At 47.6% G+C, this 128,266-nt stretch overlaps 1 protein-coding gene across 1 annotated transcript; it reads right to left on the reverse strand.

Moving 5' to 3' along the window:
- Positions 1–27,672: 27,672 nt before the first annotated feature.
- PTPN4 (protein tyrosine phosphatase non-receptor type 4) lies at positions 27,673–97,553 on the reverse strand. Its single transcript, XM_073545323.1, has 27 exons — positions 93,737–97,553; positions 80,102–80,256; positions 76,359–76,466; positions 76,219–76,261; positions 75,816–75,894; positions 75,336–75,380; positions 75,053–75,105; positions 74,180–74,300; positions 66,566–66,653; positions 64,415–64,503; positions 62,272–62,335; positions 61,125–61,297; positions 58,112–58,180; positions 54,556–54,690; positions 54,147–54,305; positions 50,423–50,573; positions 46,776–46,859; positions 43,550–43,606; positions 43,319–43,475; positions 43,004–43,170; positions 41,132–41,222; positions 40,526–40,587; positions 33,261–33,407; positions 32,776–32,907; positions 32,532–32,680; positions 31,271–31,406; positions 27,673–29,669 (listed from the first exon to the last, which is right to left on the reverse strand). The coding sequence occupies exons 2-27, from the start codon at positions 80,237–80,239 to the stop codon at positions 29,586–29,588; spliced, it is 2,781 nt and encodes a 926-aa protein (XP_073401424.1). The 5' UTR covers positions 80,240–80,256; positions 93,737–97,553; the 3' UTR covers positions 27,673–29,585.
- Positions 97,554–128,266: the final 30,713 nt, after the last annotated feature.

Below are 128,266 nucleotides of genomic sequence, written 5' to 3' on the forward strand. Positions count from 1 at the left end.
TATAATGTGTATGTAATGTACGGGGGACGGAGAGAGACCTCGTCACATCCCGAGGAGTCCGGTGTATAATGTATATGTAATGTACGGGGGACGGACAGAGACTTCGTCACATCCCGAGGAGTCCGGTGTGTAATGTGTATGTAATGTACGGAGGACGGACAGAGGCCTCGTCACATCCCGAGGAGTCCGGTATATAATGTATATGTAATGTACGGGGGACGGACAAAGGCCTCGTCACACCCCGAGGAGTCCGGTGTATAATGTATATGTAATGTACTGAGGACGGACAGAGGCCTCGTCACATCCCGAGGAGTCCTGTGTATAATGTATATGTAATGTACAGAGGACGGACAGAGACCTCGTCACATCCCGAGGAGTCCTGTGTATAATGTATATGTAATGTACGGGGGACGGACAGAGGCCTCGTCACATCCCGAGGAGTCCGGTGTGTAATGTGCAGAGGACGGACAGAGACCTCGTCACATCCCAAGGAGCCCGGTGTATAATGTATATGTAATGTATGGAGGACGGACAGAGGCCTCGTCACATCCCGAGGAGTCCGGTGTATAATGTATATGTAATGTACGGGGGACGGACAGAGGCCTCGTCACATCCCGAGGAGTCCGGTGTATAATGTGTATGTAATGTAGGGAGGACGGACAGAGACCTCGTCACATCCCGAGGAGTCCGGAGTATAATGTTTATGTAATGTACGGAGGACGGACAGAGGCCTCGTCACATCCCGAGGAGTCCGGTGTATAATGTATATGTAATGTACGGAGGACGGACAGAGGCCTCGTCACATCCCGAGGAGTCCGGTGTGTAATGTGTATGTAATGTACGGAGGACGGACAGAGGCCTCGTCAAATCCCGAGGAGTCCGGTGTATAATGTATATGTAATGTACGGAGGACGGACAGAGGCCTCGTCACATCCCGAGGAGTCCGGTGTATAATGTGTATGTAATGTACGGAGGACGGACAGAGGCCTCGTCACATCCCGAGGAGTCCGGTGTATAATGTGTATGTAATGTACGGGGGACGGACAGAGACCTCGTCACATCCCGAGGAGTCCGGTGTATAATGTATATGTAATGTACGGGGGACGGACAGAGACTTCGTCACATCCCGAGGAGTCCGGTGTGTAATGTGTATGTAATGTACGGAGGACGGACAGAGGCCTCGTCACATCCCGAGGAGTCCGGTATATAATGTATATGTAATGTACGGGGGACGGACAAAGGCCTCGTCACACCCCGAGGAGTCCGGTGTATAATGTATATGTAATGTACTGAGGACGGACAGAGGCCTCGTCACATCCCGAGGAGTCCTGTGTATAATGTATATGTAATGTACAGAGGACGGACAGAGACCTCGTCACATCCCGAGGAGTCCTGTGTATAATGTATATGTAATGTACGGGGGACGGACAGAGGCCTCGTCACATCCCGAGGAGTCCGGTGTGTAATGTGCAGAGGACGGACAGAGACCTCGTCACATCCCAAGGAGCCCGGTGTATAATGTATATGTAATGTATGGAGGACGGACAGAGGCCTCGTCACATCCCGAGGAGTCCGGTGTATAATGTATATGTAATGTACGGGGGACGGACAGAGGCCTCGTCACATCCCGAGGAGTCCGGTGTATAATGTGTATGTAATGTAGGGAGGACGGACAGAGACCTCGTCACATCCCGAGGAGTCCGGAGTATAATGTTTATGTAATGTACGGAGGACGGACAGAGGCCTCGTCACATCCCGAGGAGTCCGGTGTATAATGTATATGTAATGTACGGAGGACGGACAGAGGCCTCGTCACATCCCGAGGAGTCCGGTGTGTAATGTGTATGTAATGTACGGAGGACGGACAGAGGCCTCGTCAAATCCCGAGGAGTCCGGTGTTTAATGTATATGTAATGTACGGAGGACGGACAGAGGCCTCGTCACTTCCCGAGGAGGCCGGTGTATAATGTATATGTAATGTACGGAGGACGGACAGAGACCTCGTCACATCCCGAGGAGTCCGGTGTGTAATGTATATGTAATGTACGGAGGACGGACAGAGACCTCGTCACATCCCGAGGAGTCCGGTGTGTAATGTATATGTAATGTACGGAGGACGGACAGAGACCTCGTCACATCCCGAGGAGTCCGGTGTATAATGTATATGTAATGTACGGGGGACGGACAGAGACCTCGTCACATCCCGAGGAGTCCGGTGTAGAATGTATATGTAATGTACGGGGGACGGATAGAAGCCTCGTCACATCCTGAGGAGTCCAGTATATAATGTACATTTAATGTACAGAGTAAGGACAGAGGCCTCCTTACATTCTCAGGATTCTAATACGATGCTGTGAGGACACATCTATTTTGAGAGAGCGAGGAGGAATAGACTGTTATCTATATGTTGACGTTTGAATTTATGCTTTATTTTCTTCCCTTTGCCAAGAGTATGAAATGTTGACTCTTTCAGGCAAAGTCACTGACCAATAACATTTGTAATGTTGATTACACATTGTCCAGGCCAGCCAGTTAGTTGACTCGCAAAACAGAGGAGTAAAAACTATGCAAATAGATTACATAATCAAACAATGGAATTTGATCTCCTATCCATTCTTCTTCTTTACCTGAGAATGCTGGATGAAGGACAGTAAAAAGAGGTTATATGCCTCTGTAACATGATCCAGAGATTCAGCCGAGACATGAAACATCCAGAGAAACTCTACAGGAGAGCAGCCTAGACTTTATGACCCCATCATGAGGGACACGGATTTGTTATTGTACAGGATACCAGCTTAGGGAACCACGGCCCCGGCTGGAAGAATACAGATCTGCGCCATTGACCATCGCAAATCCATGGATACGTTTGGGGTAGTCAGGATTTGGACCCACTGGTCACCTGAGCTCCATTGGTACGTTTGCAGGGGCCAGGAATGAGACCAGTCAGTTGCCTGGCTCCATGGAGATGTTTGGGGAAGCCAGGTTGTGACCCTCTAGTCTACTGGCCTCGTACCTGAACAGACTATCATCTTCCTAACCTTGTCATTACCTCCTCTCTGTGTGTATGCTATAGTTGGGGTAGGCAGCACTAGGGAGCTCTGAAGTCACAGCTGCTCTTACACCAGTGAGTCAATGTGAGGACACAACATTTTATCTTAATTAACAAGACATCTATTTTCAGCAAGACAGGATGAATAGACTTATCTATATGTTGACTTTTGAATGTGTGTTTCTTTCTTGTTGGTCGTCTGAAATGTTGACTCTTCTTTTAAGCAGGGTCATTGAACAATAATATTTGCAGATATGTTGATTACACATTGTCCAGGCCATCCAGTTTGTTGACTTGCAAAATGGAGGAGGAAAAATTATGCAAATAGATTACATCATCAAACAATACAAGTTGGTCCGATCACCATTCTTTCTCTTTATCTGTAAATACTGAATGAAGGACAGTTAACTGTAAAAATAGGTTATATCCCTCTGTAACATGAGGAGACAGATATTCAGCCAAGAGATCGAGAGAACCATAGACTCTCTACAGGACAGCAGGCAAGACATCATGGCTCCATCACAAGGGACACAGATTTGTCATTCTACAGGATGCCAGCTTAGGGTACCATGGTCCCTGTTGGAAGAATACAGTTCCGCTCCATTGCAAATCCATGCATACATTTGGGGTGGTCAGAATTTAGACCCACGGTTGCCTGAGCCCCATGGATACGTTTGTGGGGGCCAGGAATGAGACCCACCAGTCACCTGGCTCCATGGAGATGCACTGAAAGACTTACACACTAATGGTGGTGTGTTTTAATTATAAACCAATAGAAAAAATGGTCCCCAATCGGCACAGAATTCACATACATACGAGTTATCCTGCTGACTTTTCTATATGTTGCCTATTTGTGGTTCAATAAAGCATTGCCGCACTGTTTTACCCTCACCCTGTGATGTATGAGTAGTGTTCTGCTCACAGTGAAAAGACAGTGGGCGTTCGGTGGGATGATTCCTGGTCTATGCGGTTTCGGACTAAGGAACTTGCTGACCCTCTGTCTCTCCACTGTTGCAGAAGTTTTTTCTTTTCTGTGAATACAATTAAAAACAGTTACAAAAATAATAAAACTGGCACAAAAATGGGCATCAAATTAGGCACGGAAGGCATTATTGAAAGGGTTAAATGACTTTGGGCCACTGATCTCACACCACCATTACATACACTGTGATGCCCCACATCACATTCAGGTCACTGCAGCCCAAAGTGGGCACATGGACAAAGTTCACAGAATTGAATAAGTAACTGGTGTTCTTAGGGGGTTACACAAGCGTCTATAAATATTGTCTCATTTTCATTGAGAAAACTCAGATTTGTTTTTCTCACTTGTGATTTGTTAGTTGTTACATCAGTTATTAAAAAATGACAAGAACAAATAATTTCCAATGTCAGAAAATTCCAGTAAATTGGTCGCTTTATGTCAGCTCCGTAAGGATTCCCTCTGTCCCTTTGAGTAAAACTGGTGCTGTCCGGACCGGAAATTTGGCTGCATGAACGCAGCCGGAGGGTGATGTGGATCCTTGACTAAGACCAAAATCGAACATACACTGCTCAAAAAATAAAGGAAACACTTAATACAACAGAATATAACTCCAAGTAAATCAAACTTCTGTGAAATCAAACTGTCCACTTAGGAAGCAACACTGATTGACAATCAATTTCACATGCTGTTGTGGAAATGGAATAGACAACAGATGGAAATTATTGGCAATTATCAAGACCCCCTCAATAGAGGAGTGGTTCTGCAGGTGGGGACCACAGACTACATCTCAGTACCAATGCTTTCTGGCTGATGTTTTGGTCACTTTTGAATGTTGGTTGTGCTTTCACACTCGTGGTAGCATGAGATGGACTCTACAACCCACACAAGTGGCTCAGGTAGTGCAGCTCATCCAGGATGGCACATCAATGCGAGCTGTGGCAAGAAGGTTTGCTGTGTGTCAATGTGGTGTCCAGAGGCTGGAGGCGCTACCAGGAGACAGGCCAGTACACCAGGAGATGTGGAGGGTGCTGTAGGAGGGCAACAACCCAGCAGCAGGACCACTACCTCTTCCTGTGAACAGCCCCATAGTCTACAATGTTCCTAGGGCCCAGAGCCACTGCAACACTGGCACAATATTGCTAGTTCCCAACTTTTCTAAGGATGCAATTTCCAAAACTAAAATGCTCAAATTTAGGCCCTGAAGAAGCCCTGGAGGTCCAGGTGTGGTTCCAGGATACAGCACATATTACGCCTACATCCGCCTAAGGCCAAGTGTGTACGGGTGTAAGTGATGGTCCATACCCAGACTGAAGTGATCACTGGTCTCCTGCCCTGAAATTACAACCTGATGTGTCCATGACATATGTAAGTCCAAGAAATACGGACAGGGTTCCCAGACTCAGCATTCTGTAATGTCACCCACCATGGCATGGACACCAGATCGAGTGCTGCTCATTAATCTTGATTCCAATCACCAGAGATACAGTTGTGCTCAAAAGTTTACATACCCCAGCAGAATTTTTTCCTTCTTGGCCTTTTTTCAGAGAATATGAATGATAACACCAAATCTTTTTCTCCACTCATGGTTAGTGGTTGGGTGAAGTCATTTATTGTCAAACTACTGTGTTTTCTTTTTTTTAAATCATAAATGACCACCACAACTATGAGTGTCAAAATGAGAAAACAAATCCAGAAAATCACCTTGTCTAATTTGGCAAGATTTATTTTGCAAATTATGGTGGAAAATAAGTATTTGGTCACCTAAAAACATGCAAGACTTCTGGCTCTCTCAGACCTGTAACTTCTTCTTTAAGAGGCTCCTCTGTCCTCCACTCTTTACCTGTAGTAATGGCTCCTTGTTGAACTTGTTATCAGTATAAGAGACTCCTGTCCACAACCTCAAACTGTGACACTCCAAACTCCACTATGGTGAAGACCAAAGAGCTGTCGAAGGACACCAGAAACAAAATTGTAGCCCTGTACCAGGCTGAGAAGACTGAATCTGCAATAGGCAAGCAGCTTGGCGTTATGAAATCAACTGTGGGAGCAATAATAAGAAAATGGAAGACATGCAAGACCACTGATAATCTCCTCGATCTGGGGCTCCACGCAAAATCTCATCCCGTGGGGTCAAAATGATCACAAGAACGGTGATCAAAAATCCCAGAACCACACAGGGGTCCTAGTGAATGCCCTGCATTGAGCTGGGACCACCGTAACAAAGGCTACCATCAGTAACACACTACGCCGCCAGGGACTCAGATCCTGCAGGGCCAAACATGTCCCCCTGCTTAGGCCAGTACATGTCCAGGCCCGTCTGAAGTTTGCTAGAGAGCATTTGGATTTTCCAGAGGAGTATTGGGAGAATGTCATATAGTCTGATGAAACCAAAGTAGAACTGTTTGGTAGAACAAAACTCGTCGTTTTTGGAGGAGACAGAATGCCGAGTTGCATCCAAAAACACCATACCTACTGTGAAGCATGGGGGTGGCAACATCATGCTTTGAGGCTGTTTCTCTGCAAAGGGACCAGGATGACTGATCGGTGTACATGAAAGAATGAATGGGGCCATTTATCGTGAGATTTTGAGCGCAAACTTCGTTCCATCTGCAAGGGGATTGAAGAAGAAATGTGGATTGGTCTTTCAGCATGATAATGATCCTAAGCACACCACCAGGGCAACGAAGGAGTGACTTCGTAAGAAGCATATGAAGGTCCTGGAGTGGCCTAGCCAGTCTCCAGATCTCAACCCCATAGAAAACCTTTGGAGGGATTTTAAAGTCCGTGTTACCCAGCGACAGGCCGAAAACATCACTGCTCTAGAGGAGATCTGCATGGAGGAATGGGCCAACATACCACCAACAGTGTGTGCCAACCTTGTGAAGACTTACAAAATACGTTTGACCTCTGTCATTGTCACCAAAGGAAATATGACAAAATATTGAGATGAACTTTTGTTAATGACCAAATACTTATTTTCCACCACAATTTGCAAAATAAATCTTACCAAATCAGACAAGGTGATTTTCTGGATTTGTTTTCTCATTCTGACTCTCATAGTTGTGGTCTACCTATGATGTCACTTACAGGCCGCTCTCATCTTTATAAGTGGGAGAACTTGCACAATTGGTGGCTGACTAAATACATTATTCCCCACTGTAAATGTCTTCACCCAACTACTAAACATTAGTGGGGAAAAGTTTTGGTGTTATCATCCATATTCTCTGGAAAAAGGCCAAGAAAGCAAAAATTCTGCCGGGGTATGTAAACTTTTGAGCACAACTGTAAGTGGATCATAGCAGATTCAAGTTGACATTGGCATTATATGGAGGTACACAGTGCACCCCATACAAGTCTATAACATCAATATGTATTTCTTCTGTCCATGAACCCATCGCCACACATCACATAAAAGATAAAAATAAAAACTAGTTGCATTTTTAAAGTAAATCAAAAAGTGACTTCTTAGAATGACGGGTCCCTGGCAGATTCCTCCCCGTGAGGGCACCGGACATTATTTTGCAGCAGGAGGGTGGAACAGTTCAGTGTCTGGATCATGATGCACTTAGTGCAGAGCAACTCCTGAAACTCCGACGTGTCTGCGCCTTTAAGCAGAAAATTCAGAATTTAAAGGGGCAATGCTGCCTCACATCTACAAAGCACTTAAATAACTAAAAGACACCCTGGTGTAGGATAAATGCTTTTCTATAGGGGGTGCAGCCTAGTGTACAAGTAATGAAGGATAGGGATCATATATGGTACCACAATGATCCAGCCAGGGCAGTCCATGAGCATCATAGGAGCCAGCAGGTATATACACTGCTGAAAAAATAAAAGGGAACACTTAAACAACACAATGTAACTCCGAGTCAATCACACTTCTGTGAAATCAACCTGACCAGGTATGAAGCAACACTGATTGTGAATCAATTTCTCCTGCTGTTGTGCAAATGGAACAGACAACAGGTAGAATTGATCAGCAATTAGCAAGACACCCCTATAAAGGAGCGGTTCTGCATGGGGTGACCACAGACCATTTCTCTGTTCTCATCCTTTTTGGCTGCTGTTTTGGTCACTTTCGCATCTTATCATTGCTCTCACCTCTAGAGGTACTGTACAGTGGCATGAGGCAGTGTCTACAAATCCACATAAGTTGCTCAGGGAGTGCAGCTCATCCAGGATGGCACATCAATGCGAGCTGTGGCATGAAGGCTAGCTGTGTCTGTCAGCACGGTGTCCAGAGCATGGAACAGATACCAGAAGGCAGGCCAGTACACCAGGAGATGTGGATGGGGCCGTATGAGGGCAACAACCCAGCAGCAGGACCACTATCTCCTCCTTTGTGCAAGGAGGAACAGGAGGAGCAGAGCCAGAACCTCACAAAATGACCTCCAGCAAGCCACTAACATCCATATGTGTGCTCTGTCAGAAACAGCCTCTATGAGGGTGGTATGAGGGTCCGACGTCCACAAGCAGGTGTTGTGCTCACAGCCCAACATTGTGCAGGACAATTTGCATTTGCCAGAGAACACCAAGATTAGCAGATTCAACACTGGCGCCCTGTGCTCTTCATGGATGAGAGCAGGTTCACACTGAACACATGTGACAGACATGAACAAGTCTGGAGATACCATGGAGAACGTTCAGCTGCCTGCAACATCCTCCAGCATGACCGGTTTGGCAGTGGGTCAGTAATGGTGCGGGAAGGCATTTCTTTGGAGGGCAGCACAGCCATCCATGTGCTCGCCAGAGGTCCTGGGATGAGATCCTCAGACCCATTGTGAGACCATATAAAGGTGCAGTGGGTCCCGGGTTCCTTCTGATGCATGATAATGTTAGGCCTCATGTGGTTGAAGTGCATCAGCAGTTCCTGCATGATGAAGGCATTGATGCTATGGACTGGCCTGCCCGTGTATTGCCCCCTCTAACATCAATGACAGCTTGAAGTCTTTTGTGGTAGTTGTGGATGAGGTTCTTTATTTTCTCAGAAGGTAAAGCTGCCCACTCCTCTGGGCAAAAAGCCTCCAGTTCCTGTAAATTCCTGGGCTGTCTAGCATGCTTGAGATCTCCACAGAGTTGCTCAGTGATATCCAGGATGTGGTATATTACTGTTCCCTTTATTTTTTTGAGCAGTATATATAGACACGCACTGTCACATCTGGAGCAAAGCCTGGGACTAGACAGGAACTGACCATGTGGCCAAAAATCGCTCTGTTCAGCTCCTACATTACAGCACAATACAGGAGAATGGCGTCACATTAAGACTCTTATGGGACCGGACATGCCAGTCCCAAAAATCTAATCAGTTTCAATTTTGTACAATTTCCTTGTGCGGCACCTTAAGGACAGCAATGAGACCCCATTCTCCTGCTTTATTCTGTGCAGAACGATCTCTGGCTGCACAACTTGTGTGTCGGCCAAAGTCATCGTCTAGTTCCAGCCAAAATTTTGAGCAACATCTTCATTGTGAGAAATCAGCTGTTTAAAAGTGAACAGTCCTTTTAAATAGCAGCAGATGTCCCCACATTTGCTCTATGCGGTTCCAGGATGCGCCATGTTCTTAGTTTGCAATTGATCCATTTTTATGTCAAAATAATAAACAAAAAGATGTCATTCTCATCATGGCTACAGCTAGTTCTGATGAATGGCGCCCACATAGGAGCAGCTGCGTTCATTCTGCTGTTCAGGTTGTAACAGATTCTGAAATGTCTCACACGGAATCATGATTGACACATGACTCCAGGAAACCTTAAAGGGCCAGTCCTGTCTTGTGTGAATGAAACTTCACCACTGTACACCGCGTTCCGGAATGATTCTGCAGATTGGATGTCAGTGCCATAAAGATGCAATTTTTATGTTTTGCCCATAATCTCATGGATGGTTTGTGTCTCGGGGTCTCTGGATCACTGATATCAATATCAGACCCCTGTGATAATTAGTTGCCAAGTGCCCAATTAAAAGAAAATTATTAAGAAGGTGTACCACATTATTAAGCAGACACAGATTTCCAGAAATATGGGAAAGAAAAAGGATCTCTGCTGCCGACAAGCGTCACATGGTGCAATGCCTCGGACAAGGTGTGAAAATATTAGATATTTCACAAAAACTGAAGAGTGATCATTGTACTGTGAAGATTTTTTTTTGCGGATAGAGCACCGATGGAATCTTGCAGATAAAGGCATAATGAGAAAGGCTCCTGTAGAAAAAGTAATAATGAGGAAGGTTGCTGAAGGTAAAGACAAATGAGAAAGGCTCTTGTAGAAAAAGGGATAATGAGGAAGGTTCATGCAGGTAAAGGTATAATGAGGAAGGCTTTTGTAGAAAAAGTAATAATGAGGAAGGTTCATGCAGGTAAAGACATAATGTGAAAGGTTCCTGTAGAAAAAGTAATAATGAGGAAGGTTTCTGCAAGTAAAGACATAATGAGAAAGGCTTTTGTAGAAAAAGTAATAATGAGGAAGGTTCCTGCAGGTAAAGGAATAATGAGGAAGGCTCCTGAAGAGAAAGGCATAATGAGGAAGGCTCCTGCAGACAAAGGCATAAGATAATCCTTTAATCGTCCCACCATGGGGAAATCAGAGCATTACAGCAGCAAGGCAGGAAGAAGTACAGATACATAAAGGCATTACATTGACAGTAGGTAGGTACATATACGAAAAAAAAAGATATAACCGGACCATGACAACTTTGGATCTATCAGTTCACTGTTTGGGTCGTTCTCCGTTTTGGACAGTGCTGGTTATACAGCCTAACTGCAGCAGGAAGGAAGGACTTCCGATAGCGCTCCCTCTCACATTTAGGATGAAGTAGCCGGTCACTGACAGTACTGCACATCTTTGTCACGGTCTCATGCATGGGATGGGAATCATTCTGCACCATGTAGCTCACCTTGGCCAGTATCCTCCTGTCGCCTACTTCCTGAACTGGATCAAGGGGGCATCCCAGGACAGAGCTGGCCCTTCTAATCAGTTTGTCCAGCCTATTCCTGTCCCTGGTTGATATGCCACTACCCCAGCACGCCACACCAAAGAAGATGACTGATGCCACAACAGAGTTGAAGAAGGATGCAAGGAGTGCCCCTCTAACTCCGAAGGCTCTCAGCCTTCTGAGCAGATAAAGCCTACTGTGGCCCTTCCTGTACACTGCATCCAAGTGATGGGCCCAGTCAAGCTTATTATTGAGGATCACACCAAGGTACTTATAGGTGTCAACTATCTCAATGTCATTTCCCTGAATGAGGAAGGTTTTGCCAAATTCATTGGATTAAGAGAGCTGATACCAAAATTCATTTCAAAGCAGAAGACAGGTATGTGAAGCTGCTGGAGCCTCTGGTAGCAGCGAACTTCAAGGTGGAGGATCCTCCGGAGGCTGCAGTTATGCATAAACCTACTATTCGACTGCCTCTAAACAGCGCTCACAATCAGAGACAGCTGCACTGGCCAAGACATAGAGGAAAACTTATTGTAACACAGTCTGGTTTACTGATGACGCTGTGTAACCCTGGATGGTCCAGATAGATGGAGTAGTGGATGGTTGTGGACAGCCATCATGTCCCAACAAGGCTGTGACATCATCAAGGAGGTGGTGGAGTCATGTTTTGGCCTGTAATCATGGGGGGGGGAGCCGATAGCCCCTTTAGGGTCCCTGAAGCTGTAAAAATGACCTTGGCAAAGTATATAGTTTCTGACAACTGCTTTCTTCCAAATTACAAAAAGAACCGTGCTGACAATGTCACATCTCCTGCTGCAGAGACGACCCGAGTCATTGGCTGCTATGGGCATAAAGCAGAGACTAATTGCGCGGACACCACCCTCCCCTGACCTCAGCGCTATTGAGAACCTCTGGAGGATCCTCAGCAGAGATCTATGAGGTGAGGGGCCGATCACATCAGAACAGCAGCTTTGGGGGGCGATTCTGACATCTGAAAAATAAATACAAGCAGAAACTCTCCAAAGACTGCCAAGATGAATGAAGGCCAAATTGTGGAGGAGAAATCACATGAGTTCGGTGTGACATGGACTCGGCCTGAGGAGGCTCCTGGTGTCAGTAATATGAAGTCTACTGTTGCAGATCCCACAGATCATCGATCTCAGATCTTCACAACCGACAAGATGTCCGGACTCTCGATCTGCAGGAGAATCTGCGGATTCTGGGGTCTTTTTAGCAGTGAAATAAAATCCTGTCCTCATTGGGAGATTTGTCAAAAAATGTGATTTATCCTCTAATACTCGATGAGTGGACATTATACGACTCGTCGGCATCCAGAAAAATCAGAGGAAAATAACATTTGTGGAATCATTTGAAATGCTATGTATATTAACGTTCTGCCAACTTCCCAGCTCTCTGCTCGCTTTCCCCGATTGTCCTCTTTATAACCGCGATGTATAATAACCAGGGCTGTGGAGTCGGTAAGCCAAACCTGCGACTCCGACTCCTCAATTTCCCTTACACCGACTCCAACTCCACGACTCCGACTCCCACATATATTGCTTATATTCAAGTGAAAAATGTATTGTAGTACAATGTGAACATCAGACACTTAATCATTTTTATGATACAATAATCAAGATATTTAGATAGAACATAATATATATTTATTGGAATACAACTTTAGAACACAAAAAACGAATAAATTGTAAATATGTAATACACAATGTAATATCGATTACATATATATATATATATAAAACACTATGTAATAAACTATGTAAGAGGCAAAAAACAGTTTTCAACAAAAACATACTAAATAACATTTGTGCAGTCTATGAATTTGTCCTAAGAAATAGAATTGCCTCCATCAGATCCTCCTTCATAGATGACCTCATATCTGACCTAATAATTTTAAGGCCAGAGAACAACCTCTCTACACTAACTTGGGTTGGAGGCAAAGCCGTAACCACATGGGCAACATCTCTAACAATTTCCGGGTATAAAGGAATTGCCTCGTGCACAGTCAGTTTTGATGAACGGTTGAATTTTTCTATTTCTTTGAGAGCAAGTGAAACATTTTGCTGAAATATGGTCAATCTGCTGCTTGCGGCAACGCTTTGCCTGCTCCATGTCACACAAATACTTGTCAAAGTCAAACTCCTCATCTGATGAGGATGAAGATATGGCAGCAGTAGCACTGTCAGGACCCAAGTCCTCTTGCGCCTGGCAGTCCTCCTGTAGGCCACTCATCCTAACTGCTACCTCAGTCAGAGCTTCTTTTCCTTTAGTAAGCTCTTGATCATCAAGCAGTATGCGATGACTTGGGTCCACATAAACAGCTGCCAGAAAAATTTTATTTTCCAATAGCTGTGTCTCTCTCCATTTCATTGAAGCAGAAATGCCATCTGTGATTAAATCTCCTCTTTGGGACAGGCAAAATAGCAAGTTCTTCCACTCCCTTATGAAAATGCCAGGAGTTAAATCCTCAGCTTGTAATTTTTTAGTCACGGTAAATGGGTGGTTAAGCAATTCCTTCAATTCAGTCGCCTGTGTCCATTAGCCTTCATTTAGGGATACCTGAGGGTTCGCCATATCTGTAAGAAATGGTTTTAGTTCAAGCAATCGCTCAATCATTAAATAAGTGCTGCCCCACCGAGTGGCTTGATCAACAATTACCCCTTTCCCAGCACGTCTCTTCAAGATGGAATCAATTTTAGGGGTTCTGGTGGCAATAACCAATATCCTCACTTTTCCAATCAGATTTCCAGCATGTCCCTCTTGCAGACTATCTCTTATTGCCAGCTGCAGCGTGTGCACAACACAGCGCATGTGATGAATAGGAAAGTGTTTTGAAGCAGCTTCAACAAGATCATCTATTTCTACAGTATAATTTTGCTGTTCTTCTGTTGTAATATCTGTTTGTTCCTCAGTTACATGAACAGCACTGTGGCCTTCCATCTCACACATACTGAATCCTAAGTGTTCCTCTAGCTGTTGTTCATTACTCTCATTCATCAGTGTAATTGCACTTATCATGTTTGAAGCATTGTCCGTTACAATAGCAAGAACCTGTTCTTTTTTGAGTTCGTAATCTTGCAGGACTTTTTCCACTAAGGCCTGGAGAAACTGGCTGCTGTGATGAGCTTTAGTATCTTTTACTGACAATGTCTTGGTAACAATTTCTTTGTTGTCACAAACATATCGAACACTGATGGCAAAATAGTTCACTCTGTGACGTGTGCAGGCATCCACCACTTTAAGAAACATGAAGCGTCTTTTGAGAGTCTTTTTAAGATCTTCCTTTTGTTTAAGGGCTTCTTCAATCACTAATTTTCTAATACTTTCTCTTTTCAGAGAAACACCAAGTGTGTGGCCATTTCTCCATTAAGAGCTGTAAAAGTTGGTTGTGCAAATAGTGATAATGGTACACCGTCCTTCACAACAAGCTGGATGAGCTGTCTTTTAAACATCTGCTGTCATTGTTACAGTAACTTTGTCACTTACAAAATATCTTGTTAATGATGTTTGAGATGCTCTTTCCTCCTCATTTGCCTGGCAGGAAGTGCTGGGCGCAGGTTTCTTGGTGCTGCTGTTATCTTTCTCAGTCACAGCTTTGAAAACTTCTGGGTGGAAGCGTTGTAAATGTCTTTTTAGATTGGAAGCTCTTGTAGGAGCAATTTTATCACTGCCTGAGTATGCGCCGATTTTGGCATCACAGCATTTGTTTTCCTCTGGGTCACTTGTCATAGACACACAAAATATTTTTCATCTTGAGTCACTGTGAAATGCTCAAATACAGCTGACTTCATGGGGAGCTTCTTAGACATTTTGTAATCATATAAATTCACTCTTAAAATAATTTTGTTCTATAAAATAAAATAATGTATATTATAATTCCAGCAAGAACAGGGAACCATGTACAGTGGGGAAAATAAGAATTTGATACACTGACAATTTTGCATGTTTTCCCACCTACAAAGAATGGAGAGGTCTACAATTGTACACTTCACCTCTGAGAGACAGACTAAAAAAATCCAGAAAATCACATTGAATCATTTAAATAATATGCATTTTATTGAATGAAATACGTATTTGATACAATAGAAAAACAGAACTTAATATTTGGTACAGAAACCTTTGTTTGCAATTACAGAGGTCAGACATTTCCTGTAGATTCTGTTTCTCTCAGTTGAAGTGTACCTATGATTAAAAATTTCAGACCTCTCCATTCTTTGTAGGTGGGAATCGACAGTGTATCAAATACATACTTTCCCCACTGTATAATTTTAGATAGAAATAAAACAAACTTTGCATAAATCAATAGTACAGATGTCAAATATAAAGTTTGTAAAATATGTTATTAGATAGCTTTACTTTGAATTTCCAAGGCTTTTCTTATTAGGGTACAGCTCACTAAATGCTTCACAGTCTATGAAGAGGGGAGGAGGGAGGGAGCAAGTTTGTTGTGTATCATGCTCCAGGAACAAAGAAACTGATAACAGAGCTAATAACTTTTTGTTTTGACTTCTATACCTATACAAGTCCTCATATAAGTCCTCATCAATCCTGTTGCTGTATTTTCCCTGTATATTGTATGTATATTGTATAAAAGCTAGCTTCCCAAAAGTATATGAGCTCAAAGAAAAAACAAACAAGCATCAAGCATACAGAGAGGACATACAGTATACTGGACTATTGATTTATGCACAGTTTATTGAAAGGTTAAATATGCTTTAAGAAGTAATTACCTTAATCTTGTTATCCTGTTCACTCTAGCAATTTTTCTGAGATAAGTGCCTTCATTCTTTCTGAATATGTTTACTTGTCTGTGTTGTACCTTTGTCTGTAGAGGAGGAGCTTCACCAGTGCTAGAGTTCACCACTGAGACCACAGCTGCTGCAGAACCTCATACTGCACACCTCAGCTGCTGCAGAACCTCATACTGCACACCCCTACACTTGAAAATAAAGCCTGCACCTTAAGAGGATGTGGTAAATGCAGTCTATTTATTCCAACTATCAATTGATGTTGATGTGTTACTGAAGACGAGCAATGCCTGTCCTGGGCGTCCTTTTGGGCAGCTATGAGGTGTACCTGACTGGTGCTAAAAAAAAAAAAAAAAAAAATGTTAATGCCCTTTTACATTTAGCGATGCACCAGCGATCCGACCAGGTCAGGATCGCTGGTGCATCGCTAAATGATCGCTAGTGAGCTTTCACACAGAAAGATCTCACAGCGATGCAGCAGCGATACAGCGGACGATACTCACCTTTCACACACAGCGATGAAGACGTCCTCCCGCCCGCCTCCACGCGTCGCTCGTCGTCACAGCAGGAAGCGTCCGACGAGAAATGAAGCCGGACATTCTCACGCGATCAGCGATAACCAGCGGGGGAGCCAGTTGGAGGTAAGTGTCACACATAGCGATATCGCTATAACGTTACAAAATCGTTGACGTTATAATGATATCACTAGCGATATCGCTATGTGTAAAACCCCCTTTAGTCTCTGTGCTATCCGGCTTTCATTGTTTTTGGTACAGATAAGATATGGATAGACAGATATGGATAAATGGATAGAGCAGATTTCTAATCTGCTTTTGCTATTGAAAACATTGAGCTCAAAAACCTTTCAGGTGATGCGTTTTTTTAAAAATCTGATCTGCTTTTGCAGCTGAAAAACATATCCTCAAAAAACGCAGCAAAAACGCTGTGTGTGAATGTAGCCTTAGATCAGGAATAGAACAGTCATTTATAGGACATTTCATAACTTTCCCAAATTCCTATGAAAAAATATTCAGCATTGAACTACTGTACTCAATTTATTATATATTTTAGGAGTCGGTCCATTTTATACTGACTCCAACTCCACCAAAATGAGCTCCGACTCCACAGCCCTAATTAATAACGCTCTGCGAACTTCCCAGATCTCTGCTCGCTTTCCCCAATTGTCCTCTTTATAACCGCGATGTATAATAACGTTCTGCCAAATTCCCAGATCTCTGCTCGCTTTCCCAGATTGTCCTCTTTATAACCGCGATGTATAATAACGCTCTGCCAACTTCCCAGCTCTCTGCTCGCTTTCCCAGATTGTCCTCTTTATAACCACAATGTATAATAACGCTCTGCCAACTTCCCAGATCTCTGCTCGCTTTCCCCAATTGTCCTCTTTATAACCGCGATGTATAATAACGCTCTGCCAACTTCCCAGATCTCTGCTCGCTTTCCCAGATTGTCCTCTTTATAACCGCGATGTATAATAACGCTCTGCCAACTTCCCAGATCTCTGCTCGCTTTCCCCAATTGTCCTCTTTATAACCGCGATGTATAATAACGTTCTGCCAAATTCCCAGATCTCTGCTCGCTTTCCCAGATTGTCCTCTTTATAACCGCGATGTATAATAACGCTCTGCCAACTTCCCAGATCTCTGCTCGCTTTCCCCAATTGTCCTCTTTATAACCGCGATGTATAATAACGTTCTGCCAAATTCCCAGATCTCTGCTCGCTTTCCCAGATTGTCCTCTTTATAACCGCGATGTATAATAACGCTCTGCCAACTTCCCAGCTCTCTGCTCGCTTTCCCAGATTGTCCTCTTTATAACCACAATGTATAATAACGCTCTGCCAACTTCCCAGATCTCTGCTCGCTTTCCCCAATTGTCCTATTTATAACCGCGATGTATAACGTTCTGCCAAATTCCCAGATCTCGGCTCGCTTTCCCAGATTGTCCTCTTTATAACCGCAATGTATAATGTTCTGCCAACTTCCCAGATCTCGGCTCGCTTTCCCCGATTGTCCTCTTTATAACCGCGATGTATAAGGATGTTCTGCCAACTTCCCAGATCTCGGCTCGCTTTCCCCGATTGTCCTCTTTATAACCGCGATGTATAAGGATGTTCTGCCAACTTCCCAGATCTCGGCTCACTTTCCCCGATTGTCCTCTTTATGGTGCATTTTACATTGAGATATTTTTAGTGAGGAGTCAAAATGGCATAAAAAAAAACAGGAATCGCTGTGCAGCAGCAGTTAAAGTATGGCTGACCCTACAAATCTCTCAAAAAGACCAAACTGTGATGTCACATGTGGCTGGATACACCGCCTCCAGCAGGGCGAATTTCTATAACACCCGTGAACCTGGATACACCGCCTCCAGGAGGGTGACTTTAAACAGAGTTAAGGGAAACACCGGGGAAACCGTTACAACAGAGGGCCCTGCAATAGGGAACGGGGATGTGGAGACCTCCTGCACTCCCGAGTCAGTGTCCCTACACTCCTGACGATCCCTAGGCAGGTTCCGCACCTGGCGACGAGCTGGATACCTCAAATCCCTAGCTCGCCCTGCACCTATCCCAGAAACTAATCCCACCCCTGCACTAATACACACACAAGGAAAGTAACAAACAGGGAAAAACACCACTTAGCTTTGCTCTGTTGCTATTGCTCCCAGCAACAGAGGACGACACCAAAGATCAGCTTCACCCCTGAAGCTCGACACCTGAATTCAGCTTCCGCCTGAAGCTATTACACCAGAGCTCCCAGGAACTCCTCTCTGTAGTTCCTTCACCAGACTTGGTTGGAAATGAGCAATAAACACCAACAGTGAGACCACCTGAAACTCCTTTATAGGTCGAGCCAGGGAATCACACCTGCTTCATAATCACGTGCAATAACACTAGCGGCCACAGGGGGCAACTAAAGTAACCAGAGTGTAATGACCCTAACGGCCACCGGGGGCAAAACTAGAACTGATACCACCACAGTGTAATGACCCTAATGGCCACCGGGGGCAAAACTAACTTTAAGCAAACAGCTTAAAAGAAAAAAAAAGGTTACTTGTGCAAAATCTGTCATAATCTAACCTGGATCATGACAGTAGCCTCCCTCAATGAGGGGCTTCTGGATCCTCAAGACTGCTCTTCACCAAAAAACAAAAAAACACCTACAGTGGGGACGCCCAGATCCAGAGTTCACCCCAACTACCTGAACTTCAGGTTTATGACAAACGAGCACCGCTGGTATTGGCAATGTATGTTCCGGAGGCACCACCCATCTCCAAAGCGCCGATCTGGGGAACGAGTGGTGTATGGGCAAGTTTGTGGGTAACTCCAGCTGGTAAGTCTCCGGGCCGATGATGGCCGACACCAGATACGGCCCGATCACCTGAGCATTCCAGACCACCGCAACACACTTCCACTGGATGTTTTTGGTGGCGACCCATACATGCTCGTTCACACACAGGTCCGGACCTGAACGTTTATTGCCACACATTCGTTTGTCACAATACGGTGAACTCTTTCTGGAACTGACAACAGAGGCGTACCCCTGTGTCACCACACTCACACCCCCCGCAATTCACCAAGGGGTACACCACCCTCCAACCCCTCCCACTACAAGGTCTGCGCCTATCAAGGTTGGCTAATGGCGAGGGTTGAGCCTTGCCCCTCTCCTGCAGCACCTCAGCTGCTCCCACAGGTGAGGAAGGGGACGACTGTAGAGATGGCAGAGACAGTAGCCCCTAGGAAGCAGCCCTCACACGACTGCTCCCAGCTGACTACTTCCCTAGTCCGCCAATCTAAGACCAGGTTGTGTTTTTTAGACCAAGGGGGCCCACAACGATAGGTGCTGGATTTTCCTCCAAGACGTCGTATGACTGGGACTCATCATGATGTCCACTATGCAGCACAATGTCTTCTACGACTTGGTTTAACCCCCCCTGGCTCAGTGGGACAGAGTTAATGGCCTGGACGCTTACAGGTTTGTCCGGCGTCTCACACCTCAGACCATGAGTCAGGACAAACTGAGCATCCAGCAGACTGACTTCTGCTCCACTGTTAACAAGCACCGGTATGCCCTCAGGTACCTCGCCAACCATCACCTCTGCTGACATAGTACCTTCTGAGGGCGAGGAGGAAATATACACTCCCAGGTCTTCCTCCACACGACCAGGGGGACACGGCTTCTCTGATAGTACAGAAGCTTCGGCATGAGTGCCAAGGACTAAATCATTAGTCTGCTCACTACAGGGACATACCCCTTCACCTTGGGGAACACCAGGCAGCACCATGGGGACACCAACTCCTCCCACCTGCCTGGGTACGTCCGCCTGTATAAGCAAGTCCTGCTCCCCAGCAGGGACTCCAAGGCGCATCTTCGCCAAAGCCGCAAATGGACCCTCTAGTTGAGGCAGAGGGTAGGCCTCAGACGCATAATTCCGCTGCAGGTGCTGCTTAAACACATCGTTCAGCTCCTCACTCATCTCAGTGAGGACCAGCAGCAACTGCTCACCGGTCTGAACTTGGCCCATGGCTCACCAGAGAAAAATGTTAAGGTTGGTGATAATGTGATGTCACGTGTGGCTGGATACACCGCCTCCAGCAGGGCAAATTTCTATAACACCCGTGAACCTGGATACACCGCCTCCAGCAGGGCGAATTTAAACAGAGTTAAGGGAAACACCGGGGAAACCGTTACAATGGAAGGCCCTGCAATAGGGAACGGGGATGTGGAGACTTCCTGCACTCCCGAGTCAGTGTCCCTACACTCCTGACGATCCCTAGGCAGGTTCCGCACCTGGCGACGAGCTGGATACCTCAAATCCCTAGCTCTCCCTGCACCTATCCCTTTCTAGTGAACTGGACGGTGCAGAAACTAATCCCACCACTGCACTAATACACACAAGGAAAGTAACAAACTGGGAAAAACACCACTTAGCTTTGCTCTGTTGCTATTGCTCCCAGCAACAGAGGACAATACCAAAGTTCAGCTTCACCTATGAAGCTCGACACCTGAATTCAGCTTTCGCCTGAAGCTATTACACCAGAGCTCCCCTGAGCTGCCAGGAACTCCTCTCTGTAGTTCCTTCCTTCACCAGACTTGGTTGGAAATGAGCAATAAACACCAAAAGTGAGTGAGACCACCTGAAACTCCTTTATAGGTAGGAGCCAGGGAATCACACCTGCTTCATAATCACAAGCAATAACACTTGCGGCCACAGGGGGCAACTAAACTAATGTAACCAGAGTGTAATGACCCTAACGGCCACCGGGGGCAAAACTAGAACTGAAACAACCACAGTGTAATGACCCTAATGGCCACCGGGGGCAAAAATAACTTTAAGCAAACAGCTTAAAGGAAAAAATAGCTTAGTTACTCACCGATAACAGTGTTTCTCGGAACCCATGACAGCACCATGGAGAGAGGGGGTCCGCCCATCAAGGACAGGAACCTACAGATAAAAAGGCGACACCTCTCCTCCGCCCCCAGTTGGTTACAGAGCATCAGAGGGTCTCCAGGTTAGTTAACAACAAAAGTATATACATAACATTATAATAGCGCATATTATAGAGAAGCACCGTGTCTAACAAACCACTCTATACATATTAACTCGTTGTCACCGCACACGTGAAGGGGGGGAATAAGCGGGTGCGGTCATGGGTTCCGAAAAACACCTTATCGGTGAGTAACTAAGCTATTCTCTCTCACCCATGACAGCACCACGGAGAGAATGTCAGAGATTGGTAGCTTAGGGAGGGACCACCGCCTGAAGGACCCTTCTCCCGAAGGTCAGGTCAGACGTAGAGGCTAGATCTAAGCGATAGTGCCTGAAAAAGGTAGGTGTTGACCAGGTGGCCGCCTTACAGATCTGCTCTATTGATACCTCTGATCTTTCTGCCCATGAGGTCGCCATTGCTCTTGTAGAGTGAGCTTTTAAACCCTCCGGGATGGTATTCCCACTGGATGAGTACGCCAGGGCAATCGCATCCCTTATCCACCTTGCTAAAGTACTCTTGGATGCCTTGAGCCCCTTCCGAGGTCCCTGGAAACACACAAAGAGAGACCCTTCCTTCCTACATCCCTTGGTGGCCTCTAAGTACTGAACTAGGCACCTCTTCACATCTAGGGTGTGAAATTTTTCCTCTCCCCTATTCCTATGGTTTGGGCAGAAGGAAGGAAGGACTACTTCTTGTGACCTATGGAAGTGTGTTGACACCTTAGGTAGGTATGCTGGGTCAGGTTTTAATATGACTATCGTCCAGGATTTTAGTGAACGGGGGTATCGCTGACAAGGTCTGAATATCGCTCACTCTGCGAGCGGATGTTAGGGCCACTAAGAGTATAGTCTTTAATTATAAGGTTTTCAGGGGTGCTGACTGGATGGGCTCGAATGGGGACCTGTTAGGGCAGACATTAGGTTTAGATCCCATGATGGTATCTTCTAGGTGGTTATTGGTCTAGATCTGGCTGCGGCCCTCATAAACCGTGCTACCCAAGGGTTGCCCGCCACATCCTGGTTATAAAGGGCGCCTAGAGCCGCTACCTGTACCTTCAACGTATTAGTCGCCAGCCCCTGTTCTAACCCCTTTTGCAAGAATTCGAGAATTTTGTCAATTTGTACTCCATCCTGAACCCTTACCCCGGAGCTGGATAGAAATTTCCTCCAAGTTCTACCATAGGCCCTGGTTGTGATCGGTTTCCTACTCTTTTGTAGCGTGGAAACCAGGTTTTCTGAGAACCCCTTCCCCCTCAGCAGTGTCCTTTCAAATTCCATGCTGTTAAATGGAGGTTCACTGCCCGAGGGTGTAACACGGGACCTTGGGACAGAAGGTCGGGGAGATCTGGTAGAACCCAGGGGTCGGTTATTGACAGTATTCTCAGCCAGGAAAACAAAGTTCTTTTTGGCCAAAACGGGGCTATCAATATCATTCGTGCCCTGTCTTCTCTGACTTTCTTTATTACTGCTGGGATAAGAATGGGCAGCGGGAAGGCATACATTAGGCCCTGTGTCCACGGAAGCATAAACGCATCCAGGGTCTGGGAATTCCCCCTGGGGTCTAGGGAACAAAATGCTTCCACTTTTTTGTTTTCGTGGTCGGCAAACAAATCTATGTACGGCGTCCCCCACATTTTTACGATCTTCCGAAAAATGGACTGTTTTAGAACCCACTCCCCTTGATGTAGCTGGGTGCGACTTAGAAAGTCTGCTGTCTGGTTCTCTGCTCCCCGTATGTGTAGTGCCAATAGGGATAGTAGGTTTTTCTCGGCTAGCGTGAATATTTCGGAAGATGTGTTCATTAGTGTTCGGGACCTGGTTCCCCCCTGATGATTTATGTAGGCCACCGTCACTCGATTGTCCGAAAATATGCGGACATGATGGCCCCTTAATATCGGTAGAAAGTGTGTTAGGGCATAGCCTACTGCCAACAGTTCCTTTTGGTTCGAGGAGGCTTTTAGTTCCTGACCTCCCCATTCCCCGAGCCACCCTGTTGCTCATGTGTGCTCCCCATCCCTTGGGACTGGCGTCCGTGGTGATTATGTCTGATATTTATCACCCAGGGAATCCCTTTGGACAGGTTGTCTCTGTTCCCACACCAAGCTAGGGAACGAATAGTTTTGGAGTCTAGTGTAACGTAACCTTCCAAGTGACCTCCTAATACTGACTGGTTGGCTAAAACATCCCATTGGAGATCTCTTGTATGTAGCTGCGCCCACTGGACCGCTGGCAGGCAGACGGAGAGGGACCCTAGTAGTGACATTGCTTTTCTTAGCATCATGGAAGGGTTCTGTGTCGCTCTTGCTACCATCTGAGCGATCCTCTCTTTTTTGTGGTCTGGTAGGTAACACTCCTGGGTGTTTGAGTCCAGAGTCAGGCCTAGGAACTCCTGGACTTTTCTGGGCTCCAGCCTTGATTTTTTTCAGGTTCAGGAGCCAGCCGAGGTTTTGTAGAGTGGTCATCACTCTGTCCCTCTGTTCCCTGCATCTTTGGGCTGAGTTGCTCGCTATTAAAAAGTCTTCCAGATATGGAACTATTAGAACATCTTGTTTTCTTAGGTGAGCTATCATCTCTGCCACCAATTTCGTGAAGATTCGCGGAGCTATCGAAATCCCAAATGGCAGAGCCCTGTACTGAAACTCCCTTACTTTGCCTCCTATGGAGACCGCCAGTCTGAGGTATTCTCGGGAATCTTTGTGGATGGGCATGTGATAGTACGAGTCGCTGAGATCTAATACAACCATGAAGCAATGTGTAAAGAGAATTTTGATGGTCTTGATCGACTCCATTTTGAATTTCTCGTTTCTGACATAATCGTTTAGCCTCTTTAGATTTATAATTGTCCGGAAGGTACCGTCCGGTTTGGTTACTAGAAAGAGAGGCGAGTAGAACCCTCTGCCTTTCTCCCGTGGGGGAACCTCCCGGAGGACTCTTTTGTTCAATAGGCTTAGGACCTCTTTTTCGAGAGCTTCCTGTTTTGACGCTGATGATCTTAGTGGGGTCACTATATATTTTTGAGGTGGGAGAGAAAGTCTGTTCTTAACCATGATCCTCTCAGATTTAGTAACCACGGGTTGTTCGATATTTTCCTCCAGGCTGGAAGAAAAAAAGCTTAGCCTCCCTTCCACCCTGGGCAAACAGTCACTTGGAGGGCTTTTTGTCCCGGGACGAGTTACCAAAGAAGATCCCTCTGTCTCTCCTTCTGTCATCCCATTTCTGTTCTCTCGGGGGTTTCCTTTGATAAAACTTTTTGTTCCGAAAGGACCTTTTAAAACCTGTAGGACCTAAATTTGGGAATCCCTTCTTTTTATCCTCCGCCTTTTGGAGGATATCATCCAATGTCTCTCCGAATAGGAATTTCCCTTCACAACGGATGCCACATAGTTTCATCTTAGTTTGTAGGTCCCCAGGCCAACATTTAAGCCACAGTGTTCTTAGGGCTGCCGCTTTAGATGACAGCCTTACTGAATCAGCCGATGAGTCGGCTAAAAAGGCCGCCGCTCCGCTTATCACTGGAATGGATTCCAGGATCTTCTCCCTGGGTGTACCTTCCCTTAGCCGTTTCTCTAATCGGTCCACCCACACCATGAGGGCTCTGGAGGTACAAGTTGCCGCTATTGCTGGCCTAAGATTTCCTCCTGCTGATTCCCAAGTGCCCTTGAGGAAAGTATCAGCTTTTTTGTCTAATGGGTCCCTTAAAGTACCCATATCCTCGAAGGGGAGTGCAAATTTTTTAGAGGCTTTGGCGACCGCCACGTCTAACTTAGGGGCTTTGTCCCAAGACGTGGACGCCTCCTCATCGAATGGGTATTTTCTTTTAAGAGAGGGAACCGTGGAGTTCTTCCTATCTGGTCTCTCCCATTCTTTTCTTTATCAGGCCCTGTACATTCTTGTTCAGCGGAAACACTCTGCGTCTCTTTTGGCCTAGTCCACCGAACATTATGTCCGGGACTGATCTATCTGGCCGAGGGTCTGCTACCCCCATGGTAGACCATACCGCCTTTACTAGCATGTCTACCTCGTCCAGGGGAAAGCAATGACGACCTTCTGTTTCCTCATCTGAGGATGATGCGTCGGTGCCTGAGGTATATGATGTAACTTCCCCTGACGTCGAGGCCTCTGACTGGGAGGCTACTATTGTGTCCCTTTTCCTTCCCCTTCCTTTGTGTTTTAGGGATGAAAGGGCACTTTGAAACGCTGAACGGATTACCGCTCTTAGATCCGAGGCGTAATCCGGGGTTTCATCACAAAGCAACTTCCTGTATGCAGGAATCGCAGAGCTTTTTATCCCAAGCTGGTGGTAGCGGTCTGCTACAGGTGGGGCATTCCCTGTTTGTTTTTTCTTTCTTCTTTCCCTAAGGGAAAGAAGTCTATTATAATGGGGGACATTCACGTTGATCACTTACCCCGTTGTGTGCGGATGCAGGTACCGGTTCGGGAGGTGGATTCGGATCCCTCACAGGCTGATCCACGGAAGGTGACTTGCTCCGCTGCGTGGAGTGGCTACTGGACCGGTCCTCGCGCCCGTCCTTTTCTTTTTGCCGGCGATGGTGGCGTTGCCTGTGCTGCTGCTGCATTGGTTGCTCCTCGTGCTGGTCACTGTCCTCCATGTTTACAGGACGCTTCCAGCAAGGAGCAGCTCCTGCGTTCTTCTTTTAAATCTCCCGCCATGACGTCACCTTCCTTATCCCAGCCTGCACTGCTGAGCCCCGGGGAGCGCGCACTGCGCATGCGCCGACCCGGGAGTTGTCGTTTCATGTCCGGGGCAGCACCATCTTGGTACACCTCTGTACCGCTGCGCTGCCCCCGCGTGTGCCGGCATCCCCCAGCCCCATTCTCCTTTTCGGAGCGGCGGCTCGGTCCTCCCCCGCCCGCTCACCCTGTACAGCCCCTCGGCTACAGCGGTGGCGGCTTCATCCACCAACCCCGCCGCTGCAGGGGCCTCCCCGCTGCCATAACCGCGAACGGGACGGCCCTGGTCCTTTCCTCAGGTAAGCTGCTGCTGCCGCAGGATCCACGGGTCACCCGTCAAGGATAGGAACCCATCTGGGGGCGGAGGAGAGGTGCCGCCTTTTTATCTGTAGGTTCCTGTCCTTGATGGGCGGACCCCCTCTCTCCGTGGTGCTGTCATGGGTGAGAGAGAAAAAGGTTACTTGTGCAAAATCTGTCATAATCCCACCTGGATCATGACACAAATAAGCACCCCGTCCTCGAGCAGAGACGGGAACGTTACTTGGGTGCAGATAAGTATTAAACGTGGGAAAGATGAGAAACCAAGATCTGTGACCAATGCATTGAAGCAAGATCCCAATGGTGACACTCGGGGTCCCAGTAGAGGAGACCAGACCCCCCTGCTCCACTCCACCATACTGGGAAATAAAGGGGAAATTAGCCGTAAAGTGAATCACGGCCGGGATGATGTCATGTTGTCGTCACACTGTATTCCTCTGCTGACCGGTGTTAGTGGTTGAGCTCACAGCAATCAGCGACTCTACAGGCCCCACCCGTTGAAAGCTCACTCATTTTTGAGGTGATCAAAACCTATGATGTTTCCAGTGTAAACGCTCCTGGGAACTTTCCTCGGGGTTTTGGAGGAGATTCTTTCATTTCTGAAGCATTTTTAGAGTTTCTTCCCCCGACTTCCTTTTTTCCAGCCCTTTGATTGGACGTTGTCTTGTTGGAGAAAGAACCAGAACTTTTTTTTCCCCATCAGAAATTTTTCATTATCTTGTCAGGTAAAAAAAAGCTAAACCCTCCGCATATTAACAGCAAAGCCTGTCTGCAGACTTTCTGGAACAGAAATGTCAGGTTTTGGAGGAGATTTTGATATAAAAGCTCAGTGTGCACAGACCTTATGCATTTCTCAAGTGTTTTGATGTTTTAGAGAATTTGGAGAAAATCACCCAAAACTGCAATAATCTCGTGAACATCATACCAGGGCACAACCCGGTGGTACGGTGGCACCAAGGTTGCATTGCGGGCGGCGGTCTTCTCATCTGAATCTGAAGGAGCACGTGCAACAATCAGCAATAATGATCAGCCCAGATCCAGTGTCCGGTAGCCGCCGGGCAGCCCAGCTCCACCATTAACCCTCAGCAATGATCCCTGCTACTCCATTACATCCAATCCCATATGGTTGATTTTGCCGGATTTCTGTTACCGCCCAGGTGGTCGCACATCTGCGACTATACAAAGTTCTGCGTGCACAGCCGGGTGGAGTGTGCATGGCAGGAGAGCTGATGATGCACGCATTGCTGCTTTCCTGTTAGCTCTCGGGCTCTGCGACTGACACTGCTGCACAGGTGGGATCCGGGGATGACTCACTGCACCTGCCCAAGTCAGGAATGGCTGATAACAGGGAACACTAGACTATAAATGTCATCTTCAGGCCACAGAGCAGTGCATGTGCCAGGAGAGAAGACGTTCTGTTGTGTCCCGTGTAACACACAAAATAGAAATTTATTTGCACAATTGGCCAGGCAATGGTATTAATAATTACTGGCACCACAAGAAACAGAATCGACGGGAAATTACCTCTGGAAATAAATAAAAGTCAACATGGATCAGAACAATTATCACAAAGGGTTAATTGAACGGCGATGGGGGAGGGGACGGGAGCAAACATTCCCAGCGAATACAAGACATCCCAAGACAGAAGGAAATTCACTGTTTGTCTATTAGGGCAGTGACAAGAGGATGCAAGGGCAAGGGCCGGGGAGACGGCGGGGGCCGGGGAGACGGCAGGAGCACTGGTAATAACTCTGCTCCGGTGCGGCGCCCACTGAAGACGGCTGTTATAACTGAGCAGATTATTATAAGATGAATAAGCAGAGGAATTATCCTCTAGTCCAGGGTTCCCCAACTCTAGTCCTCAAGGCCCACCAACAGATCAGGTTGGTGGGCCTTGAGGACTGGAGTTGAGGAACCCTGCTCTAGTCACAGCCAGAGCTGCAATCTGCAAGTTTTCTGTTAGCTCTGAGGCCACAAGAGCTAGAATCCCACAGATGCCCCCACATGTATGCAGGACATGCTCGGCCATATTGCCTTGTGAGAGATGTAGTTGTTACATCAGCAGTAATCGGGGGACAGAAAACACGTGAGTCACTAGACTCCGTGGATGCCGCTTGGGATGTAACTAGAGTACAACACATGATACAGTCGTCACATGGAGCTGTGATGTGTATCCCCCGTACACACAATGCGGGACGCCATCTTTTGGGCTAATCCAATATGCAAGACCGAAGCTACAAAACAGCGACCCGGACACGGGAGGGATGAGAGAACGAGCAGCCACAATCCAGTGGTTGGGGGATTCTGAATTTCCTCTAGTCCGGCATTACACGGATCTGCCGGGTTCTGGATGATCCGATATCGGTACCCGACCTCACAGCGGTGTCTGTTTGACTCCGTCCATCACTGCGGTCTATAACTACACCTGTAATATTCCAGCTCCGTCCAACAGAGGGCAGCAGATGTCAAGTATTCAGTCTAGTCCCGGGCCCTCAGGAGCCGCTCCACCGGGCCCCGACCCAGCAAATATTAATTCCTCAGAAGAATAGCCGCCTCCACTATCATGACAATTACATTTAATGGAAGAAGAAATAAAAATATATTATTCTATTAGTGGTCAAAGAAACAAAACTCAATCTGCAAAACAGCGGTCTACAACACTACAACTCCCAGCATGTCCTGGGAGCAAGAGCGTGGAGACCGCCGAACTAGGTCATACCTCTAAATGGGTGTAGACACACTAACATCTCACAATTCTCTGCTTACAATGATGAGCGGCGCCTGCACCAGCTGATCAGCGGCAGCGGCTGGTGCAAGTTCATGGAGGTGCCCGGGGCTCAGATCCATGGCTGCAGTGTTCTCCAGTGATTGCTCCTGCCTTAGATCCGTCAGTCCCAGGGGTCCCGGAGGTGGTCAGTCCCGGGGGTCCCGGAGGTGGTCAGTCCCGGGGGTCCCGGAGGTGATCCGTCCGTCCAGGGCGGTGACGTGCGGCTGCTGCGGTGAAGATGGCGGATTCCCAAGCCGGCACGGGTGTAATGTGTCCGCTCTGTGGCAGTGACTGTATGCGGGGGGGGAGGGCGCTGTAGTGCACAAAGCAACGTCACATAAATAAAAATCTCATCTATTCGTCTCCAAGCAAAAGCGAATCTAAAAAAAAACAAAAAAAAAAAAAACGAAAACCATCGTCTCCCGGCGCAGAGAAAATTCCATGATCCTGTCTGGAACATAAAGTGCAGCAGTGCTGATTTGTTTTATTTTTCTCCTCATTGTCCTTCTGGGTCGCGGGGCGAGCGGACATCCGATAAGCGTGCACTCCCTGCCGCGGGGCGGCCCCTTCCTTCCATTATTGGAGCGATGTCTGCGGAGGCTTCACCATCCCTTCTTCATAGACCTTCAGGATTGCTTCACAGACAAATCTGTACTGACTCTGCAAAAAGACGACACGGAGGGGTGAGACAGCGCCACCTCTGCCCAAGGCTGTGCCGGGTACTGCAGCCTAGGAACATACCAGGCACAGGCCATAGACATAAACTGCCTCCAAATGATCAGGCAGAACACACCGACAACGCTCTGTCTGATCATAGACATACACTGACCAGTCCTCTCCTGCGCGCAACTCTTACAGCTGAGACACAGCTGGAGGGGAGACAGACCCCCATTCTGAGCACTCACTGCCCCCTGGGGAATCCTTACATGGCGCACATCCCCATACTACACTGGACAGACAACATGGTGGAAGCGCCCTGCCCTGGTTACGGAGGAAGCGCCCTGCCCTGGTTACGGAGGAAGCGCCCTGCCCTGGTTACGGAGGAAGCGCCCTGCCCTGGTTACGGAGGAAGCGCCCTGCCCTGGTTACGGAGGAAGCGCCCTGCACTGGTTACGGAGGAAGCGCCCTGCACTGGTTACGGAGGAAGCGCCCTGCACTGGTTACGGAGGAAGCGCCCTGCACTGGTTACGGAGGAAGCGCCCTGCACTGGTTACGGAGGAAGCGCCCTGCCCTGGAGGAAGCTCCCTGCCCTGGTTAAGGAGGAAGCGCCCTACACTGGTTATGGAGGAAGCGCCCTACACTGGTTATGGAGGATGCGCGCTGCCCTGGTTGTTATGGAGGAAGAGCCCTGCCCTGGTTATGGAGGAAGCGCCCTGCACTGGTTATGGAGGAAGCGCCCTGCACTGGTTACTGAGTAAGAGCCCTGCACTGGTTACTGAGTAAGAGCCCTGCCCTGGTTACGGAGGAGGTGCCCTGCCCAGGTTACGGAGGAGGCGCCCTGCCGTGGTTACGGAGGAGGCGCCCTGCCCTGGTTACGGAGGAGGCGCCCTGCCTACGGAGGAAGCGCCCTGCCCTGGTTACGGAGGAAGCGCCCTGCCCTGGTTAAGGAGGAAGCGCCCTGCCCTGGTTACGGAGGAAGCGCCCTGCCCTGGTTACGGAGGAAGCGCCCTGCCCTGGTTACGGAGGAAGCGCCCTGCCCTGGTTACGGAGGAAGCGCCCTGCCCAGGTTACAGAGGAGGCGCCCTGCCCTGGTTACGGAGGAGGCGCCCTGCCCTGGTTACGGAGGAAGCGCCCTGCACTGGTTACGGAGGAAACACCCTGCCCTGGAGGAAGCTCCCTGCCCTGGTTAAGGAGGAAGCGCCCTGCACTGGTTATGGAGGAAGCGCCCTGCACTGGTTATGGAGGATGCGCCCTGCCCTGGTTGTTATGGAGGAAGAGCCCTGCCCTGGTTACGGAGGAAGAGCACTGCCCTGGTTACGGAGGAAGAGCCCTGCCCTGGTTACGGAGGAAGCGCCCTGCCCTGGTTACGGAGGAAGCGCCCTGCACTGGTTACGGAGGAAGCGCCCTGCACTGGTTACGGAGGAAGCGCCCTGCACTGGTTATGGAGGAAACGCCCTGCCCTGGTTACGGAGGAAGCGCCCTGCCCTGGTTATGGAGGAAGCGCCCTGCCATGGTTACGGAGGAAGCGCCCTGCCCTGGTTATGGAGGAAGCACCCTGCCCTGGTTATGGAGGAAGCGCCTTGCACTGGATATGGAGTTACCGGAGTCTGGATCATCATGGCGCGCTGATCTCTCATCGTCCTCACTATGTCCAGCGGGTACACAGCCTGGTTACACTCCATCAGACACATCGCCGTCTCCATGGTGATCAGCACGCCCGTCCGACCGATCCCAGCGCTGGCGGAAAACAAACAAAATTCATTTTACACAAAATCACCAAAAATTCTATAAAATAACAGATTATAGAGAATTTCCATCTCGGTCAGCGATAGCCGCCAGTACGGTCAGCGACAACGGCCGGTACGGTCAGCGACAACGGCCAGTACGGTCAGCGACAACGGCCAGTACGGTCAGCGACAACGGCCAGTACGGTCAGCGACAACGGCCAGTACGGTCAGCGACAACGGCCAGTACGGTCAGCGACAACGGCCAGTACGGTCAGCGACAACGGCCAGTACGGTCAGCGACAACGGCCAGTACGGTCAGCGACAGCCGCCACTACGGTCAGCGACAGCCGCCACTACGGTCAGCGATATCCGCCACTACGGTCAGCGATATCCGCCACTACGGTCAACGATAGCCGCCACTACGGTCAGCGATAGCCGCCACTACGGTCAGCGATAGCCGCCACTACGGTCAGCGATAGCCGCCACTACGGTCAGCGATAGCCGCCACTACGGTCAGCGATAGCCGCCACTACGGTCAGCGACAGCCGCCACTACGGTCAGCGACAGCCGCCACTACGGTCAGCGACAGCCGCCACTACGGTCAACGACAGCCGCCACTACGGTCAACGACAGCCGCCACTACGGTCAACGACAGCCGCCACTACGGTCAACGACAGCCGCCACTACGGTCAGCGACAGCCGCCACTACGGTCAGCGACAGCCGCCACTACGGTCAGAGACAGCCGCCACTACGGTCAGCGATATCCGCCACTACGGTCAGCGAAAGCCGCCACTACGGTCAGCGAAAGCCGCCACTACGGTCAGCGATATCCGCCACTACGGTCAGTGAAAGCCGCCACTACGGTCAGCGATAGCCGCCACTACGGTCAACGACAGCCGCCACTACGGTCAACGACAGCCGCCACTACGGTCAACGACAGCCCCCACTACGGTCAGCTATAGCCGCAACTACGGTCAGCGATAGACGCCACTACGGTCAGCGATATCCGCCACTACGGTCAGCGATAACCGTCACTACGGTCATTGATAGCCGCCAGTACGATCTAAGAGGGCAGGGTGCCCCTGCGGGACGTCTCATGGCGGCCATACCACTGCAGGACCTACGCAGAGTTACCTGCAGTGAACGACCACCGGCTCCTCGCGGTTAATCCTCTTCTGCCTCACGAGACACACAAAGTCCAGGAAGTCGCTGGAGTCGTCCGGGACCCCGTGATCGGGCCATGCTGTGTACTGGATCTGGGTGAGCGGGCGACTTTCATCCTTCTGGAATGGTAAATTATGACGAATGAACAACTGGAAAATCATTAGGGGCGGCAACCAAGATGTTCTGAGGCAGCTGTGGCCTCGCACCATCTTACCTCCAGGTTTGTCAGTGTCATCTCTCGGAAAACGTATGCGGGGTTCCCCTGCTCCGAATGGCAGCTTATCCTGAAATGTCCAAACTCAGCGCCGCTGATGGTGGGCTCCGGCCAGTACTGGTGGCACTTCACCTGTACAGAAGGACGAGTCACTCACTCTGCTTGCTGTCAGTGAATGCAAACATTCTGCTTCCCATCCTAACCTCCCAGCTCAGGCTGTTACAGAGACCCTTTAGTGCAGGGGCCGGGGGATAAAATATAAACCTAATGGTCTTAAAAAAGTGGGAGGATATTTAAAATAAAGGGGGTCTTATCCACCTCTGGCTGAGAGGGGAAGAAGGCGGACCATCGTATCCAGAAATCTTAATCTGGGGGATGCACGCAGCTTGCATCCTCCAGGTACGGGCCATTAACTCTTTGTTGTCTGGGATGTCACTTTCAGGGGGCTCCGGAAGCTTTTGATGCGTCACGGTCGTATGACGTACCCTCCCCCGCTCCACCTGCGTAGTGAGCATGACCACCATGGACGAGCCCTGTTCCCAGGTCATCTGCCAGAAGTCCGGGCAGGTGTTGGGCAGTGGCCCCTGGCAGGCGATGTACCGGTTGATGATGCTGGAGGACGGGATCTCCATCTGTGGGAAAGAAGGAAAGTGAGTTACTGCTCGGCGTGATGGCGCCCACCCGCTCATCCCACCACAGACGCTTCTAGGAAAGCCGAGTTATGTGACAGCGGAGACCCAGATTTCCAACCTCGCTGCCGAATCGTCCAGCTCGCTGAACGTCAGAAAGAGCGCGAGAAAAGGCAGAAAAACTGCATCAATGTAGCCTGCGACATGGGAAACGCATCCCGGGATGTCCACACGTCACCCAAGAAGGCAGAGAACCGTGCGGATTACTGACTGTCTCCATATTTGTACCATCTCTCCTTGCTGTCAGTGAATGAAAACATCAGAGGTAGGAAAGCGGGGCAAGTTCAACATGATCCGAAAGCTCAGAGTTCCGGAAATGGGGAGATCACCAGATACTGATGATGGAGGAGATGGGGGACACCAGATACTGATGATGGAGGAGATGGGGGTCACCAGATACTGATGATGGAGGAGATGGGGGTCACCAGATACTGATGATGGAGGCGAGGGGAAGTCACCAGATACTGATGATGGAGGTGACGGGGGTCACCAGATACTGATGATGGAGGTGACGGGGGTCACCAGATACTGATGATGGAGGAGATGGGGGTCACCAGATACTGATGATGGAGGAGATGGGGGTCACCAGATACTGATGATGGAGGCGAGGGGAAGTCACCAGATACTGATGATGGAGGTGACGGGGGTCACCAGATACTGATGATGGAGGTGACGGGGGTCACCAGATACTGATGATGGAGGCGAGGGGAAGTCACCAGATACTGACGATGGAGGCGAGGGGAAGTCACCAGATACTGATGATGGAGGCGAGGGGAAGTCACCAGATACGGATGATGGAGGTGACGGGGGTCACCAGATACTGATGATGGAGGTGACGGGGGTCACCAGATACTGATGATGGAGGCGAGGGGGGGTCACCAGATACTGATGATGGAGGTGACGGGGGGTCACCAGATACTGATGATGGAGGAGATGGGTGGTCACCAGATACTGATGATGGAGGTGACGGGGGTCACCAGACACTGATGATGGAGGCGACGGGGGTCACCAGATACTGATGATGGAGGAGATGGGGGTCACCAGATACTGATGATGGAGGTGACGGGCGGTCCCCAGATACTGATGATGGAGGCGAGGGGAAGTCACCAGATACTGATGATGGAGGCGAGGGGAAGTCACCAGATACTGACGATGGAGGCGAGGGGAAGTCACCAGATACTGATGATGGAGGCGAGGGGAAGTCACCAGATACGGATGATGGAGGTGACGGGGGTCACCAGATACTGATGATGGAGGTGACGGGGGTCACCAGATACTGATGATGGAGGTGACGGGGGTCACCAGATACTGATGATGGAGGCGAGGGGAAGTCACCAGATACTGATGATGGAGGTGACGGGGGTCACCAGATACTGATGATGGAGGAGGTGGGTGGTCACCAGATACTGATGATGGAGGTGACGGGGGTCACCAGATACTGATGATGGAGGCGACGGGGGTCACCAGATACTGATGATGGAGGCGACAGGTGGTCACCAGATACTGATGGAATTTAAATTTCTCTTTTCCTCATTTAATTTCCATTTTGTTAATTTCTAAAAAAAGAAAATTATTAACCCTTCTATTCCTGGAAGTGTTTTTATTGTGCAGCATTTTTCCACACCTGCCTAAAGCCCCCGTTACACACTGCGATATCGCTAGCAATATCGCTGTAAAGTCACCGATTTTGTGACGTTACAGCGATATTACTAGCAATATTGCTGCATGTGATACTTACCTACGACCGGCTCCCCCGCTGGTTATCGCTGATCGCGCGAGAACAGGCTGGACATTTCTCGTCGTCAGCTTCCTGCGGCGCTTCCTGCTGTGACGACGAGCGATGCGTGGAGCCGGGCGGGAGGACGCAGGATCGCCGCGTCTGACAGGTAAGTAGCAACCCCCGACCCCAGCGATGTCGCTGGTGAGATCTTCCTGTGTGGCAGCTCACTAGCGACCACCTAGTGATGCACCAGCGATCCTGACCGCGTCATATCGTTGTCGGGATCGCTGGTGCATCGCTAGGTGTAACGGTACCCTAAGACTTTTGCACAGCACTGGGTATATATTATTTCTACATATTTCCCATTTTCTATGCACTGAAACCAAATAATCAGAAGGGATAACAGGTCTGTTCTTTGGCCAAAGAGCTTACACTTCAATGTATAAGACATGTATTTCAGAAGATTCCTCATATAATCCGGCCATTCTGACAGTCCAGTATGTGATGGATCAGAAGATCCAGGCTGAGCAGAGAGCAGCGGGTCGGGGCTCCGCTGATTGTAGGGAGGCCGGACTCTGTTCTACGTCTGATAATCCAGAATATCTGGTGATCTGGCACCTTCTGGAGTTGTCAAATTAGAGGAACACTTTACCATCCCCGGAGCCGTCACTCACATTTATATACAGTTAGGTCCATATATATTTGGACAGAGACAACATTTTTCTAATTTTGGTTCTAGACATTACCACAATGAATTTTAAACAAAAACATTCAGATGCAGTTGAAGTTCAGACTTTCAGCTTTCATTTGAGGGTGTCCACATTGAAATTGGATGAAAGGTTTAGGAGTTTCAGCTCCTTAACATGGGCCACCCTGTTTTTAAAGGGACCAAAAGTAATTGGACAATTGACTCCAAGGCTATTTCATGGACAGTTGTGGGCAATCCCTTCGTTATGTCATTCTCAATTAAGCAGATAAAAGAGCTGGAGTTGATCTGAGGTGTGGTGCTTGCATTTGGAAGGTTTTGCTGTGAAGGAAACATGCGGTCAAAGGAGCTCTCCATGCAGGTGAAACAAGCCATCCTTAAGCTGCAAAAACAGAAAAAACCCTTCCGAGAAATTGCTACAACACTAGGAGTGGCAAAATCTACAGTTTGGTGCATACTGAGAAAGAAAGAAAACACTGGTGAACTCATCAATGCAAAAAGACCTGGGCGACCACGAAAGACAACAGTGGTGGATGATCGCAGAATAGTCTCCATGGTGAAGAGAAACCCCTTCACAACAGCCAACCAAGTGACCAACACTCTCCAGGAGGCAGGCGTATCAAAATATCTTAAAAAGCCAGCACAGTTCTGGAAGAACATTCTTTGGACAGATGAAACCAAGATCAACCTCTACCAGAATAATGGAAAGAGAAAAGTATGGCGAAGGCGTGGTACAGCTCATGATCCAAAGCATACCACACCATCTGTAACACACGGCGGAAGCAGTGTGATGGCTTGGGCATGCATGGCTGCCAGTGGCACTGGGTCACTAGTGTTTATTGATGATGTGACACAGGACAGAAGCAGCCGAATGAATTCTGAGGTGTTCAGAGCCATTCTGTGTGCTCAGATCCAGCCAAATGCAGGCACACTGATTGGTCGTCGTTTCATACTACAGATGGACAATGACCCAAAACATAAAGCCAAAGCAACCCAGGAGTTTACTAAAGCAAAGAAGTGGAATATTCTTGAATGGCCAAGTCAGTCACCTGACCGCAACCCAATTGAGCATGCATTTCACTTGTTAAAGACTAAACTTCAGACAGAAAGGCCCACAAACAAACAACAACACAAACCACCGCAGTGAAGGCCTGGCAGAGCATCAAAAAGGAGGAAACACAGTGTCTGGTGATGTCCATGAGTTCAAGACTTCAGGCAGTCATTGCCAACAAAGGGTTTTCAACCAAGTACTAGAAATGAACATTTTATTTACAATTATTTAATCTGTCCAATTACTTTTGGTCCCTTTAAAAACAGGGAGGCCCATGTTAAGGAGCTGAAACTCCTAAACCCTTCATCCAATGTTAATGTGGACACCCTCAAATGAAAGCTGAAAGTCTGAACTTCAACTGCATCTGAATTGTTTTGTTTAAAATTCATTGTGGTAATGTCTAGAACCAAAATTAGAAAAATGTTGTCTCTGTCCAAATATATATGGACCTAACTGTAATATCCCCAGAGCCGTCACTCACATTTATATATTATCCCCGGAGCCGTCACTCACATTTATATATTATCCCCGGAGCCGTCACTCACATTTATATATTATCCCCGGAGCCGTCACTCACATTTATATATTATCCCCGGAGCCGTCACTGACATTTATATATTATCCCCGGAGCCGTCACTCACATTTATATATTATCCCCGGAGCCGTCACTGACATTTATATATTATCCCCGGAGCCGTCACTCACATTTATATATTATCCCCGGAGCCGTCACTGACATTTATATATTATCCCCGGAGCAGTCACTCACATTTATATATTATCCCCGGAGCAGTCACTCACATTTATATATTATCCCCGGAGCCGCCACTCACATTTATATATTATCCCCGGAGCCGTCACTCACATTTATATATTATCCCCGGAGCCGTCACTGACATTTATATATTATCCCCGGAGCCGTCACTGACATTTATATATTATCCCCGGAGCCGTCACTCACATTTATATATTATCCCCGGAGCCGTCACTCACATTTATATATTATCCCCGGAGCCGTCACTCACATTTATATATTATCCCCGGAGCCGTCACTCACATTTATATATTATCCCCGGAGCCGTCACTCACATTTATATATTATCTCTGGAGCCGTCACTGACATTTATATATTATCCCCGGAGCCGTCACTGACATTTATATATTATCCCCGGAGCCGTCACTGACATTTATATATTATCCCCGGAGCCGTCACTCACATTTATATATTATCCCCGGAGCCGTCACTCACATTTATATATTATCCCCGGAGCCGTCACTCACATTTATATATTATCCCCGGAGCCGTCACTCACATTTATATATTATCCCCGGAGCCGTCACTGACATTTATATATTATCCCCGGAGCCGTCACTGACATTTATATATTATCCCCGGAGCCGTCACTCACATTTATATATTATCCCCGGAGCCGTCACTCACATTTATATATTATCCCCGGAGCCGTCACTCACATTTATATATTATCCCCGGAGCCGTCACTGACATTTATATATTATCCCCGGAGCCGTCACTGACATTTATATATTATCCCCGGAGCCGTCACTGACATTTATATATTATCCCCGGAGCCGTCACTCACATTTATATATTATCCCCGGAGCCGTCACTCACATTTATATATTATCCCCGGAGCCGTCACTCACATTTATATATTATCCCCGGAGCCGTCACTCACATTTATATATTATCCCCGGAGCCGTCACTCACATTTATATATTATCTCTGGAGCCGTCACTCACATTTATATATTATCCCCGGAGCCGTCACTGACATTTATATATTATCCCCGGAGCCGTCACTCACATTTATATATTATCCCCGGAGCCGTCACTCACATTTATATATTATCCCCGGAGCCGTCACTCACATTTATATATTATCCCCGGAGCCGTCACTCACATTTATATATTATCCCCGGAGCCGTCACTGACATTTATATATTATCCCCGGAGCCGTCACTGACATTTATATATTATCCCCGGAGCCGTCACTGACATTTATATATTATCCCCGGAGCCGTCACTCACATTTATATATTATCCCCGGAGCAGTCACTCACATTTATATATTATCCCTGGAGCCGCCACTCACATTTATATATCATCCCCGGAGCCGTCACTGACATTTATATATCATCCCCGGAGCCGTCACTGACATTTATATATTATCCCCGGAGCCGTCACTCACATTTATATATTATCCCCGGAGCCGTCACTGACATTTATATATCATCCGCGGAGACGTCACTGACATTTATATATTATCCCCGGAGCCGTCACTGACATTTATATATTATCCCCGGAGCCGCCACTCACATTTATATATTATCCCCGGAGCCGTCACTGACATTTATATATTATCCCCGGAGCCGTCACTGACATTTATATATTATCCCCGGAGCCGCCACTCACATTTATATATTATCCCCGGAGCAGTCACTCACATTTATATATTATCCCCGGAGCCGTCACTGACATTTATATATTATCCCCGGAGCCGTCACTGACATTTATATATTATCCCCGGAGCCGCCACTCACATTTATATATTATCTCCGGAGCCGTCACTGACATTTATATATTATCCCCGGAGCCATCACTGACATTTATATATTATCCCCGGAGCCGCCACTCACATTTATATATTATCTCGGAGCCGTCACTGACATTCATATAATATCCCCGGAGCCGTCACTGACATTTATATGTTATCCCCGGAGCCGTCACTGACATTTATATATTATCCCCGGAGCCGCCACTCACATTTATATATTATCTCCGGAGCCGTCACTGACATTTATATATTATCCCCGGAGCCATCACTGACATTTATATATTATCCCCGGAGCCGCCACTCACATTTATATATTATCTCCGGAGCCGTCACTGACATTTATATGTTATCCCCGGAGCCGTCACTGACATTTATATATTATCCCCGGAGCCGCCACTCACATTTATATATTATCTCCGGAGCCGTCACTCACATTCATATAATATCCCCGGAGCCGTCACTGACATTTATATATTATCTCCGGAGCCGTCACTGACATTTATATATTATCCCCGGAGCAGTCACTCACATTTATATATTATCCCTGGAGCCGTCACTCACATTTATATATTATCCCCGGAGCCGTCACTCACATTTATATATTATCCCCGGAGCCGTCACTGACATTTATATATTATCTCTGGAGCCGTCACTGACATTTATATATTATCCCCGGAGCCGTCACTCACATTTATATATTATCCCTGGAGCCGCCACTCACATTTATATATTATCCCTGGAGCCGTCACTCACATTCATATAATATCCCCGTAGCCGTCACTGACATTTATATATTATCCCCGGAGCCGTCACTCACATTTATATATTATCCCCGGAGCCGTCACTCACATTTATATATTATCCCCGGAGCCGTCACTCACATTTATATATTATCCCTGGAGCCGCCACTCACATTTATATATTATCCCTGGAGCCGTCACTCACATTCATATAATATCCCCGGAGCTGTCACTGACATTTATATATTATCCCCGGAGCCGTCACTCACATTTATATAATTTGCATTGATGTAATCTTCTCCGCCGTGTAGAATGACCCGAGTCGCATCATCTGCCAGGGAAAGAAGAGAAGACGAGGCCGTTACACGGAGGTGATGAGCTCCTTCTTATATACTTTTGTTCCCCCCAATTTACCAGATTTCCACTTGCTGTCAGTGAACGGAGGCATGAGAGGTCTGAGAGCCGTCTGCCTGACACAGGGGTGCAGCTCGTTACACTGTGTCAGTGTTTGGATGGACTGTCAGTCTGTGTATTGAAATCAATGCTTCCATTCACTGACAGCAAGTGGAGGTGAAGAACTGATGCATTTAATTATGGAAGTTGATAAAACCACGAGGCAAAAAATTTCCCCGTCTCGGCCCCATCACCGGGGACGGATCACATCTGGCGCCATCCAAAAGCATCCACCCGTAAGAACCACAGCTATATGTGGTCTGCTCTAGTCACACTCAAAGTTGTGCTCAGGATGAGCGTGTCTGCAGCTGTATGGAGCCTGGTCCTGCACGTGAGGACGAGGCCGGTGTTATGGGGCAGGACAAGGACACTGGGAAAGCTGGGGACAATCCGTCCCCGTGGCGAGGGCTGGGGCCACTTACAAGGCGAAATGTCTCTGTATCGATTTTTGGAAATATTCTGAGGTAATTTGGCACAAGACATGGTCATCCCCGGCTTCTTCCTGTACAATTGCTGAAAGGGAGAGAAAAAAACAAAACAATGAAGAACAGTAGAAAGAAATGCACAAAAGCCAAATGTAGAGGCCAGGTCTGACAGCAAGCAGAGGTAGGAATGGGTGAGGAATGCTAGCCCAAAGCTTGTAGAGAATAACCATCCCATCACTATATGGGGGCATGAGGGGATTTCTCATCATCAATGTTATGTACTTGCTAACTCTGCTGTGCGGACTAGTCCGGGGGGTCCGTTGCTCCCTGGACTAGTCCTGCGGGTCAGTTCCTCCCTGGACTAGGACGGTGGGTCGGCTCCTCCCTCCAGTGACTGACAGCCGGCACACAATCCATAAGACCATCCTGCGGACTGTCAATCATACACGAATCAAGACTAGTCCTGAACCACGGGAGCTGGTTTAGAGCAGTCCAAAGTCAGGTTGTCAGAGAGTATCCAGGATCCAGAGGAAAGAGCAGAGCTAATGCAGAATGCCGGCCGCCCCTGACATAACAGAGTCTGGGGACAGAGCAGCTCGGCCAGGGACCACGGCGGCAGATTTCTCCAATAACGATGCAAAAGCCAAACTACATACAAGTCATTTGTTGCTCATTTAAGGACCTTTCTATATGGACAAGAAACTGTATGGGGACAGGAGGATGGATAAGACGATGGCTCTGCCCCCATACAGCACACCAGCAATTCATTGGCCGCCATGATGGCTCAGATCAGAGGGCCGATGATCAGAAACAAGTGGCTTGTTCAAAGACTACAGGCTTTAGAAAAAAATGTAAAATAAAAAGAGGAAATAGTAGGTCTGTCTGTTCACTACAGCAGTAACAAAAGCAGAAAAACAAAACAAAAAAAATATTCTATAAAAAGACAGCAAAAATCCATGAAAAACAAAAATAGCTGCAAAATTTTAGTAGCTCCCTAAAATTGGATGTTTGTACTTACTGTAAAACCCCTTTTTGTTGAATACATTGGGGGGCACAGGACAGGGGTACACACGCTGCCACTAGGGGGGGCGCAACAGTAGGTGAAAACAAAGGTCTCGGCCTGGGGCTGCACCCTCTTTGCCGACACGACACAGCTCAGTCTAGTGCCAAAAGCAGTGGGAGAAGGGTCCGAAAAACAGCAAATATTGAAAAGGAAAAAACAAACAGAAACCAACATGATCTGAAGCAGGGGAAGAAAAACACAAAGGCAACGAGAGTGATCCCCGGGCAGGAACCCCAGGACGAGGTTGGGAGCCGGCTCCCCCAATGTGGACGGCGGGACAGGACGTTGGGACACTCCAGAGCAGAGCCAATGGGCAGGAAAAAGCATCAAGTGCCCCTGCGGACCGAAGAGAAGACAGAGGCCGGTACCACCACAAAACCCAAGACCGCACCTCTGCAAAAGAGAACAGAGGTGTGGACAGGGGCTTCGGCCGCAGCTTTGCAGAGGTAAGAAACAGAGGCCTGACGCCAGGAGACCCCGACCAAAATTTTGGATTGAGCAGTGACCCCAGAGAGCAAAACACTTTCCCTTAGGCCTGAAGGCTTCCATTACAGCCGTCCAGATCCACTTGGAGGCCACAGACCCTTGTGTGGGTATATTGGAGCCCTTCCGTTGGGGCTCTTGAGTGGGTCCCTAGGGGACCATGAAAGAAGAATCAGGTCGCTGGGCTGCTCCATAGCCAAGCAGTCGGCCCTGACGCAGCCCAGAAGCTGGAGCCGAGGCTTTTGCCCTTAGCATCAGTATTTGCACCCTCCGCCCATCAATAGCCAATATTTCGATATGAGAAAACCAGAGCAACGTCTTACATCGAACTGCGCCAGGACGCTCCCGTTCAGCAGCCCCTCCGCCAGCTGGATCATGGACTCTCTCAGAACGTCGTCATCCGTGTGGCCACCGTCTACGGCAGTTTTCTCGGGGATGTACTGAAAATCCGGCTCACTCTCCATTCTTTCTTCTACTATGTCGTAGACGGCTGATGACGGAAACAGAACAAATCAGAGCAATCCAAGGGCGGAATTACCCGATCCATGGCGGCTGTGAAAGGACGCAATTGGCTGCAGCACTGGCAGAACAGATCTGATAGGCGGAAAAAGCGGCACAGACACAGGCGGGGGACTCACCGTTTGGCCGCACCAGTAGCACCAGCTCCCCAGAATGCCGCTCGCAGCTCGCCTTTATAAACATGACAACTTGGTCGTGAGTGTGCTCCGATATGTCCCGTCCATTGATCAGTACAACCTGATCCCCTTCATTAAGACGGGGGACACACAGATCGGCCTGTGCAGGAAAACGGGGGTCAGACATGCTCGGCACTCCGAGCATTTCACGTTCATATACAGCGGTCTACGTACAGAGGTTCCTGGCGCCACGCGAGACACGATCACCGGCATTTTCTGATCATAGCCACCCTGTAGGAAAACAAAATGGCTCAGTGAATGCGTCCTGTCTGCACGCCCTGTACTATACAACGTACTGCCTGCACGTCCTGTACCATACAGCAGCCTGCCTGCACGTCCTGTACCATACAGGAGCCTGCCTGCACGTCCTGTACTATACAACAAACTGCCTGCACATCCTCTACCATGCAGCTGCCTGCCTGCCTGCACATCCTGTACTATACAACAAACTGCCTGCACATCCTCTACCATGCAGCTGCCTGCATGTCCCATACTATACAACGAACTGCCTGCACATCCTGTACCGTACAACTGCCTGCACGTCCTGTACTGTACAATGTATTGCCTGCTCGTCCTGTACCATACATCGCCCTGGCTGCACGTCCTGTACTGTACAATGTATTGCCTGCTCGTCCTGTACCATACATCGCCCTGCCTGCACTTCCTGTATCATACATTGTCCTGCCTGCACGTCCTGTACCATAACAGTTGCCTGCCTGCATGTCCTGTTCCACACAACGTCCTGCCTGCACGCCCTGTACCATAGTGTCCTGCCTGCACGCCCTGTACCATACAGCGGCCTGCCTGCATGTCCTGTACCATACAGCGGCCTGCCTGCACGTCCTGTACCATACAGCGGCCTGCCTGCACGTCCTGTACCATACAGCGGCCTGTCTGCATGTCCTGTACCATACAGCGGCCTGTCTGCATGTCCTGTACCATACAGCGGCCTGTCTGCATGTCCTGTACCATGGTGCAGACTGCCTGCACGTCCTGTACTATACAACAAACTGCCTGCACATCCTCTACCATGCAGCTGCCTGCATGTCCCATACTATACAACGAACTGCCTGCACATCCTGTACCATACAACTGCCTGCACGTCCTGTACAATGTACTGCCTGCTCGTCCTGTAACATACAACTGCCTGCCTGCAAGTCTTGTACCATACATCATCCTGCCTGCACTTCCTGTACCATACATTGTCCTGCCTGCACGTCCTGTACCATACAGCTGCTTGCCTGCACGTCCTGTACCACACAACATCCTGCCTGCACATCCTGTACCGTAACAGCTGCCTGCATGTCCTGTTCCACACAACGTCCTGCCTGCACATCCTGCATCATACACTGACCAGCCTGTGCCATACAGCCGCCTGCCTGCACGTCCTGTGCCATACAGCCGCCTGCCTGCACGTCCTGTGCCATACAGCCGCCTGCCTGCACGTCCTGTGCCATACAGCCGCCTGCCTGCACGTCCCGAGCCATACAGCCGCCTGCCTGCACGTCCCGAGCCATAGAGCAGCCTGCCTGCACGTCCCGAGCCATACAGCCGCCTGCCTGCACGTCCCGAGCCATACAGCCGCCTGCCTGCACGTCCCGAGCCATACAGCCGCCTGCCTGCACGTCCCGTGCCATACAGCCGCCTGCCTGCACGTCCCGTGCCATACAGCCGCCTGCCTGCACGTCCCGTGCCATACAGCCGCCTGCCTGCACGTCCCGTGCCATACAGCCGCCTGCCTGCACGTCCCGTGCCATACAGCCGCCTGCCTGCACGTCCCGTGCCATACAGCCGCCTGCCTGCACGTCCCGTGCCATACAGCCGCCTGCCTGCACGTCCCGTGCCATACAGCCGCCTGCCTGCACGTCCCGTGCCATACAGCCGCCTGCCTGCACGTCCCGTGCCATACAGCCGCCTGCCTGCACGTCCCGTGCCATACAGCCGCCTGCCTGCACGTCCCGTGCCATACAGCCGCCTGCCTGCACGTCCCGTGCCATACAGCGGCCTGCCTGCACGTCCCGTGCCATACAGCGGCCTGCCTGCACGTCCCGTGCCATACAGCGGCCTGCCTGCACGTCCCGTGCCATACAGCGGCCTGCCTGCACGTCCCGTGCCATACAGCGGCCTGCCTGCACGTCCCGTGCCATACAGCGGCCTGCCTGCACGTCCCGTGCCATACAGCGGCCTGCCTGCACTTCCCGTGCCATACAGCGGCCTGCCTGCACGTCCCGTGCCATACAGCGGCCTGCCTGCACGTCCCGTGCCATACAGCGGCCTGCCTGCACGTCCCGTGCCATACAGCGGCCTGCCTGCACGTCCCGTGCCATACAGCGGCCTGCCTGCACGTCCCGTGCCATACAGCGGCCTGCCTGCACGTCCCGTGCCATACAGCGGCCTGCCTGCACGTCCCGTGCCATACAGCGGCCTGCCTGCACGTCCCGTGCCATACAGCGGCCTGCCTGCACGTCCCGTGCCATACAGCGGCCTGCCTGCACGTCCCGTGCCATACAGCGGCCTGCCTGCACGTCCCGTGCCATACAGCGGCCTGCCTGCACGTCCCGTGCCATACAGCGGCCTGCCTGCACGTCCCGTGCCATACAGCGGCCTGCCTGCACGTCCCGTGCCATACAGCGGCCTGCCTGCACGTCCCGTGCCATACAGCGGCCTGCCTGCACGTCCCGTGCCATACAGCGGCCTGCCTGCACGTCCTGTGCCATACAGCGGCCTGCCTGCACGTCCTGTGCCATACAGAGGCCTGCCTGCACGTCCTGTGCCATACAGCGGCCTGCCTGCACGTCCTGTGCCATACAGCGGCCTGCCTGCACGTCCTGTACCATACAGCGGCCTGCCTGCACGTCCTGTGCCATACAGCGGCCTGCCTGCACGTCCTGTGCCATACAGCGGCCTGCCTGCACGTCCTGTGCCATACAGCGGCCTGCCTGCACGTCCTGTGCCATACAGCGGCCTGCCTGCACGTCCTGTGCCATACAGCGGCCTGCCTGCACGTCCTGTGCCATACAGCGGCCTGCCTGCACGTCCTGTGCCAAACAGCGGCCTGCCTGCACGTCCTGTGCCATACAGCGGCCTGCCTGCACGTCCTGTGCCATACAGCGGCCTGCCTGCACGTCTTGTGGCACACAGCGGCCTGCCTGCACGTCCTGTACCATACAGCGGCCTGCCTGCACGTCCTGTACCATACAGCGGCCTGCCTGCATGTCCTGTACCATACAGCGGCCTGCCTGCACGTCCTGTACCATACAGCGGCCTGCCTGCACGTCCTGTACCATACAGCGGCCTGCCTGCACGTCCTGTGGATCTTATAGGACATGGAGCAGACATACTGGGCTGGTGAAGTTAATCCAAAAATAGTGATTTGGGGATTTAAAAAAAGAAAACTAACCTTTACGTTGAATCCGAATCGTCCATTCTCATCCGGTCTAATTCTAATCAGAACCAGATTGTCGTGGGGCACGAAGCCATTGGGCTACAAAAAAAGAAAATGTACATGTAAACTGGAAGATACAATCAGAGGCGTATCTGGGGAGCATCCGGGGTATGCGCCCCAGGCGCAGCCGGCAGGGGGGCGCACTCGGGCCACCTAACGCGGCGGTCCGCAGTGTCTCCCCTGGCGGCTGCATTCTGCCGCCCTCCGGAATGGAAGTTGGCCGTTCTCTGTGCTGGCTGTCAAGCTGACAGCAGGCACACAGAAGCTGCAGTTCATGTGATCAAACTGCTGACATCACTCTCCTGCGCTGCAGAGATGCAGGATGGATGGTAAGTGCTCCTGTGGAGCTGAAGACACCAAAGATCAAGTAAAAGGGGGGGGGGGGGGGGGGGAGTTTTATTGTGTGTGGGGATGGAGTGGGGATGATGGATTTAATGTGCGTGGGGAGATCTGCAGTGGGGATGGGAGGTGTAGTGGAAATATGTATTTGTAGGCGATGTTTTGGCAGGCAGTAGTAGTAGTAGTATCTCCGGGACTGGTCATCGCCCTTGCGTTCGGTGAGTGGTGGCAGCGTGTATGAAGCGGGGTGCGTCGTCTGTGTCGGGGTGTGATTTATGCTCCCACTGAAGCATAGAACAGAGGATGAATGCTGGACTGAGTGAGAGGAGATAGATTAACCCTTGCTGGCGCAACCCCAAGTCACACGCTAGAAGCGGGTACGTGATAGGGGGATTTAATGTGTGGGGGAGATTTGAAGTGGGGATGGGGGATTTAATGTGTGGGAATGTTTGGAGTGGGGATGGGGGGAGATTTGAGGACACAAGATGAGGTGCAAAGGGAGTTATGCAGGGCATGTATGAGTAAACAGTACGGGGGAATGGGGGGCATGTACAAGGAAGCAGTATGAGGGAATGTGGGGCATGTATGAGGAAACAGTATGGGGGGATGGGTTCAGACAGTATGGAGAGCAAACGGGGGAATGAATGCAGACACAGTATGAGTAGCAATGGGAAAAATGTATGTGGACAGATTACGGGGAGTGAGGGTGATGGGATGTGTGCAGACACAGTGGGTGTATATGTGAGGTGTATGTGTGAGCAGGCAGTATAGAAAGTGAGGGGGTAAATATGAGGAGTATGGTGAACAGGGGGGATGTGAGAGACAGTATAAGGAGGGAGGGGAATAGTGTGAGGAGACAGTATGGGGGCGTAAAGTGAGTGGGCACAAAATAGAGACTGAGTAGTGGGGGCATAGCATGGGGGGACAGTGTAAGGGCACAGCCAGTAAGGGACAGTATTCCAAGGAGGGGGAATGTGGTGACAGAGTACAGTATAAAGACTGGGCACTATAGGGGAGACACAGCGTGATAGGACAGTGTGAAGAGGGGGGTCGGTATGGAAAGGAGAGGTCACTGTAACGAGCATGTACCATAAGAGGGACAGTGTGGGGTCATATTTTGTGCAGACAATATAGTGAGGGGTAATTATTTATTCTGAGGCTCAGCATAGGGCAGATATTTTTACTCGGGAGCATTATAATGACACTTCTATCTTTAAGGGCATCGTGTGGAGATTTGCTGCAGAAGACCGGAGAAGATGGACGTCTGTAGAGACGGCTGTGAATCAGAAAACTCATCATGGGGTCTGGACAACATGAAGAAAAGAAGAACGACTCCAGAGACGACAACATCTATCAGGTACCTGGATGTAAATATTATTTGTGATACTGACTAATTCTTATGTTTTTATGTGTTAGGAGCATTACAGGGGTTGTCCATGTTTGTGCTGAGTCTGCAGACATTCTATGTGACTGCAGACTTCTGAATTCTCACAGTGCTCACTGAACGCTGTTAGGATTCTCTCGTGCCGGTAATTTACATACATGCGGTCACATGCTGACTAGACATGTGTGGCCTCACTCAATGATAATGAACACAGCGAGGCCAGGCACGTCTAGTCGGAATGTGGCCAGAAGTATATAAATCACATGCTTGTGCTGACATGACCGTGTACTCTTGCCACCGGTAAGGGAGAATCCTAAAAGTGTGTAGTGCATTCGTTGTGAGAATTCAGAAGCTGCAATGTCAGGATTCAGCTCTGCAGGTTCCAGTAGTCATCACACGGACACCTCACTCATATGCGACTCTCATACTTATGGTCCTGTGACAACGAGCTTCTCTTCCTGCTTCTCTCAGGTTTTCACTGAACATTGAGAGCATTAGGGAGAGCAGCTCGTCGGTACATGACTAAGTGTGCAAATTGCATGTGTGCTGATGGGGGGCACCGAACCAAATTCTTGCCCTGGGTGCCAGAAAGCTTAGATACACCGCTGGATACAATGGCGTAAATAGCATTCCCCCAATACATGACACCCAAACCCAAGAAACCATACAAGCCAACAAGTCCCCCCCCGGCGCCCAAACAAGCCAATCAGCCCCTCCAGGGGGCCATACAAGCCAACCAGCCCCCCCCGGCGGCCAAACAAACCAACCAGCACCCCCCCCCCCCCGGCGGTCACACAAACCAACCAACCCCCCCGGGGCCATACAAGCCAACCAGCCCCCCCCCCGGCAGCCATACAAGCCTACCAGCCCCCCGAGGGACGTACAAACCAACCAGCCCCCCCGGCAGCCATAGAAGCCAACCAGCCCCCCAGCAGCCATAGAAGCCAACCAGCCCCCCCGGCAGCCATACAAGCCAACCAGCCCCCCCAGCAGCCATACAAGCCAACCAGCCCCCCCTACACGGCAGCCATACAAGACAACCAGCCCCCCCTACACGGCAGCCATACAAGCCAACCAGCCCCTCCTTCACGGCAGCCATACAAGCCAACCAGCCCTCCAAGGGCCATAGAAACCAACCAGTCCCCCCACCCAGGGTCCATACAAGCCAACTAGCCCCCCGGCAGCCACACAAGCCAACCAGCACTCGGGTAGCCACACAAGCCAACCAGCATCCCTGGCAGACACACAAGCCAACCAGCATCCCCGGCAGACACACAAGCCAACCAGCCTCTTGGCAGCCATACAAGCAAACCAGCCCCCCTAGAAACCATACAAGCAAACCAACCCCCCTAGAAACCACATAAGCCAACCAGCCCCCCTTCAGTCATACAAGCAAACCAGCCCCCTGGCAGCAATACAAGCCAACCAGCCCCCCGACGGCCATACAAGTCAACCAGTCCCCCTCCTTCCCGACAGATGTACAATTCAACGTCCAGCCCCCCAGGGGTTATAGTGGCCAACAACTAACCACCCAGTGGCCATACTAGCTGACACCCAGCCCCCCACGGGCCTTACAATTCTACACCCAGCCCCACAGGGGTTTAACAATTCTACACCCAGTCTCTCAGGGCCCATACTATCTTCGCAGCAGCTAAAAGTTAGAACCTGCGTAATGTATTTTTGTTAGCGGACAGGACTGCAGGATTCTTATTTTGGGGTGGGGCCTTACGCTGATATATTGGGGTTCCCATGCTGCGTTCATTCTCTCTGCACTAAATATAGAGAAGAGGAATGGAGAAGTGATTTCACGTTACACAATGGCTTCCATAAAAAGCAGGAGACAGGAAGGACGGGCAGGGAAGTGAAAGCCCAGACTCACAGTGGATCTCTCTGGAGACCAGGGCGGGTCGAAGCCCTCGCTGACATGGTTGTCCAGCTCCTCGGAGTGGTATATTTGATTAGAACTGTTCTTCTTTGACTGCTTTGGGGGCAGCGCTGGTGGGTGGGCTTCTACTGAATTGTCAGGTGACCTGTGAATAAAGCACCACATAAGGTAAAATGAGTACAGTATGCAAGGAAGGGATGCTGGGAGATCTCAGCTCTGGAGATAGCAGAATTGCGAATGCAGCTCTGGGCTGTAAGGCAAGCAAATACCTGCTATAAATCCCCTTCAGACAGAAGAACAAGATAATATTGTCTCCCTGCAGTCACCACCAGGGGGAGCTCACAGCATAGTTTTATGATAGAGATCAGCGTACGACGTATCGCCAGTGAGCTCCCCCTGGAGGTGGCTGCAGGCAATAGCATCGGCGAATATCAATATTCTGTACACTAGAAGTCAGCAGCTTGAATTCTATCATTATTTCAACATCTTCATTAAAAAACAAAGTCCTTCTCGCGTTCCAGATTAATTCTGATTTTAATATTTTTGACCGAAAGGAAAAAAAAAGAACCAGAATCTGCTGAAGTTTTTTCTTTCAATGATCAAAGAGGAAGAGACTTAAAAAAAAAATCCTGCTGCTATATACATAAAATGAGTAGTAATCTGCCTGGACACATCAGGAGCAGAATTATGCATCCTGTTTGCTACAGTGTATCAGTGGCCGAAAACTGAACGTGTTTGGTCTATAAAGGGTTAATCAGCCTGCGGCTCCTCGTTCTTCTTCAGGCACAAAAGGCATCTAGGATGTAAATCAGAAGAATCTTCTACCCCCGGGAATCTGCTGCTGGAGCGCTGCTGTCAGTCACAGGTCCCAACCGGCTGACATCAGCACTGGAGGCTGGTAGACGGGCAGATTACCGCCAACATGGGCGCTGTGAAACGTGCGCTGGGGTGAAGGGGAAGCGCCAGCGATCCTCACGGTGCGCTCCTGCTCTATCTTTAGGGATTGTACGCTGTTACCTTTTCACCGTGCACGCTGACGTTACTCCTCCTCCTGTGGGTGTACTCGTCTGACCTGGCTTGTGACACCTTCTGTCATTTTCTCCGGTTTACTAGCAGGCCATAACACAATCATATAATCCTGGAATCTACATGTACCATACATGGTCCGTTATTATCAATCGGCTAGATTGGCTTTCTGAGATCTCGGAAATCTTGACAGATCTCATTCAATGTGCAGGGAGACTCCATATGTGATCTTCATCCACCAGATTTATACCATCGCAGGCTTCAGCACCTGCACACTATAGATCCACCTCGTACTTACAGGACGTCTGCTCTTTCCCTTTCTGGGGGCCAATAGCCCGAAACACCGTGGCTGCAAACTGGGATTCTGATTTGGCTTTTATCCTAAGTCATATTACAAGACTCGTTAAAGGGTCGATTGTGACTTGTAGGATCGCTACTACCAACAGGTGGCGCTATAGAGTTCAATTCCTCTTCCTCTCTGAAGAGGCAATTTGCATATTAAACTTCCCCCTTCTGGGCACTCTGCTTTTTAGAATTTTATCTTGTATGTATTAATCTTTACTAATAAAATATGGTTTTATATTTGATTTTTTTGCTCTGCTTTATTGGCTATCTGTATGTAAGCCAGAATCGTGTATAGATGGCGGGATTAACCCTGCCCTCCATCTTTCGTCCTCTCGCCCCCGTCCTCCATCTTTTATCCTTTCCCACGTCCTCCATCTTTTGTCCTCTCACCCCCCGTCCTCCATCTTTTGTCCTCTCTCCCCCGTCCTCCATCTTTTGTCCTCTCTCCCCCGTCCTCCATCTTTTGTCCTCTCTCCCCCGTCCTCCATCCTTTGTCCTCTCTCCCCCGTCCTCCATCTTTTGTCCTCTCTCCCCCGTCCTCCATCGTTTATCCTCTCTCCCCCGTCCTCCATCGTTTATCCTCTCTCCCCCGTCCTCCATCGTTTATCCTCTCTCCCCGTCCTCCATCGTTTATCCTCTCTCCCCCGTCCTCCATCGTTTATCCTCTCTCCCCCGTCCTCCATCGTTTATCCTCTCTCCCCCGTCCTCCATCGTTTATCCTCTCTCCCCCGTCCTCCAACTTTTATCCTCTCTCCCCCGTCCTCCAACTTTTATCCTCTCTCCCCCGTCCTCCATCGTTTATCCGCTCTCCCCCGTCCTCCAACTTTTATCCTCTCTCCCCCTTCCTCCAACTTTTATCCTCTCTCCCCCGTCCTCCAACTTTTATCCTCTCTCCCCCGTCCTCCAACTTTTATCCTCTCTCCCCCGTCCTCCAACTTTTATCCTCTCTCCCCCGTCCTCCAACTTTTATCCTCTCTCCCCCGTCCTCCAACTTTTATCCTCTCTCCCCGTCCTCCATCTTTTATCCTCTCTCCCGCGTCCGCCATCGTTTATCCTCTCTCCCATGTCCTCCATCTTTTATCCTCTCCGATGTACGCCATCTTCCATTTTTTATTCCCTATGCCATGTCCTCCATCTTCTGTCCTCCACCACTGACCGCCGCCCTGAGGTCTACACAGCAGCCGCCGCCCTGAGGTCTATACAGCAGCCGCCACCCTGGGGTCTATACAGCAGCCGCCACCCTGGGGTCTACACAGCAGCCGCCGCACTGGGGTCTACACAGCAGCCGCCGCACTGGGGTCTACACAGCAGCCGCCGCACAGGGGTCTACACAGCAGCCGCCGCACAGGGGTCTACACAGCAGCCGCCGCACAGGGGTCTACACAGCAGCCGCCGCACTGGGGTCTACACAGCAGCCGCCGCACTGGGGTCTACACAGCAGCCGCCGCACTGGGGTCTACACAGCAGCCGCCGCACTGGGGTCTACACAGCAGCCGCCGCACTGGGGTCTACACAGCAGCCGCCGCACTGGGGTCTACACAGCAGCCGCCGCACTGGGGTCTACACAGCAGCCGCCGCACTGGGGTCTACACAGCAGCCGCCGCACTGGGGTCTACACAGCAGCCGCCGCACTGGGGTCTACACAGCAGCCGCCGCACTGGGGTCTACACAGCAGCCGCCGCACTGGGGTCTACACAGCAGCCGCCGCACTGGGGTCTACACAGCAGCCGCCGCACAGGGGTCTACACAGCAGCCGCCGCACAGGGGTCTACACAGCAGCCGCCGCACAGGGGTCTACACAGCAGCCGCCGCACAGGGGTCTACACAGCAGCCGCCGCACAGGGGTCTACACAGCAGCCGCCGCACAGGGGTCTACACAGCAGCCGCCGCACAGGGGTCTACACAGCAGCCGCCGCACTGGGGTCTACACAGCAGCCGCCGCACTGGGGTCTACACAGCAGCCGCCGCACTGGGGTCTACACAGCAGCCGCCGCACTGGGGTCTACACAGCAGCCGCCGCACTGGGGTCTACACAGCAGCCGCCGCACTGGGGTCTACACAGCAGCCGCCGCACTGGGGTCTACACAGCAGCCGCCGCACTGGGGTCTACACAGCAGCCGCCGCACTGGGGTCTACACAGCAGCCGCCGCACTGGGGTCTACACAGCAGCCGCCGCACTGGGGTCTACACAGCAGCCGCCGCACTGGGGTCTACACAGCAGCCGCCGCACTGGGGTCTACACAGCAGCCGCCGCACTGGGGTCTACACAGCAACTCTGTAATGTGGGCTCTGTGATGTTTGCAGCCTCCTACACAGACATGTGGCTGGCGTGGCAACCGACACGTACCGCGGAGAGTCCAGGATAATGCTGTTGGCCTGCGTAGAGGATGGCGATCTGTGGTTTGTGAAGACTTTGCCGGGAGACGCGTGGACCACGTGATCTACCAGGTGCCCGACTGACAGAGGACGAAGCCGTGTGCCCTCCTGAGTGAACGTGGCGCTCCGGCTGCAATGGTAAAAAAAATAGCCGTCACTGAATAAGGACAGAAAGAAGCAGATCTCCCTCCATTCAGATGCCACGTCATCCAGCTGTCCTATCTGCTGTCGGAAAAGCTGGATGATGACCAGAACAACCACAATCACCAATCCCAGAGCTGCCCATTCAGGAGTCTGGGAGAGCAGGGTGGCAGCCCTGACGTGGCAGTGACACGGCTTCCCCCGAATATGCACTGGCGCTGATCATGCAGGCTACGTACTGATTGGGGCTTCCAGGCGGCGATCGGGACGGCAGGCTCTGGGTCTCCAGCCTCTCGTTGGACAGGGAAGTCCTGCTCACCACCTCCCAGTCCATATCGCTGACCAGTTTACGTGACAATGGTTTACTGGGAGACCTGAGGAGGCAATCATCAGTATGAGATCTGTTCTGCCATTCTACAGATGAGATGCACCACAAAGAAGCCATAACGCCGTCCATGAACACAATGCCAGGACGACACAAGTGTATGGAGATGGATTGCACACAGTGATACATACTGCAGGGTCCGTACAGATTTCAGGGGGTTTTTGTCCCGTAGTAACAAACCCCTGGTTTATTTTCATCGCCTGCGGCCTCGTAACCTGCTGTTATTCTGCTTTTCTCAGCTGCTCGTCCTCATGGCGACACCTACCTCCGCATACACAGAAAACGAGAGCCCCCGACTACTCATGGTGTAAACGTTTCATATTGTCAGAAATCAAATGACTGCGAGACCCCTGCCTGCAAAACCCCCACCTGCGAAACCCACCACCTGCAAGACCCCTGCCTGCAAAACCCCCACCTGCGAGACCCAGCACCTGCAAGACCCCTGCCTGCAAAACCCCCACCTGCGAGACCCAGCACCTGCAAGACCCCTGCCTGCAAAACCCCCACCTGCGAGACCCACCACCTGCAAGACCCCGCCTGCAAAACCCCCACCTGCGAGACCCCCACTTGTGAGACCCCCGCCTGCAAATCTCCCACCTGTGAGACCCCTGCCTGCAAAACCCCCACCTGCAAAATCCCCACCTGTGAGACCCCTGCCTGCAAAACCCCCACCTTCAAGACTCCTGCCTGCAAAATCCCCACCTGTGAGACCCCTGCCTGCAAAACCTCCACCTGCGAGACCCCTGCCTGCAAAACCCCCCACCTGCGAGACCCCTGTCTGCAAAACCCCCACTTGCGGGACCCCCGCTTGTGAGACCCCCGCCTGCAAAACTCCTACCTGTGAGACCCCTGCCTGCAAAACCCCCACCTGCAAGACCCCTGACTGTGAGACCCCCTGACTGTGAGACCCCCTGACTGTGAGACCCCCTGACTGTGAGACCCCCTTGCCTGCGAGACCCCTGCCTGCGAGACCCCGGCCTGCCATCACATCCAGCGCTTCGCAGGGACGCTCAAGTTTTATGCAGATTGGTCATAAAATAGATAAAAGTTCTGAAACTTTGTACAGTGCCAGAGATTCCAACCCGCCAAAGACTTTCAAGATCTCTGCTTGCTGCCACTGAATGGGTGCATTGTCTCAGACCGAGTGCTGCTCACACTGCTGAGGGTCTTGTTACAATGTATCATTCATTCTAGACAAGACTAAATACAACTACAATTTTTCTTCAGTTGTTACTTTAGGCTCAAAGGGAAAATATCATGTAATTTAACTTTCTATACATTGTAGAAGCTGCGTAGTGTTGGTGATCGGGGAGATCCGCGTCCTCAGACCCCCAGGTCGGAGCCCATACACCGATCTGTGCACAGGGTGCTTCCACCGATCAGTGAAAGTCTCGGGACCCGCACCCCCACTATCAGTAACACTATGCACTCTCCTACCTGCCCGATACATTGTGACAGCACAACACTTCCATTCACTGGCAGCAAGCGGTGAGGAGTAAACCAGGAAGGGGAGACTTATCAAAGGCTGTGGCCACCTGGGGAAGAAGAGTCACAAATAGTACAAAAATATGAGAATTTTAACCTCTTTTGCCACTATTAGAGGGCGGAGGTGGAGATACGAGGGGTCTCTGGAGCTGACGATTCTCTAGAAAGTTGTGTGACACACACCATGGGCCATCATGGCCGCCGGGCGCTGGACACGTTGGGGGAGATGACACTGCGGGATCTCACCTGAACAGACAAGGCGGGAGGCTCCGGGGTCTACAAGATCTCCGCGTTGGGCCGGGCATCGGGAGCGCCGCATAATATTGGGTTTTTGAAACTCTAATAAACAGTTTTCAGCCCCGAGACCCTCCCACGTGTTCTATTTTTCAGCATTTCCTGTTAAGCCCGGCAACGCGGATACCACAAGACAGAACCACATATTTCTCTGCAGGTTAACCCTGTGCTTGACGAAACCAAGACCCAGAGCTACAACCTGACAGCGCGGAGGAATCATCAGAAACAGCGAAGAAACCGCAACGAGCAAGAGTTACAATGTAACTGCTCATAACAAAAATATAACAGTTTCATACGTGTACATAGGGACAGTATTATAGTAGTTATATTCTTGCACATAGGGACAGTATTATAGTAGTTATATTCTTGTACATAGGAGCAGTATTATAGTAGTTAAATTCTTGTACATAGGGGCAGTATTATAGTAGTTAAATTCTTGTACATAGGGGCAGTATTATAGTAGTTATATGCATGTACATAGGGGCAGTATTATAGTAGTTATATTCTTGTACATAGGGGCAGTATTATAGTAGTTAAATTCTTGTACATAGGGGCAGTATTATAGTAGTTATATTCTTGTACATAGTGGCAGTATTATAGTAGTTATATTCTTGTACATAGGGGCAGTATTATAGTAGTTATATGCATGTACATAGGGGCAGTATTATAGTAGTTATATTCTTGTACATAGGAGCAGTATTATAGTAGTTAAATTCTTGTACATAGGAGCAGTATTATAGTAGTTATATTCTTGTACATAGTGGCAGTATTATAGTAGTTATATTCTTGTACATAGGAGGCAGTATTATAGTAGTTATATTCTTGTACATAGGAGGCAGTATTACAGTAGTTATATTCTTGTACATAGGAGGCAGTATTACAGTAGTTATATTCTTGTACATAGGGGCAGTATTATAGTAGTTATATTCTTGTACATAGGGGCAGTATTATAGTAGTTATATTCTTGTACATAGGAGCAGTATTATAGTAGTTATATTCTTGTACATAGGGACAGTATTATAGTAGTTATATTCTTGTACATAGGGACAGTATTATAGTAGTTATATTCTTGTACATAGGGGCAGTATTATAGTAGTTATATTCTTGTACATAGCAGTATTATAGTAGTTATATTCTTGTACATAGGGGCAGTATTATAGTAGTTCTATTCTTGTACATAGGGGCAGTATTATAGTAGCTATATTCTTGTACATGGGGCAGTATTATAGTAATTATATTCTTGTACATAGGAGCAGTATTATAGTAGTTATATTCTTGTACATAGGAGCAGTATTATAGTAGTTATATTCTTGTACATAGGGGCAGTATTATAGTAGTTATATACTTGTATATAGGGACAGTATTACAGTAGTTATGGTATACAAGAGGTATATATTGTGGTGTATTCAGCTTAGTAAACCTTCCCCAGTGTGATTATTGGATTCTGGGAAAGCTGCAGCTATATCTATATCCCGGACTCATCACCTGCTTGTGTATCTCTGTACATTAGACATCACATTGGCAGAATCCTCCAAGAGTTTGATTGTTTCTTCCTTCGTTTTCTTGATGGACCCCCGGGATCTACACTGTAATGTAATGATGTAATGTGCCATCCATTACACAGGTCTCACCTGGCAAACACTCGATCCTTGTTGGCCTTCTCCTTCCCATACTGCACAGACTGCACCTCCGTCCTCCCGCTGTAAAAACAATAGCAGAGCCATTACTGACGGCACAGGGATCAGGACACTGCAGAGCAAAGTCATCAAGGCAGAATGCGAGATGTTATCACAAAGAGAAGATGATTATGGTACTTTACGGGGGGGGGGCAGCTATTAGAGTGGAGACACTCCCCCTTGTGAAGGGACCCCCTGTACGCAATCACGACGCTGGTGGGTCAGTATCGCAGACGAGGGTCTACGGAAGGTCGCCGTTGCCGCCATCTTGATACGCCTATAAAGCCCAGCTTGTGAGTTACATTTCAGTACAGAGCAAAAGCGATGAAACAATCACATGATCAAACCCAGCAAAAAGATAAAAAGTAGATATAATACTTATAAAATAATAAATAGGAAACAAGTTTCTATCTCCCTTTTCCGAATTCAAAACTATGTTAAAAAAGGGAAAGAATTAAATAGAAGCAAATTACCATCGGGTCTGTAGAAGTGAGATCGAAGGATAAAATTAATTACGGTCACGGTGCTGGAAGAATGGAAGAAGTTCTAACACTTGAGAAAAGGAGGGAAAAAAAAAAAGCAGAATCTTTAAGGGATTAAGGAATTGCCCACAACAGAAATCTGAGGACGCAGGTCAGGAAGCAAAGCTGGAGAGGAAAGTCGAAGATTGGAGCAATCAAATGGTTGAAAGTGAAGTAAGAATTTACCGCAGCGTTAGGACGAGAGCCGTAAGCAGCAGGTGCTGAGCCCCGGCTCATATGTCCGCAGCCCAGACGAGGGGGAGCTCCCTGGAAATGTCCTCAGTGATCAAGGGATTTTACCCAGAAGAGCGGAGGCAGCAGATGTGACCGGAGACAAGACTTGGAGAATATTTAGAAATGGACTCTCTGCCAGCACACTTGGGCCTGTCAAGCAGCGGCAAAATATCTGTCACTTGTGAATGGAGGAGAGAAGCAGTGAGGATGGAACTGGATCTGTCAGAAATGTGCGGCCCATCGCCTGGACTCGCACCATCTATCCGGGGGGGGGGGGGGGGCGCCATGCAGAACTCCGAAATTAGCATCTTCTCTAGCAGCATTGCAATGACGGAGGAAAGATGTCCTCCCGAGGAAACAGTTATGTATCAGGAAGGTACAAGATAAAGGGCATTTGCCCCCAAGGATCAGGGGTATGGGAAAGCTGGGTGACCACCCACGTGTCAGCAACGGGAGTGGATATATAGGCCAGGAAATGGCAACAAGCAAGAATATTCTATACAGCACAGGGAGAACCAGCAGCGACTCCAGAACCGACCCTAGAACTATTCACAGACGCGACAGACGAGATCCAACCCCAGGAATGATCCCAGAACCGACCCCAGGGTTGATCCCAGAACCGATCTCAGGAACGATCCCAGGGATGATCCTGGAACCAACCCCAGGAATGATCCCACTGACGATCCCAGAAGAAACCTCAGGAATAATCCCATGGACAATCCCAGAACCGACCCCCAGGGACGATTCTAGAACCAAACCATGAATGATTCCAGGGACAATCCCAGAACCAACCCCAAGAATGATCTCAAAACAATCCCAGGGACAACCCCAGAAACGACCCTGGAACCATTCACAGAACTGATTCCAGGAATGATCCCAGAACCGATATCAGGAACGATCCCAGAACCAACCCTAGGAATGATTCCCAGGGACTATCACAGAACTGATCCCTGGGCCGATCGCAGGGATGACCCCAGAACCAATCCCAGAACAAACCCCAGGAATGATCCCAGGAACCAACCCAGACCCAGTGATAGGGGAGCAAACATTGCTTTAGTAAAAGCTTCTTTTACCTTATTTTGGGGTCAGGTGACAATAATAATCGCCATGTTACATTTCAAAAACTTTGTAGAACTTTTTACATGAACAAATACCAATATTTTACCAGACTTCAAAATTTATTAATACCTCAGAGTCCCCTAAAATTAATTCAGACCTCACACCAGACCACTAACAAAATAGACCCTAAATAATAATCAGACCCCAGAGCTCCATCTAAACTCATTGAGCACTGCATTCCAGGCCTCAGATGAGATTTCTAAAGGAATTCTAATCCTGATCAGAACCTTAGAAATTAACTATTCCCCAGACTAGACCCCTAAAATGAACCTGACCCGAAAAATTAATCATAATCTCTAAAATTAACTAGACCTCATACAAAATGCTTAAAACTTTCAGACCCCACCCAGGTCCCTCAAAACAAATTACACCCCATAGCCAGTAAATGCTCTTCAGGCCTGGCATGAGGTCTCCATCCATGATTGTTGGTCCCCCCGCATACACCGTCCTGACTCTGACAGGTGTGTGGACTTGGCGCTGGGCTGTGGGGTATTTCTTCTTGCACTGCCCTCCTCCGGGGCATCTATGGTGGCAGGTCTGGGGGTACGAGGTTCATATCACAACCCACTCGTTGAGGTTTGCTTCCACATGGTCTTAAAATTAGGGTCCAATGAAAATAAAGCAAAGAGGGCTGTGCTGTGCGATAAGGTGGGCGCCTCCAGCAGTGGGGAGAGAGGCTGGAAACACATTAAGCACCACTCCAGTGGGATTTTTATTGCAGCGCTGGTGGTGTGCTTTAATGGTATGTCCTCGCCTCCTGTCTGTTACTCACCTTCTGGCGTTTTCATCTGTTTTCGCTGCGGCTCCAGGCTGTCTACGGCGAGAAGTGACCTGTTGGCAAACTACGAAGAAGCTGGATGGCGAGTATACGACCGGGGGCTTAGATTTATAGCGCCACTCCAATGTTAGAAAGAAAAAAGGTGGAGTGGCGTTTTAATGAACACACAGCTACACCATTCTCACTGGGAAGAATTAGTGACCGTTATTTTACATCAGCCGCCCCGTGTCTCCTTTATTTCCCTTTTATTTCAGGGGTGCAGGCTGTGTGATCACCCATGGTTGGATTTTCTACGGCACGGACATGGAAGACTCACCAGTACCGGAAGCGGGAACCCAACGTAAAATAATGAGCAAAGAAGTTCTTGTGTGGTGGCAGCGGAGAGTCGAGCCGGAAGAAGGTGTGATGCTCTACGCACGTCTTCCACACATTCTTGCAGGCTCGGTAATTCACCATGTTAAATCCCAGCACGGTCTCTCGGTATTCATTCTGAAAAACAGATATAAGATGTCAGTGACCACGAAAATCAGAAGACGTCGCCATGACCCCCACATCTCATCTCCCTCCAGACGGGATAACCAGAAACTGAAGTCTGACAACAAGACGGAAGAACAAAGTGCACCCCCCGTAATCACAGCATGTGTGCATCCGGCCTGGTAATCACAGCATGTGTGCACCCGGCCTGGTAATCACAGCATGTGTGCACCCGGCCTGGTAATCACAGCATGTGTGCACCCGGCCCGTAATCACACATGTGTGCACCCACCCCGTAATCACACATGTGTGCACCCGGCCCCGTAATCACAGCATGTGTGCACCCGGCCCCGTAATCACAGCATGTGTGCACCCACCCCGTAATCACAGCATGTGTGCACCCGGCCCCGTAATCACAGCATGTGTGCACCCGGCCCCGTAATCACAGCATGTGTGCACCCGGCCCCGTAATCACAGCATGTGTGCACCAACCCCGTAATCACAGCATGTGTGCACCCGGCCCCATAATCACAGCATGTGTGCACCCACCCCGTAATCACAGCATGTGTGCACCCGGCCCCATAATCACAGCATGTGTGCACCCGGCCCCGAGAATGTGTGCACCCGGCCCCGTAGTCACAGCATGTGTGCACCCGGCCCCGTAATCACAGCATGTGTGCACCCGGCCCCGTAATTACAGCATGTGTGCACCCGGCCCCGGTACATTACGGTACATGCTGTGGAGTTAGAGAGGTAATGTGGCACTTCATGCTTTGGATGTAGAGAGGTAATGTGGCACTACTGCTAATACATGGATACAGTGGTCCGTTATTTTTCCTGTCCCCTTTTCCTGTAATTTCATATGAGAAGAAGCTACTATTGAGGAAATAAGAGCATGTGATATGGTGATGATGATGTGCCGCGAGTGTCTGACAATATGTGCAACCCGGCCTCCGCCCCCAGCACCCGGCATGTCGGCCATCACTCACCAGCTCTCTCCTCAGCTGAATGAAAAACTGTTTGCATTTGAAAGAAATTTTTACGATCTTCAACCTTGAAAATAAACAGAACAATCAGATATCACCTTATTTTATGTGGATCTATTTCACATTTTGGGGGCAGACGAGGGTGTAACTCAGAGACCCCCATAATCCCAGCATTGCTCATGGTCGTGGTCCTGCTCGCTGACTGCTCATGCTTCAGGTGCCCACTCGAGGTTACTGCAGGAGGCAGATGTGCGGACCCTTGCATCTGACCTATTTTTTAGCTGAACAGACCCTCTAGGATTCAGTGACCTTCACAGACTTCTGCAGGATGGATATTTATATCCTTGAGTGCAACTGAGAAGAGGACGCCCAGGAATCTCACCGAGGGGGAGACCACCGAGATTAGTAACATTCTCCAAGAGCGTTTCCTTCTTCCTTACATTACCCGGTAAAAATCGAAACACCCCGAGAAGCAACTCTGCAATTACTCTGAAATAACACGGACCCACAACTTCTCCGTCATTAATGTCTCGTGGTCAAAGAACAGCAGAGAGCACAACGACGGACCCTCATATAGGGATGAAAGTCTCTGCAATGATGTAAGTAATGCAGCCATGAGAGAGAGGATCTTTGTGCCGCACACCCCTCGTGTAATGCAGCCATCAGAGAGAGGATCATTGTGCCGCACGCCCCTCATGTAAGTAATGCAGCCATCAGAAGAGAGGATCATTGGGCCGTGCACCTCTCATGTAAGTAATGCAGCCATCAGAAGAGAGGATCTTTGTGCCGCACACCCCTCATGTAAGTAATGCAGCCATCAGAAGAAAGGATCATTGTGCCGCACACCCCTCATGTAATGCAGCCATCAGAAGAGAGGATCTTTGTGCCGCACACCCCTCATGTAGGTAATGCAGCCATCAGAAGAGAGGATCATTGTGCCGCACACCCCTCATGTAAGTAATGCAGACATCAGAAGAGAGGATTTCATTGTGCCACACACCCCTCATGTAAGTAATGCAGACATCAGAAGAGAGGATTTCATTGTGCCACACACCCCTCATGTAAGTAATGCAGCCATCAGAAGAGAGGATCATTGTGCCGCACACCCCTCATGTAAGTAATGCAGCCATCAGAAGAGAGGATTTCATTGTGCCACACACCCCTCATGTAAGTAATGCAGCCATAAGAAGAGAGGATCATTGGGCCGTGCACCCCTCATGTAAGTAATGCAGCCATCAGAAGAGAGATCATTGTGCCACACACCCCTCATGTAAGTAATGCAGCCATCAGAAGAGAGATCATTGTGCCACACACCCCTCATGTAAGTAATGCAGCCATCAGAAGAGAGGATCATTGTGTCGCACACCCCTCATGTAAGTAATGCAGACATCAGAAGAGTGGATCATTGTGCCGCACACCCCTCATGTAAGTAATGCAGCCATCAGAAGAGAGGATTTCATTGTGCCGCACACCCCTCATATAATGCAGCCATCAGAGAGAGGATCATTGTGCCGCACACCCCTCATGTAAGTAATGCAGCCATCAGAAGAGTGGATCATTGTGACGCACACCCCTCATGTAATGCAGCCATCAGAGAGGATCATTGTGCCGCACACCCCTCATGTAAGTAATGCAGCCATCAGAAGAGTGGATCATTGTGCCGCACACCCCTCATGTAAGTAATGCAGTCATCAGAAGAGAGGATCATTGTGCCGCACACCCCTCATGTAATGCAGCCATCAGAAGAGAGGATTTCATTGTGCCGCACACCCCTCATGTAAGTAATGCAGCCATCAGAAGAGAGGGTCATTGTGCCACACACCCCTCATGTAAGTAATGCAGCCATCAGAAGAGAGGATCATTGTGCCGCACACCCCTCATGTAAGTAATGCAGCCATCAGAAGAGAGGATCTTTGTGCCGCACACCCCTCATGTAATGCAGCTATCAGAGAGGATCATTGGGCCGTGCACCCCTCATGAAAAGCCAGGGTGTGACGTCGACACGTGGACAAACTTTACAGGGACCCCCATACAGTGTTCCCTGCCATCTAATGTCATGTCGTACGTCAGTGCACGTGATGGGCAGGAACGAGAAAATATGTCCAAAAAAAAAGTAAATAATAAACAGGGAAAAACCAGCTCTTACCATGGAAATGTATTAATCCGCACCCTGTTTTTGTAAATGACGATGCCGCCCGACATAACGCCAATCAGGATTTCATTATTGCTTTGATCCTGCAACAATAAAAGCAAACAAGAAAATAACGTGTCGGGGTTGTCCAGGGATCATTTATCGATCGGTGGGGTCCCACTGCTGAGCTCTGCATCGATCGCAGAAAAAAACACTATCTTTGCCCGTTACAGAACAGAGCACAAGTGCAAACGACCGACTGCAGCTCCAGTCATTTCCTAAGGGGGCGGTGCACTCAGCTGTTTCCAGCAGCAGCACAGAGAATGAATGGATCAGTGGTCGGGCGTCCAACCTGCCGCTACGCTTTGAAAAAGTGCCTCGTTCTACGGATCAGTGCAGGTCACAAGGAGGTGGACCCCAACTGATCAGCAAGTTATCACCTGTCCCCTACATAACCTGTTCTCACAGGATGACGCCTTACACCAGCAAATCAGAAACACTAATGAGGAGACTAAAGTGATAAGATCTCCTACACACAAAATAGGAAAATCCCACTGGATTATACTCTAGAGCTGCACTCACTATTGTGCCGGTGCAGTCACTGTGTACATACATTACATTACTGATCCTGAGTTACATCCTGTATTATACCCCAGAGCTGCACTCACTATTCTGCTGGTGTAGTCACTGTGTACATACATTACATTACTGATCCTGAGTTACATCCTGTATTATACCCCAGAGCTGCACTCACTATTCTGCTGGTGTAGTCACTGTGTACATACATTACATTACTGATCCTGAGTTACATCCTGTATTATACTCCAGAGCTGCACTCACTATTCTGCTGGTGTAGTCACTGTGTACATACATTACATTACTGATCCTGAGTTACATCCTGTATTATACCCCAGAGCTGCACTCACTATTCTGCTGGTGCAGTCACTGTGTACATACATTACATTACTGATCCTGAGTTAAATCCTGTATTATCCTCCAGAGCTGCACTCACTATTCTGGTGCAGTCACTGTGTACATACATTACTGATCCTGAGTTACCTCCTGTATTATACTCCAGAGCTGCACTCACTATTCTGCTGGTGCAGTCACTGTGTACATACATTACATTACTGATCCTGAGTTACCTCCTGTATTATACTCCAGAGCTGCACTCACTGTTATGGCCATTTTTAGGTTACTTTTTCAGTATTTGTGGTAAAGATTGCACTTGCCAGAATAAGAGTCACTATTGCAGTCTGTGCAGACCCCCTTCCTGGTTATGGGGTCACTTGGGGGTTTGCGCACGCCAGGCTTGATCACTTACTATCTGCATTTCCGATTTCTTGACCTCTCACATTGATGTTTCCTGGTCGCACAAGTGTTTCCTTCCTGCAGTTTCTCTTCCCTCCATCAGGGAATGAATGAGGCGCACGTCACTGTCGCCGTGATCCTCCTTTGCATTGTTTGCCGCACATTACATCTGTCTTCAGCCGTGTGCTCCCTGCTGTCCCCGGTGCAGGTCACGCTGTTTATAGCGCTATCAGTTTGCTCATTACTCATATATACTCCTTAACCTTATCCAGTAATTACCGGAAAATCCCCAGTGGAAATCCACCGCTAAAGCCGCAATAACACGGCCGCCTCCTCTCACTGCGGCAGAGTATAATGCTTTCATGTGTCAGAATATTTGCTCCTCATCAGACACTGGCAGAAGCGTGCGGTCAGGGCACAGAACTGGTGTGTACGAAAGAACGACAGCTCTGGAGTACAATGCACGATGTAACTCAGGATCAGTAATGTAATGTATGCACACAGTGACTGCACCAGCAGAATAGTGAGGGCAGCTCTGGAGTATAATACAGGATGTAACTCAGGATCAGTAATGTATTGTATGTACACAGTGACTGCACCAGCAGAATAGTGAGTGCAGCTCTGGAGTATAATACAGGATGTAACTCAGGATCAGTATTGTAATGTATGTACACAGTGAATGCATCAGCAGAACAGTGAGTGCAGCTCTGGAGAATATTACAGGAGGTAAGTCAGGATCAGTACTGTAATGTATGTACACAGTGAGTGCACCAGCAGAATATTGAGTGAAGCTCTGGCGCATAATAGTGGATGAATCTCAGTATACGTAATGACACATCACATACGGTCACTTACCCGTGCGTAGTGCAGCTCCACTCCATACAGGTCCAAGGTGCGGGCAGTGTTTAGGTAGCTGAATTCTGACTCCGCTGGAGATAAGCCACTAAAAAACGTAAAAATCAAAAAGTGAAAACATGAAACATGCATTTTTGTGAGTACTCATCGTAAAATCCTTTTCTCCAAGACGCTCATTGGGGGACACAGATACTATGGGGTGTATGCTTCTGCCGCTAGGAGGATGAAACTAAGTGAAAAAAAGAGGTTAGCTCCTCCTCCGCCGTATACACCCTCGCCCCTATTGCGGGCGGAAATCAGTTTGGTGCCAAAGCAGTAGGAGAACAACAAATCAGCCTTAATACAGATACAACATGTCCAAAGGAAAACACCCTTATATCAAATAGGTGAAAACATATTCATTTAAACAAAACAAGAGCCAACTGGCTAATAGGGTGGGTGCTGTGTCCCCCAATGAGCGTCTCAGAGAAAAGGATTTTACGGTGAGTACTCACAAAAATCCATGTTTCTCCTTCATCTCATTGGGGGACACAGATACTGTGGGACGTCCTAAAGCAGTCCCTGGGTGGGAGATTGACTCACCGATCCAAGCTACATGCACCTCTTGTTTAAAGGTGCGCCACCGTTGCTTGGAGAATCCTTCTACCCAGGCTCGCATCCGCCGAGGCCTGAGAATGGATATTATGTTTGGCAAATGTGTGCCGGCTGGACCAGATTGCTGCCTTGCAAACCTGTTCCGTCGAAGCCTGGTGCTGAAGCGCCCAAGAGGCGCCCACTGCCCGGGTAGAGTGCGCTCTGATCCCTGCTGGAATCGGCATGCTTCTAATGCGGTAGGACTCCTGAATAGTCAAACGAATCCATCTGGCTACGGTCGACTTTGAGGCAGCGAGTCCCCTCCTGCGCTCTTCAGGGAGCACGAACAGCGTGTCCGTCTGGCAAATGGGTGCCGTCCGCGACACGTACCTCCGGAGGGCTCTTACCAGGTCTAACGAGTGAAGAGCCTTTTTCCACCCGGTGCACCGATGCTGGACAAAATGAAGGCAAAACAACATCTTCATTAATGTGAAAAGAGGACACGACTTTCGGCAGAAAAGGAGGGCTGGTCTGAGGACCACCCTATACTTATGGAAAGTGAGGAACGGAGCTCGGCAGGATAGAGCCGCCAGCTCTGAAACCCGCCTGATGGAAGTGATGGCCACGATGGTAACAACTTTCCAGGAAAAGTACCTCAAAGAAATATCCTAAAGCGGTTCCAATGGAGCTTCCTGCAGAACACTTAGGACCATGTTAAGGACCCAGGCGTCCATAGGCGCCTTATAGGGAGGTATCAAGTGGGACACTCCCTGGATGAAAAGTCTTCACCTGCAAATTGGTAGCAATTCTGCACTGGAACAGGACGGATAAGGCCGACATTTGTCTCCTGCGGGAACCTGGGGCAAAGCCCGAATTTAATGCTCTACCGCCTGAGCTATCCGGGCTCTCTAAGCCCGACTGGAGAAAAGCCAAGATGTCGGGGATCGAGAATCTCCGCGGAGAAACACCGCAGCCTCGACATCAAGCAAAGAACACCTTCCAGGTGTGGTGGTAAATTCATGCTGAAGCAGGCCTCAGGGCGCTAATCATTGTAGCGACCACCTTGCTCCCGAACCCTGCCTGGGTTAGAATCCAAGATTCAACGGCCCTGCCGTCAAACACAGGGTCCCTGAGTTCGGGTGGCACATCGGCCCTCGAGACGGTAGATCTGGGCGCTCTAGCAGGCGCCCGGGAACGTCGGCGAGCAACTGCATTAGATCTGCGTACCACGCTTGATGGGGCCAGTCTGGGACCAGCAGAATCGCCGCCCCCCTTCCGTCTTGATCCCTTTGCTGACTCTCGGGAGTAATGGCAGTGGGGGAAATAGATATGGGAGGCGAAACTGGTTCCATGGGGTCCTCCGCGAAAGCCTGTGTGTCCCTGGCCCGAGCGACATATGTGGGCACCTTGGCATTCACTCTGGAAACCATCAGGTCCACATCCGGAGCTCCCCACAGCTGACAAATCTGCTGAAGAACTTCGGGATGTAGAGACCACTCTCCGGATGCAAGACCCTGCCGGCTGAGGAAGTCTGCCGCCCAATTTTCCACGTCAGGTACGTGGACAGCCGAAATCACCGAGTGGTTTGCTTCGGCCCACTGAAGAATGTGCCCCACCTCGCGCATGGCTGTTCTGCTGCGGGTGCCCCCTGACGAATTATGTAACCACCGCCGTGGCGTTGTCCGATGGATTCCGGACGGGTCGGCCTGCTAGAAAGTGATGAAACTTCTGCAGAGCCAGCCGAATTGCTCGTATCTCCAATAAGTTGATCGGGAGGCGTGCCTCCTGTGGCGACCACCGTTCCTGGGTTGTGTGGTGGCGAAACACCGCTCCCCAACCGAGGAGACTGGCGTTGATTGTCATTATCAGCCCATGACCTGGAGGGAAAGGTTTCCCCTAGACCAGAGAGGGAACTGGTTATCCACCATCCGAGCGACTGCCTGACTTGAGAGGACAGTTGGCACCGCCGATCGATCGTGAAAGGATTCTTGCCCCAGGCTGACACGAGGCGTGCTGCAGGGGGTGAAGATGGAACTGGACGAGAGGTATCGCTTCCATTGCTGCCACGATTTTCCCTAGGATTTTCATCCCAGATCGGATGGTATGAGGGACTGGTTGGCGTAGTGTCCGTACTTCCTGCCGGAGACTAGTGCCTTTTCCTGAGGAAGAATTACCAACCATCGACAAGTGTCAAAGATCATTCCTAGGAAGGAGATCCTCTAAGCTGGCAAAAGGGATGATTTCTTTGTATTGACCAACCATCTAAGCGGCAAGAGTATCTAGCGTGATGTTGCCACCTTCCTCACATGCCCGTATTGACGGGCCCTTGACCAAGAGGTCGTCCAGATAAGGCAAGACGACTCGAGAATGCAGTGTGGCCATGACAATTGCCATAACCTTTGTCAACACTCTGGGAGCTGTGGCTAGCCTGAAGGGTAGCGCTACGAACTGAAAATGTTGAACGCTGATGGCGAAGCGTAGAAACCTCTGATGAGGAGGAAAAATGGGAATATGCAGAAATGCGTCCTGGATGTCTATTGAGGCCAAGTATTCTCACTGCTCCATGGCCGATATGACTAAACGGAGAGACTCCATCCGGAAATGTCTGATCCTGATGAATCTGTTCAGAAGCTTCTGGTCCAAAAACAGGCCTGACAGACGCGTCCTTTTTGGGAACCGCAAAACGGTTGGAATAGAACCCCTGAGCTCTTCCGTGTTCCGGTACTGGAACATTGACTCCGTTGTGCAGGAGCGACTTGATGACTCCCAATAGAGCCCTTACCTGGGTATCCACCCTGGGAAGCCGGGAAAGAAAAAAACCATCTTGGAGGGTATCTGACAAATTCTATTTTGTAACCTGAGGACACCAATTCTTTTACCCATACGTCGTGAGCGATGTTGGCCCAGACGTGGCGAAAACAGAGTAGGCGGCCGCCCAACTTGCTGGTGTCGTCTGGTAAAGACCTCGAGTCATTTGGCCGATGATCTTTAGGATCTGGGTCCCCTCGATCTGGCCTGTTGAGCACGCATTCTCCCCAATGGGTTGGCTCTATATGAGCCCTGCCGCTCCCTATCCTGGTTGGGGCGGCCTGAGGTGGCGGAATTGGGCCCAGTAGTCCACCGGGAGTCTTTTAACGCATGACTCCGGACCGGTCTCCTATTCGGGTCCCGGACCAGGCTCAGGCTGCTTAGCAGTCGCCCCCTGATGAATGCAGTCACGCTCGGCCTAGACTGGCCGGTGGCACTGCGAAAGGCCAGAAAACGTGCTTGAACCGGGTGACGAAAAGCGGTTTTACCTTCTGTTGAGGGAGAAACCCTCTCTTTTCTCCTGTGGAGTCGGAGATAAGTTGATCCAACTTTTCTCCAAATAGGCGGCCGCACTGATAAGGCAGGGAAGACAAGGACCTCTTGGAAGTAGAATCGGCCCGCCATGTCCTCAACCATAGGGCTCTTCAGATAGAGATTGCTTTAGCGGCAGCAATTAGTCAACAATTGGCCCCATCCACAGACGCATTCATTACATAGTCTCCGGCTATCGCCATCTGACCTGCGACCTCCGAGATCTCTGCAGGTAGATCCTGCTCCTGCGTGACCTTGTTTAATGTTTCTGACTCTGATAACATGGCCTTAGCTACTCAAGTTGCTGCGAACGAGGGAGCGAGTGCAGACCCTGACGCCTCATATACTGAACGAGCTAGGCTCTCAATAGGGCAGTCCGTGAGATCTTTAATCGAGGAAAACCCTAGGGACAGATAACAGGGTCTTAGTGGCAAAGCGTGAAACCGGAGGATCCACTATCGGGGATTCCATCCATTGTTTACGGAGGTCTGGAGCAAACGGATACCTTGTTTCTAGTGCCTTTTAACCCGCGAAAACACCGGTCTGGACGTTCTCTGTGCCGCTGCACTATGTCCTCAAACTCTGGGTGAGAGGAAAAAATTCTGTGCGGCCGCTTCACTCATTTAAATGCCACTTTACGCCCCGTAGCTGCTGCAGGATCATCCTCAATCCTTAGGGTCTGATTGACTGCTTCTATGAGGCTGTCCACTGTTTCACGTGACCCTGGAGTGTCCAGGTCAAGGGGCTCGTCTAAGTCGCAACCTGAGGTCTGCTTGCTATCAACCACTGGTGACGGGGAGCGAGAAGCAGAACTTACAGATGCCGAAGGCACCGGATGGACTGGGCGACACCGTGTGGATTCATTTCCCCCGGGTCTGCCTGGAGTGGGAGCGGCCCCTGCAGGCCGGAGGCTCCTGTGAGGTGGAGGTTCCCTCTAAAGACGGTGAGACACTGTCCCTGCCCCTATCTGGGACTTGAAGGGATTCTATTGCTCTCGTAAGCGACGCCATGTACTGTGACAGTGATCGGGCCCACTCCGGGGGATTTGACACATTGGTCGCGGTCGCAGGGGAGGGCTCCTAGGCGCGTTTGGAATCGCAGGCTTCGCATAAACGCTTGCTCTGCGTCCACGGAAAACGCAGCCCGACAAGAGAGACACGCAGCGTAAAAGAACGTGCGTCTTTGCTTTTTTGGACATGCTGTATCAGTCCGCTGCTGGGGATATGGGGAAGAGGAAGCCCCTCGTTTTTCCCTATAGCGTGGCCTCTCGGGCAGCACTTACTCCAGTCCTGCGCCCCCCCGACCTGGATTCTTCCTTTAAATCGCACACCGACATCTGTGGCGCACACCAGCCTGTAAAAACCACTCTTGGGGCGGGTACTTCCGCTTTGCGGCCTAGCCCGTGCCTCCGAAGCCGGGGCCTTGATTTTACCGCCGGCCAGTGCGGGGCGGGCTGCCGGAAGTGATGCGCGGCGCCGAGGGCGGAACTACCGGCCGCGGCGTAGCTCCAGCAGAAGCCCCGGCCTCAATTTTTCCCCTACCCAACCGGGGGGGGGGGGGGGCGCGGTACCAAAAATGGCGCTTACTGACCGGCGCGGCGTTCCTGTCCCAGGCTGCCGCCTGACGATCCAGCCCTTCTCTTGCAGGGCTAGTGGTCGCCGAGCTGTGGGCTCCAGCCCAAAATCTTCGCAGGAGCCCTCCCCGACCCTCTCCTCACCGATGATCCTCTCAGCCTGAGCGCAGGTATGTGAGGGGGGTCTTTGATTAAAAAATAGGACGGTACAGGCACCCTAACTCCATCTAACCCCTTCAGGGGGTGAGGAGAGGGACCGTCCGCCGCCTTGCAGCACCGCTGTCTAGCGTTGGTGGAGCAGTGGGGGCCGCACAGACTAGTCTTGTGCCTCTGTGCAAGCCCATGGTTTCAATACCTAGGGGTGGACAGGGCTAAGTCTGGGATAATGTCCCACGTCGCGGGAAAGGATACGTGGAGGGACACTCGCACGTGCTCACCCGATGATGGTTTGGGAAATCGTATCCTGTCAATAGGACGCGTTGCCCCTGTCCTATCTTCATAAAATAACAAATAAAAATAGAAGTCAGGGGAAAAGTCCCAGATATGTCCCTCGGTGCGGGAAAGTATACGCGGAGGCGATACTCAACGCGTGCTCGCCCGTTGATGGTTTGGGGAGATCGGACCCTTTCAATAGGATCCGTCGCCCCTGTCTCATCTTCATGGTAAACTAGAAAAAAATAGTCTGGAGAGATCCAGACTGTGTGTGCCTCCATAGGACACTAAGCAAAAAACTGATTTCCGCCCGCAATAGGGGCGAGGGTGTATACTGCGGAGGAGGAGCTAACCTCTTTTTTTCACTTAGTGTCAGCCTCCTAGCGGTAGAAGCATACACCCACAGTATCTGTGTCCCCCAATGAGACGAAGGAGAAATCTGCTGAGTATAATAGAGGATGTAACTCGGGATCAGTACTGTAATGTATGCATATGTAATGAAACATGACATACGATTGCTTACCCGTAAGGCTATGTTCACACGTGGCATTTTTTCACGTTTTCGGGGCGGTTTTAACCGCGCAATTTTGCAGCGAAAAGCCGAAAACGCAAAAAATAAGCATCCCATGCATTCCTATGGGATTCTGCAATGCTGTGCTAATGCTGCGGTTTTTACTGCGGCGGAATCGCTTTGCGGTAAAAAACGCAGCATGCTCATTAATTTAGCGGAATCGCGGCGATCCCGCACCCATAGGAATGCATTGTTCTGCTTACTTTCCGCATGTGGCTGTGCACACCATGCGAAAAGTAAGCAGAACATTTGCGGATGGTACCCACGATCCGGAGGAGAGGAGACTGTCCTCCGGGCTTTGGGTACCATATCCCTGTAAAAAATAGAATTTAAAATAAAAAAATATTGTTATTCTCACCTTCCAACGTCCCCGCGCAGCCTTCCCGCCTCTCTCCACGCTCCCGGTCCCAGTAATCCTTTGCGAGCGATGACGTCCGTTCTCGCGGGATCGCGAAGTCTCGTGGTCATTCGCGCGAGAACGGACGTCATCGCGGTAATTCTCGCAAAGGATTACTGGGATCGGGAGCGTGGGAGAGAGGCGGGAAGGCTGCGCGGGGACGTCGGAAGGTGAGAACAACAATATTTTTTTTTTTATTATTATTTTTTACATCCTATCTTTTACTATTGATGCCGCATAGGCAGCATCAGTAGTAAAAAGTTGGTCACACTCGTCAAACACTATGTCAATCAATTCTCCAAGCGATGATACAGATCGCTTGAAAAACGCTAGCAATTCTGCAAGCTAATACGCTTGCAAAATGTTAATTTAAAATGCGATTTTCCCGCGGAATGGAATTCGGAATTCTCGCGGTAATTTCCGCGAGAGTTCCGCTACGTGTGAACCTAGCCTCAGTAGTGAAAATCTGTAATTAATCTGCCCCATCGAGAGCAGTGTTGTTCTCGGAATTGGATTACTATCGGGGCTGTGGAGTCGGATGTTACGGACCCCGCATGTGGAGCAGTTCAGTGATTCAGAGATTTCACTTCACATATGAAATCTGACAACTTCTTGTGACGACACATGGAGGAGATTCCATGTCTACAGCATCAGGGAAACTCCTCTAATAACCAAGGGCCGGAGAATGTGAGAAGGGGACGCGCCGAGCCCGGGAGAGAAACGTCTCACCTGTGTTGCTGATGCAGTTTAGCAATTTCCTTCTCAAAGTCCAGAGGTTGGCTGGGAACGAAGGAGAAGTCGACAAGGTATCCCGGCAGATGCTCGGAATGACTGTAGTCTCCAATTTCAGCTTTTCAGCGAGAGAAAATGGCATTAATCAAATGAGAACAACACAGAGAATATGGCAGATAATTAACGGGGCTGTTGTGCCACAAATATACATAGATGAGCTTTATAATATAATTAATACTGGAGATTTATTTAGACAGGTATCTGATCATCAGGCTCCGCTCAGGTCCAGGCTTCTCCTCTGCGCCTTTGTCATCGGCGTTCCTGGTGTGGCTACATCAAGGGTGCTGTTCGGGGACCGGCCAGGCCTCGGTGTGTCTGGATGTGACACAGAAGGGGGCTGGCTCGGTCCTCTTCTGGCACAGCTGTGTGCGGGGACTGGCCAGGCCTCGGTGTGTCTGGATGTGACCCAGAAGGGGGCTGGCTCGGTCCTCTTCCGGCACAGCTGTGTGCGGGGACTGGCCAGGCCTCGGTGTGTCTGGATGTGACCCAGAAGGGGGCTGGCTCGGTCCTCTTCCGGCACAGCTGTGTGCGGGGACTGCCCAAGCCTCGGTGTGTCTGGATGTGACCCAGAAGGGGGCTGGCTCAGTCCTCTTCTTGCACAGCATGGTTTATGTGCATCACAGGGCAGAGCACTAGACAGTGAGCGGCTCTGCTGGAGCCAGTGACAGATACCTCTCCGAGCACCTGTCATATATGAACTATATTAAGACGATACATAAGTTACTGTTTAAAGCACATTCCTGTTTATTTTGTTGTCTGGACACCCCCTTTAAGACCACTCCCAAAGGTGAATCTGGCAGTAATACTTACACTGCACTGCATAAGAAGCCAGCAGGGCGGCAGTATTGTACGGGCAGGGCAGCCTGAAAGACCAGAAGTCATTAATAACAATCTCTGCATGTATCACAGCACAGGAAGGATCAATGATGGCAAGTCCACTGATACTCTGCATCCACATCACTGGCATCATGTCCTGTACTCCAGTCACATCCAGGGGCTGCAGCGACAGTTCTGCCGGCGTTACCTGCCACTGCTATGATGATACTACTGATACAAGGGCTGGTGAGAATATAGAAGACCCCCAGTCACTTACCTCCCGGTCAGAATATCCTGTTTTATCTGCAGGAAGTACTGATACCTGGAAGAGGAGAGACGTGGATGACGCACGAATCGCTCATTTGTTTTTCTATCGAATTTTTCAGATAAATGCCGCCTGCCACCCGACGCCGCTGCATTGTGGCCCCATTCAGCTCCCACCCTATAATGGGTGTTGGTGAAAGTGAATGCCAATAAATCTTAATTCTAAGGAAAAGTTAACAATTCCTATTTTGTAGATCAGGGCTTGCTGTTGGTGAATGGACGCAGAGGCTGCAGGGATCGGCACAGCGGAGGTGGATTCATTGCACTGGGCCCATTGGACATTATCAGGCCGAGCTTTCATTCGAAAACAGCAAGCAGAGATCTTGTTGTGGAAGTGAAGCGCAGATATATTAGAAAGTTGCAGAACTTTTCTTTTTTTCTTAGATTCTTACTTGTAGTAGGAGTAAATGATCCCTCGGGAATGATCCCTTACCTTGTGTACTCCTCCTGTAACTTGTTGGGATCAGACACAAAAAACTTGACTCTGAAGCTCAGGCTGTGCGGAGATCCCCCTGCAAGGAGGAGACATGGGTGAGCACTCAGCAAATCAGGAGAGACGGAGACCCCTCGTGATGCCGGGATCTGAGCGCACATTGCACCCTGCATTATCAGACAGACACAGTACAGCACATATCTCATTGTCATTGGAAATCATCGTCTTCTGTTCTGTCTATGGGTCAGTAATGGCAGGACAGGAGAGCGTCCGCTGTGCTGACACTAGATGTAATTGTGCCACGTTCATCACCTTGGCACGATGATCTCAATGTCAATAATGGTTCTATTCACTGACAGCAATAGCAGAAAAGGAACTTTATTGGAGCAATCTCTGGACTCACTTTTCAGCTGTTTCCTGACGGGTTTATTCGGGTCCAGCCACCTCTGTGCACAAGAAAAGGAACAAAAAGAGCAATCAGGGAGACGGGACCCCAGGACGGTGTGATGGCCCGCCGCCCTGGCGTTACCTTAGAAGCCTTACCGGGTTGTCGCAGAAGTCGTCGGACAGCTGCAGTCCGAAGTAGTCTCTCTCTGTCAGATCCAGGAACCTGAAGACCGAATCTAGCAGAGCTTGTCCATGGTCGTGCTTCTGAAAGATACACACAAGGCCACAAATCCATGGCAAGCTCCACACATGGATTACTGCAGCCCGACCCCCCAAGGCTGTAGAAGAGACAGATATACCATCTTTAGGAGGCAGAATCTGGCCAAAGGACAAGAGAGGGAGAACCCAGACAGACGCCGGCCTGCACTATACACCAGCAACCCGGGCAGGGGTCCGGTAGCCAAAGGTGAGTACGGCTGCCCGGGATTATCACAAGCCATTCATGGGGGTCAGTAAGTGCAACAACCAAGCCCCTCCTACTTCCTACTAAGGCCCAACCTCCCTGAGGTGCTTCATTCTTACTAAGCCACTCCCTACTTAGGCCCACCTCCCTCCCTACAAAGGCATTTCCCTCACCCTGAGGCCCATCCCACTCCCTACGGAGGCCCCCCCTCCTTACTAAGCCCCTTTCCTCCCTGAGGCTCCTCCTTACTAAGCCCCTCACTATTTAGGCCCAACCCCTTCCCTACTAAAACATATCCCTCTCCCTACTGAGGCCTACCCCCTCCTTACTAAGCCCCTCCTCTCACTATCAAGGCCGATCCCCTTCCCTACTAAGGCCCATTCCCCTCCCTACAAAGCCCCTCCCTAGTGAGACCCCTCCTTGTCAAGCCCCTACCTTCCCTACTGAGGCCCCTCCCTACTGAGCTTCTCTTCCCTGAAGCTCCTCCCTACTAAGCCCCTCCCTTCCCTACCGAGGACCCTCCCTACTGAGGTTCTTTCATCCCTACTGAGCTTCTCTTCCCTGAAGCTCCTCCTTACTAGGTCCCTCCCTTCTTATCTTGCAGGTCAGACAGGGGGCAGATATACGGCATTATAGAATGGTGTAGATAAGCGCCGAAAGGCGGCGACCGCATCTTATAGCGGCCGAAACTGCTGACAGGTTCGCTTTAATATGGGTGTCAGTCTTATACTGGTGGTGGTCGGGCCCCTGGGGTCTTCTCGCCCGTCTCGGGCCTACTCCAACTGCACTGGATGTCAATGGTGTCCTACAGACACAGTCAGGCTATGTTCACACGTTGCATTTTTATCCGCAGGCAAAACCTGCTCTCTAGGCAGTAAGAAACTTGCTGCAAAAAGCAAGTTTTGCTGAATTTGTGTTGCGCTTGTGTCAGGGCAGGACGTTTGTCTCTTGTGCTCGCTGATAAAGTTTAGTGCATAATAAAAATCTGATTCTACTTCATTAGGTTTTGGCACCAAAAACGCAGCAAAAAGTGATACCTGCGTTTTCTCAGTGTTTTTTTACACCACCCACCACCCAGTGAATGCCCACGTATGGCGATGTGCACGCTATAGTGAATGTCCAACGTATGGCGATGTGCACGGTACAGTGAATGCCCACGTATGGCGATGTGCACGGTACAGTGAATGCCCACGTATAGCGATGTGCACGGTACAGTGAATGCCCACGTATGGCGATGTGCACGGTATAGTGAATGTCCAACGTATGGCGATGTGCACGGTACAGTGAATGCCCACGTATGGCGATGTGCACGGTACAGTGAATGCCCACGTATGGCGATGTGCACGGTACAGTGAATGCCCACGTATGGCGATGTGCACGGTACAGTGAATGCCCACGTATGGCGATGTGCACGGTACAGTGAATGCCCACGTATGGCGATGTGCACGGTATAGTGAATGTCCAACGTATGGCGATGTGCACGGTACAGTGAATGCCCACGTATGGCGATGTGCACGGTACAGTGAATGCCCACATATGGCAATGTGCACGGTACAGTGAATGCAAACGTATGGCGATGTGCACGGTACAGTGAATGCCCACGTATGGCGATGTGCACCGTACAGTGAATGCCCACGTATGGCGATGTGCACCGTACAGTGAATGCCCACGTATGGCGATGTGCACCGTACAGTGAATGCCCACGTATGGCGATGTGCACCGTACAGTGAATGCCCACGTATGGCGATGTGCACCGTACAGTGAATGCCCACGTATGGCGATGTGCACCGTACAGTGAATGCCCACGTATGGCGATGTGCACGGTACAGTGAATGCCCACGTATGGCGATGTGCACCGTACAGTGAATGCCCACGTATGGCGATGTGCACCGTACAGTGAATGCCCACGTATGGCGATGTGCACCGTACAGTGAATGCCCACGTATGGCGATGTGCATGGTACAGTGAATGCCCACGTATGGCGATGTGCACCGTACAGTGAATGCCCACGTATGGCGATGTGCACCGTACAGTGAATGCCCACGTATGGCGATGTGCACGGTACAGTGAATGCCCACGTATGGCGATGTGCACGGTACAGTGAATGCCCAACGTATGGCGATGTACACGGTATAGTGAATGACCACAGTATGGCAATGTGCACCATATAGTGAATGCCCAACGTATGGCAATGTGCACCGTATAGTGAATGCCCAACGTATGGCGATGTGCACGGTACAATGAATGCCCACGTATGGCGATGTGCACGGTAAAGTGAATGCCCACGTGTTGCGATGTGCACAGTATAGTGAATGCCCATGTATGGCAATGTGCACGGCAAAGTGAATGCCCACGTATGGCGATGTGCACGGTACAGTGAATGCCCAGGTGTGGCGATGTGCACGGTACAGTGAATGCCCACGTATGGCAATGTGCACGGCAAAGTGAATGCCCACGTATGGCGATGTGCACCGTACAGTGAATGCCCACGTATGGCGATGTGCACGGTACAGTGAATGCCCACGTATGGCGATGTGCACTGTACAGTGAATGCCCATGTATGGCGATGTGCACGGTACAGTGAATGCCCACGTATGGCGATGTGCACGGTACAGTGAATGCCCAACGTATGGCGATGTGCACGGTATAGTGAATGACCACAGTATGGCAATGTGCACCATATAGTGAATGCCCAACGTATGGCAATGTGCACCGTATAGTGAATGCCCAACGTATGGTGATGTGCACGGTACAGTGAATGCCCACGTATGGCGATGTTCACGGTACAGTGAATGCCCACGTATGGCGATGTGCACGGTACAGTGAATGCCCACGTATGGCGATGTGCACGGTACAGTGAATGCCCACGTATGGCGATGTGCACGGTACAGTGAATGCCCACGTATGGCGATGTGCACGGTACAGTGAATGCCCACGTATGGCGATGTGCACGGTACAGTGAATGCCCATGTATGGCGATGTGAACAGTAAAGTGAATGCCCACATATGGTTACAACTTTATGGCTCTCTGAAGATGAAAAGGGAAAAAGTATAGTGCAAAACACACAATTAGCCCCGTCAGGAGAGGGTTAATATGGGAATCTCATTGAAGCATTTATGAAACATTTCTTTTTAAAATCAGAAAGAAGAAAAGAGCAGCAGGATGATAAAGCCCCACTGGCCCACATCGAGGCCGCATTACTACTAACTCTGATAAGCAAATGCCAGAAAGTAGCCTAAGTTATAGCGGAGAAGTTCGCCGGCCATGACTTTATGATTCAACACAAAAAAATGGAGCCAGTGAGGATGAATCCCTCAGAAAGCAGCAGAGGTTTCATCCTACAGCTCAGCAGATAACCGTCCAGGATGGCGCAGACGGGTGGTGTCCGGCTGCCGATACGCGAGGACGGCGCGGCACACAAAGCGGATTACTTACATTTACACGGAAAGCTTGCACACTGTTATCCAGCAGCAGGATATTGCACACCACCTCTGTGCTCTGTCTGTCTCGCGCCTGCTCCGATGCTCGTACATTGTAGGTTCTGCCGGCAGGCAATCGGAAACGTGCGCTCATTACTGTCCACACAAAGTCTGGGGAGAGAAGGAGAAGACAACGCGTGGGGTCACCACCACTGTGCATCACGATTCACTGCAAGGCAAGAAAAGCAAAGTGGTGGCAGGATAAAAGCACACGAGTCGGCCACACGCAGGGAAATGGGAGATGGAGCCGCTGGTCACACGGCCACGGGACCCCGGTCACACGCCCGCAGGATGCAACCAAATCAAAAGAGCAAATTTTATTCTAACATCACTGCTACACAGAAAACTACTAAAGCAGCAAAACGCAAGATTAATGCACAAGACTGGAGTCCTGAATTACGATTACCCCGCGTCCCTCATGTTGCACCCCCCAGGATTACCTACAGACTCGTATACAGTTGGGTCCATATATATTTGGACAGAGGCAACATTTTTCTAATTTTGGTTCTAGACATTACCACAATGAATTTTAAACAAAACAATTCAGATGCAGTTGAAGTTCAGACTTTCAGCTTTCATTTGAGGGTGTCCACATTAACATTGGATGAAGGGTTTAGGAGTTTCAGCTCCTTATCATGGGCCACCCTGTTTATAAAGGGACCAAAAGTAATTGGACAATTGACTCCAAGGCTATTTCATGGACAGGTGTGGGCAATCCCTTCGTTATGTCATTCTCAATTAAGCAGATAAAAGGCCTGGAGTTGATTTGAGGTGTGGTGCTTGCATTTGGAAGGTTTTGCTATGAAGGAAACATGCGGTCAAAGGAGCTCTCCATGCAGGTCAAACAAGCCATCCTTAAGCTGCAAAATCATAAAAAAACCCATCCGAGAAATTGCTACAACACTAGGAGTGGCAAAATCTACAGTTTGGTGCATCCTGAGAAAGAAAGAAAGCACTGGTGAACTCATCAATGCAAAAAGACCTGGGCGCCCACAGAAGACAACAGTGGTGGATGATCGCAGAATAGTCTCCATGGTGAAGAGAAACCCCTTCACAACAGCCAACCAAGTGACCAACACTCTCCAGGAGGCAGGCGTATCAATATCCAAATCTACCATAAAGAGAAGACTGCATGAAAGTAAATACAGAGGGGTCACTGCACGGTGCAAGCCACTCATAAGCATCAAGAGTCAAAGGGCTAGACTGGACTTTGCTAAAAAACATCTAAAAAAGCCAGCACAGTTCTGGAAGAACATTCTATGGACAGATGAAACCAAGATCAACCTCTACCAGAATGATGGAAAGAGAAAAGTATGGCGAAGGCGTGGTACAGCTCATGATCCAAAGCATACCAGATCATCTGTAACACACGGCGGAGGCGGTGTGATGGCTTGGGCATGCATGGCTGCCAGTGGCACTGGGTCACTAGTGTTTATTGATGATGTGACACGGGACAGAAGCAGCCGAATGAATTCTGAGGTATTCAGAGCCATACTGTGTGCTCAGATCCAGCCAAATGCAGGCACACTGATTGGTCGTCGTTTCATACTACAGATGGACAATGACCCAAAACATAAAGCCAAAGCAACCCAGGAGTTTATTAAATCAAAGGAGTGGAATATTCTTGAATGGCCAAGTCAGTCACCTGATCTCAACACAATTGAGAATGCATTTCACTTGTTAAAGACTAAACTTCAGACAGAAAGGCCCACAAACAAACAGCAACACAAACCACCGCAGTGAAGGCCTGGCAGAGCATCAAAAAGCAGGAAACACAGCGTCTGGTGATGTCCATGAGTCCAAGACTTCAGGCAGCCATTGCCAACAAAGGGTTTTCAACCAAGTACTAGAAATGAACATTTTATTTACAATTATTTAATCTGTCCAATTACTTTTGGTCCCTTTATAAACAGGGTGGCACATGTTAAGGAGCTGAAACTCCTAAACCCTTCATCCAATTTTAATGTGGACACCCTCAAATGAAAGCTGAAAGTCTGAACTTCAACTGCATCTGAATTGTTTTGTTTAAAATTCATTGTGTTAATGGCTAGAACCAAAATTAGAAAAATGTTGTCTCTGTCCAAATATATATGGACCTAACTGTATATGCAACAAGTTAATGGCATTGGCTCAGGATGCATCACTAATTAAGGGAAAAGAGCGTAAAACCCAAAATAAGAGCATTAAACGGCGATTCTGAACACTGTCCATAATCTCCTATCCACAATAGAGGCAAAAATTTGGGGATTGGTGGGGTCCAAGCCTTGGGACCACCACCAATCCAGAGGACAGAGCTGTAGAAAATGAGTAGAGTCGGAAGTCAGAGCCCTGCCCTCACTAACCCTGTGGTCGGACCCCCACTGATGAGAAAGTGGTCACCTTTCCTGGGGACAGATGATATTCGTTGCTGGAAATAACCCTTTACTGTAAATGTCTCTAGGTGTGGCGTAAACGTCACTGATCCTTCCATCACTGGTGTGTGGAGCCGTGCTGTCCCAGGAGAATCCCAGGGGCCCTATCTGATACAACACGGAGCCCCTCCAGAAGACCCCAAGTGGCGGTGACTTAGACGCCGATCACCACGGTCTTATATTTATTAGATGCTAGTGATGATCTATCTCTCATGTGTCTGCACAGGTGGAGGGTTACATGGTGTGAACAGGTCTGCAGTCGGCCCCGATGCGCTGCACCCAGTCAGCTCAGTCCACACTTCGCATGTTGACCCTGGTTAGTTTCATGTCATTAGATTACATTATAAGGGGTGTTCTCATGATCTGGCGGATGGTCGACGTATCCGGCCGATGGGCGACGTATCCGGCCGATGGGCGACGTATCCGGCCGATGGGCGACGTATCCAGCGGACGGGCGATGTATGTGACGGATCGCCGATGTATCTGGCAGATGGGCGATGTATCCGGCGGATGGGAGATCTATGTGATGAATGGGCGATGTATCCGGCAAATAGTCGATGTATGCGGTGGATCGCCGATGTATCAGACAGGGCCAAGCACTTGTACTTACTCTGGGCCCCATTTCATGTTACATGTGGGGTTTGCACTACGGGGCCCGCAGATCCCAGAAGGTGGTAGTACAAGCTCGCAATGCTGCAGCCAAAACAACATGACGGAGGCGCCGCCCGCCGCGGCCTTATCTCATCGCTCGCACTGCGGTCAGGGAGGATAAGTGAAGCTGAACAGCTTCCTCCGTGCGGGGAAGTCCACACTGTCTGCACCGAGAGGACAGAAAGTTATGAAACGTCTCCACCACTTATAACACCCGTCATGTACAGTGCTCATCACAGCTGTGACCTGCAGACAATATCTGCAGTACTAAACGTACGGCTCACACAAAATGATGGCAAACCTCCATTCTTTACACTGCAGGAAAAAGCTTTGATATCACTAAGTGAATTCCTTCAAAGTCCGCTCACCGTTATTTCAAGGGTTGGATCCACTTTTTTTTGCCAAGTTCAGAGTTGTGAATACTTTCCTGGCATGTTTAGCTAGACGAGGGGTCACCATTACAGTGCCCATTGGGGCTGTCACCCTACAGGCCTTGTACCGATGACAGGCAGAAGTCCTGGCCTTATTGTCAGTGAAGATCACAGAAACCAACATCCAGAATCCGGCTTCTCCACTGGACGCGTGCACAAGCTGATGATACAGATTTATGCATTGGATTTAGGGACCGTGAAGGTGGAGAGGGTTCCCAATACCCGGCAGAAATATCGCAGCACCACTTCGGGGGAAGACGGCAGCACAGCCCCAAATCAGAGCCAGTGGGAAGTTAGACACGATGATGAGCCGGTGGCCTGACACCAATCTCCTGGATCGAGGAGTCAAATCTCCAGATGACTGATAGGCAGAATGGAGGAGTGATGAGATTGGGGATGTGATTACTGGAGCCGTCCAGCCCCACAGCTGCCGCAGAAATATGGCGGACGCCACCCAAAAATAACGACTGCATAAAGGGGATTCTGATTACTAACATCACCGACATGCAGGATGTCTCAGTGCGATGTACAGAACGAGGGGATCTCTACTCAGCCGGGTCAGGAGAGAAGCAGAAGGGGGCCGCTGTACAACACCAGCGCAGAGGCCCCCGCGATCCAGGGATCACCCCCAATAATCAGACTAACACTCTGCTTCCTAATATATAATTAGGATGCCTGCTGCACCTGCATTAATGTCTACATCACCACGTCTATGGAGGACCACCACAACCATGGCCCGTGCTGCCCACCGCTCCTGGGCACTGAAGGGTATGGCGACAATCTGGGCTGCATCACATTGACGGCTAATGAAGGAAAGCTCGTTAGATGGGGTAATTACGAGGTATAAGCACAATTATTAATCAGGGCTTTGTCTGCAAAACAGGTGGCAGAAATCCTAATAATGACCCGACCTCCATCCATCGCGGTGACGGCTCCGTACAAGACGTCGGTCGCCTCCCGGCCGAACAGACCACGACACAAGGATGTTTCTATAATTTTGATAAGAATCATTTCCTCCTGAGTCCTCAAATTATGAAACTTGTAATCACAAAGCAACAAGTCCCCAGAGAAGAAAAGGTGTAAAATGTCCAGAAAAGCAAATGTGTCATCTGGACACCACTGCCGAATGGCTGATACACGTGGCGCGGTGCCCGGCTCCGGGCGCACAGTTACTCGCTCCCTTGGATTCGGATTTTTCATCTTCCTAAATTCTGGACAGCATCAATGGTGACGGGAGCCGCAACGCCTCCTCTGGCCGCTGCATTTCTGCACGTCGTGTTCCTGATATCTGAGCAGATAAATCCACCCGGGGAATTGTGCAGTAGATCCTCGTAGGACCACCCCGGCAGTCTCCGCACGGCTGTCCCTCTCCCCTGTGTATGGCAGATGTCCACAGCCGACGCCGCTGCCCGGATAACCCACTGACCTAGATTTCAGCTCCGAGTAAAAGCACAAAGGCCTGATGGCTTCATTCATGTGACAAATTCACCGAGCAGAGTGGTGACGTCATACTGCGTGGGTGACCGCACCGCAGACTGCAAGGGACGCGCACCTCGCCAGCACTCTCCACGCTGGGGTATCGTGCACCGTTCTGACCCCATTCTCGTCACCAGTGAACGCCACAATAAAGGTTTTCTAGAGTTCAGATGAAGCACAAATCTAGAATAAGAGACAGGTCTCCATTTCTTGATGATTTGTATTAATGACCCCCGCTTCAAGGGGTCTCCAAAACCCCAAAATAACAGAGGCGGTAGGTCACGAGCCCCATAAAGTGCTGCTGGGGTCACACCTTGCAAAAAATCATGTCATTTTGCACATCTTCTGGAGACAAGCAGCGACCTTCCCAGGGACAGACGCTGACACGCTGCCGGCAGCCACTGCACATTACAAGGTTGTAGTCACATCACGGAGAATGGGAGTCACAGTCGCTGACATCCCTGAGCCGCAGGTTACCTTAGAAACTACAAGTATCCTCTGCAGTCACACCACCTCCTGCTGCTTCTACAGAATGTGCTGTCACTTTAAGACTAGTTAACTCTGAATGCACCATGCAGAGAATGCAAGACCCCCGGAGTGAGGGGCACAGTAACTGGCTCAGGGCCATGGGCTGTACCTATGGGTGCAGAGGGGCAAAAAGTGGCCATTATACAATCTCCGCCAACATCCGTAAATGCGGGATAATCCTTAGAATTTCGCTTTGCAAGAGGTGCAGCTTCTGGGGCACAATGCAGTAAGCGCAGTGAAGCCCCCTGTGCACACACTGCAGCGGTGGTCTCTGCTACTCAGCTACCTCAGGAATAAAACGCCGTAGCCATTCCGATACCCGTGGCCACATTAGAGCCGATTGCCGCTCTCATCTAGGGCCGGATGTCTCCTGCCCCGCGGTCAGCATTACTGTGCAGTGATGGAGAGGTCAATGCCAGGCAGCTGCAGAAAAGGCCACGATATCTCCGGAAATGTCAGAAGGGGCAAACACGCACAGGACTTTACATCTGTTCTAGTCGGGTAAAGGATATAGCAGAGCCGGGGCGGTGTAACCGGCGGGAGCCAAGTGTAGAATGGAAAAACTGGACTGCGAAATCCAGAATGATCAAAGACAAGTCCAGCGATACCTTTACATGGCTGGACTGCGCCTCCATTACTGAGAAATCAGAGTTTGAATTGATATGCAGAAGAGGCTGAAGAGCTACGGTAGATTTGAAGCCTCTGTCACTCCAGCTCTATTCCCCGCCCAGCACAGCCTCCTCCTGCCTGACGGTCTCTATACGATGTGGCGTCAGGCAAAGGCTGGAGGTGGAACAGAGCTGGTGTGACGGAGGCTTCAGATCTACAATAACTTTTCAGTTTCATTTGCATATCAATTCAAACCCCGATTTCTCAGTAACGGATGAATGGGCCAGTCGTGTAAAGGAATCGCTGGACTTGTCCTTAACATGTGCATTTAGCCCTTTCAATAGTTTAATGCTGACAAAATCCCTTTAATGACCGCAAGGTGGTGTAGAAATTATGCGGCGATTAACAATAAGAAACCAATTAATGCAGAAACACAGTGGAAAGAAGCCTGGGACGGTCAAGAAGCGGCGACACGCCAGGAGTGCACCTGGAAGCCGATAGGTATTGGAGCTGGAGAGGGAAAGAACAACTATGGGGAGAGAGAGACGTCCAGTGATTCCTATATAGCCAGGAAGTATGAAAGAAGATTCTTTACTGTAAAAGCAGGGGAGCGATGGGTCATTGCATTATATCTAAGAAAATAAATGAAATAAGTTTGGAATCACCACAAAGGTACTGCACGAAGAATCAGATCCCCGGCTCGTCTCACCAGACGATCACCGGCTTGTCTCACCAGACGATGGCAATGAGCTGCACTGCCACATCCAGAGAGAATGTACCGTAAAACAAATGGTGTTCTTTAAAGCTACACCTCGGCCCACAAATAACGAGCCCTCGTGTCTCAGGAGATGAAAGAAGAAATAAAAGTTACAGCTCCTGGAGAGAAAAAGGGAAAAAACAAAACCACAAACTGGGCAAAGTGGGAACAAAAGCTACAAACACTGGACTCTCCGGGGGACGATCAGAACAATCGCCTGGTGGGAAGTGTAGAGGCTGAATGACTGATACCCAGATCATCCCTTCCCCTGAATTCTGCCTCCTCAGCTGCGAAGAAAACGCCGGTAGCTGCGGCCCGCGGCACAAAGCAGAGCAGTGTTCTGCGGCTCCGGATAGTCACATGCAGAGAGTTCTGGTCCATGTGTAACCAAAGATTTCTCCATGAAATGGGAAAGATGTAGAGGAACGTGAATGGGGAATCGAAAATAATCCGGAAAGGTTCATATTCAACAACGGAACAAACGAGACATGAAGGATTCAACCCGTCCATCGTCCCAGAGGAAAGACGCCACACGTAAAAACCGCCATCACCTATAGAAAGAGCTCCTGGAGGGACATGTATCAGCCCCGCACATACGTGACAACAATAGGGCCAATAATATACTGTAAGAGTGGCCACCGGGAGACCATGCCGCAGAACATCGCCCGTCACACCGCAGAATCCACAGGTAAATGGCGCATCCCGATCTCTGGGGACAGAGTCACATACGCAGCCAGCTGCGATGCTGTGCAGGTTTTGGTGCCTCTGTATCATAACGGTGATTCTTTGCATAGGTACTGACATATACCGGGAACACCCCCATAGACCGTAAGCATACCGCGAACACCCCAGAGACTGGCCATATACTGGAAACAACCCCTAAGGAAGTCATACACCAAGAACACCCCCCCGAGACAGGTCATATACTGGGAACATCCCCCAAGACTGTCATACTCAAAGAACACCCCGCGAGACAGGTCATATACTGGGAACATCCCCCAAGACTGTCACACTCCAAGAACACCCCGCAAGACAGGTCATATACTGGGAATACCCCCCCAGACCGTCATACACAAGAAACACCCCCCCGAGACACTCCGTATCCCGGGAACATCCTTCAAGACCGTCATACACCAGAAACCCCCCCCAAGCTCATTATAAACCAGGAACACCCTGCAAGACCATCCGTATAACGGGAACACTCCTACAAGACCCGTCATATACCTGGAACACCCCACAAGACAAAACCAAGCAAGATGGCCATATACTAGTGAGACCGGCCATATACCGGGAACCGGTAAGACCATCTGCTTTGGAAATGACCCGGCCATCTACATGTCACACTCCGGCCTGCACATCCTTACATTTGCCCATTCTCTCTCACTGTTCAGACTGCTGGTGCCACTATAACAAGACAGTGACGGTTTTTCATGTGTAGTTGGTGGCTTTAATATTGTGGCTGATGGGTGCACATCTCCGGCACCCGCTGGGTTACGTCCGCTTCACTTCCCACATTACAAATAATTAAAACAGTGGAAAAGGGATTAGGGAGTTGGAGGGGGGGGGGGGGGGGGGGAAATCACCCGAGGGCGGCCATTTCTACACTAAACACTTCCGAAACAAGTTACTGGGAGCTCTGGGAAGCCGATCATTAGATATAGTGCGCATATTTCTGAGGACAACACGCGTCTCCGGTGACACGAGTGCGGCTGGTGATGCTGCGGAGATCCTCCGTCTGCTGCTCCCCGGGGCTCCACCATGAAGGCTCCTGCACGCCCCCCAAGGCTGAAATGAGCTGCAAACGTCAGGATGATCTATTGGATCTGTACTAGATCTGATCGCGGTGCCCCCTGCAGTCGTCCAGTCTGTCGCTGCCAGGAATAATCGGATTTATTCTGCAAAAGTGAAATATCGCGGACTAATCTGACGTCAAGATTCATTTCCCTTATTGCTTGGCCTTAGTATTTAATTTCTATTTTCAAGATCTCTGGTTGCTGTCAGAAGAGAGAAACATCCAGAGGCTGAGACCATGTACAGATCTGAGGCCGTGTCCACGTGAAGGAGGAAAAAAAAAAAAAAACTATTTTGCACAGAAGTCAAATATTCAGGATTGGATTTCTGCCGATTTCCAGCTTGCACTGATGAAGATGCTTCCCAAGGATTCGCCCCCTGCAGAAATACACACCTCAAGGAACGGGGGAAATCAAAAGTCAAGGAGAAATGGAAATCACGTTCGAAACCTCTGGATTCTGCAGTCCGGGTCTGAGCCTCGTGCAGAAATCCCGGATCCTCCGGCCTCGGATACTGTCATTGAGGTCATTAATGGTCGACCGAGGAAGGTTATGCCACTGAATGCACTTGGGTAAATCAAAATCCGCTGCTGGCAGCTCCTGTGTACTCACAGACCAATGACACCCCTGACATGATATATGGAGACAAGTCCACAGACCCTGCCGACAGCTCCTGTGTAATCATCTACCAATGACATCCCCAATGTGCTTGATGGAGTCAAGTCCGGAGACGCTGCTGACACGGGAGCAGGTGCAGGCCAATTAAAGTAGCACCGGCAACATGCTGTATGGGGACACTTTGGAGAAACCGCCGCACCACTGGTTTCACCACCAAATCAATGTAACACCGAGCTATAAGTGGACCTAGAATGTAGACTAGAGGGGTCTGGCTACCGCACATTATGCCCCCCCACAGCATAATCCCAGGAGTAAAACCGATGTGATGTTCCCTCGTGAAGGCCTTTTCATGGTGTTGCCCTCGTGGTCTTCTAGCCCAATCTCCCGCTATCATTGCATCCAAGACAAAAGTGGGAATCATCGCAGAAGAGGACAGGCCTCCATTCCACCGTCCATTGCAGTCTTGCTCTGCATCATGATCGCCTTTAAGATCGGTGGTTTGAGGCCAGTGGACACCTGCAGCCATACGTCCGGTTTGTAGCCCGATATCGTGCAGACGCCCCGTTGGTTGTGTCGCCTTAGTCTCGGTGTGTGACGTGGAATTTCAACTGAAGCATACATAGATCAATCGTGGACCAAGTGGTGCGGCCATTTCTCCAAAGTGTCCCAGGAGTTGATTTTTCACATGACACCCCCAGGCTGTACGCTCCTCGCCCGCGTGGCCTGAACCCGCTCTAATGGCCGCAGCGTCTCCGGACTTCTCTCCATCGAGTACATCAGGGATGTCATTGGTCGGTGATTACACAGGAGCTGCCGGCGGCATCTCTGGACATGTCTCCATCGAGCACATCATTGGTTGGTGATTACACAGGAGCAGCCTGCAGTGGATCCTGATGATTTGTACATTCAGCGTGCCGGGATTTCTGCTTGTTGTTCCGACTTGATAATGAATAATCCAGATCTGAAAATTTTGCTTCCATTTTATTCATAACTAGCTGAAGAGCCCGGCGCTGCCCGGGCATAGTAATTAACTGTGGTTAGTTATAACAAATTATAATTATCCTCCATCCCATAGGCCCGTGCCCATATACCCATCATACATATCCACGATCCCATAGTCCCGTGCCCATATACCCATCACACATCCTCCATCCCATAGGCCCGTGCCCATATACCCATCACACATATCCGCCATCCCATAGTCCCGTGCCCATATACCCATCACACATCCTCCATCCCATAGTCCAGTGCCCATATACCCATCACACATCCTCCATCCCATAGGCCCGTGCCCATATACCCATCATACATATCCTCCATCCCATAGTCCAGTGCCCATATACCTATCACACATCCTCCATCCCATATTCCAGTGCCCATATACCCATCACACATCCTCCATCTCATAGTCCCATGCCCATATACCCATCATACATATCCTCCATCCCATAGTCCCGTGCCCATATACCCATCACACATCCTCCATCCCATAGTCCAGTGCCCATATACCCATCACACATCCTCCATCCCATAGTCCAGTGCCCATATACCCATCACACATCCTCCATCCCATAGTCCAGTGCCCATATACCCATCACACATCCTCCATCCCATAGTCCAGTGCCCATATACCCATCACACATCCTCCATCCCATAGTCCAGTGCCCATATACCCATCACACATCCTCCATCCCATAGTCCCGTGCCCATATACCCATCATACATATCCGCCATCCCATAGTCCAGTGCCCATATACCCATCACACATCCTCCATCCCATAGTCCAGTGCCCATATACCCATCACACATCCTCCATCCCATAGGCCCGTGCCCATATACCCATCATACATCCTCCATCCTATAGTCCAGTGCCCATATACCCATCACACATCCTCCATCCCATAGTCCCGTGCCCATATACCCATCACACATCCTCCATCCCATAGTCCAGTGCCCATATACCCATCACACATCCTCCATCCCATAGTCCCGTGCCCATATACCCATCACACATCCTCCATCCCATAGTCCCGTGCCCATATACCCATCACACATCCTCCATCCCATAGTCCAGTGCCCATATACCCATCACACATCCTCCATCCCATAGTCCAGTGCCCATATACCCATCACACATCCTCCATCCCATAGTCCCGTGCCCATATACCCGTCATACATATCCTCCATCCCATAGTCCAGTGCCCATATACCCATCACACATCCTCCATCCCATAGTCAACCATTATGACATGGGCGGCGGGGCTTGCAACCTATGATGACATCAGCGTCGCCATGGCAACCATTATGACATCATGAGGGGCGGGGCTTAATACACACTTTTTCCCCATTATGTAGATAGGGGCATAATTGTTTGGTGAATTTGGTGAATTGTAGCTGCGACGGTGCGGATGCCAATCCCGGACACATACACACACATTGAGCTTTATATATTTGATTTGCAGATCAGTGACGTCTCTATCCTGCGATTTCCATCAATCCACCACTGTTGGATGTGTATGTAACATGCGGAATACCTGCCCAGATCTGTGCGAACGCGCCCCAAAACAAGGACGCATGTGCTGCAGAATTTCAATAGCCGCATTTCCTCATGCAGACATTGATGTAGTTTCCGCAGTCGTAAATGGGAGAAATGTCGCTGTGAATATCTGCAGTAAATCCACAGCGCAACATAAAAGAAATTCTGCTGCAAATTTGTTCTGTGTGAACAAGCGCCGATAGTTTTCACAGCTGAGCATTTGTTACAACTGCAGAGGCAGAATCCTCCAGATCAATGCTTCCCCACAGAATGTGAAATAATCTCTAGACTAATCCAACCGGATCCTAAAATCTACAGTAATCTGAATGAAATGGGATAAGGAGTAACAAACGGGTGTAAGGCTGCGTCCACATGGTCAGTTACCGGCAGCGCTTTGAAGGCAACACATGTCCACAGCGCTGCTGGCTTTTGAACGCAGGTGATTCCGCATGTGTTCATTGAGCCGTGCGGAATCATCGCATCCAATACATTGCACTGGTGATATTTATCTTGCAGAGATGGAGAGTTTCCGCAAAATAAATAGACATGCTGCAGTCTGGAAATACGCGCCTCATGTCCGTCTCCACAGGGAAGCCGCGGGCGCTGGTGTGCGCATAGTGAGCATTTATGAAATCCCATCCACTGTGCTGTAACATCCGGACGATGCGGATGTACGGAGCATCCAACTCGCAGCGTTTACTGACCGTGGGAACGTACCCAAAGGGCCTGACCATCCTCGTCTGCTAAAGCCCAGGTGCCTGCAGTCTGCGTGCCCGAGCCGCGTCCCCGCCTGCAGTCGGCGTGCCCGAGCCGCGTCCCCGCCTGCAGTCGGCGTGCCCGAGCCGCGTCCCCGCCTGCAGTCGGCGTGCCCGAGCCCTGTTTCTGCCTGCAGTCGGCGGACCCGAGCCTTATCTCTGCCTGCAGTCGGCGTACCCGAGTCACGTGCCAGCCTGCGTACCCGAGTCACGTGCCAGTCTGCGTACCCGAGCCCTGTCTCTGCCTTCAGTCGGCATACCTGAGCCGTCTCTGCCTTCAGTCGGCATACCCGAGCCCTGTCTCTCCCTTCAGTCGGCGCACCTGAACCCTGTCTCTGCCTTCAGTCTGCGTACCCGAACCCTGTCTCTGCCTTCAGTCTGCGTACCTGAGCCCTGTCTCTGCTTGCCCCGAGGGGTCCATGATTATGTAAATTAGTCTTTTTCAGCAGCACAGAGGATGTCAGGATTCCATTGCTGCAGGAGAATAACAGCGGCCATGCTGGATCAAGCTGAGCTCCACAACCTGTGGATTTAAGCAAACTACAACTCCCAGCATGCTCTGGCAGCTGGAGAGCCACAGTGTTCAGAGCACTGCATAGAGGGAGTGATGCATGGTAATCAGGTGAAGGGTGGCAGCTGCTGCGCGCAGGGTATAATGGGGGGATTGTCCGTGGGGGTCATGGGCTGCTCGCCATGTACAGTCACGGATCACAGAAAGCAAGAAATTTGTGCTGCACAGCAAATACGTTGTTCATCCGCAGCTTCCTATGACAAAGGGAAGGATCCCGCTGTGACCAGAGAGCTGTGGATATACAGTGACGTCACCTATAGCCACGGACCCCCCATAAACTCCACCGAGCATTGCAGAAAAATACAGGTAGCCGCACAAATGCTGGAAACTTCACAAGGAACCCCTACAGATGATTTAAGACCCCCGGATAATATTAGAAGGGGGGAGAAGGATCCACAAGGGGAATGCATGCAAGGTGGGGGGAGGGGCACATACTTTCATTCCTGCACACACTTTACCTTCATATAAGAGCCACGTTCTGCAGTTTTGTGGTGAGGAAATGGGTCTCCCAGCTGCTCCAGTGTCGGAGGTGGGGGTCTTGCTCTTGGACCTCAGTCACACTGGGGTCTCGGAGGAGACAGCAGTCTCGGCAGATGGAGCCTCATACTGTCAGAGACGATCATGGAAGAGAGTGCAGGGAGGGGAGGCCGCTCTACAGAGAGGGGGTGAGAGATGTGCGTCCCTGGGGGTGCAGAGATCTATAGGGGATGGCAGGGAGTCAGCTGACCAACAGTACAGAGGTGAAGAGCTATAGGTGGAAGAGGCCGCTACAATGTATCTATAGTATCAGACCAACCAGTACTCTATATCTATAGGTATCAGGTAAAAAAAATTACTATGTATCTATAATATCACACCTAAGAGGGCAATGTACCTATAGGTATCACACCTGAAAGTACTATGTATCTATAGTATCACAAAGCAAAGGATGGAGGGAGACTGTAGGGTTAATTATATAGATGTATAAAAGACCACAAATCTTGAAAGAGAGGACAATGTACCAGATCTACAGGACACTCACAGCTTAGAGATATATAGGTGGCGTGTCTTTGCTAGGCAGACATATAGGTGACGGCTAAAAATCCCAGTGGATGGAAACAATCTATATGTGACAGTAACATAACTACATATGTATATATATATATATGTGTAGATAGGAGATATGTAGGTAATAAATGGTGGCAATGTCTAGGTGATTGATGGCAGGTAAGGGGGTAGAGCTGGATGTCAGCTGTGTCTGTGTATATCACACTACAGGTTTATATACCCCCACAGACATGACAGGGATAATGATCCATAGGTGGTCAAGAAGGGGCCTAGATGTGGGAAAATATAGAAGGTCCCGAATGGAGTATAGGTGAAGGGTAGTGGCTTCTATAAGCTTCAATGGGGGGTGAAATGTGCAGAGGGGTTTATATATCTCCTAAAATGCAAGGAGTATATGCATTGGTGACACAGGGACTATAAAGGCTCCAGTTGATGTATATCCAGGTGGCAGCAGGTGAATCTATAGGTAACCAGGTTGGTATATTCCAGCAGCAGTTTGCACAGAATGGGGTAGATCTATAGGTTTCTGTATATCCAGATCACCTTATAGGTGGGGGTTGAGTGTGTTTATACTTCAGATGGATACAGGCGTCTCTGTACATTCAAGTGGGAGCAGTATGGATCTATAGGTGACAGACTCCATACACTCCAGTTGATGGCAGTGATGGTCTATAGGTGACGGGGTCCATATATCCCAGCAGCCATAGGTACAGGTTTGGGTATATCGATAGGCTCCAATAGAGGGTTGCAGGTGTTTCTGTATATCCAGACGTCAGCAGAACTATAGGTGACCAGCTCTATAGGCTCCAGGGTCTACAAGCAATAAGGGGTGAATTGTGTAGGAAGGGGGTCTGTATATATCCTACAAGGTGAGCGTTATATCCATTGGTGACAAAGGAATTCTGTAGGCTCCAGTTGAAGTATATCCAGGTGGCAGCAGGTGAATTCTGTGGCTCTATAGGAGTCCAGGTCTGTATATTCCAGAAGCAGGAGGCACAGGATGGAGGTCTCGCTGTAGCTAGGTCACACTATAGGTACCTGAAGGGTCTGTTTATAGGCTCCCACCCAATGATGCAGGGGTCTTGGTGTATGCAAGTCACCTTATAAGCAATCTATGTAGAAGTGACTGTATACGACCCCTTATAGGTGGTCAATGTAGAGGTGACTGTATACATTTCCAGCGCACACGGTTGCAGTCGTTTGTATCTCTGAGTCACTCTATAGGTGACGGGAGGGTCTATAATGTACAACAGCTCACGGCTGCAGTCCAGTAACTGGAGGTGCAGGAGATCTACCAGTGCCAAGTGACGGCTGTGGGGTCCGGTGTATCCAGGTGATTCTATAGGTGACCACGGCGGGGTCTGGTGTATCTGGGTGATTCTATAGGTGACCGGTACAGGGTTTGGTGTATCCCGGCCTCTATGTAGGTGACGGCTGCAGGGTCCTTGTATCCAGGTCTCTAAAAGTGATGATATAAGTCTATGTCTATCCAGGCAGTGGCAGATCTATAGGTGACGGCTGCAGGGTCCCTTTATCCTGGTGACCCTATCTGTGGGTGGGGGTTGTGTATCCGGGTCTCTCTTCAGCTCCCGGGAGCCCCTGTATCCAGGTCTCTCTTCAGGTCCTGGGGGTCCCTGTATCCGGGTCTCTCTTCAGGTCGCGGGGGTCCCTGTATCCGGGTCTCTCTTCAGGTCGCGGGGGTCCCTGTATCCGGGTCTCTCTTCAGGTCGCGGGGGTCCCTGTATCCGGGTCTCTCTTCAGGTCGCGGGGGCCCCTGTATATCCGGGTCTCTCTTCAGGTCCCGGGGGACCCTGTATCCGGGTCTCTACAGGTCCCGGGGGCCCCTGTATCCGGGTCTCTACAGGTCCCGGGGGCCCCTGTATTCGGGTCTCTACAGGTCCCGGGGGCCCCTGTATTCGGGTCTCTACAGGTCCCGGGGGCCCCTGTATCCGGGTCTCTACAGGTCCCGGGGGCCCCTGTATCCGGGTCTCTCTGCAGGTCCCGGGGTCCCTGTATCCGGGTCTCTCTTCAGGTCGTGGGGGCACCTGTATCCGGGTCTCTCTGCAGGTCCCGGGGGTCCCTGTATCCGGGTCTCTCTGCAGGTCCCGGGAGCCCCTGTATCCGCTTCTCTCTGCAGGCCCTGGGAGCCCCTGTATCCGGGTCTCTCTTCAGGTCCCGGGGGCCCCTGTATCCGGGTCTCTCTTCAGGTCCCGGGGGCCCCTGTATATCCGGGTCTCTCTTCAGGTCCCGGGGGCCCCTGTATATCCGGGTCTCTCTTCAGGTCCCGGGGGCCCCTGTATATCCGGGTCTCTCTTCAGGTCCCGGGGGCCCCTGTATATCCGGGTCTCTCTTCAGGTCCCGGGGGCCCCTGTATATCCGGGTCTCTCTTCAGGTCCCGGGGGCCCCTGTATATCCGGGTCTCTCTTCAGGTCCCGGGGGCCCCTGTATATCCGGGTCTCTCTTCAGTCTTCAGGTCGCGGGGGCCCCTGTATATCCGGGTCTCTCTTCAGGTCCCGGGGGCCCCTGTATCCGGGTCTCTCTTCAGGTCGCGGGGGCCCCTGTATCCGGGTCTCTCTTCAGGTCGCGGGGGCCCCTGTATATCCGGGTCTCTCTTCAGGTCCCGGGGGCCCCTGTATCCGGGTCTCTATTCAGGTCCCGGGGGGCCCCTGTATCCGGGTCTCTCTTCAGGTCGCGGGGGCCCCTGTATCCGGGTCTCTCTTCAGGTCCCGGGGGCCCCTGTATCCGGGTCTCTCTTCAGGTCCCGGGGGCCCCTGTATCCGGGTCTCTCTTCAGGTCCCGGGGGCCCGTGTATCCGGGTCTCTCTGCAGGTCCCGGGGGCCCCTGTATACGGGTCTCTCTTCAGGTCCCGGGGGCCCCTGTATCCGGGTCTCTCTTCAGGTCCCGGGGGCCCCTGTATCCGGGTCTCTCTGCAGGTCCCGGGGGCCCCTGTATCCGGGTCTCTCTTCAGGTCCCGGGGGCCCCTGTATCCGGGTCTCTACAGGTGACAGCGGACGCCTCCGAGCCTCCAGGCGGCAGTTTACACGGTCAGTGACGTCAGGCCTCGCAGTATACAGCAGGTTCCGGCAGCGTCGGGCTCTCCTGGGCCCCGGGCCGGGATGTTTGGGCTCCGGCCTCGGTGTCACTGCTGCCCCCTCCCGCTCTCAGGCCGCAGCATAGCAACGGCAGCTGCGCACTCACCGCCCGTTCTCGCGAGAAGCGGCCGCGGCGGTGACGTCACCGCTGTAACCCGTGCGCTGCCGGCTGCTGCTGGACGGTGAATGGACGAGGAAGAGAACGACGGTACCGGAGCCCGACCCGGCACATACTGAGAGCCGGAGACAGCGACACCCGGAGGAGGCGGCGGAGAGTGCGGAGAGAGGAGACAGTAACAAGAATAATACTAGTGAGAGCGGTAACCATAGTAACCATACTAGTGATAATAATACTAGTGAGAACGGTAACCATAGTAACCATACTAGTGATAATAATACTAGTGAGAACGGTAACCATAGTAACCATACTAGTGATAATAATACTAGTGAGAACAGTAACCATAGTAACCATACTACTGATAATAATACTAGTGAGAACAGTAACCATAGTAACCATACTAGTGATAATAATACTAGTGAGAACGGTAACCATAGTAACCATACTAGTGATAATAATACTAGTGAGAACAGTAACCATAGTAACCATACTAGTGATAATAATACTAGTGAGAACAGTAACCATAGTAACCATACTAGTGATAATAATACTAGTGAGAACAGTAACCATAGTAACCATACTAGTGATAATAATACTAGTGAGAACAGTAACCATAGTAACCATACTAGTGATAATAATACTAGTGAGAACGGTAACCATAGTAACCATACTACTGATAATAATACTAGTGAGAACAGTAACCATAGTAACCATACTAGTGATAATAATACTAGTGAGAACAGTAACCATAGTAACCATACTAGTGATAATAATACTAGTGAGAACAGTAACCATAGTAACCATACTAGTGATAATAATACTAGTGAGAACGGTAACCATAGTAACCATACTAGTGATAATAATACTAGTGAGAACAGTAACCATAGTAACCATACTAGTGATAATAATACTAGTGAGAACGGTAACCATAGTAACCATACTAGTGATAATAATACTAGTGAGAACAGTAACCATAGTAACCATACTAGTGATAATAATACTAGTGAGAACAGTAACCATAGTAACCATACTAGTGATAATAATACTAGTGAGAACGGTAACCATAGTAACCATACTAGTGATAATAATACTAGTGAGAACAGTAACCATAGTAACCATACTAGTGATAATAATACTAGTGAGAACGGTAACCATAGTAACCATACTAGTGATAATAATACTAGTGAGAACAGTAACCATAGTAACCATACTAGTGATAATAATACTAGTGAGAACAGTAACCATAGTAACCATACTAGTGATAATAATACTAGTGAGAACAGTAACCATAGTAACCATACTAGTGATAATAATACTAGTGAGAACAGTAACCATAGTAACCATACTAGTGATAATAATACTAGTGAGAACGGTAACCATAGTAACCATACTAGTGATAATAATACTAGTGAGAACAGTAACCATAGTAACCATACTAGTGATAATAATACTAGTGAGAACGGTAACCATAGTAACCATACTAGTGATAATAATACTAGTGAGAACGGTAACCATAGTAACCATACTAGTGATAATAATACTAGTGAGAACGGTAACCATACTAGTGATAATAATACTAGTGAGAACAGTAACCATAGTAACCATACTAGTGATAATAATACTAGTGAGAACGGTAACCATAGTAACCATACTAGTGATAATAATACTAGTGAGAACAGTAACCATAGTAACCATACTAGTGATAATAATACGAGTGAGAACAGTAACCATAGTAACCATTCTAGTGATAATAATACTAGTGAGAACGGTAACCATAGTAACCATACTAGTGATAATAATACTAGTGAGAACAGTAACCATAGTAACCATACTAGTGATAATAATACTAGTGAGAACAGTAACCATAGTAACCATACTAGTGATAATAATATTAGTGAGAACAGTAACCATAGTAACCATACTAGTGATAATAATACTAGTGAGAACAGTAACCATAGTAACCATACTAGTGATAATAATACTAGTGAGAACAGTAACCATAGTAACCATACTAGTGATAATAATACTAGTGAGAACGGTAACCATAGTAACCATACTAGTGATAATAATACTAGTGATAATAATACTAGTGATAACGGTAACCATAGTAACCATACTAGTGATAATAATACTAGTGAGAACGGTAACCATAGTAACCATACTAGTGATAATAATACTAGTGAGAACGGTAACCATAGTAACCATACTAGTGATAATAATACTAGTGAGAACAGTAACCATAGTAACCATACTAGTGATAATAATACTAGTGAGAACAGTAACCATAGTAACCATACTAGTGATAATAATACTAGTGATAATAATACTAGTGATAACGGTAACCATAGTAACCATACTAGTGATAATAATACTAGTGATAACGGTAACCACAGTAACCATACTAGTGATAATAATACTAGTGAGAGCGGTAACCATAGTAACCATACTAGTGATAATAATACTAGTGAGAACGGTAACCATAGTAACCATACTAGTGATAATAATACTAGTGAGAGCGGTAACCATAGTAACCATACTAGTGATAATAATACTAGTGAGAACAGTAACCATAGTAGCCATACTAGTGATAATAATACTAGTGAGAACGGTAACCATAGTAACCATACTAGTGATAATAATACTAGTGAGAACAGTAACCATAGTAGCCATACTAGTGATAATAATACTAGTGAGAACGGTAACCATAGTAACCATACTAGTGATAATAATACTAGTGAGAACGGTAACCATAGTAGCCATACTAGTGATAATAATACTAGTGAGAACGGTAACCATAGTAACCATACTAGTGATAATAATACTAGTGAGAACGGTAACCATAGTAGCCATACTAGTGATAATAATACTAGTGAGAACGGTAACCATAGTAGCCATACTAGTGATAATAATACTAGTGAGAACGGTAACCATAGTAGCCATACTAGTGATAATAATACTAGTGAGAACAGTAACCATAGTAGCCATACTAGTGATAATAATACTAGTGAGAACGGTAACCATAGTAACCATACTAGTGATAATAATACTAGTGAGAACGGTAACCATAGTAGCCATACTAGTGATAATAATACTAGTGAGAACGGTAACCATAGTAACCATACTAGTGATAATAATACTAGTGAGAACAGTAACCATAGTAACCATACTAGTGATAATAATACTAGTGAGAACGGTAACCATAGTAACCATACTAGTGATAATAATACTAGTGAGAACGGTAACCATAGTAACCATACTAGTGATAATAATACTAGTGAGAGCGGTAACCATAGTAACCATACTAGTGATAATAATACTAGTGAGAACGGTAACCATAGTAGCCATACTAGTGATAATAATACTAGTGAGAACGGTAACCATAGTAACCATACTAGTGATAATAATACTAGTGAGAACAGTAACCATAGTAACCATACTAGTGATAATAATACTAGTGAGAACGGTAACCATAGTAACCATACTAGTGATAATAATACTAGTGAGAACGGTAACCATAGTAACCATACTAGTGATAATAATACTAGTGAGAACGGTAACCATAGTAACCATACTAGTGATAATAATACTAGTGAGAACAGTAACCATAGTAACCATACTAGTGATAATAATACTAGTGAGAACAGTAACCATAGTAACCATACTAGTGATAATAATACTAGTGAGAACGGTAACCATAGTAACCATACTAGTGATAATAATACTAGTGAGAACAGTAACCATAGTAACCATACTAGTGATAATAATACTAGTGAGAACGGTAACCATAGTAACCATACTAGTGATAATAATACTAGTGATAACGGTAACCATAGTAACCATACTAGTGATAATAATACTAGTGATAACGGTAACCATAGTAACCATACTAGTGATAATAATACTAGTGAGAGCGGTAACCATAGTAACCATACTAGTGATAATAATACTAGTGAGAACAGTAACCATAGTAACCATACTAGTGATAATAATACTAGTGAGAACGGTAACCATAGTAACCATACTAGTGATAATAATACTAGTGAGAACGGTAACCATAGTAACCATACTAGTGATAATAATACTAGTGAGAGCGGTAACCATAGTAACCATACTAGTGATAATAATACTAGTGAGAACGGTAACCATAGTAGCCATACTAGTGATAATAATACTAGTGAGAACGGTAACCATAGTAACCATACTAGTGATAATAATACTAGTGAGAACAGTAACCATAGTAACCATACTAGTGATAATAATACTAGTGAGAACGGTAACCATAGTAACCATACTAGTGATAATAATACTAGTGAGAACAGTAACCATAGTAACCATACTAGTGATAATAATACTAGTGAGAACGGTAACCATAGTAACCATACTAGTGATAATAATACTAGTGATAATAATACTAGTGATAACGGTAACCATAGTAACCATACTAGTGATAATAATACTAGTGAAAACGGTAACCATAGTAACCATACTAGTGATAATAATACTAGTGAGAGCGGTAACCATAGTAACCATACTAGTGATAATAATACTAGTGAGAACAGTAACCATAGTAACCATACTAGTGATAATAATACTAGTGAGAACAGTAACCATAGTAACCATACTAGTGATAATAATACTAGTGAGAGCGGTAACCATACTAGTGATAATAATACTAGTGAGAACAGTAACCATAGTAACCATACTAGTGATAATAATACTAGTGAGAACGGTAACCATAGTAACCATACTAGTGATAATAATACTAGTGATAATAGTAACCATACTAGTGATAATAATACTGGTGAGAACGGTAACCATAGTAACCATACTAGTGATAATAATACTAGTGAGAACAGTAACCATAGTAACCATACTAGTGATAATAATACTAGTGATAATAGTAACCATACTAGTGATAATAATACTAGTGAGAGCGGTAACCATAGTAACCATACTAGTGATAATAATACTAGTGAGAACAGTAACCATAGTAACCATACTAGTGATAATAATACTAGTGAGAGCGGTAACCATAGTAACCATACTAGTGATAATAATACTAGTGAGAGCGATAACCATAGTAACCATACTAGTGATAATAATACTAGTGAGAACGGTAACCATAGTAACCATACTAGTGATAATAATACTAGTGAGAGCGGTAACCATAGTAACCATACTAGTGATAATAATACTAGTGAGAACGGTAACCATAGTAACCATACTAGTGATAATAATACTAGTGAGAACAGTAACCATAGTAACCATACTAGTGATAATAATACTAGTGAGAACGGTAACCATAGTAACCATACTAGTGATAATAATACTAGTGATAACGGTAACCATAGTAACCATACTAGTGATAATAATACTAGTGATAACGGTAACCATAGTAACCATACTAGTGATAATAATACTAGTGAGAGCGGTAACCATAGTAACCATACTAGTGATAATAATACTAGTGAGAACAGTAACCATAGTAACCATACTAGTGATAATAATACTAGTGAGAACAGTAACCATAGTAACCATACTAGTGATAATAATACTAGTGAGAGCGGTAACCATAGTAACCATACTAGTGATAATAATACTAGTGAGAACAGTAACCATAGTAACCATACTAGTGATAATAATACTAGTGATAATAGTAACCATACTAGTGATAATAATACTAGTGAGAACGGTAACCATACTAGTGATAATAATACTAGTAAGAACGGTAACCATAGTAACCATACTAGTGAGAACAGTAACCATAGTAACCATACAAGTGATAATAATACTAGTAAGAACGGTAACCATAGTAACCGTACTAGTGATCATAATCCTAGTGATAACAGTAACCATAGTAACCATACTAGTGATAATAATACTAGTGAGAGCGGTAACCATAGTAACCATACTAGTGATAATAATACTAGTGAGAACGGTAACCATAGTAACCATACTAGTGATAATAATACTAGTGATAATAGTAACCATACTAGTGATAATAATACTAGTGAGAACGGTAACCATACTAGTGATAATAATACTAGTAAGAACGGTAACCATAGTAACCATACTAGTGAGAACAGTAACCATAGTAACCATACAAGTGATAATAATACTAGTAAGAACGGTAACCATAGTAACCGTACTAGTGATCATAATCCTAGTGATAACAGTAACCATAGTAACCATACTAGTGATAATAATACTAGTGAGAATAGTAACCATAGTAACCATACTAGTGATAATAATACTAGTGATAACAGTAACCATAGTAACCATACTAGTGAGAACAGTAACCATAGTAACCATACTAGTGATAATAATACTAGTGAGAACAGTAACCATAGTAACCATACTAGTGATAATAATACTAGTGATAACAGTAACCATAGTAACCATGCTAGTGATAATAATACTAGTGAGAACGGTAACCATAGTAACCATACTAGTGATAATAATACTAGTGATAACGGTAACCATAGTAACCATACTAGTGATAATAATACTAGTGAGAACAGTAACCATAGTAACCATACTAGTGATAATAATACTAGTGAGAACAGTAACCATAGTAACCATACTAGTGATAATACTAGTGAGAACAGCAGTAACCATAGTAACCATACTAGTGATAATAATACTAGTGAGAACAGTAACCATAGTAACCATACTAGTGATAATACTAGTGAGAACAGTAGCCATAGTAACCATACTAGTGATAATACTAGTGAGAACAGTAACCATAGTAACCATACTAGTGATAATACTAGTGAGAACGGTAACCATAGTAACCATACTAGTGAGAACAGTAACCATAGTAACCATACAAGTGATAATAATTTTAGTAAGAACGGTAACCATAGTAACCGTACTAGTGATCATAATCCTAGTGATAACAGTAACCATAGTAACCATACTAGTGATAATAATACTAATGAGAACAGTAACCATACTAGTGATAATACTAGTGAGAACAGTAACCATAGTAACCATACTAGTGATAATAATACTAGTGAGAACAGTAACCATAGTAACCATACTAGTGATAATACTAGTGAGAACAGTAACCATAGTAACCATACTAGTGATAATACTAGTGAGAACAGTAACCATAGTAACCATACTAGTGATAATACTAGCGAGAACGGTAACCATAGTAACCATACTAGTGATAATACTAGTGAGAACGGTAACCATAGTAACCATACTAGTGATAATAATACTAGTGATAACGGTATCCATAGTAACCAATACTAGTGATAATACTAGTGAGAACAGTAACCATAGTAACCATACTAGTGATAATACTAGTGAGAACGGTAACCATAGTAACCATACTAGTGATAATACTACTAGTGCTAACGGTAACCATAGTAACCATACTAGTGATAATAATACTAGTGAGAACAGTAACCATAGTAACCATACTAGTGATAATAATACTAGTGAGAACAGTAACCATAGTAACCATACTAGTGATAATACTAGTGAGAACAGTAACCATAGTAACCGTACTAGTGATCATAATCCTAGTGATAACAGTAACCATAGTACCCATACTAGTGATAATAATACTAGTGAGAACAGTGACCATAGTAACCAAACTAGTGATAATACTAGTGATAACAGTAACCATAGTAACCATACTAGTGATAATACTAGTGAGAACAGTAACCATAGTAACCATACTAGTGATAATAATACTAGTGAGAACAGTAACCATAGTAACCATACTAGTGATAATAATACTAGTGATACCAGTAACCATAGTAACCATGCTAGTGATAATAATACTAGTGAGAACGGTAACCATAGTAACCATACTAGTGATAATAATACTAGTAATAACGGTAACCATAGTAACCATACTAGTGATAATAATACTAGTGAGAACAGTAACCATAGTAACCATACTAGTTATAATAATACTAGTGAGAACAGTAACCATAGTAACCATACTAGTGATAATAGTGAGAACAGTAACCATAGTAACCATACTAGTGATAATAATACTAGTGAGAACAGTAACCATAGTAACCATACTAGTGATAATACTAGTGAGAACAGTAGCCATAGTAACCATACTAGTGATAAATACTAGTGAGAACAGTAACCATAGTAACCATACTAGTGATAATACTAGTATGAACGGTAACCATAGTAACCATACTAGTGATAATAATACTAGTGAGAACAGTAACCATAGTAACCATACTAGTGATAATAATACTAGTGAGAACAGTAACCATAGTAACCATACTAGTGATAATAATACTAGTAAGAACGGTAACCATAGTAACCATACTAGTGAGAACAGTAACCATAGTAACCATAGAAGTGATAATAATTCTAGTAAGAACGGTAACCATAGTAACCGTACTAGTGATCATAATCCTAGTGAGAACAGTAACCACAGTAACCATACTAGTGATAATACTAGTGAGAACAGTAACCATAGTAACCATACTAGTGATAATACTAGTGAGAACAGTAACCATAGTAACCATACTAGTGATAATACTAGTGAGAACGGTAACCATAGTAACCATACTAGTGATAATACTAGTGAGAACGGTAACCATACTAGTGATAATAATACTAGTGAGAACGGTAACCATACTAGTGATAATAATACTAGTAAGAACGGTAACCATAGTAACCATACTAGTGAGACCAGTAACCATAGTAACCATACAAATGATAATAATACTAGTAAGAACGGTAACCATAGTAACCATACTAGTGCTCATAATCCTAGTGATAACAGTAACCATAGTAACCATACTAGTGATAATAATACTAGTGAGAACAGTAACCATAGTAACCATACTAGTGATAATAATACTAGTGATAACAGTAACCATAGTAACCATACTAGTGATAATACTAATGAGAACAGTAACCATAGTAACCATACTAGTGATAATAATACTAGTGAGAACAGTAACCATAGTAACCATGCTAGTGATAATAATACTAGTGAGAACGGTAACCATAGTAACCATACTAGTGATAATAATACTAGTGCTAACGGTAACCATAGTAACCATACTAGTGATAATAATACTAGTGAGAACAGTAACCATAGTAACCATACTAGTGATAATAATACTAGTGAGAACAGTAACCATAGTAACCATACTAGTGATAATACTAGTGAGAACAGTAACCATAGTAACCATACTAGTGATAATACTAGTGAGAACAGTAACCATAGTAACCATACTAGTGATAATACTAGTGAGAACAGTAACCATAGTAACCATACTAGTGATAATAATACTAGTGATAACGGTAACCATAGTAACCATACTAGTGATAATAATACTAGTAAGAACAGTAACCATAGTAACCATACTAGTGATAATAATACTAGTAAGAACGGTAACCATAGTAACCATACTAGTGAGAACAGTAACCATAGTAACCATACAAGTGATAATAATACTAGTAAGAACGGTAACCATAGTAACCGTACTAGTGATCATAATCCTAGTGATAACAGTAACCATACTAGTGATAATAATACTAGTGAGAACAGTAACCATAGTAACCATACTAGTGATAATAATACTAGTGATAACAGTAACCATAGTAACCATACTAGTGATAATACTAGTGAGAACAGTAACCATAGTAACCATACTAGTGATAATAATACTAGTGAGAACAGTAACCATAGTAACCATACTAGTGATAATAATACTAGTGAGAACAGTAACCATAGTAACCATGCTAGTGATAATACTAGTGAGAACGGTAACCATAGTAACCATACTAGTGATAATAATACTAGTGAGAACAGTAACCATAGTAACCATACTAGTGATAATAATACTAGTGAGAACAGTAACCATAGTAACCATACTAGTGATAATAATACTAGTGAGAACAGTAACCATACTAGTGATAATACTAGTGAGAACAGTAACCATAGTAACCATACTAGTGATAATACTAGTGAGAACAGTAACAATAGTAACCATACTAGTGATAATACTAGTGAGAACAGTAACCATAGTAACCATACTAGTGATAATACTAGTGAGAACAGTAACCATAGTAACCATACTAGTGATAATACTAGTGAGAACGGTAACCATAGTAACCATACTAGTGATAATAATACTAGTGATAACGGTAACCATACTAGTGATAATAATACTAGTGAGAACAGTAACCATAGTAACCATACTAGTGATAATAATACTAGTAAGAACGGTAACCATAGTAACCATACTATTGATAATACTAGTGAGAACAGTAACCATAGTAACCATACAAGTGATAATAATACTAGTAAGAACGGTAACCATAGTAACCGTACTAGTGATCATAATCCTAGTGATAACAGTAACCATAGTAACCATACTAGTGATAATAATACTAGTGAGAACAGTAACCATAGTAACCATACTAGTGATAATAAAACTAGTGAGAGCAGTAACCATAGTAACCATATTAGTGATAATAATATTGGTTATAACAATAACCATAGTAACCATACCAGTGATAATAATACTAGTGATAACAGTAACCATACTAGTGATAATAATACTAGTGATAATGGTAACCATACTAGTGATAATAATACTAGTGATAACGGTAACCATAGTAACCATACTAGTGATAATAATACTAGTGAGAACAGTATCCATAGTAACCATACTAGTGATAATAATACTAGTGAGAACAGTAACCATAGTAACCATACTAGTGATAACAGTGAGAACAGTAACCATAGTAACCATACTAGTGATAATAATACTAGTGAGAACAGTAACCATAGTAACCATACTAGTGATAATACTAGTGAGAACAGTAGCCATAGTAACCATACTAGTGATAATACTAGTGAGAATAGTAACCATACTAGTGATAATACTAGTGAGAACGGTAACCATAGTAACCATACTAGTGATAATAATACTAGTGATAACGGTAACCATAGTAACCATACTAGTGATAATAATACTAGTGAGAACAGTAACCATAGTAACCATACTAGTGATAATAATACTAGTAAGAACGGTAACCATAGTAACCATACTAGTGAGAACAGTAACCATAGTAACCATACTAGTGATAATAATACTAGTGAGAACGGTAACCATAGTAACCATACTAGTGATAATAATACTAGTGAGAACAGTAACCATAGTAACCATACTAGTGATAATAATACTAGTGAGAACAGTAACCATAGTAACCATACTAGTGATAATAATACTAGTGATAACGGTAACCATAGTAACCATACTAGTGATAATAATACTAGTGAGAAAGGTAACCATAGTAACCATACTAGTGATAATAATACTAGTGAGAACAGTAACCATAGTAACCATACTAGTGATAATAATACTAGTGAGAACGGTAACCATAGTAACCATACTAGTGATAATAATACTAGTGAGAACAGTAACCATAGTAACCATACTAGTGATAATAATACTAGTGAGAACGGTAACCATAGTAACCATTCTAGTGATAATAATACTAGTGAGAACGGTAACCATAGTAACCATACTAGTGATAATAATACTAGTGAGAACAGTAACCATAGTAACCATACTAGTGATAATAATACTAGTGAGAACAGTAACCATAGTAACCATACTAGTGATAATAATACTAGTGAGAACAGTAACCATAGTAACCATACTAGTGATAATAATACTAGTGAGAACGGTAACCATAGTAACCATACTAGTGATAATAATACTAGTGAGAACAGTAACCATAGTAACCATACTAGTGATAATAGTGAGAACAGTAACCATAGTAACCATACTAGTGATAATAATACTAGTGAGAACAGTAACCATAGTAACCATACTAGTGATAATACTAGTGAGAACAGTAGCCATAGTAACCATACTAGTGATAATACTAGTGAGAACAGTAACCATAGTAACCATACTAGTGATAATACTAGTGAGAACGGTAACCATAGTAACCATACTAGTGATAATAATACTAGTGATAACGGTAACCATAGTAACCATACTAGTGATAATACTAGTGAGAACAGAAACCATAGTAACCATACTAGTGATAATAATACTAGTAAGAACGGTAACCATAGTAACCATACTACTGAGAACAGTAACCATAGTAACCATACAAGTGATAATAATTCTAGTAAGAACGGTAACCATAGTAACCGTACTAGTGATCATAATCCTAGTGAGAACAGTAACCATAGTAACCATACTAGTGATAATACTAGTGGGAACAGTAACCATAGTAACCATACTAGTGATAATACTAGTGAGAACGGTAACCATAGTAACCATACTAGTGATAATACTAGTGAGAACGGTAACCATACTAGTGATAATAATTCTAGTGAGAACGGTAACCATACTAGTGATAATAATACTAGTAAGAACGGTAACCATAGTAACCATACTAGTGAGAACAGTAACCATAGTAACCATACAAGTGATAATAATACTAGTAAGAACGGTAACCATAGTAACCGTACTAGTGATCATAATCCTAGTGATAACAGTAACCATAGTAACCATACTAGTGATAATAATACTAGTGAGAACAGTAACCATAGTAACCATACTAGTGATAATAATACTAGTGATAACAGTAACCATACTAGTGATAATACTAGTGAGAACAGTAACCATAGTAACCATGCTAGTGATAATAATACTAGTGAGAACAGTAACCATAGTAACCATGCTAGTGATAATAATACTAGTGAGAACGGTAACCATAGTAACCATACTAGTGATAATAATACTAGTGCTAACGGTAACCATAGTAACCATACTAGTGATAATAATACTAGTGAGAACAGTAACCATAGTAACCATACTAGTGATAATACTAGTGAGAACAGTAACCATACTAGTGATAATACTAGTGAGAACAGTAACCATAGTAACCATACTAGTGATAATACTAGTGAGAACAGTAACCATAGTAACCATACTAGTGATAATACTAGTGAGAACGGTAACCATAGTAACCATACTAGTGATAATAATACTAGTGATAACGGTAACCATACTAGTGATAATAATACTAGTGAGAACAGTAACCATAGTAACCATACTAGTGATAATAATACTAGTAAGAACGGTAACCATAGTAACCATACTAGTGATAATACTAGTGAGAACAGTAACCATAGTAACCATACAAGTGATAATAATACTAGTAAGAATGGTAACCATAGTAACCGTACTAGTGATCATAATCCTAGTGATAACAGTAACCATAGTAACCATACTAGTGATAATAATACTAGTGAGAACAGTAACCATAGTAACCATACTAGTGATAATAAAACTAGTGAGAGCAGTAACCATATTAGTGATAATAATACTGGTTATAACAGTAACCATAGAAACCATACTAGTGATAATAATACTAGTGATAACAGTAACCATACTAGTGATAATAATACTAGTGATAATGGTAACCATAGTAACCATACTAGTGATAATAATACTAGTGATAACGGTAACCATAGTAACCGTACTAGTGATAATAATACTAGTGAGAATAGTAACCATAGTAACCATGCTAGTGATAATAATACTAGTGAGAACAGGAACCATAGTAACCATACTAGTGATAATACTAGTGATAACGGTAACCATAGCAACCATACTAGTGATAATAATACTAGTGAGAACAAGAACCATAGTAACCATACTAGTGATAATAATACTAGTGATAACAGTAACCATACTAGTGATAATAATACTAGTGATAAAGGTAACCATAGTAACCATACTAGTGATAATACTAGTGAGAACAGTAACCATAGTAACCATACTAGTGATAATACTAGTGAGAACAGTAACCATAGTAACCATACTAGTGATAATAATACTAGTGATAACAGTAACCATACTAGTGATAATAATACTAGTGAGAACAGGAACCATAGTAACCATACTAGTGATAATAATACTAGTGATAACAGTAACCATACTAGTGATAATAATACTAGTGATAACGGTAACCATAGTAACCATACTAGTGATAATAATACTAGTGAGAATAGTAACCATAGTAACCATGCTAGTGATAATACTAGTGATAACTGTAACCATAGTAACCATACTAGTGAAAATACTAGTGAGAACAGGAACCATAGTAACCATACTAGTGATAACAGTAACTATAATAGTGATAATAATACTAGTGATAACGGTAACCATAGTAACCATACTAGTGATAATAATACTAGTGAGAACAGTAACCATAGTAACCATACTAGTGATAATAATACTAGTGAGAACGGTAACCATAGTAACCATACTAGTGATAATAATAGTGATAACAGTAACCATACTAGTGATAATACTAGTGATAACGGTAACCATAGTAACCATACTAGTGATAATAATACTAGTGAGAACAGTAACCATAGTAACCATACTAGTGACAATAATATTAGTGAGAATAGTAACCATAGTAGCCATGCTAGTGATAATACTAGTGATAACTGTAACCATAGTAACCATACTAGTGATAATACTAGTGAGAACAGTAACCATAGTAACCATACTAGTGATAATACTAGTGAGAACAGGAACCATAGTAACCATTCTAGTGATAACAGTAACCATACTAGTGATAATAATACTAGTGAGAACGGTAACCATACTAGTGATAATAATACTAGTGAGAACAGGAACCATAGTAACCATACTAGTGATAATAATAGTGATAACAGTAACCATACTAGTGATAATACTCAGTGATAACGGTAACCATAGTAACCATACTAGTGATAATAATACTAGTGAGAACAGGAACCATAGTAACCGTACTAGTGATAACAGTAACCATACTAGTGATAATAATACTAGTGAGAACAGTAACCATAGTAACCATACTAGTGATAATAATACTAGTGATAACTGTAACCATACTAGTGATAATAATACTAGTGATAACGGTAACCATAGTATCCATACTAATGATAATAATTCTAGTGAGAACAGGAACCATAGTAACCGTACTAGTGATAACAGTAACCATACTAGTGATAACGGTCAGGGCTGTGGAGTCGGAGTCGTGGAGTCGGAGTCGGAGTCGGTGCTCATTTTGGTGGAGTCGGAGTCGGAGTTGGAGTTGGTATAAAATGGACCGACTCCGACTCCTAAAATATATAATAAATTGGGTACAGTAATTCAATGCAGAATGTGCTGAATATTTTTTCATAGGAATTTGGGAAAGTTATGAAATGTCCTATAAATGACTGTTCTATTCCTGATCTAAGGCTACATTCACACACAGCGTTTTTCCTGTGTTTTTTGAGGATACGTTTTTCAGCTGCAAAAGCTGATCATCTTTTTAAAAAACCGCATCACCTGAAAGGTTTTTGAGCTCATAGATAATGTTTTCAATAGCAAAAGCAGATTAGAAATCTGCTCTATCTATCCATTTATCCATATCTGTCTATCCATATCGTATCTGTACCAAAAAGAATGAAAACCGGGTAGTACACCAATATATATTCTGTTCTATCTAAATATCTTGATTATGGGATCATAAAAATGATTAAATGTCTGAGGTTCACATTGTACTACAGTAAATTTTTCACTTAAATATAAGCAATATGTGTGGGAGTCGGAGTCGTGGAGTCGGAGTTGGAGTCGGAGTTGGTGTAAGAGAAATTGAGGAGTCGGAGTCGGAGTCGGAGTTGCAGGTTTGGCTTACCGACTCCACAGCCCTGATAACGGTAACCATAGTAACCATACTAGTGATAATACTAGTGAGAACAGTAACCATAGTAACCATACTAGTGATAATAATACTAGTGAGAACAGTAACCATAGTAACCATACTAGTGATAACAGTAACCATACTAGTGTTAATAATACTAGTGATAACGGTAACCATAGTAACCATACTAGTGATAATAATACTAGTGAGAACAGTAACCATAGTAACCATACTAGTGATAATAATACTAGTGATAACGGTAACCATAGTAACCATGCTAGTGATAGTAATACTAGTGATAACGGTAACCATAGTAACCATGCTAGCGATAATATTACTAGTGAGAACGGTAACCATAGTAACCATACTAGTGATAATAATACTAGTGAGAACAGTAACCATAGTAACCATACTAGTGATAATAATACTAGTGATAACAGTAACCATAGTAACCATACTAGTGATAATAATACTAGTGAGAACAGTAACCATAGTAACCATGCTAGTGATAATAATACTAGTGATAACAGTAACCATAGTAACCGTACTAGTGATAATACAGTTGTGCTCAAAAGATTACATATCTCGGCAGAATTTTTACCTTTTTGGCCTTTTTCCAGAGAATATGAATGATAACACCAAAACTTTTTCTCCACTCATGGTTGGTGGTTGGGTGAAGCCATTTATTGTCAGACTACTAGTGTTTTCTTTTTTTAAATCATAATGACAACCCAAAACATCCAAATGACCCCGATCAACAGTTCACACACCCCATTTCTTAAAGGGAATCTGTCACCCTATCAGCTGCCGGCACCGCCATCAGGGGCTTATCTACAGCATTCTATAATGCATTCTGTAATGCTGTAGATAAGCCCCCGATGTAACCTGAAAGATAAGAAAAAAGAGTTAGATTATACTCACCGGGGGACGTGGTCCGGTCCGGCTCCTCCCTTCTTCTAACGGTGACGTTCTCTTCTTTCCTTCCTGTTGTGGCTCTGACGCAGGCGTACTTTATCTGCCCTGTTGAAGACAGAGCAGATTACTGCAGTGCGCAGGCGCCGGACCTCTCTGACCTTTCCCGCGCCTGCGCACTGCAGTACTCTGCTCTGTCTTCAACAGGGCAGATAACGAACGCCTGCGCCAGAGCCAAGGGAGAAGTAAGGAGGAGGACGTCATCGCTAGGAGATGGGAGGTGCCGGACCGGACCGCGACACTCACCGCACCCGACCGCGCCCCCTGGTGAGTATAATATAACTCGTTTTTCTTATTTTTCAGGTTACATCAGGGGCTTATCTACAGCATTACAGAATGCATTACAGAATGCTGTAGATAAGCCCCTGATGGTGGTGGCCACATCTTATATGTGAAAAAATAGGTGACAAATTCCCTTTAATACCGTGTATTGCCCCCCTAACATCAATGACAGCTTGAAGTCTTTTTTGGTAGCTGTGGATGAGGTTCTTTATTTTCTCAGATGGTAAAGCTGCCCACTCTTCTTGGCAAAAAGCCTCCAGTTCCTGTAAATTCCTGGGCTGTTTAGCATGAACTGCGCGCTTGAGATCTCCCCAGAGTGGCTCAGTGATATTGAGGTAAGGAGACTGAGATGGCCACTCCAGAACCTTCACTTTGTTCTGCTGTAGCCAATAACAGGACGACTTGGCCTTGTGTTTTGGATTGTTGTCATGTTGGAACATCAAGTAAGTCCAATGTGCAGCTGTATTTGCCGATAACGTGCTGCATTCATCTTTCCTTCAACTTTACCAAGTTTTCTGTGCCTTTGTAGCTCACACATCCCCAAAACATCAGCAATCCACCTCCGTGCTTTACAGTAGGAATGGTGTTCCTTACATCATAGGCTTTGTTGATCTCTCTCCAAATGTAACGTTTATGGTTGTGGCCAAAAAGTTCAATTTTGGTCTCATCACTCCAGGCAGGGTATACAACCGCAGTCAGGGTAGCTGACCACAGTCAGGATAGCTGACCACAGGCAGGATAGCCAACCACAGGCAGGATAGCTGTCCACAGTCAGGGTAACTGGTCAGAGTCAGAGTAGCTGACCACAGGCATGGTAACTGACCAAGGCAGGATAGCCGACCACAGGCAGGGTAACCGACCACAGGCAGGATAACCTACCACAGGCTGGGGAGCTGACCACAAGCAGGATAGCCGGCCACTGTCAGGGTAGCCGACCACAGTCAGGCTAGTCAACCGCAGGCAGGCTATACGACCGCAGGCAGGGTAGCCGACCACAGGCAGGATAGCTGTCCACAGTCAGGGTAGCTGACCACAGGCAGGATAGCTGTCCACAGTCAGGGTAACTGATCACAGTCAGGGTAGCATAGCCGACTGCAGGCAAGATAGCCGACTGCAGGCAGGATACCCGACCACAGGCAGGGTAATCGACCACAGGCAGGGTAGACCACAGGCAGGGTAGACGACCACAGGCAGGGTAACCGACCACAGGCAGGATAGCCGACCACAGGCTTGGTAGCTGACCCCAGACAGGATAGCCGACCCCAGGCAAAATAGCCAGTCACCTCACGGTAGCCGACCACAGACAGGCTAGACGACCGCAGGCAGGGTAGCCGACCGCAGGCAGGATAGCTGTCCACAGTCGGTAGCTGACAAGCAGGGTAGAAGACCACAGGCAGGATAGCTGTCCACAGTCAGGGTAGCTGACCACAGGCAGGGTAGCTGTCCACAGTCAGGTTAGCTGACCACAGGCAGGGTAGACGCATTATACTAATGCACAAAGCATGGGCAACAAACAAGGAGAATTGGAACTACTAACACAGGAAAAGAAATATGATGTCATTGGAATCACTGAAACTTGGTGGGACGATACACATGATTGGAATACAAGACTAGAAGGATGCAACTTATTTGCAAGAAACAGACTTGATAAACGAGGAGGAGGTGTTGCATTGTATGTGAGAAACGCGTATATCTGCACAGAGATCCAAGCTTCAGAGACCGGGAGTTCTGTGGAAACTGTTTGGGTAAGAATACAAGGACAGAACAATGGAAAGGACACCATTGTAGGCATTTACTACAGGCCGCCTGTGCAAGCTGAAGATATGGATGAACTCTTTATGCATCAAATGGCCAAGTTCTCCAAAAAATATGACATAGTTGTCATGGGAGATTTCAACTATCCAGACATTTGTTGGGAATCTCTCTCAGGCAAAACTAACAGGTCAAGGAAATTCTTATCATCTCTTGCTGACAACTTTATCTTCCAAAAGGTAGGGGAGAAAAAAAGGGGAACTGCTACCTTGGACCTAATCCTTATAAACAGGGAGGAAATGGTTGAGGAGGTAAAAGTGGCTGGGTCCCTAAGAGGTAGCGACCATGCTATTTTAGAATTTTGGATAACTAGAGGAGGAAGACCTGTGAAGACTCAGACGTCAAGGTTAGATTTCAGAAAGGCAGATTTTAAGGGATTCAGAAAGAGAATTGGAGGGATCCAATGGCTGGATATCCTTAAAGACAAAAATGTCCAGGAAGGATGAGAAATCTTGAAAAATGAAATTCTCAAAGCACAATTGTTAACAATTCCGAAAAGAGGGAAGAATAGGAAGCATTTAAGGAAACCAGGATGGATGAACACAGAACTTAAGCACATGCTAAAAAGGAAGAAAAAAATGTTTATAAAATGGAAAGAGGGAGGCATATCTAAAGAAGAATATAATGCTGTCTGCAGAACCTGCAGGGCACAAATCAGATTAGCTAAAGCTGACAATGAATTGAGGCTTGCAAGAGATGTCAAAAGCAATAATAAAGGATTTTGGGGATATGTCAAAAGTAAAAGAAAAGTCAAAGATGCTATAGGATTTTTACAGGATGAAAATGATGAAATGGTAAGACAGGATGTTGAGAAGGCCGAACTTTTAAATTCCTATTTTGCATCTGTTTTCTCTCAGAAAGGAAATGTAACATCAACTGTTCTTCACTGTCCTATTAACAGAATAGAAGAATCCAGGATATCTATAAACAGAAAGATAGTGAGGAAACACTTAGCTAACCTAAATGAATTCAAGTCTCCAGGTCCAGATGAATTACACCCCAGAGTGCTGAAGGAGATAGCAGAAGAAATTTTTGAACCCGTCTCCATAATCTTTGAAAATTCTTGGAGAACAGGAGAAGTCCCAGAAGACTGGAGAAGAGCAAATGTTGTTCCTATCTTCAAAAAGGGGAAGAAGGTGGACCCAGGCAACTATAGGCCGGTGAGTCTGACTTCTATACCAGGAAAGATCTTTGAACAAATTATTAAACAACATGTATGTCAGTACCTGGATAAGAATGAAGTGATTAAACAGAGCCAGCATGGGTTTGTAACTAATAAGTCATGTCAGACTAACTTAATTTCCTTCTATGATGGAATCACTGATTGGGTGGATCAAGGAAATGCTGTAGATATAGTATATCTTGACTTCAGCAAAGCATTTGACAATATCTCATACAATCCTTATTGAAAAAATGACTAAGTATGTAATGGACAAGGCAACTGTTAGGTGGATTCATAACTGGCTTAGTGATCGGACCCAAAGAGTGGTCGTAAATGGCTGCACATCCAGTTGGAAGAATGTCTCAAGTGGGGTACCACAGGGCTCTGTCCTGGGCCCTGTATTGTTCAACATCTTTATCAACGATTTAGATGAAGGAATTGAGGGTAAACTGATTAAATTTGCTGATGACACAAAGCTAGGAGGGATAGCTAATACTAGAGAAGAGAGAGAGAGGATTCAAAAAGATATAAATAAACTGGAGCAGTGGGCAGCAACTAACAGATTGGTTTTTAACAGTGAAAAATGCAAAGTACTACATCTGGGCAATAAAAATGTAAAAAGCATATACAGAATGGGAGGAATAGGGCTAAGCAACAGCACATGTGAAAAAGACTTGGGTATACTTATAGATCACAGACTGAATATGAGTCAACAGTGTGATGCAGCAGCAAAAAAGGCAAATGCAATTCTAGGATGTATTAACAGAAGCATACAGTCTAGATCACGTGAAGTCATTATTTCCCTCTACTCCTCTTTGGTCAGACCTCATCTGGAATATTGTGTCCAGTTTTGGGCACCACATTTTAAAAAAGACATCAACAAACTGGAGCAAGTTCAGAAAAGAGCGACCAGAATGGTGACCGGTCTGCAAACCCTGTCTTATGAGGAAAGGTTGCAGGATTTGGGAATGTTTAGTTTGCAAAAGAGAAGACTGAGAGGAGACTTAATAGCTGTCTACAAGTATCTAAAGGGCTTGTCACATTGTAGAAGGATCAACTTTATTCTCATTTGCACAAGGAAAGACTAGAAGCAATGGGATGAAACTGAATGGGAGGAGACACAGATTAGATATTAGAAAAAACTTTTTGACAGTTAGAGTGATCAATGAGTGGAACAGGCTGCCACGAGAAGTGATGAGTTCTCCTTCAATGGAAGTCTTCAAACAGAGGCTGGACAGACATCTGACTGGGATGATTTAGCGAATCCTGCTTTGAGCAGGGGGTTGGACCAGATGGCCCAGGAGGTCCCTTCCAACTCTACGATTCTATGATTCTACCACAGGCAGGATAAACGACCGCAGGCAGGCTAGACGACTGCAGGCAGGGTAGCCGACCATAGTTAGGGTAGCTGACCACAGGCAGGATAGCCGACCACAGGCAGGGTAGCTGACCACAGGCAGGATAGCCGACCACAGGCAGGATAGCTGTCCACAGTCAGGGTAGGTGACCACAGGCAGGATAGCTGTTCCCAGTCAGGGTAACTGATCACAGTCAGGGTAGCATAGCCGACCGCAGGCAAGATAGCCGACTGCAGGCAGGATACCCGACCACAGGCAAGGTAACCGACCACAGGCAAGGTAGACCACAGGCAGGGTAGACGACCACAGGCAGGGTAACCGACCACAGGCAGGATAGCCGACCACAGGCAGGATAGCCGACCACAGGCAGGGTAGATGACCACAGGCAGGGTAACCGACCACAGGCAGGATAGCCGACCACAGGCTTGGTAGCTGACCCCGGGCAGGATAGTCGACCCCGGGCAGGATAGCCAGTCACCTCACGGTAGCCGACCACAGACAGGCTAGACGACCGCAGGCAGGATAGCTGTCCACAGTCAGGGTAGCTGACAAGCAGGGTAGCAGACCACAGGCAGGATAGCCGACCACAGGCAGGATAGCCGACCACAGACTGGGTAGCCGACCACAGGCAGGGTAGCTGACCACAGGCAGGGCAGCCGACCACAGTCTGGGTAGCTGACCACAGACTGGGTAGCTGACCACAGGCAGGACAGGCGACCACAGACTGGGTAGCCGACCACAGGCAGGATAGCTGACCACAGGCAGGGTAGCTGACCACAGGCAGGATAGCTGACCACAGGCAGGATAGCTGACCACAGGCAGGGTAGCTGACCACAGGCAGGATAGTTGACCACAGGCAGAATAGCTGTTCACAGTCAGGGTAGCCGACAACAGGTAGGTTAGCCGACCACAGAATGGGTAGCTGACCACAGGCAGGATAGCCGACCACAGGCAGGATAGCCGACCACAGGCAGGATAGCCGACCACAGACTGGGTAGTCTACCACAGACTGGGTAGTCGACCACAGGCAGGATAGCCAACCACAGGCAGGATAGCCGACTACAGGCAGGGCAGCCGACCACAGGCAGGGTAGCCGACCACAGACTGGGTAGCTGACCACAGGCAGGGCAGCCGACCACAGACTGGGTAGCTGACCACAGGCAGGATAGCTGACCACAGACTGGGTAGTCGACCACAGGCAGGATAGCTGTCCACAGGCAGAGTAGACAACCACAAACTGGGTAGCTGTCCACAGTAAGGATAGCTGACCGCCTGCACAGATAGAACAAATATCCAGAAATATTTGATCTATACAGAATTTCAGCCTCCAGATGGACAGGAAAATCTTCCAATTCACTGACAATACGAAGAAATCTTGAGACCCTGAGGAATAGAAAAAAAACACTATTAGAAAATTGTATGTGAATATCCTTGGACTGGAAGAGTGATACAATGTGGCGTCAATACTTTGTAACATATTGTATTTAATACATCATTGTAAACAATTATTTCCTGGATTTGCAGCGTGTTCACCAGTGCGGTGACACTTCTGCTATAAATATGTGGTTTTTTTGGTGAGTTGTTTTTTTGCGGGGGAGGTTCCTTTATTTCCTCATCTTCCCCTGCGACATTCAGACAAATGGCGTTATTATGCGTCCTCCCAGGACGATGCGGCTCCCTGCAGAACCTTCCTTTACTATAATTACTTAGGGGAAAAAACAAAAGAAGAAACTTCCATCGCAGCGTCTTGTGAGGAGCGAGATTTCCATCCAGCGAAAAGCTGTAATTAGGACCCAGGGATGGGAAGTCTCCGCTGGGCTGGAGGATGGGAGTCCGCGCATGCAGATGACTTGGAGGGATAAACTCTGCAATTTTCTTGTATCCTCGGGAAAAGTCGCCTCCGTCTTCCCTGCCTGTGGGGTCCGGATTAATGCTGCTGTCACAGTCTCATCGCTTTCCCTTTGGGACGGACTGACGGTGCCTTGGGCTTCGTTCCCGCTCCCTCCTAACACCAGTAGTGTTGTCATCCGGCTGTAGCTGTCTCCGGATGTTTCAGGCGCCTACAGGCATCATTTATGTGTCAGTGATAATCCCAGACTAGTAGTGCTAATACAGGCGGCAGGTTTGTTACAGTGTACCAGTGTTAGGCCACAATACACATCAGATAGCAGCCGGCAGCGATATCGGCGACATCCTCCGTATACAGGAGCCTCCAGGCGCTGCGGTGTCCTGCGGGAGAGAGCGGCTTCCACAGAGAACAAAAAGGTCATCCGTCAGAAACCAACTTACTGGACAGTTCACGCACCGATATTGGCTGATTTTGTAGACTTTAGTCTAATGGAGTCTAATGGCAGGTGAAAGAACTGATATATTGTAACAAAGCACCAGCTGTGAGAGCAAAACTAGTCAGGCTGGCTGCTGTGAATGTGACAAATGCTTTCATCGCTGAAAGATACAACTAGTGGAGACAGGCGAGAGACTTCTCCTTAGGACTGAAATTGTAGCAAACTAGCAAACCCCCTGACTGTAAAGATATTAGGTCTGTACTAGGTTTAAGTAAAAAGATCTGCAGGAACCAGGTCCAGCGGCCATGTGGGTAGTCTACAGCAGCCGAGCCAGAGCCCTCTGTTCTTGGGCCCTCTAGTCGCCTGATTTGTGGGCCACCGCTACATCGCGTGTCGCGCTGCAACATAATGACCCTGGGCTCTGGTGCGGCGGCCACAGCCTATGGGCTACGAGGTGTCATGGGTGCCAGCAGGTCGGAGGAAGCTCACAGGGCCCTGGTGTGGTGGCCAAGGGCTGCGAGGTGTCGTGGATGCCAGTAGGTTGGAGGAGGCTCCAAAGGTTTTGCTGCAGCAGCCATGGGCTGCGAGGTGTTGTGGATGTCGGCTCGTCTGAGGAGGCTCCCAGGGCTCTGGTGTACTGGCGATGGGCTACGAGGTGTTGTGGATGCCGGTTCGTCAGAGGAGGCTCCCAGGGCTCTGGTGTGGTGGCCAAGGGCTACGAGGTGTCATGGGTGCCAGCAGGTCGGAGGAAGCTCACAGGGCCCTGGTGTGGTGGCCAAGGGCTACAAGGTGTCATGGATGCCAGTAGGTTGGAGGAGGCTCCAAAGGTTTGTGTGGCAGCCATGGGCTACGAGGTGTTGTGGATGCCGGCTCCTCTGAGGAGGCTCCCAGGGCTCTGGTGTGGTGGCCATAGGCTATGAGGTGTCGTGGATGCCAGCAGGTCAGAGGAGGCTCCCAGGGCTCTGGTGTACTGGCCATGGGCTACGAGGTGTTGTGGATGCCGGCTCGTCTGAGGAGGCTCCCAGGGCTCTGGAGCGGCAGCCCTGGGCTTTGGAGCGGCGGCCCTGGGCTTTGGAGTGGCGGACCAGGGCTACAAAGTGTTGTTGATGCCAGCAGGTCGGAGGAGGCTCCCAGGGCTCTGGTGCGGCATCCATGGGCTACTGATGTGGCTGGACCAGGGACCTGTCTGTTAGTCCGGAGTCACACTACTGTAGAATATGGACGAGTGCTATGCGAGAAAACATCACATGGGGCAGCTCACATCACCGTTTATTTTCTCGGGCGTATTCAACGTGCGTGTAAAATCACAGCATGCTGCGATTGTCACTGAGACTCGGCTGAGACTCGCCAATGCAAACCTATGGCTGTGAGAAAAAAAAATCGCACAGCACTCAGACCATGTGAGTGCTGTACCACGATTATTACGCACCGGTGAACCTTTGAAAAGCCGGCAATTCATGTGTCGCATACAGTAAAATCACACTGAGAGGTTTTTAAAGAATAGATATATGCACATAGAATACATAGATGTATAGATGTCAGTGACACACACACATATATATATATATATATATATATATATACACTGTATATATATTACATACATAGAGAGATACAAGAAAAGCCGGCAATTCATCTGCCGCGTTCTGTAAAATCACAGGATGTAGCAGAGATAGACCCATCGTGGGACTAATGGATTGAAAGCATCTCTGCAGAAAGGTGAGGAATACTGTTGTTTTTTTTACCCCCCTTCAGCTGACAAGGGCAACGGGGGGGATGGGCGAGGTCGTAAGTATGGTTTAATTAAGAATATTAAAGGAGTCTGTGTCTTTCTTTCAGCTTAAGGACTTTTTTCTGGGTGTCTACGTTTTCTTACAATCTGACTATGGGGTTAGTAATAGGGGTGTCTTATTGAAGCTTTGCCATTACTAACCTCGGGGCTTGTTGCCCCCTGACAGTACAAAGGTGACATCAACTCCCCCAACTATCACCCCACTTGCCGCCGCTACATGGCAAGTAGGAAGAGTGAGGCTAAGTGCATCTCTAAGATGCGCCTTTTCTGGGGCGCCAGAGAGCTGATGTTTTTAGCCTGGGGAGCCAGTATCCATGTCCCCTTCCTAGGCTATCAATATCAGCCGGCAGCTATCTGCATAGGCTTTGCTGGCTATTAATTATAGGGGGACCCCACGTCATTTTTTGGGGGTCCCTCATTTTAATAACCAGTAAAGGCTAAATATACAGCTGTGAGCTGATATTAATAGCCTGGGAAACTCCATGGGTATTACTCTCTTCCCAGGCCCCCAGCCGTCAGCTTTCCCTCTGCTGGTTACGAAAATTGCACGGGAGCCCACATAATTTTTTTCCTAAAAATAATCTTTTATTAAATACATGTACAGTAATTTGCACACACACATATCTATCTATCTATTCTATGTGTATTTATTGTATGTAATCCATCTCTTCTATCCTGTCGGCTCCTGCAGTGATTTTACAGAACACGACAGATGAATTGCCGGCTTTTCTTCTACCTATCTATGTAAAATATATATTCATATATATACACACACACATTCATTCTATGTGTATATATCTGTTCTGTCTATTCTATTCTAACTTGTTACTCTGTGATTTTACTGTACGCGGCAGATGAATTGCCGGCTTTTAATCTAGCTACCTATTGTGTATACGTCATGGCCAAAAGTATTGACACCCCTGCAATTCTGTCAGATAATACTCAGTTTCTTCCTGAAAATGATTGCAAACACAAATTCTTTGGTATTATTATCTTCATTTAATTTGTCTTAAATGAAAAAACACAAAAAGAATTGTCCTAAAGCCAAATTGGATATAATTCCACACCAAACATAACAAAGAGGGTGGACAAAAGTATTGGCACTGTTCGAAAAATCATGTGATGCTTCTCTAATTTGTGTAATTAACAGCACCTATAACTTACCTGTGGCACCTAACAGGTGTTGGCAATAACTAAATCACACTTGCAGCCAGTTGACATGGATTAAAGTTGAGTCAACCTCTGTCCTGTGTCCTTGTGTGTACCACATTGAGCATGGAGAAAAGAAAGAAGACCAAAGAACTGTCTGAGGACTTGAGAAACCAAATTGTGAGGAAGCATGAGCAATCTCAAGGCTACAAGTCCATCTCCAAAGGCCTGAATGTTCCTGTGTCTACCGTGCGCAGTGTCATCAAGAAGTTTAAAGCCCATGGCACTGTGGATAACCTCCCTAGATGTGGACGGAAAAGAAAAATTGACAAGAGATTTCAACGCAAGATTGTGCGGATGTTGGATAAAGAACCTCCACTAACATCCAAACAAGTTCAAGCTGCCCTGCAGTCCGAGGGTACAACGGTGTCAACCCGTACTATCCGTCGGCATCTGAATGAAAAGGGACTGTATGGTAGGAGACCCAGGAAGACTCCACTTCTTACCCCGAGACATAAAAAAGCCAGGCTGGAGTTTGCCAAAACTTACCTGAAAAAGCCTAAAACATTTTGGAAGAATGTTCTCTGGTCAGATGAGACAAAAGTAGAGCTTTTAGGGCAAAAGCATCAACATAGAGTTTACAGGAGAAAAAAGAGGCATTCAAAGAAAAGAACACGGTCCCTACAGTCAAACATGGCGGAGGTTCCCTGATGTTTTGGGGTTGCTTTGCTGCCTCTGGCACTGGACTGCTTGACCGTGTGCATGACATTATGAAGTCAGAAGACTACCAACAAATTTTGCAGCATAATTTAGGGCCCAGTGTGAGAACGCTGGGTCTCCCTCAGAGGTCATGGGTCTTCCAGCAGGACAATAACCCAAAACACACTTCAAAAAGCACTAGAAAATGGTTTGAGAGAAAGCACTGGAGACTTCTAAGGTGGCCAGCAATGAGTCCAGACCTGAATCCCATTGAACACCTGTGGAGAGATCTAAAAATGGCAGTTTGGAGAAGGCACCCTTCAGATATCAGGGACCTGGAGTAGTTTGCCAAAGAAGAATGGTCTAAAATTCCAGCAGAGCATTGTAAGAAACTCATTGATGGTTACCGGAAGCGGTTGGTCGCAGTTATTTTGGCTAAAGGTTGTGCAACCAAGTATTAGGCTGAGGGTGCCAATACTTTTGTCCGGCCCATTTTTGGAGTTTTGTGTGAAATGATCAATGTTTTGCTTTTTGCTTCATTCTCTTTTGCGTTTTTTCATTTAAGACAAATTAAATGAAGATAATAATACCAAAGAATTTGTGTTTGCAATCATTTTCAGGAAGAAACTGAATATTATCTGACAGAATTGCAGGGGTGTCAATACTTTTGGCCATGACTGTATATAGAGAGAGAATGAATACAGCAGCACTTGTCCATGAATCTAGGCCATGTGAAAACACAGAACAACATTAAAACCATTCAGTTTAGATAATAATGCATTGGCCGCAATCAGCTCTACCTGCCCATAGGCTTAGCCCGGTTGTGACATGTTTGTCCAAAATTGTAGGCTGGTGGCCCAGAAGTGGCTTATGTACGGTAGAGCAGGGATCCATCAGGGGAGGTCACCTTGCCGTGGTTGATGGGCTTACATGAATTGGCCAATTTGTGCGCTAAGAACCTTCATTTTCATCTTACTGAAAAAAATATTTTTGAGGATTATTATCTAAATTGAATAGTTTTAATGTTTTTCTGTGTTTTCACATGGCCTAGATTCATGCACATGTGCTGCTGTATTCTTTTTCTCTATATTGTGCAGTTTTTGCAGCTTGCACGTGTTCACACTAGGAGGTGCTGGTCGTTTTTCTCTCTCTCTCTCTTTCTATATATATATATATATATATATATATATATATATATATATATACAGGGTGGGCCATTTATATGGATACACCTGGGCGGGTCATTGGGTCATTTATAACGATGCAATCCAAAATGGCCGACTTCAGAATGGCCGCCATGGTCACCACCCATCTTGAAAAGTTTCCCCCCTCCCGTATACTAATATGCCACAAACAGGGAGTTGATATCACCAACCGTTCCCATTTTATTTAGGTGTCTCCATATACATGGCCCACCCTGTATGTATATATACTGTATATATATATATATATACATAATGTGTGGGTTTTGAAGAATATTTCCTCTGGAAACGATGTGTAAATGACAGAGAATTGCTGTATGTAAAAGCTCATGTTAAAATCGCATTGCGGTCGGATGCTAAGTGTGAAAAATCCGATTGTCCTCGCCTGACACTGGCGCGACTCTCAGCAGGGAGTCTCCGATTTTCCATCCGCGGAGTGTGAATCCGGCCTTAGGTTATGTCACCACAATGAGCTTTTCATGTTGCAGATTTTCTGCCCCCATTAAGGAAAATAGGTTACTTGCATTTTTTTCAAAAATACGCAGCGTAGAAAACTCATCGTGGGAACGTGGCCTAAGAGCTTCAGTTGCTTGATGTTCTGATTCGCTGACAGCAAGCAGAGAATGGTGAGGATTTAATAAAGCACAAGATGGTGTCTTTACAGAATGATTACACCCGAGAGCTGATGGCGTCACAGGATGGCAATCGGTAACATGTTCTGCCATAGTCACATGTGCGGCACCTGGGAAGGGTCTATCCCTCTGTTCATCCAGAGCCTCCTGATTCCTGAACAGATCGTGAGGACTGCAGTGATGTCTGACACAGGAGGAGAGGCGGCTCTATGTGTCCTCATAGTGAACTACAGTCCATTAATCCAGTAATCCGGCCTCACACTGACACCCGAGGATGCAAGAAGTAAATTCTACCATGTCCGGAGCCACGGAGACGCCGCGGAACGTGTACGGTTCGCTCTAGAACGTTACCTTTCGCTCTTCTGACAATTTTCCTGAACGTCCTTCATATACGAGAACCCGAGGCGGCGTTAATATTTCTTGCTGAGCTGTGGAGATGACGTCTCTAAATATAGCAGATTAATGTGTGTTATAGGACATTGCCGGCCGCGGGCGAGGTGTCCGAGCGATGGAATCCTGCTTTACCGGCTGCGGTGTTAACCCCACCACTGCTGCACTCTGTAGAGCAACTGGTGGTGCAAGGGTTAAGATTGAAAGCCGATAAATGAAGAGGCAGAAATGATCTACAATGTATCGGGGTACGTCAGCACCACTTATTGTCCATGGTTGTGCCGCAGGTGTAATACCACACAAGACCTGTGGAAAGGGGAGGCGCTGTGCTTAGAAGGAAGCAACCTTGTATGTCTTATTCTGAATGAACCCTTTAGGGGGTGAGGTATCTAGGAAGATGGGGTGCAAGCCCCCCTATATACAGAAGCACAGACTCTATAGCCCTGGGTCTGTTAGTTCCGGATGGAGACGTCCAGAATCTGCACTTGGTCCCCAATACTCATAAGGAGCGCGGCCGGGACAGCTCGTGTGCTAGAACAGTGCCCAGCCGCTGTATTTAGAGGGGGTTCCACTTCTAGTTAAACATTGTAGATCTCAATGATCTGATACATGGACATCCGAACTGGGCCTTAGAAGTGTTCGCATAACTAAGGGGGCGTCTGACGGGCCCCGACCTTAGCACCACTGGGAACGACATCTGCAGTGCGGGGGCTCAGAATCACTGGCTTCTGGCACCGGGGGCCGCCACATTGATTGTCACAGATTTTCTCACAGACCCAGCGGAGGACACATAAGGGGCCCCTGTGCAGAACAATAATAATTGGGAGGTGGATGTGGCCCCTCACCTCTTGGGCCCCTGTGCACCGATGGTATGTCCGCCCCACACAGACCTCACCTTTTGGGCCCCCGCACAGACCTCACCTCTTGGGCCCCCGCACAGACCTCACCTCTTGGGCCCCCCGCACAGACCTCACCTCTTGGGCCCCCGCACAGACCTCACCTCTTGGGCCCCCCGCACAGACCTCACCTCTTGGGCCCCTGTGCACCAATGGTTCACATGTGGTCAAAATTGTTGGTGCCCCTCATTTAATGACAGAAAAACCCACAATGGTGACAGAAATAACTTCAATCCAACAAAAGTAATAATAAATTAAAACTCTATGAAAATGAACACATGAGAGTCAGACATTGCTTTTCCGCCATGCTTCCACAGAATTTTTAAAGAAGTAAAACTCATGAAATCGGCCTGGACAGAAATGATGGTTCCCTTAATATTTTGTTGTTC

Source organism: Dendrobates tinctorius, unplaced genomic scaffold (assembly GCF_039654945.1).
Source record: "Dendrobates tinctorius isolate UK_male_01 unplaced genomic scaffold, ASM3965494v1 ptg000143l, whole genome shotgun sequence".
NCBI lineage: Eukaryota > Metazoa > Chordata > Amphibia > Anura > Dendrobatidae > Dendrobates > Dendrobates tinctorius.

What these genes read in the sequence shown, in the direction of transcription:
- PTPN4 (XM_073545323.1), bottom strand. Translation starts at nt 80,239, where the DNA reads ATGAGCGCACGTTTCCGATTGCCTGCCGGCAGAACCTACAATGTACGA. An exon ending in CGTCAGGAAACAGCTGAAAA is followed by an intron (nt 75,895 to 76,218) that starts GTGAGTCCAGAG and finishes TCCTCCTTGCAG; the next exon opens with GGGGATCTCCGCACAGCCTG. An exon ending in ATTATCCTGGACTCTCCGCG is followed by an intron (nt 50,574 to 54,146) that starts GTACGTGTCGGT and finishes CTTTATTCACAG; the next exon opens with GTCACCTGACAATTCAGTAG.